This window comes from Heptranchias perlo, chromosome 5 (genome assembly GCF_035084215.1).
Source record: "Heptranchias perlo isolate sHepPer1 chromosome 5, sHepPer1.hap1, whole genome shotgun sequence".
Taxonomy (NCBI): domain Eukaryota; kingdom Metazoa; phylum Chordata; class Chondrichthyes; order Hexanchiformes; family Hexanchidae; genus Heptranchias; species Heptranchias perlo.
In genome coordinates this window covers 93,230,679-93,352,574 of record NC_090329.1, presented here as the reverse complement: position 1 = coordinate 93,352,574, position 121,896 = coordinate 93,230,679, and the positions used below count along the sequence as shown (strand labels likewise).

The following is a 121,896-nucleotide window of genomic DNA, read 5'->3' as shown; positions in this document are numbered from 1 at the left end:
GTGCCTTACTGACTGGGAGTGGCACTAATTCATCTTGGTTTAAAATGTAACATTCTGATGCATATAACTTAAAAATAAACATAACTCCTATGGTTTAAGTAGGTTTGCAACCTGTCTCACTCTTTCTGATCATAAGTCTCACTACTTTATGGCAACAGTCAGTATTTTTAGCTTACTAAAAAAAAATCCACCTACCGTGTATAATCCTTGACTAAAGGTGCTGTGCAGGTTGGGCTCCAGCTCTCCACGATTTCATTAAATAGATGGGAAGTAAATGCATTTCACTGACATCCTGCAACACATCGATTAACTACAAATTGGAAGCTGACTTTTGGTTTTCAACCAGTCCACAATGAGTTTTGCTGTTGAATTAGCTTAGTTTACAGCAAAAACTGCAAAATTAGTCAGGGCTGGTTTAAAATAAAGAAATTGGCTTCCAATGTGGGTGTACGCTGACGATGGAGAGGCTGGGCCAATCAAGGGGGGAATAACAAAGAGCAAGGTGTGGAGAATGATGAGCATGGAGGAGGGAGAGCAATTAGTCTTATGATCTTATTGAATGGCGCAGCAAGTTCAAGGGGCTATATAGCCTACTTCTGCTTCTATTTCTTATGTTCTTATGTTATTCTCATCCTGAAGAAACAAAACCGACAAATGATGAAATTTTTGTTGCCAGAACTGCTTCCAGCGATCCCTTTAAGGGATGCTGGTTCTGCCCAATTCCCTCTTCTATGTAGTGGCCGGGTACAGCATTCAATAGGCACTGTTCTAAATAGTCACAAAATGGCATCGAGGTCCTAACTACATCAAGGACTCTGATTTAGATTGAGTAAGGAGGCTCCCGCCTGTTTTCGGTGGGAGTGCCGGCCACCTAAAGTCACGGCCAGCTCGAAAATGGAAGCAGGCAGAAAGTGAACTATGTGTTTATTTTTGTCGTTTTGGTCTTGATACTGCCCCTTTCCCATTGAAAAACGAGGTGATAGAGAATCCAAAATCAGGGACAGAGTAAGGAGTTCTCCGGTGTCTTAGCAATTATTCCTCCTTCAACCAACATCATCAAAGACAGATTAACTCGTCATTCATCTCTTTGCTATATATGGGATCTTGCCATGTGCAAATTGCCTGCTGTGTTTGCCAACATAATAACAGTGACTGTACTTCGAAAGTAATTAACTTTCGTGAAGCATTGTGGAACATCCTGAGGATGTGATAAGGCGCTATATAAATGCAAGCTCTTTCTTTTGTACTTTCTCCGAGACTTATGACAGTGGATCTCCAGGAGGCTGTGGGGAAGAATCATTAAAACTTTTCCCTACAAGGTCAATATCCAAAAAACAATATTTTCCAAACTGCGGGGGTGGGGAGGTGAGTTTTCTTTGGGTCTTCGTAACTCAATACAATATTGACTATTTGAAGAAAGTGAGTCACTCTTTTCCTAAAGTAGTTTGGAAAGGAAGGAAATTAGTACCGTATGCACATGGTCTCTACATTATCTTTGCTTTTGTATGTACCTAATTGTAGTAATGCCAGTTTGGGACTGCAGAGGAGAGAAACAAAGATGAGCCTAGGATTTAGGGCTCTAGTCAATGAAAAAGGCTCACAGAACTAAACTCAATTTAATTGATGAAAAGAAGATTGAGGGTAGACATCATCTAGTTTTTAAAATGACGAGAGGCATAGTGAATGTGGATATTAACAGACTATTTGACATGGACAGTGAGTGCAGAACTGGAAGACACAAGTAAAACAAATAGCAATCATCAAGGAAAACTAGAAATGTAAGCAAACCTTTTAGCTCCTTCAAAATTAATTCCTTCAAAAAACTTTGTAATAATCTGATTAGGAATGTGATTGGAAGTGCTAATCAAATACTCTGTGGAATGCTATGGTTTCTGTGCTGCTGTGACTAAAACAACTTTACTTTATATATCACTTTTAATGTAGTTAAACAAAGAAATACATAGAAGTTGAAACACAGAAACAGGCCACTCGGCCCAATCAGCCTGTGTCGGCATATACGGGCAATATATGGTGCGACGGGGCCATGGAAGGACTTGTAAATGACGATTAGGATTCAGCATTTGATGTTATGGGGGAACCTTGAGCCATTGGAGGTGAGTGAGAACAAAGGTGTATAGCAAGCAGGACTCTGTGCATACAGGTACACAAGCTGGTTTTAAGTCTCCCTTGTTTCTCGTTACAGTAATTGTTTTTTTTGCATGCGAATGAATGTAAATCTTCCAGTACGTACCATTGATTTATTTATTTTTTGGTCTACCCGTGCTGTTAATGGAAGCTAACACTAAACCCGCAGTACTTCCTGCACTCGTTATCGAAGCGGCGCTTTACTTTGGGATTTTCCAATTATCAGCACGGATCACGTGGGCCACGCTGCCAGCTGTTGTGTCAGTCGCGCGCACCCCGGCTCTGGGCTCGGGTTCCACTGCACTTCCGGGTGAACAATGGAAAGAACGTGGCCCGGGATCTCGAGGGCGTGGAGCGTGCAGCCTCCTCCCCTTCCGCGGGTCAAGGGTTTTAGGGGCAGAGGCTCCAATCGCCGACTCTTAAACTTTGGTTATTTAATTATAAAGAATGGTGGACGCTGCCTTGGTTAAAACTTTCCGGGTGCCAGCACGGCATGGTTATGCTGTAGAGGCTTCTCCTTATTTCCCCTCCAGACTGGCCTGCGCTACCTCCCAGTACTACGGAATAGCAGGTACCATACTGGACACTGAAGGGGCGATGAGGCTCGTTTGTGCCTTAGGTTGTGCATCAGGGAACTGTTAGGAGAAGCATTCGTGACTGGCAACACGGTTGAAACGTATGGAATTGTGTTTAGTTTTAAGAGTGGTGCACGCATACAAAAACAGGTTACATTTTCAAACCAAAAATGAGTTATCAGCCAGAATGAGTGACATTGGCCAGGCTAGTATACATGGTATAATAACACTCACATTGTTGGAAGAACATTCCTGTTTTGGATTTTCTTTGTTGCATTTTTACATAACTAATAATAATTAAGGACGAGAATACAGCACTTTTAACCACATGTTCTGTTTTGACACTTCGAGTATTGCAAGTGGACACCATTAAGCCACACAGCTCGATCGGACTCGTTTCTCGGGGAAAGCAGCTGTATGCATTTGTACTTAAATTTACAGCACAGAAACCGGCCAATCGACCCAGCTGATCTATGCCAGTGTTTCTAAACTACACAAGCCTCCTCCCCCTCAAATACTTCTTCCCACGCTGCCCCATATCCCTCTATTCTTTTCTCCCTTATGTATGCATCAAACCCCCTAAAACGCGTCAATGCTATTTGCTTTAACCACTGTGTGGCATGGAGTTCCATATTTACACCACTGTCGGATGTAAAGAAATACTTCCTAATAAATCGTTCCATGGAAAGCATTTTGTAGTGAAATAAAATGTATAAAGTAACATTTATTATTGGTTGATCATTAATGTAGGATTTATTATATTAATACACAATGCTCACATTTTCCTTTTTTATTTTGATCAACTTTGCTAGTAGAAGCTATATTTTAACTGGGGTTGGTGTTAAATGGAATGCAGCAAGAGTTATTTTTAGGACTTTTTTTTCATTGAGGTGAGCTGAATTCTAAAAGATTGTCAAATTTGATCTCACTAAAATAAAGAGGACAGAAAGGAAAAAAAAGTTACATTAATAATAGCACCTTTCATGACCTCAGGATGTCCCAAAGTGCTTTACAGCCAATGAAGTACTTTTTGCAGTGTAGTCAATGTTGCAAAAATATCCTAAGTATACAGCGAATGGAATTGAATAAGCAGGGAAAGACTTAAAGATTTTGAAGTTATAGAGACCTAACTCATTTTCAATATTTAGCCAAAATGCTGAAGCAATCTAAAGAGCTAATGGAATTCTGGGATATATAACCAGAACAGTAGAGTACAAGATTAGAAATTATGTTAAGGCTTTGCAGTGTACTGGTTAGACCACATTGCAGTACTATTTTCAGTTATAGTCATCACACCACAAAAAAAACACATCCATGCATTGGAGAGGATAATCGGATCTTCACCACCTCAATCTGTGCTGACTGCTGATAATTGTACACCTGATAATTCTATTATTTTCCACAAGATTGAAAAGACTAATGTATCTGTAGTTGTTGAGTCTGATTTGTTGCCCTTTTAATAAGAGTAAACAATTTTACAACACCAAGTTATAGTCCAGCAATTTTATTTTAAATTCACAAGCTTTCGGAGGCTACCTCCTTCCTCAGGTGAACGATGTGGAACATCGTTCACATCGTTCACCTGAGGAAGGAGGTAGCCTCCGAAAGCTTGTGAATTTAAAATAAAATTGCTGGACTATAACTTGGTGTTGTAAAATTGTTTACAATTGTCAACCCCAGTCCATCACCGGCATCTCCACATCACTTTTAATAAGAGACCATGTTAGCTAGCCTTGCCAATTCTGGTTGGAGGCATTTCTGGAGACCATACCACGTGACGTCTGCAAGTGTTATTGCATTTACATTCTAAAAGTTGGGTCCCCCTTTTAAATTGCTTCAGCATTTTGGCTAGATATTGAAAATGACGAGTCCTAGGTCCCTTTCACTCCAAAATCTCTTTCCAAGTCTTCCCCTGCTTATTCAATTCCATTCACTGTATACTTTGTTATCGTTGAGTATCTTTGCTTGTAGTTTTTCGCCAGCAGCTGTTGTGCGAAAAGTTCCAAGAACCAGGAGACCACCCGTGAGCAGACAAAGAGGGAAAATGTAAGGTGGGGAGGCAATTCGCAGAGGTGGGAGGGACATTAATCACACCGGTAACTAATAATTGTAAACAATTTTACAACACCAAGTTATAGTCCAGCAATTTTATTTTAAATTCACAAGCTTTCGGAGGCTTCCTCCTTCGTCAGGTGAACATCGTTCACCTGACGAAGGAGGAAGCCTCCGAAAGCTTGTGAATTTAAAATAAAATTGCTGGACTATAACTTGGTGTTGTAAAATTGTTTACAATTGTCAACCCCAGTCCATCACCGGCATCTCCACACGGTAACTAATAGTAACTCATTGAAATTGCACTGATAACTAATAGTTTTTAAAAAAAAATTCATTCTCAAGAAGTGGGCGTCTCTGGCAAGGCCAGCATTTATTGGCATAAAAACAGAAAATGCTGGAGAAGCTCAACAAGTCAGGCAGCATCTGTGGAGAAAGAAACAGAGTTAACATTTCAGGTCGAAGATCTTTCAACAGAACTGGAAGATGTTAAGAGTTAAAGTTTTTGAGCAAGTACAGAGCCGGGGGAGGGGAGGGGAGGGGAGGAAAGAACAAAATGGAAGGTCTGTGATAGGGTAGAGGGCACGAGTGATTAAATGACAAAAGGAATGATGGTGCAAGAGAAGAAGGGTGGTAATGGGACAGGTTAAAAAACAAAAGATTGATCAGGAGTAGCTGTAAATGGCAGCAGCAGAACCATTACCAGCACTAGCTGACTGAAAAATGGGAACAGTAGTTATGATCTGAAGTTATTGAAATCAATGATGAGTCCAGAAGGTTGTAAAGTCCCTAAACAAAAGATGATTCTATCACCTTTCTTTGCCTTACACCATCATCCCTTTTGTCATTTAATCACTCGTGCCCTCCAACCTATCAGAAATCTTTCCTTTTGTTCTTTTCTCCCCTCCCCTCCTTTCCCTGGCCCTGTACTTGCTCAAAAACTTTAACTCTTTTAACATCTTTGAGTTCTGACAAAAGGTCTTAGAACTGAAACGTTAACTCTTTCTCCACAGATGCTGCCTGATTTGCTGAGCTTCTCCAGCATTTTCTGTTTTTATTTCAGATTTCCAGCATCCGCAGTATTTTGCTTTTGGTTCATTTATTGGCCATCTCTAGTTGCCCTGAGAAGGCGATGGTGTGGCTTCTCCTTGAACCATTGGTAGCGGGTTTGATGCAACTGAGTGGCTTGCTTGGCCACTTCAGAGGATTGTAAACAATTTTACAACACCAAGTTATAGTCCAACGATTTTATTTTTAATCCCACAAGCTTTCGGGGGCTTTCCCCTTCCTCACACTGCCTGAGGAAGGGGAAAGCCCCCGAAAGCTTGTGGGATTAAAAATAAAATCGTTGGACTATAACTTGGTGTTGTAAAATTGTTTACAATTGTTAACCCCAGTCCATCACCGGCATCTCCACATCATGACTTCAGAGGATAGTTAAGAGTCAACCACACTGTAGGGACAGGAGTCACCTATAGGCCAGATCAGGTAAGAACAGTAAGTCTCCTAAAGGACATTAGTGAACCAATTGTTTTTTTTTACAACAATCTGACAGCTTCGTGGAGTTCACTTTTTTTTACTGACATCGGTGATTTATTTCCAAATTTTTAAAACTGCATTCAAATTCTCAAACTGCCATGGTGAGGTTTGAACTCGCGTCTCTGGATTATTAGACCAGACCTCTTGATTAGTCCCTCTCTTTCTCTTCTCCCCCCCCCCCCCCCCCCCCCGTTTCCTATTTGACTCTCATTCCACAGCCTCCCTCTTCCTCATCCTCATTCCCATGTCCCTCTAAGCCCAATCTCCTCCTCCCCCATCCCCTGACCCCCAGTCTCCCCCTCTTCCCCCAGAGAAGGGATGGAGTACAGATTCACCAGAATGATACCTGGGCTAAAAGGAATAAATTATGAGGACAGCTTGTAAAACTTGGCTTATATTCCCTTGAGTATAGAGGGTTGGGGGGTGATCTAATTGAGGTATTTAAAATGATTCAATACGGGAGATGAAGAGAAACTATTTCCTCTGGTGGGGGAATCCAGAACAAGGGGGCATAATAAAATTAGAGCTAGGCCATTCAGGAATGCAAACAGGATGCACTTTTTCACACAGAGGGTCACAGGAACTCTCTCCCCCAAAAGGCAGTGAATGGTGGGTCAATTGAAGCTTTCAAAACTCAGATCGATAGATTTTTGTTAGGTAAGGGTATCGAGGGAAATGGAGCAAAGTTGGGCAAATGGGGTTGAGGTACAGATCAGCCATGATCTAATTGAATGGCGGAACAGGCTCGAGGGGCTGAATGGCCTGCTCCTCTTCCTAAGTGCCCACCTTGCATGTTTAGGCTCAGTGGTGCCTTTGGGGGAGGAGGGTGTTTGGCAGAAGTCAGATGCTTCCTCACATGCAAAGTGCATTGATAAGGATGGCCTTGTGCACTTTTTAATGACGCGGATAGTCAGGTCATTCTCTCCGCCGAGGAACTGCGAGGTTGTGAGAAGGGAAGTAAAATAGCAAATTGCTTCAAGAAATAAATGTGAATGAACTGCAAATAAAATGTTCTTTTTAGGTACAGTTTCTCTCCCCCTATTTCCCAATTTTGTTTCCTTACTCTTCCTTTCCAGAAGTGACTTATTCTGGGGTATGGTTGTTTGTATACGTAAGTTGCATCTTAAGTACTAAAATGAATAAGAATGATTGTGCAGCAACTGTCACTTTTTTTTTCCCCTGTTTTGTCTGGGCTGCTAGAATGGCTTTGGGAAGAGAGTAACTGCTAGCACATCACTAATAAAAAAAAATGTACGGCAATCCAAACTGAAAGTGCATGCCGGTAAGCTTAAATAAAAATTTTGGCAGTTAAGACAGTTGATATCCTGTGGTGCCCACTGGTTATGGAAGGCTTCGTCGTCACCCTGGCGTGTACTAATGATTGAAACACGGGCAAACAGTTGGAGAAGCCGTCCCCGGTGATCTTTTACATCCTAGACCTGTGTGTGGCAGATTTCGCCAGTCCCAGGAGCAGACCTATCATGAGGTCCTCTGATCTGCTCACACTGTTCACGAGAAAAAATGAGGAATGTGGGGAGATAAATGGTGCCTACAATTGTGGAGCAGCCTCTGCACGGTATGTAAATATGGAAGAGTTTTGTCCGCATTGCATGTCCATTCTATGGACTGGCTCAGGTACTGATTTGAGGCCACTGTACTTCAGGTCCTCAGTGGTACTGGGAAATATCCATGGATAGAGCCTTCCAGTGGGGATACTTGCCCACGTCAGTTGACGTAATATTCTGCCAGGAGGTATCCTGGTGGAAGTCTAGGACGAGGAAGTGGAGAGTATGCTGCAGTAACCAATAGAGGAAATTCCTCCAAGCAGAATGGAATGGCATGGAGAGATTTTCTAAGAGACACCTGAATAGGGCAGAGATGCCTGAAAAGGTTTTCAGGCCCTTGTGGCAAAAGGCAACTCTGTCCGGACAGGGGTGAGGTCGGATGGAACCTTTGAGCCACCTCGATGCGTCCAGCCGAGTCTGGGGTGAGTGCAGAGTTTATTTTCTGAATGGCATTGATTGAAGGACAGATGCAACACCGGGATATCTGGGTGGCTAATGCTTCTGATGAGATCCATCTCGTCCCATTGCCATGCAGCACATCCCTGACCCTGGTGACCTTTGTAGCTCTCTGATCCATGCACTGTTAAAGCTAGGCACGTGTAGGTAAAAGTGCTGGAGGAATGACTGAGCGAGTATTGCTGCATCCTCAGTTGGGAGAGAGCTCCTGCTGGCAGAAACCAAATTTCAGCAATTCGTGTTAGAAGGCAGGCAGTTAGGACAGAAAAATACCTCTCAGTTTGATGTGAAAGAGCTGCTTGTTATAGTTCAGACCATGCAGCTGTCAGAAGAAAAATACTTGCCAGTGCACTATTCAGAGGTTTCTTGACATACGAGTTTGACCCTGCTACACTGTGGTAACCTGGGTAAACTGAGCATTGAATTCTGCTGCCATTTAAAAATTTGCATGCCTGATTTGTTATATTTTTCTATCATAGAAAATAACTTTGGGTATAATTTTTTGTTACTGCTTTTGAACTATAGAAGTACACAAGTTCATTGCAGTTTGGTTGCATAATGCGAAAGTAGTGCAGTGTATAATCACTGCAAATTTAAAGTTTAAATATTTTTTGCCAAGTTTTCTGGTAGTTAATATGATTTGTTTTATGTGAATTAGTGCTGGAATGATAATATAAATACCATTTGTGGCACTGAAGTCGTTGGCTATTGCTTGACACTGTTTTGTATGTGCTACTTTTCAGGCTGTGGAACATTAGTAGTGCTGGAACAGACAGAAGCTGGAATTATCCCTTTCAGGAGGTACTGTAAAATGAACAAGAGCTCTTTTGTTTTCTCTCTATCAGGTAGTGTTAAGGAATATTGGCCGATAAAACTGTGATTAAAGTTGGCTTCCTGAGTTGTGTAAAACATATCAGTAATTTTATTTAATCAGTTGGCTAATCTTCATTGGTTGTTATAAAATTAATGGGTGTGATTTTTTTTCTCTCGTTTTTAAAAGGCAAGGTGTTAATATTGTGATTCTAATAACAAGGATTATGATTCTAATAATACAAATACGGCAACTAACATAAAGATGAACAAAGTTATTTTATTAGAGCTGCTATTTAATCCGTACATTTCAAGCAGCTCTAAGACATCTCAGGCTCCCTGGGCCAACCAGATTTTTAAAAATTTGATTCATGCACAGTGATACTGAAATTAATCTTCATTATTACAGTAATGCTGTTCAGGTGTCATGGATTGCTCTATTACTGCAAAATGTTCAATGATTTTTCCAATATTTCCAAGGCTCAGGTGTGAAAACGTAACAATCTGTCACTGAGTCTTGGCTCCTAGCACACTCTGCTGTTCAGTATTTTCAGTATGCATTGGGGAAGAGGAAAAGCGACTGGAGCCAGGGGTTTAGTCAAGGAATATCATGTTTTCAGATCCGAGCCTTGATAAAAGTTCAACTACTCAATTAACTTTGTTTTTTTGAAAAAAAAGTTAATCACTGAGGAATATTTGTATTGGTTCTCAACAATAAGATATTTAAAATGTGTTACCTCGAGTATTTTTTAAAATTCCCTGCAATAGTTACTTGTTATAGTACAGTAGTATGTTGAAATTTTCCTCCACAATTGGCATTATTAGGCAGTTTCATCTATAACCATTTGTAATGTCATTTCCAGTACTCTACAGTGGATAGTTGACTCATTTTACATTCAACTCCCCTGCAGCCTCCACATCTACTTGAACAGTTGAACACTGAACAGTTGCTTTTTAGCATTTTTTTTCAGTATTGTTGAGTCAAATTAAAATTTGTATACATAACAATGGGTGGGACACATTAAATGTTTTAAAATTAGTTCTATGTTTCTTTAACCAGTCATTTTAATTTTGTGAAAATGTATACTTGTAATTAGCTCCAGATGTAATAAAATGAAAGTCTTAAACTTTATGCATATTTAAAAAGTTAAACTCTGTTCAGATAATTGGGACTTGATGTTTTCAATAAAAAGTTTGGATCCTGGAGCTTTCCAGCAGCAGAGAGGCTGAGTGTAATTACATAACAAACTTTGCAGTTGTACAGTGGGTTGTAATTGGGGCGGGGGGGCGGCGGCAAGTGGCTTGATTCAAACACTTAACCTTTGGTTGTTACTTCAAACAATTTGCTTTCCCTGAGTTACAGCCTGACGTACTTCTATACATTCATGAGTTTAAAGATGAGAATGCACTTAATGTTTAATTTTTCGTATTTTGGTTTCTTAGTCTACTCCTTCAGTATTTTGTTTCTTTACTTTTAATTTCTATTCTATTTTTTTTTCTCTTTTGAGTTTCCTTATTTCCTTTCACTGTGCCTTCCTTAATTCAACAACATTTTTGTCTTTTATATGTCCCTTTTTTGAGTGCATGAGAGTCTGATGATATTTGTACTATAAATGTGAAAATTAATATTTGTATAATCAGGCCTTTGTGAATACAAAAGCCCAGTTATCCATCAAGTAGTGGACATTACACACTCTCATAAGGAAAAAGGGTTTTCAAAGAGCCTACTTCAAATAAGTTATTCTTCTGTTTAGTTTTGACTGGAATGATAGTCTTTTTGATGTTACCTGGAGTGAGAACAATGAACATGTCCTGGTCACTGGTAGTGGTGATGGATCTCTGCAGATCTGGGACATAGCAAACCCTACTGGACCCCTACAAGTCTTCAAAGAACACACTCAAGAGGTAAAAAAAAATGTCACTTGTAAAATTGAATTTGTGAATTCCCAGTTTGAATGAATTGTAGACTTAACTTAGGAATTTGTTTGGTTTTGAAAAGATTTCAGACTGTCAAAAGGTCAACCTGTTACTTTAAATTTTTGTTGTTATTTGTCAGATTTTAATGGGCCAGAAATTGCTGCAGTGGCAGGTTTGGTGGTGAACGTTAATTGGACTTCTATGCTCACGATTGATAGCGCACTTTATTTGGGCCGTAAATTGCTGAACATTGATCTGATGATGACACAGCGATATCAATGTTGCATCTGAGATGTCGTGAATGTCATCCCCTATGAAAGGAAAGGATAGAGAAAGAAACAGAGTAAAAGACGGAGAAGGAAATGGGGTGAATTAGAGTCAATTTAAATTCAGAAAGAGTAATAAAGAGAGGGAAAAAAAGAGTGGATTAAGTGAGAAAGAAACAGACAAATGAAAAGTAAGAAGAAAATTAAGAAGAATAAGCATAAGAAGAGGACAATGTAACCCAGTTGTGTTTGGGAATTGCTGCATTGGTCCTTGAGAAGTTAATAAGTGGATGGCAGGATAGGTGTGTGAAATGTACAAAAATTCTTTACTCATGAAATATAGAAGCAGCCATTCCGTCCATCATGATCAGGATCAGTGGAACACCAAGTGGGTACGCCATTGCACAACTTTCATAGGAACATAGGAATTGCTAGATGAAAAAAGACCAAGATCCACCTAGTTCGCCATCTACCATTCTGGTAGTCGCATGATGCAATGATAATGGATACAATGATAAAGCATGTGATAACAGGACACTTAGAAAATATCAACGGGATTAGACAAGGTCAACATGGATTTATGAAAGGGAAATCATGTTTGACAAACCTATTGGAGTTTTTTGAGGATGTAACTGGTCGAATAGATAAGGGGGAACCAGTGGATGTAGTTTATTTGGATTTTCAGAAGGCCTTTGATAAAGTCCCACATAAGAGATTATTGTGCAAAATTAAAGCACATGGGATTGGTGGTAATATACTGGCATGGATTGAAAATTGGTTAACAGACAGGAAACAGAGAGTAGGAATAAAGGGTCTTTCTCGGGGTGTCAGGCAGTGACTAGCGGGGTACCGCAGGGATCAGTGCTTGGGCCCCAGCTAGTCACAATATATATCAATGATTTGGATGAGGGAACCAAATGTAATATTTCCAAGTTTGCTGACGACACAAAACTAGGTGGGATCGTGAGTTGTGAGGAGGATGCAAAGAGGCTTCAAGGCGATTTAGACAAGTTGAGTGAGTGGGCAAATACATGGCAGATGCAGTATAATGTGGATGAATGTGAGGTTATCCACTTTGGAAAGAAAAACAGAAAGGCAGAGTATTATTTAAATGATGATAGATTGGGGAATGTTGATGTACAAAGGGACCTGGGCGTCCTTGTACACCAGTCACAGAAAGCAAACATGCAGGTGCAGCAAGCAGTTAGGTTGGCCTTCATTGCAAGAGGATTTGAGTATAGGAGCAGGGATGTCTTACTGAAGTTATACAGGGCCTTTGTGAGACCACACCTGGAGTATTGTGTGCAGTTTTGGCCTCCTTACCTAAGAAAGGATATACTTGCCATAGAGGGAGTTCAGTGAAGGTTCACCAGACTGATTCCTAGGATGGCAGGACTGTCGTATGAGGAGAGATTAGGTCGACTCGGCCTGTATTCACTCGAGTTTAGAAGAATGAGAGGGGATCTCATTGAAACATATAAAATGCTGACAGGGCTAGACAGACTGGATGCAGGGAGGATGTTTCCCCTGGCTGGGGGGGGTCCAGAACAAGGGGTCACAGTCTCAGGATATGGGGTAGGACATTTAGGACTGAGAAAAGGAGAAATTTCTTCACTCAGAGGTTGGTGAACCTGTGGAATTCTCTCCCACAGAAGGCTGTGGAGGCCAAGTCACTGAATATATTTAAGAAGGAGCTCGATAGATTTCTAGACACAAAAGGCATCAAGGGGTATGGGGAGAGAGCGGAAATATGGTATTGAGGTAGAGGATCAGCCATGATCATATTGAATGGCGGAGCAGGCTCGAAGTGCCAAATGGCCTACTCCTGCTCCTATTTTCTATGGAGTTGTTGACTAATAGCAATCAATCTCTATCATTTAGACAACAACAGACCTAGAAATGACACGAGGAAAACCCCGGTGGTGGAGAGTTTTGGGAACCAAAGGTCCAAGGTCACCTTTTTTCTCCCAAGCACGCTACACTGACCATGTCATGTCTCAAGTTGCTCATATACTGTATCCCAAAAATGTTATTTTTCTGAAAGAAATCTATCGAACTTGCGTTTAAGTGAGTGACCCTCTTAGTGTCAAAACAGCTTTGTGTTCTGAAAATTATTGCCTTTCAACATCAACAGGAGTGTGTCTGGCAAGGCTGGCACAAAAATACTGCTAAGACAGATAAAAAGTTAACCCAGTTTGTGTCGATGCAAAGAAATTTTCTAGTGCAATTTGGCTAGAAAGTTACAAAGCAGACATTGCAAGAAGTCTAAAAGGTAACTTGCTGTAGTATGCAGCACAGGCAAGATGGGCCGAATGGACTCCAGTGCTGTATCATCCTTTGAACTCTATGAAGCCAAGTTCAAAAAGTTCACAATGTCCATTGGACTCCTTGGGAATGTTTGTACTTAATACCCAGCTCACTACTGTAGCCACTGATGTATAAATGCTGAAATATAGTGAATTGTAGACAAGAGACAAATTAAACAAATTTTAGACATCCTAATAACATTTTCAAAAACAGCATATAAATAGCCTTGTAAACTAACCTTTCACCCTGCCAAAAGATCAAACAATGCAAATAGCAGATCCCCAGGGTAAGTGCAGGCCAACTTACTGATAATCACAGGTTAGTTATAGAGGGTCTGATAAAGTACATCAGTCAAAAATATTAAACTATTGCAAGCCTTCCCTCTTCCACCCACAGATAAATGACCTAATTTTGTTCAGTTAACCATTTGGTGTTTTCTTTTCCTGTGCTATTATAGGTATACAGTGTTGATTGGAACCAGACACGAGGAGAACATCTGGTAGTATCTGGTTCGTGGGATCAAACAATAAAAGTAGTAAGTTTATTCTGTTTTTAGAAAAATAAAAATAACGGAGAAAATCAGTTTTTTAAAATGTTTTTATTTTGAACATCGCCAACACTGAAAAATATAATCAAGGAACTCTTTTTTAAAAAAAAGATATAATAAAGCTAAGTGACAGCCCACATTATTTACACAGTTCACAGACTCCACTTTTAAGGGGCATAACATCGAACTTTCACTTAACCCCTAAATTTTTTAATTAAAAGTAAAATTGAAGAATGTATATTTATTGTTGTGGCTCCAGCCACTCACCTGCTACTGTGATAGTGGGAAAATAAAAATTCTTGATGATTATGCACAAGGGAATAGTAGTGATCCTGCTCATTCTTCAGGAGATGATCAGTGTGGTAATTATTTCTGTGTATTGCTGTCCCTGCTCCATACCTAGCTACGAATGAAAGATAGATTTGTTACAGTATGAACAACACCATCTTTACAGCAATGGCTGAAGATAGATTCACTAGGATGTTTTCTAGTATGAGGAAATACAAATACGAAGAAAGAGTTGAAAAATTGGGGCTATTTTAGATCAGTGGAGATTAAGAGGTGATTTGATAAAGATGTTTAAAATTATGAAGGCATGGCACAGAGATTTTTTCCTCGTTCATTGGGTGTCGCTGGCAAAGCCAGCATTTATTGCCCCATCCCTAATTGCCCTTGAGAAGATGGTGGTGAGCCGCCTTCTTGAACTGCTGCAGTCCGTGTGGTGAAGGTTCTCCCACAGTGCCGTTAGGTAGCGAGTTCCAGGATTTTGAAGGAGCGGCGATATATTTCCAAGTCGGGATGGTGTGTGATTTGGAGGGGAACTCGGGTGACTTGGTGTTATTCCCATGTGCCTGCTGCCCTTGTCCTTCTAGGTGGTAGAGGTCGTGGGTTTGGAAGGTGCTGTCGAAGAAGCCTTGGTGAGTTGCTGCAGTGCATCCTGTAGATGGAACACACTGCAGCCGCGGTGCGCCGGTGGTGAAGGGAGTCAATGTTTAGGGTGTTGGATGGGGTGCCAATCAAGCAGGCTGCTTTGTCCTGAATGGTGTCAAGCTTCTTGAGTGTTGTTGGAGCTGCACTCATCCAGGCAAGTGGAGAGTATTCCATCACACTCCTGACTTGTGCCTTGTAGATGGTGAAAAGGCTTTGGGGAGTCAGGAGGCGAGTCACTCGCCGCAGAATACCCAGTCTCTGACCTGCTCTTTTAGCCACAGTATTTATGTGGCTGGTCCAGTTAAGTTTCTGGTCAATGGTGACCCCCAGGATGTTGATAGTGGGGGATTCGGTGATGATAATGCTGTTGAATGTCAAGGGGAGGTGGTTAGACTCTCTCTTGTTGGAGATGGTCATTGTCTGGCGCAAATGTTACTTGCCACTTATCAACCCAAGCCTGGATGTTGTCCAGGTCTTGCTGCATGCGGGCACGGACTGCTTCATTATCTGAGGGGTTGCGAATGGAACTGAACGCTGTGCAATCATCAGCGAACATCCCCATTTCCAACCTTTATGATGGAGGGAAGGTCATTGATGAAGCAGCTGAAGATGGTTGGGCCCAGGACACTGTCCTGAGGAACTCCTGCAGCAATGTCCTGGGGCTGAGATGATTGGCCTCCAACAACCACTACCATCTTCCTTTGTGCTAGGTATGACTCCAGCCACTGGAGAGTTTTCTCCCTGATTCCCATTGACTTCAATTTTACGAGGGCTCCTTGGTGCCACACTCGATCAAATGCTGCCTTGATGTCAAGGGCAGTCACTCTCACCTCACCTCTGGAATTCAGCTCTTCTGTCCATGTTTGGAGCAAGGCTGTAATGAGGTCTGGAGCCGAGTGGTCCTGATGGAACCCAAGCTGAGCATCGGTGAGCAGGTTATTGGTGAGTAAGTGCCACTTGATAGCACTGTCAACGACACCTTCCTTCACTTTGCTGATGATTGAGAGTAGACTGATGGGGCGGTAATTGGCCGGATTGGATCTGTCCTGCTTTTTGTGCACAGGACATATCTGGACAATTTTCTACATTGTTGGGTAGATGCCAGTGTTGTAGCTGTACTGAAACAGTGTGGCTAGAGGTGCGGCTAGTTCTGGAGCACAAGCCTTCAGCACTACAGCCGGGATGTTGTCGGGCCCCGTAGTCTTTGCTGTATCCAGTGCACTCAGCCGTTTCTTGATATCACGTGGAGTGAATCGAATTGGCTGAAGACTGGCTTCTGTGATGGTGAGGATATCGGGAGGAAGCCGAGATGGATCATCCACTTGGCACTTTTGGCTGAAGATAGTTGCAAACACTTCAGCCTCGTCTTTTGCACTCACGTGCTGGACTCTGCCATCATTGAGGATGGGGATGTTCACAGAGCCTCTTCCTCCCATTAGTTGTTTAATTGTCCACAACCGGCGCACAGTGGCTGCAATGTACCATCCACAAGATGCACTGTAGCAACTCGCCAAGGCTTCTTCGACAGCACCTCCCAAACCCGCGACCTCTACCACCTGGAAGGACAAGAGCATCAGGCACGTGGGAACAACACCACCTGCACGTTCCCCTCCAAGTCACACTGCATCCCGACTTGGAAATATATCGTTGTTCCTTCATCGTCGCTGGGTCAAAATCCTGGAACTCCCTTCCTAACAGCACTGTGGGAGAACCTTCACCACATGGACTGCAGCGGTTCAAGAAGGCGGCTCACCACCACCTTCTCAAGGGCAATTAGGGATGGGCAATAAATGCCGCCCTTGCCAGCGACGCCCACATCCCATGAACGAATGCAAAATACCATTCATGACCGGATGTGGCAGGACTGCAGAGCTTTGATCTGATCTGTTGGTTGTGGAATTGCTTAGCTCTGTCTATAGCGTGATGCTTCCATTGTTTAGCATGCATGTAGTCCTGCATTGTAGCTTCACCAGGTTGGCACCTCATTTTTAGGTACGCCTGGTGCTGCTCCTGGCATGCTCTTCTACAATCCTCGTTGAACCAGGGTTGATGCCCTAGCTTGTTGGTAATGGTAGAGTGAGAACTATGCCGGGCCGTGAGGCTACAGATTGTGCTGGAATACAATTCTGCTGCTGCTGATGGCCCACAGCGCCTCATGGATGCCCAGTTTTGAGCTGCTAAATCTGTTCTGAATCTATCCCATTTAGCACGGGGGTAGTGCCACACAACACATTGCATGGTGTCCTCAGTGTGAAGACGGGACTTCGTCTCCACAAGGACTGTGCGGTGGTCACTCCTACTAATACTGTCATGGATAGATGCATCTGCGACAGGTACGTTGGTGAGGACAAGGTCAAGTAGGTTTTTCCCTCGTGTCTGTTTGCTCACCACCTGCCGCAGGTCCAGTCTGGCAGCTATGTTCTTCAGGACTCGGTCAGTAGTGGTGCTGCCGAGCCACTCTTGGTGATGGACATTGAAGTCCCCCACCCCAGAGTACATTCTGTGCCCTTGCTACCCTCAGTGCTTCCTCCAAGTGGTGCTCAACATGGAGGAAGACTGATTCATCAGCTGAGGGAGGGCGGTAGGTGGTAATCAGCAGAAGGTTTCATTGCCCATATTTGACCTGATGCCATGAGATTTCATGGGGTCCAGAGTCAATGTTGATGTCTCCCAGGCCCACTCCCTGCTGACTATATCACTGTACCGCCACCTCTGGTGGGTCTGTCCTGCCGGTGGGACAGGACATACCCAGGGATGGTGATGGAAGAGTCTGGGACGTTGGCTGAAAGGTGTGATTCTGTGAGTATGGCTGTGTCAGGCTGTTGCTTGACTAGTCTGTAGGGCAGCTCTCCCAATTTTGGCACAAGTCCCCAGATGTTAATGAAGAGGACTTTGCAGGGTCGACTGGGCTTGGTTTGCCTTTGCTGTGTCCGGCGCCTAGTGGTCCGTTGCCGGGTGGTCCGTCCGGTTTTATTCTTATTGTGACTTTCTGTAGCGTGATTGTACAACTGAGTGGCTTGCTTGGCCATTTCAGAGGGCAATTAAGAATAAACCACATTGCTGTGGGTCTGGAGTTACGTTTAGGCCAGACCGGGTAAGGACGGCAGGTTTCCTTCCGTAAAGGATATTGGTGAACCAGATGGGTTTTTACGACAATCCGGTAGTTTCATGGCCACCATGACTGATACTAGTTGTTTTTTATTCCAGATTTTATTTAATTAATTGAATTTAAATTCCCCAGCTGCTGTAGATAGAAACAGACTGTTTCCAGTAGTTAAGGGACATAGGTATAAGATTAAATGTAAGAGATTTAGGACAGAGAGCAGGAGAAACCTGTTTGCACAGAAGATTGTGAGGCTATGGAATGCACAACTGGAGTTAGTGATTGAAAGAGAGACCATGTCAACATTTAAGAAAGAAAGACTTGCATTTATATAGTGCCTTTCAAAGCGCTTGACAGCCAATGAAATACTTTTGAAGTATAGTCACTTGTCATGTAGGAAATGCGGCAGCCAATTTGCACACAGCAAGATCCCACAAACAGCAATGTGATAATGATCAGATAATCTGTTTTTTAGTGATGTTGGTTGAGGGATAAATATTGGCCAGGACACTGGGGAGAACTCCTTGCTGTTCGAAATAGTGCCATGGGATCTTTATGTCCAACTGAGAGGGCAGGCAGGGCCTTGGTTTAACGTCTCATCCAAAAGACGACACCTCCGACAGTGCAGCACTCCCTCAGTATTGCACTCATATGTCAGCTTCGATTTTGTGCTCAAGCCTCTGGAGTGGGACTTGAACCCACCACCTTGTGACTCAGGGGCGAGAGTGCTACCAACTTAGCCACAGCTGAAAATAGGTTAGATAGAAGGTTGAAGGAAGAAGACAAAGATATAGGAACAGGGATTAGGACTACTGCTTGTCTGATGGTTGAAGACCAACATGGACTGGTTGAGCCAAACGGCCTGTTTCTGTGGCATGCTTTCTATGTAATTCTATGATCCAGGTCCCCTTTTTAAAAAAAAATTAAGTTATGCAGCCATTGCTTATTTTCCTGCCACAAATTGAGTCAGCATGGCACATACAGCACGGAGCAAGGGTGCTGACATTATGGGTGCGATGCACATTCATCTCCAGACCTGATTTTTGGTACCATGGGAAATTTTTTCTGAAATGCGGGAGGAATTATTTTTTAAAACTGAATTACCACCCAAAACAAATCTGAATTTATTGTGGAAATTGGTTTTTTAAAAAAAACTGATTTTAATCATCCCATTTGATTTTACATAGCTACTGCTGTCTTTAGCAACTGTACCTTGGCTCCTCTGCTGTTACAAATGTAGAGATGGCACAGTTAAATAATATTTCTACACTGAACATCAAGGAAGCATTTAATGAATTACAAACAGTGGTAATCTGGCAGGGTCACTTACAGAGAACACATTTTCATGTTTAAGTAAACTGGCAAGGCTGTGGAAAGATTTTTGTGCGATATGCATTTAGAGCAAATGCTTTTTCCTGTAAAGGAATGGAAATTCTACAGGAAATGAATGTTTTGTTTTTTCTACTTCTTAAAGGCTCATTCTTTCATTTTCATAGACGCTTTTTTATTCTGACAAAACTTTTTGGGCTCTTGCCAGAACAAAAGCAAGCTATGAAATCTTAACAGCACTGAACTCTTTATATGATGAGGAGTCCAATATCTGCTTTATGTTGCCAATAATTGAGCCTTTTAAAGAAGGAGCGGCATGCTTGATTTTCCAAACTTTTGAGAATTGAGCAGAACAATGAAGTTGCTCTGGTGCAGCTGGCTCCATCTCCTTGCAGACCAGCTGGAGTCATAAATGCAATAATAAGACTGCCACATTTGTCAGTGTACCATGCTCTCTTGGAAAAAGGCCATGTTAAAGTAACTGATCCTACAAGGGGGCAAGCAACCTTGGACCTGGTCCTGTGTAATGAGCCAGGATTAATTAATAATATCCGAGTTAAGGATCCTCTTGGAATGAGTGACCATAACATGGTTACATTCCATATCCAATTAGAGGGTGAGAAGGTTGGTTCTCAAACAAGCGTACTGAGCTTGAATAAAGGAGACTATGATGGTATGAGAGCGGAATTGATTAAAGTGGACTGGGAAAATAGATTAAAGGGTAAGACGGTACATGAGCAGTGGTGTTCATTTAAGGAGTTATTTTACAACTTTCAAAAAATATATATTCCACTGAGGAAAAAAGGGTGTGAAAGAAATGACAGCCATCTGTGGCTAAGTAAAGAAATTAAGGATAGTATCCGACTAAAAGCAAGGACATATAAGGTAGCCAAACTTAGTGGGAGGATAGAAGATTGGGAAGTCTTCAAAAGACAGCAAAAAGTAACGAAAGGATTGATTAAGAAAGGGAAGATAGATTATGAAAATAAATTAGCAAAAAATATAAAAACAGATAGCAAGAGTTTCTATAGTTATATAAAAAGAAAAAGGGTGGCTAAGGCAAACGTAGGTCCCTTAGAGGATGAGATTGGGAAATTAATGGTGGGAAACATGGAGATGGCAAAAATGCTGAACAAATATTTTGTTTCAGTCTTTACGGTAGAGGACGCTAAGAATATCCCAACACTGGACAAACGGGGCTCTAGTGGGGGAGGAGCTAAATACGATTAAAATCACTAAGGAATTGGTACTCAGTAAATTAATGGGACTCAAGGCGGATAAATCCCCTGGACCTGATGGCTTACATCCCAGGGTCTTGAGGGAAGTGGCAGTAGGGATTGTGGATGCTTTGGTAATAATTTTCCAAAATTCTCTGGACTCGGCAAAGGTCCCGGCAGATTGGAAAACTGCTAATGTAACACCCTTATTTAAAAAGGGTAGTAGGCAGAAGGGTGGAAATTATAGACCAGTTAGCCTAACATCTGTGGTGGGTAAAATTTTGGAGTCTATTATTAAGGAGACAGTAGCGGAACATTTGGATAAACATAATTTAATAGGACAAAGTCAGCATGGCTTTACGAAGGGGAAGTCATGTCTGACAAATTTACTTGAGTTCTTTGAGGACATAACGTACAGGGTGGATAAAGGGGAACCAGTGGACGTAGTGTATTTAGACTTCCAGAAGGCATTCGACAAGGTGCCACATAAAAGATTATTGCTCAAGATAAAGAATCACTGGATTGGGGGTAATATTCTGGCATGGGTGGAGGATTGGTTATCGAACAGGAAGCAGAGAGTTGGGATAAATGGTTCATTCTCGGACTGGCAACCAGTAGCCAGTGGTGTTCCGCAGGGGTCGGTGCTGGGTCCCCAACTCTTTACAATCTATATTAACGATTTGGAGGAGGGGACCGAATGTAACATATCAGTTTGCAGATGATACAAAGATGGGAGGGAAAGTAGAGAGTGAGGAGGACATAAAAAACCTACAAGGGGATATAGACAGGCTAGGTGAGTGGGCGGAGATTTGGCAGATGCAATACAATATTGGAAAATGTGAGGTTATGTACTTTGGCAGGAAAAATCAGAGAGCAAGTTATTATCTTAATGGCGAGAAACTGGAAAGTACTGCAGTACAAAGGGATCTGGGGGTCCTAGTGCAAGAAAATCAAAAAGTAATATGCAGGTGCAGCAAGAAGGCCAACGGAATGTTAGCTTTTATTGCTAGGGGGATAGAATATAAAAACAGGGAGGTATTGCTGCAGTTATATAAGGTATTAGTGAGACCGCACCTGGAATACTGCATACAGTTTTGGTGTCCATACTTAAGAAAAGACATATTTGCTCTCGAGGCAGTACAAAGAAGGTTCACTCGGTTAATCCCGGGGATGAGGGGGTGGACATATGAGGAGAGGTTGAGTAGATTGGGACTCTACTCATTGGAGTTCAGAAGAATGAGAGGCGATCTTATTGAAACATATAAGATTGTGAAGGGGCTTGATCGGGTGGATGCGGTAAGGATGTTCCCAAGGATGGGTGAAACTAGAACTAGGGGGCATAATCTTAGAATAAGGGGCTGCTCTTTCAAAACTGAGATGAGGAGAAACTTCTTCACTCAGAGGGTAGTAGGTCTGTGGAATTTGCTGCCCCATCATTAAATAAATTTAAAACGGAAATCGACAGTTTCCTTGAAGTAAAGGGAATTAGGGGTTACGGGGAGCGGGCAGGAAATTGGACATGAATTTAGATTTGAGGTTAGGATCAGATCAGCCATGATCTTATTGAATGGCGGAGCAGGCTCGAGGGGCCGATTGGCCTACTCCTGCTCCTATTTCTTATGTTCTTATGTTCTAAAGGTGGATGGAAATGCAGAGCTGCCGTTAGCTTAGCTGTGCCTGCATTTAAGAAGCCATCCAGAAGGAGTGATATCCCGTTTGAAATTAACTTTTTTTTTAAACTTACCGACAACATATTTACAGATTGCCAGAGAACAGACCATGTTAGCGAACATTTAATATGGTGTACCACTTCTTATAACTCCATTGAACAAGAGGTAAGGGGTAGAACAATGAATCGTACAACTAATATATCAGTTGAAATTATGGAATTAAGGGAACTTGAGAAGATAAATGGAGGATATTAAAGTAGACAAGAAGGAGCGATATTAAAAAAAAAACAACAGAACAATTTTGAAGTGACTGGAAAGAAGTCACACTGCAAAAAGCAGTGAAAGATGATAAACATTAATTGGAGTAATGGAGAAAAAATTGAAAAACACATGCAAATGAATCTTCGACAAATCAGAGAGCTTAAACTTACTTTTAAATCAAATAAAGTATTGACGAACAGTCGGGTCGTTTTGCAGATGAAAAACCTAATATGGCAGGAAAGACAACCGTATAATGAACCTTTTGAATTCTTTTTCCACAACGTTCTTAATATAAACTGCATCTCTATCATTCCTGGTAGCTTAAGTGGCTTGAAGACATCTGGATTTATTCAAAAATAGTGGTCAGAAATAAAATAATCATAGAGAGTTGAGTACTTGGGAATACATAAAGTGTCAAACCCAGATGGAATATATCAGAGTACATAGAAATTAATTGTGTGTGAAGAACTTTGAGACACTTGAGAACAATAAGGTTCTTGTCACATTTTTATGCTAGATATTTTCTCGGGCTCACCATTACTGATCACTTCTGTAAGTTGATCTCATGGTCCTATGATCCGGAGTGCCCCTATTCCTGACCAATATCCAGGTAAACGATTGTGAGATCCAGGGAACTTAACAAAGATCACACTGGGTACTGGAATATACCATGTGCTGCCACGTGAATTCCCTTTGATTCCTGATAGGAAATTGCATAAGTACTCGTGCCAAATCGAGACATCGGCTTTGGACCAATAAGTGGTTTTATTTAATTAAGATAGAACAAACAAACAGTATAACACAACGAAATATAAAATTCACTTTGTTCCTGAACACATACACTTGCTTTTTCCCTAGACATCATTGCTAATTAAAGGTTTACTTACCATAACCACAATCTATCTTAAGCTAGTACTCGCCTTTTAAAAGCTAGACAGCCCTCTGGCTGAAAGATTAATTCACTGCCACTCCTTGAAGACTTGCTGTGGATTGTCAATATAATTCCGTACGAAGTCTCTATCCCCAAAGCTATTTGCCACTGAGGGCTTTCTCCAATCAATGACCCTGCACTTTTCTTAAAAAGTTCTCAAAACAGCTGTCAAAGTCAGTACATCAAATTGAGTCCTATCATTTGACCTGTGACCAGGTGGCTTTTGAATACCCCCAAAGATATCCTGACATTGTATTTATTCTATTTGTGAACTCTACATTTATCTTGGGTATGGCTTTATCCGTGTAGAAGTTGATCAGTACTTTTGTTTCTCATAGTGGGATCCGATGGTAAAAGATTCAATTTCTACGTTCCGTGGCCATGAAAGTGTCATTTACAGCACAATCTGGTCACCGCATATCCCAGGTTGCTTTGCCTCAGCCTCAGGTACATCTTTTTTCATTACAAGTTGATATATTAAAATACTGACTTAATTTTGTAATACAAAAATTGTAGTGATTCTTGATCCCATCATTTCACCAAGCCACTTTGAATTTTTAAAGTTTTTCAGTAAACTATATTTATCCTTTGATATGAGATTATAATCTACACAATAATATATCCCTGTAATATGCAGTAAAATTAGACTTTGTACACCACTGTTGTACGAATCGCATTGCAATGGCACAGCAGTATAAACTACAAGGTATAGTTGTAAAGATCTGCTGTTCATTTGGGGTGGAATTCTTAACTCTTAGATTTTATTTAAAGTGGCAAGAAATTCCCAAATCTGGTTGCATTCAAAGTTGGTAACTCCCCTTGGGATTTTGATGAAGAGAAACTGAGCATTGTCTTTGAGCTTATTATATCCTTTAAACTCTTTGTATGTTGTATTGCACTCTTTTTAAAACTGAATTTTTACAAGTTTGTTATCGTCACGTATGCCTTATGAAACCATTGCATATTTTGATCACACAATGCTTTTGGGAGGACACATGGATACATTATCGGAAGACTACATTGTTACGGTTGCACTTCTGTTGAATGCATTCACACGAGCTTTCCTTGTGCCCGCTCCATAGATTGAAGACAGTGAAGATGAGTGCATAATTAAACTGTGCCTTTCTTTGTAATTTTGATAGATTTTATGCAAGTTCCCTCCACTTTTCAGAGCATAGTAAGTTTTCCGTCAGATTGCTTTTTTGCATATTTATGGAGAAATTACCTTGAACGACAATTTCAAAATAGTAAACTTTTATTCACAGTGTGTTTAACTCTGAATTTCCATGTCATGTGGCAGACCATCAGAATTTTCCATTACCAGAGCTATTAAACAAATAGTTGGAGTTAAGCCTGTCTTGTTCTTGCAATGTTCTCTGGCAGAACATTATTTTATTTTCCTATTACTATTTATTGTCTGTATTAACATGTAAAATTCCAAAGTTGATACTTTCCAGATTGTTATGGAGATTGTCTGTAAACCAACTTACTGTGTCTGCCTGGTCAGTGAAGCAGCTGTCAAATATATAAAGAACTGGATGGAAAAAAGAACAATATATTAATTTTCGATCATGTTAGATGGCTCCTCGCCAGTCCTTGCTGCCTCTGTTTCTCCTGCATTGTTTTCTCACCTGCCGTCTTTACCTCTCTTCCTCCTTGGCAGCTTTTTTCCCCTTCCTGTTTTTGTGCCTTGCCACTTTCTTCTCAAAGTTTCTACTCAACATCTCTTTCTGAAAGAGTGAATACGGTCAGAGCCCATTATTGTGAGACTGAGCTTGTGTCCTGTTACTTTGCTGCACAACAACAACCTGCATTTATATAGCGCCTTTAACGTAGAAAAGCGCCCAAAAAAGCATCTCGTAGGCATGATCAAAAAATGGACGCTGAGCCAAATGAGAAGATATTGAGAGTGGTCAAAGAGGTGGGTTTTAAGGAGGGTCTTAAAGGAGGAGAGGCAGAGAGATTTGGGGGATGGATGCACAAGAGGGCAAAGTTAAAGGACAGAGAGTTAGGAGGAAGGGGTGTTGTAGGGCTGGAGATTATAGGCAGGGAAGGGCGAGGCCATGAAGAGATTTAAAAATGGGAATGAGACATTGGAGGTGTTGGAGATCTGGTGGCCAGTGTAAGTCAGTGAGGACAGAGGGAATGGGTGAATGGAACTTAGTGGCAATAGGATCCAGGCAGTAGATGAGCTGATGTTTAGGGAAGGTGGAGGATGGAAGGTTAGCCCGAAGAGCATTGGATTAGTTGACTCTGGAAGTGGTAAAGGCATGGATAAGGGTTTCAGCACCCCTGGGTTGAGGTAGGAGCAGAGGTAGACAATGTTAAGGTGGTAGAAGTGGGCAGTCTTTGTGCTGGAGAGGATATGGGATCCGAATATATATGGCCGGATGCACAGAAGGTTGTGTGTTCGAGTCCTGCTCCAGAGACTTGAGGACATAATCCAGGCCGACACTTCATTGCAATATTGAGGGAATGCTGCACTGTCTGAGGTGCCATCTTTCGGCTGAGACGATAAACTGAGGCCCCATCTGCTCTCTCAGGTGGATGTAAAAGATCCTATGGCACTATTTCGAAGAAGAGATGGGAAGCTGTCCCCAGTGTCCTCTCAAATGTTTACCCCTCAGCCATCATCACTTTTTAAAAATAAAACAGATTATCTGGACATTATTTCATTGCTATTTGTGGAACCTTGCTGTACACAAATTGGTTGCCGCGTTTCCTATATTACAACAGTGACGACACTTCAAAAGTACTTCATTGGCGCTCTGGGACGTCCTGAGGTCATGAAAGTAGTCATGTAAATGCAAGTTCCTTCTTTCTAATGGAGGACTGTTTGGACACATCTTGTATGCCACAAGCTTAACTTGTATTGGCTTTTTGCTGCCACTGAAGAAAGAGCATCCTTTACTGTTTCTCAAATGGTCTGGAAGGACTGTATTCAAAGTAAAATTCACATCAACAGAACCCCCAGGTACCAATTGATTAAAAGTCTGTGCCATACACCTTTATTTCTTCCTTATTGCAATACTTATTGTGACAGCAATGTAGACATTGCAGAATTTAAAAACTGCCTTTACTATGGATTGGAATGGAGTGGGAGTGGGAGGGGAGGGCAATGGGGGCTGGGGATTGGCCAGTAATGGTAACGAAGAAGGACAACAGACTGGAGAGCAGTCAGAAACAGGGAGGGTAGTGGGAACTGGGACTGATCAGAACAAAGGCAGAGGGCAGCATCAACTGGAGAAGAGCTATTGCCACCACCTCCGCAAACACAGCAGGAAAATTGTAAAGATGTAAAGTTCTCATCTCCATGTTTAAATCTCTTCATGGTCTCGTCCCTCCCTATCTCTCTTATCCCCAGCCCTACAACACCCCTTCCTCCTAGCTCTTCATTCCTTTCAAAATCAAAAATATCCCTAACACTCGATAGCGTATAATAAAAGCACTGGGACCCAGGAGTTTAAACTGCAGCAGAAATAGCTGAGCATCAAATTTAGAAAATCTTTAAAAAAAATCTTGTTAATGAAAATAAGACCATAGCTTTGCTAAAATTTAGCAGCTACCTTGGAAAGAACTAGAAAAAGCAAGTTTTCACAGTCTTTTGAAGCTTATGCACAGGCATGAGACAGTGAGATTGGTGTAGAAGGGAGACCCTTATGCACTGCTGAAAGGAAGAAGCTGAATAAGTGCAATGTATTTTAATTCTGAGTTTTACACGTCGTATTGTGATCATAGGCCATCAGGCCAGCCAGTATGGGTCGCACTGGAGATTCATGGGCTTTATCATAGGAACATAGAAAATAGGAGCAAGAGTAGGCCATTTAGCCTTTCAGGCCTGCTCCGCCATTCAAAATGTTCATGGTTGATCGTCTAACTCAGTACCCTGTTCCCGATTTTTTCCCCATATCCCTTTAGCATTAAGAAATATATCTATCTCCTTCTTGAACACATCTAATGACTTGGCCTCCACTGCCTTCTGTGGTAGAGAATTCCACAGGTTCACCACCCTGAGTGAAGAAATTTCTCTTCATCTCTGTTCTAAATGGCATACCCCGTATCCTGAGATTGTGACCCCTGGTTCTGGACTCTCCAGCCATCGGGAACATCCTCCCTCCATTTAGTCTGTCTCGTCCTGTTCGAATTTTATATGTTTCAATGAGATCACCTCTCATTCGTCTAAACTTTAGTGAATATAGGCCGAGTCGACCCAATCTCTCCTCATACGTCAGTCCTGCCATCCCAGGAATCAGTCTGGTAAACCTTCGTTGCACTCCCTCCATGGAAAGACATCCTTCCTCAGATAAGGAGACCAAAACTGCACACGATACTCAAAACTGCACACAATACCTATCATCTTGGAACTTTGTGATTATTAACCTGTCAGGGGACTGAGTTCGGTAGGGTGGAGTCCATGATTGGACTATATAAAGTTGACTGCCTTTTCTTCTTGCATGCCCATGTCCAACTGCATTACTTTTGGGATGTGTTGATTGTGTGATACCACATGGTGGCGCCAGCTCTGCATGATTTTTTAAAAGAAATTAACATCTATTCTCTAATTTAGAGCATGCACTTCTGCATTGTTTTTGATGAACAAAATATTAATTGCCGTTAACCCTTTTGTGTTCTCTACCTAATCACTTTGCAGCTTACTCATATTTTCTTATGTATGTGTATGCCCTCCCCCACCCATTCCTTCGTTCTGTTCCTTTTTAGCTGTTCATCTGTACTATTTCCAATTCTGATGAAGGGTTATGCCTGAAATGTCAACATTTTTACAATGTTGCCTGACTTGCTGAGTGTTTCCAGTATTTTCTGTTTTTGTTTGTTTTCCAGCACTTGGCAGTATGTTGTTTTCTGTTTTAAACTATTCTTAGAGCTTGAAAGTAATTTTTTTGTATTTTTTGCTTAGAATCAGGAAATGAGTGTTTTAAGAAGTAATTCTTATTTGTTAAGCAGATTTATGCTTATTAAAGACTACATAAGTCAGCAAACAGAATAATTTAGGGCAGGAACTTAAATGCAGGAAATGACTGACGATGGGAAAAGTGGTGGGATGCCTGACTGCCCAAAAGGAGCAAATTGGGAGAGGAAAGCTGACAGGCGAGAGCATGGTGTGTGGAGCAGTCCGAAAGGAACCAAGCCAGTTTGGGCCTCATTCGCATGGCCGCCCTCCCCATTAGACACCAGCAGCCCTCCAAAACTTATAGACTTGGTTCCCTCAATACTTCTGGATCCTAGTGCTCACAAACCCTCAGACTGCCCTTCCAGTGCTTCCAGACTGGGGCCACCCCACTCCCTTCTATTGCTTCCTGCACCCAGGATGCCTCTCATTGATCGAAGGTCCAGGTATCTAGGCCATTGCTAATGGAATTTTTCTCTAATGTTCCTAGACCCAGAGCCCCCACCCCCTCTCAATGTACTGTTAGACCCTTAGACCCTTTCTCAGTAGTGCCAGACTAGCAGTCCCCAATGTCATGCTTATAAAACCTCTGACTCAATGTGAGCAATGGCATGGGACATCAGCAAGAGTATAAAGTTGTGTGTATATATATCTTGGACAATAATGTACAGAAATGGTCAGTTGTCTGCTTCTGAATTTCCCACCATCTCCACTCAGTGACTGTAGAGCTGATCCTCAATTTTAAGTAGTGTTACTGATCCAAGAGTAGTTGGCACCACTTATTTACTGCAGTGCGGTTGGGCCAAATTAGCATCATTGTACAATTTTTCTAAAACAAAATCTCAAAACAAAATATACAAGCCGAACACTTTTTTTTCTGTAAATATATGATGGCTAATCAATGGATCATGATTTATAAGGGAGGCTGCTGTATAAAAAAAAATTTGCAGAGAAGGATGTTTTGTCATAGTTAATAGTCATACTTTCGAGTTGATACGGTTAAAAAGAGCAGATGGTAAGTAAAACATACAAAAGCAGTAAGTGTGGAATTGCCTTGGATGTTGTAAAACTTGTCCCTTTTTGTGATTTCTGCAGCCCCTCTACCACCCCAAAATCCAGCATGTACTGGGAAAAATATCTATTGTAAATATGTAGCTCACCTCAGTTGCTTTAAAAATGAATGACATTAAAGCTCAGAGCACGTAAGCACTGACCTGCAGATACTGAGAGCCTACTGCAGGCCACGAATCTCAGTCCCATCTGCTTCTCATCATACTGTAGATAATGTACTTTTCCTCTGGGATTCAGTTTCAGCTTTCACTCATTGTCAAATAAGCTCAGTAAACTGCTTTATCTAAAATAGCAAGATAAGTGTTTTAGTTGTGTTGGTGTGATAAACAGGTTAGCAGCAATAAACCCAAGCTCTAAATCTTTAAATTTTAGATGTGATTGGACTGTGAATCATTAGAATTTGGACAATGTCTGCTCTGTAAATTTCTTTCCTAAATATTGGTATAATACAGGGTTTTTTTATATCAACAACCACAAGAGAGAACCTTCCAGAACCAAACCTTTTTTGCCAGCTGTACGCTTGGAAACACATACTGCACAGGTTTTCAAACTAGGGTCAGCCAACAGATCCCACAAGTTCATGAGGTTATCAGATTTTTGTCCGTCTGGGGCTAGCCATGAGCATCTTGACATCAACATTAACTTGCGCGTTGTTTTTGTTGTTGTATACTAATGAAAAGCATGTTCTGCAATGACAGCACTGTTTTCCTTTCTGTATCTGACATTGTCTTTTGGAAGTTGGGAAACGGGGTGGCGAGAAGTCTTTGTGTACAAGGGGTTCTCAGGAATTTGTCAATAGTTTCAGGAGGATCCCACAAAGAAAAGTTTAAAAGTTACTGGTGGTATAAAATATAGTGCAAATTTCTGTGTCACACTCTATATATAATTTTTTAAAAAAAAGAAAACTTCTGACCTGAAGATTTGCTGTGGGTCGTCAGTTCCTGATTGATCTTAGGATAGCATTATCTAATTGACTTCACGAATCACACTGAAACACAAATGAAAAGAAACTCTATCTAATCTCTAATTGACCTGTGGAAGGCACAGCAATTACATGTTGTAGCTATCGAGAGAAAGACCAAGTTACACACAGCTGCACTTCAGCAATAGAATAATACATGATGTTACGTGGCATAATGCTCCTGTCTTTATAAAACCCTTTGGCCACAGTCTTGGGTTTTCCACTAACCTGAGGAATTAGTGTTTAATTGAGATTTGTAATGTAAAAATATACAAACTTTGCATGAAAATGAATAAAATGACCTATATAACAGCAATTTTTTATGTTTGAACTTCCTCTAACACTTTTTTGTCGGATACTCGTACGACTCAAAAGCCTGAGGCTTGAGTTCATGCAGGTTCTCAGAGCTGTCGCTGTCGGCTGAAGACATGCAAAACAGCAGGCTACAACTCACAGGATTTCTTTTATAACTGTCAGGAGTTGCCATTATGCGAGCTTGCCAGGACATGCTGTTTGTAAGCCCTGATTCTCCTCCACTTGTATACATTAGTGAGAAACTACTGAGGGCCAAGCAGTAAAAGAAACTAGTTTTGTTTTGTATAAAACATCAAAACAAGGTAAAGCATAGCTCAACTTTTTCTCTGGTAACTTTGATGGGGGGGGAGAAAAATTTACTCTATTAAAGGGATTGTTTATTTGAATTAACTTTGCATTTTGAAATTTTGCTATTGTTAAATTTTTATTTATATTTTGTAATATATTTTAAATGCTTAAAGCAGTTGGATTTCTTTTATTTATAGGTTTTCTTTGAGTTTTCTTTCTCTTAGCAACAAAGAAGACTGACATAGGCAATGAATTCAAGTTCGGAGGGAGGTTCTGAATAAGAGTACAGAATTTAAATTGTTTTTAAGCGGAACCTATTACAGGTAGTAACATAACTACTGTTGCTAAGGTATTTGGTAAATGAAGATGTAAATTAGTCGAATCTTTTTTAGCTTTTAAATTTCTTGGCTCTCAAATACCTGTAGCCCAAACAAATGGGATAACACTTATCAGTTAAATAAATGTGAAGGGAGCAAATACCTGCAGTGGGTAAGGAAAGCACTGATCCCGAACTCAGTTTCCCATATCTTCTCCATCACAAAGACTGCCTACTTCAACCTCCATAACATTGTCTGCATCCACCTCACCTCACCCCACCCATCTGTCCTTGAAATTCTCTTGCATGTCTTCGTCACCTCCAGAGTCGATTGCTCTAATGCTCCTCTTGCTGCCTTCCCATCATCTACCCTCCATAAACATCAGTTCACCCAAAACTCCTGTATCCTACCCTACAACAAGTTCTGCTCACCCATCATTCTTGTCTTTGCTGACCTACATTGGTTCCTGGTCCCCTAACGCCTCAAGTCCTTCAATGGTCTTGACCGTCTGTATTTCTGTAACCTCTTCAAGTCCTACATCTCTGCCCCAAACTCTCCATCCCTCTGACTCCTGCCTTTTACCCCACCATTGATAGCTGTGCCTTCAGCTGCCTAGATCCCACTCTCTGGAATTCCTTTCCTAAACCTCTCCTCCTTCAAGACCCCCCACTCCCTAACCCCTTAAAGACCATCCTTAAAACCTATCTCTGACTGAGCTTTTGGTCACCCTTCCTAATTGCTTCTTTGACTCAGGGTTTTCCTCTGTGATTTGGCAGAAATGGACTGGACAGAAGTACTTGAGAAATCAGTGGGAAGCACTAAAAAGTGTAATTCTACGGGTACAATGCAGACATGTCCCCTCAAAGTAAAAGGGTGGCACTGCCAAATTTAGAGCCCCCTGGTTGTCTGGAAGTACACGGGGCAAGATAAAGCAGAAAAAGAAAGCTTATGACTGTCACAGAAAACTAAATACTGCAGAAAGCCTAGAGGAGTATAGAAAGTACAGGGATGATGTAAATAAGGAAAGCAGAGAGAGGACAAGGAAAAATATTAGCTGGTAAGAAAACCCAAAGATGTTTTATCAGTACATTAAGAACAAGAGGATAGCTAAGGAAAAGGTGGGACCTATCAGGGGTGATCAGGGTAACTTGTGTGTTGAAGCAGAGGATGTGGGTAGGGTTTTAAATGAATATTTTGTCTCCGTATTCACAAAGGAAAGGGATGATCTGGACGTAGTAGTTAAAGAGGAGAAGTGTGAAATATTGGATAAGCTAAACGTAACGAGAGGGGAAGTACTAGAAGGACTGGAATCCTTGAAAGTTGATAAGTCACCAGGGCCGGATGGATTGTTTCCTAGGCTATTTAAGGAAGCCAGAGAGGAAATAGCGGATGCTCTGAGGATCATTTTCCAATCCTCACTAGATACAAGGGAGGTACCGGAGGACTGGAAGACTGCAAACACAGTGCCATTGTTTAAAAAGCGTACGAGAGAAAGGCCGAACAATTATAGGCCGGTCAGTCTTACCTCGGTGGTGGGCAAACTATTAAAATCAATACTGCGAGATAGGATAAACTGTCACTTGGAAAGGCATGGTTTAATCAAGGATAGTCAGCATGGATTTGTCCAGGGAAGGTCATGCCTTACAAATCTGATTGAATTCTTTGAGGAAGTGACAAGGAGGATTGATGAGGGTAGTGCAGTGGATGTTTCTACATGGATTTTAGTAAGGCATTTGATGAGGTCCCACATGGCAGACTGGTCAGAAAGGGAAAAGCCCATGGAATACAGGGAAATGTGGCGAATTGGATCCAAAATTGGCTCAGTAACAGGAAACAAAGGGTAAAAGTCGATGGACGTCTTTGCAAATGGAAATCCGTTTCCAGTGGTGTGCCACAGGGCTCAGTGTTGGGTCCCTTGCTGTTTGTGGTATATATTAATGATATGGACTTGAACGTAGGGGACATGATTGGCAAATTTGCAGACGACACAAAAATTGGCCGTGTAGTTGATAGTGAAGAGGATAGCTGTAGACTCCAAGAAGATATCAATGGGTTGATGGAATGGGCGGAAAAGTGGTAAATGGAGTTCAACCCGGAGAAGTGTGAGGTAATGCACTTGGGGAGGGCAAACAGTAAAACGGAATACGCAGTAAACGGGAATATATTGAGAGGGATAGAGGAAGTGAGACACCTTGGTGTGCATGTGCACAGGTCCCTGAAGGTGGCAGTACAGGTAGATAAGGTTGTGAAGAAGACATATGGAATGCTCTCCGTTATTAGCAGAGATATAGAATACAAAAGCAGGGATGTAATGATGGAACTGTAAAAAAAAAACGCTCGTAAGGCCACAGCTGGAGTATTGTGCGCAGTTCTGGTTGCTCTCCAGAACAACTCTCTCTAATTGTTCTGGAGAGAGTGCAGAGAAGATTTACAAGAATGTTGCCAGGGCTTGAAAATTGCAGCTACGAGGAGAGATTGGATAATCTGGGGTTGTTTTCCTTGGAGCAGAGGAGGCTGAGGGGAGACTTGATTGAATTGTACAAAATTATGAGGGGCCCAGTAGACAGGAAGTACCTGTTTTCCTGGCAGAGAGGACATAGATTTAAGCTGATTGGCGGAAGGATTAGAGGGGACATGAGGAAAAACCTTTTTTACCCAGAGGGTGGTGGGTGTATGGAATTCGCTGTCCGAATTGGTGGTAGAGGCAGGGACCCTCAACTCTTTTTAAAAAAAAAACTACCTGGACCAGCACCTAAACTGCTGTAAGCTGCAGGGCTACGGGCCGGGTGCTGGAAGGTGGGATTAGAATGGGCACCTGGTTGTTCTTTGAGCCGGCACGGACACGATGGGCCAAATGGCCCCCTTCTGTGCTGTATATTTTCTGTGGTTCTATGATGCACCTTGAGGTTTTTTTAATGTTAAAGGCCCTGTGCAACAATAATTATTTGCATTTATATAGTGCCTTTAACGTAGTAAAACGTCCCCAGGTGCTTCACGGGAGCATTATCAAACAAAATTTTACACCGAGCCACATGAGATATTAGGACTGGTGACCAAAAGCTTGGTCACAAAGGTAGGTTTTAAGGAGCATCTTAAAGGAAGAGAGAGAGGTCGAGAGGTTTCGGGAGGGAATTCCAGAGCTTGGGGCCTAGGCAGCTGAAGGCATGATCGCCAATGATGGAGTGATTAAAATCGGGGATGCGCAAGAGGCAAGAATTGGAGGAGCACAGAGTTCTCGGAAACAAAAGGTCAAGGATCATGCAAGACACTGTAGTTATTTTCTAACTTTACCAGAAAGAATGTAGTAACTTTTCCATACAACTTTTTTCTAGCGAATACAACTCTGGACAAAGAATTGATTAAGTTCTTTGTCGAGAAAAAGGTTTCTCTCCTTCATTGTCTTGTCCGAACTTCGCATGGGGTTCCCCTAAAAACCCTTGTAGAATGGGGTCTTTTGTATGGTTTTCTTTCATAGCTGCTGTTTAATCATCATATAGTATATGGGTTGATTTAAACACCAAAAAAATCACGAGTTTACAGGCCTTGCTTCCTTAATATGTAACTGTCAGAATTGTTTCTGATCAGTTACTCAGCTATTATAGTTTACAAGGGTTCCCTTTAGTCTTACACATGCATTTCTTTCTCCAAGCATCCTGGACAATAATTAAAGACCATCATGCATCCTGATTTTGGTCAAGCTGACAGTTCTGTGTTTTACCAAGAAATCGAGGGTTTTAAGTCCATTATTTTGGTCGTCTTTAAAACTAGTATCAAAAGTCCATAATGAAAAGTTCAAAATTCTTAACTACTCACTGCTGTAAGTTCAGAAGATCATCACTTGACATCTATCTAACATATATGTCAGCAGCAGTTTACAGATTGATCTGTACTTATTCCCTTATGCCTATTTAGTGTTAGTCCATTTGCAAATCTGTTTCCTGTTTACAACTTATATTCCTGTTTAGAGATCATTTTGAACCCTTCATCATAGTTTCACAGTATGGTGCAGCACATGAGGAGGCCATTTGGCCCAACGTGCCTGTACCGGCTTTGAAAGAGCCATCCAATTAGTCCTGTTCCTCTGCTCTTTTCCCAGAGCCTTGTGACTTTTTTCCCTTTAAAATTGTACCATTTAGTTTACATTGCCTCTCCTCATTCTTCCTACCAGAATGCATACTTCACACTTCTTTGTGTTAAATTTCATCTGCCATGTGTCTGCCCATTTCACCAGTCTGTCTATATCCTCCTGAAGTCTGTTGCTATCCTCCACATTGTTTACTACATTTGAGATTCATGTCATCTGCAAACTTTGAAATTATACCCTCTATACTCAAGTCCAGGTCAGTATATACCAAAAAGAGCAGTGGTCCTAATACTGATACCTGGGGAACTGCACTGTATACTTACCTCCAGTCTGAAAAGCATCTGTTCACCACTACTCTCTGTTTTCTGTTGCTTAGCCAATTTTGTATCCATGCTGCCACTGTCCTTTTAATCCCATTGGCTTCAATTTTGCTAACAAGTCTATCATGTGGTACATTATCAAATGCCTTTTCAAAGGCCATATGCACATCAACTGCACTACGCTCATTAACCCTCTCCATTACTTGATCAAAGAACTCAATGAAGTTAATCTTTTTTTATTTGTTCACGGGATGTGGGCATCGCTGGCCAGGCCGGCATTTATTGCCCATCCCTAATTGCCCTTGAGAAGGTGGTGGTGAGCCGCCTTCTTGAACCGTTGCAGTCCGTGTGGTGAAGGTTCTCCCACAGTGCTGTTAGGAAGGGAGTTCCAGGATTTTGACCCAGCGACGATGAAGGAACGGCGATATATTTCCAAGTCGGGATGGTGTGTGACTTGGAGGGGAACGTACAGGTGGTGGTGTTCCCTTGTACCTGCTGCTCTTGTCCTTCTAGGTGGTAGAGGTCGTGGGTCTGGGAGGTGCTGTCGAAGAAGCCTTGGCGAGTTGCTGCAGTGCATCCTGTGGATGGTGCACACTGCAGCCACTGTGCGCCGGTTGTGAAGGGAGTGAATGTTTAGGGTGGTGGATGGGGTGCCAATCAAGCGGGCTGCTTTGTCCTGGATGGTGTCGAGCTTCTTGAGTGTTGTTGGAGCTGCACTCATCCAGGCAAGTGGAGAGTATTCCATCACACTCCTGACTTGTGCCTTGTAGATGGTGGAACGGCTTTGGGGAGTCAGAAGGTGAGTCACTCGCCGCAGAATACCCAGCCTCTGACCTGCTCTTGTAGCCACAGTATTTATATGGCTGGTCCAGTTAAGTTTGTGGTCAATGGTGACCCCCAGAATGTTGATGGTGGGGAATTTGACGATGGTAATGCCGTTGAATGTCAAGGGGAGGTGGTTAGACTCTCTCTTGTTGAAGATGGTCATTGCCTGGCACTTGTCTGGCGCGAATGTTACTTGCCACTTATGAGCCCAAGCCTGGATGTTGTCCAGGTCTTGCTGCATGCGGGCTCGGACTGCTTCATTATCTGAGGGGTTGCGAATGGAACTGAACACTGTGCAATCATCAGCACACATCCCCATTTCTGACCTTATGATGGAGGGAAGGTCATTGATGAAGCAGCTGAAGATGGTTGGGCCTAGGACACTGCCTTGATGAACTCCTGCAGCAATGTCCTGGGGCTGAGATGATTGGCCTCCAACTACTACTAATCAAACACTATTTTCTTAACAAATCCGTGCTGACTTTCATTTATTGGCCCATACTTTTCCAAGTGCCAATTAATTTTGTTACGGATTATTGTCTCTACAAGTTTCCCCACCACCGACTTTATTGTTTTCTGTGACACTTAGCAAATTATCCACCTATTCTTGAATATCCTTATCTTTGCATCTGGCCATTTGCTCTTTCCCCAACATCCAGGTTACTTTATCTCATGAAATTACAGTCAAAATGCAAGAGTGCTTGTATGTCACTAGAAAAATATTTGGATATAGTTTGGCGAGCCTTTTACTGCTTTGTTACTTGTGTCGTGTTATCCTACGTAACAGTAATTAGTTGCATGTAAAGCACTTGAAGTTGTTTCTGAAAGATATAAGGCATTACATTAATGCAAGTCTCTTCTGTTTTTTCTATTGTTCAGGCAGTGTTTCTCGTCTCTGTACTGTACAATAAAGCACTCTTACTTCACCTTAGGGAAACATACCCACTCCTTCGTAAATGTACTTCAATGAAGTTCTTCAAACACTTCCCTTTTTACTGAGAAAAGAAGCAGTGCAATGTGTTGGTGCTCCAGTGCATCGTGTGTTGAATGATAGGTTATATCCTGACTGTCGCTGTGTCATCAGAGAGCAGCAGAACAGAGGACAAGAACCTTTCTGCAGAAGTCAGAGTGTAGGTGATGCATACCACGCGTGTAGGTTAGTTTGAATTTATGAAGCTGCTGATAAAACTACTTAAAAAGTAATATTACAAATTTAACATGACATAATTACTAAACGATAATGAATGCACTGGTTTTCGGTCCAGCAAAGTGCAGATAGAGTGAGAGTTTGATTACAGCATGAAACTAATTAGAGTTTTAAGTTTTCCAACATATCCTAAGGGTTGCTTTAACAGTACCCACATAATAAACCATGTAATTTTATAATGTAGTGCTTCTGTAGTTTATTTATGACACTAGCTGCAATGCTAACCCCCTGCGCCCAGTGAGAATGAGGTGGAAGGGGTTAAAATTGGGGCAGCATCCCTACCCCTGCGTCATCATTTTAACTCCCGAGAGGTATCACAGGCCCTCACCGGAAGCAGGGAAGGGCCTCAAATATCTAAAAGTTGGTGTCCAATGATGTTAATCGAACCCTGATGCGATTTCTGCCTCGGGTCGCACACAGTGCTGGACCTGCCAGTGAAACCTTCTGGCAGGCAGGACCTACGCTCACCCCGTCCCTACGCCCTACTCCAGCCCCAAGATAAAATCGGGGCTACTGTCCTTTTCACCTTTTCTCCTATTCCCTCCTACCAGCAGTCAAATGTCAGTAGATGATTCTAATATTGTGTGAACACCATTATGGTATCATTAAGGTATCCTCCATCAATTTTTTTATTCGTTCATGGGATGTGGGCGTCGCTGGCAATGCCAGCATTTATTGCCCATCCCTAATTGCCCTTGAGAAGGTGGCAGTGAGTCGCCGCCTGGAATCGCTGCAGTCTGTGTGGTGAAGGTTCTCCCACGGTGCTATTAGGTAGGGAATTCCAGGATTTTGACCCAGCAACGATGAAGGAACGGCAATGTATTCCCAAGTCAGGATGGTGTGTGACTTGGAGGGGAATGTGCAGGTGGTGTTCCCATATGCCTGCTGCCCTTGTCCTTCTAGGTGGTAGAGGTTGCGGGTTTGGGAGGTGCTGTCGAAGAAGCCTTGGCGAGTTGCTGCAGTGCATCCTGCAGATGGTACAAACTGCAGCCACGGTGCGCCAGTGATGAAGGGAGTGAATGTTTAGGGTGGTGGATGGGGTGCCAATCAAGCGGGCTGCTTTGTCCTGGATGGTGCCGAGCTTATTGAGTGTTGTTGGAGCTGCACTCATCCAGGCAAGTGGAGAGTATTCCATCACACACCTGACTTGTGCCTTGTAGATGGTGGAAAGGCTTTGGGGAGTCAGGAGGTGAGTCACTTGCTGCAGAATACCCAGCCTCTGACCTGCTCTTGAAGTCACAATATTTATGTGGCTGGTCCAGTTAAGTTTCTGGTCAATGATGACCCCCAGAATGTTGATGGGGGATTCGGCGATGGTAATGTGGTTGAATGTCAAGGGGAGGCAGTTAGACTCTCTCTCTTGTTGGACATGGTCATTGCCTGGCACTTGTCCGGTGTGAATGTTACTGTCCTCTGTTGAAAATCAAGAATATCCTTCAGTACTTAAAGAGCAAGTTCTTCTGATGATGGAAAGTTCTGAAATGTATCCTGTGTGTCCCCTGTAAATGCCTGCTAGCATGGAACTAAATATATGGTTAGCTGAATAGAGTACTGACGTGTTATCTCAGCACTTGAGTTAAATTCCTCTCTGGTTCGGCCTCTGACAACATGTAGTGTAAATTTTCTCTTGGCTACTGTCAAAGCTCCTATCCATGTCTTTTAGCACATGTAGGCGTATATTACATTGTCAGTTCAACTGGAGACTGTTGTTAAAAGCTGTTTTCCAGAATATTTGTTATCACTGAGGTTATCAATAATAACAAGGGAAAATTGCAGCATTACAATCTCCAAGCCTCTGTTCAGTCGACAATAACCTCAAACATTTTGTATCCTGATGTAAATGAGAACTTCTTAATCTAGATAGACTCATGATGTCCTCAGGAGGTTGTGATGCATTTGCTGGGGAGTTGATGAATTCCTGCTTCTGAAAAAAAAACATAAGGGAGAAAAGGTCAAACTGGAAAAACATGATGAGAGGAATGACACAAGTAACAAATTTCACCCGAGAGACTGGAATGATTTATGGGCCTTTTACATTTATAGGCCGGGGTTGCGAGCTTTGTCTAAGAGTGCCATTCTCTTGAATTTACTTGCAAATCATGCTGTGAATTGGTGATAAAATCACATGCACTGAGTGGCCATGACATAATTGCATCATCAACATCACGAGTGAAAATTTTAGATAGGATAACTTCAATGGAATCAAAATGAGGCGTTCTGCTCCACCAGATTACCAACCTGTAGTGAAAATGAATATTTACCCCATGGTGTTCTGTGGCTGAATAGATTATGTAAAGGAAAAAAAGTAAGAGATACTGACTCATACTTGTAGCTTTACGGATCTCCCCTAACCTTATTCCTTTGTGAGTCTTAGTCCATTTCCTTTTCCTGAATCTTCTCCTTCCAATCTCACTGTATCAAGTCACATTATCTCCAACTCTGCTGTTTTTTTCACTATCTTTTTCTCTTAAACTTGCTGTTGAGCATTTTTGGCCTTAGACCTATTACCTATCCTTTTCAGTCTATATCTTCTGCCTAACAGTTCTTGTATCCAAAATCGCAAATAAAATCTTAGGGTGGTTATACTGCACGGTCACACCATTAGAAAGCAGTTTTGAATGCCCAGCGGCAATATAACTTGAGTATTAGGATGTAGCAGACGAAAGCCAGGCAGTGAGAGAGCCATTCAAAAAGGCTATCTTTCAAGCCTTTGCAGTCCCGCCATCTCCAGTCTAGTGTGAAGTTGTATTCTAAAAGTGTCCTGGTGATCCTATGGAAATACAAAAATGAAGAAAAACTTGAAAAATTGGGGCTGCGTTCATTAGAACAGAGGAGATTATGGAGTGATTTGATAGAAGTGTTTAAAATTATGGAGGGGTGGACATAGGAGATAGAAGCAGACTGCTAGTGATTCAGGGGTCTAGACTGAAGAGATTTAGATATAAGATTAAATTCAGGAGATTCAGGACAGAGAGCAGGAGAAACTTTTTTTACACAAAGGATTGTGAGGCTGTGGAATGCACTACCGGAGTTAGTGATTGAAGCATGTCAATATTTTAGAATAGGTTAAATAGGTGAAAGAAAGAAATAAAGAACTTGCATTTATATAGCACCTTTCATATTCTCAGGATGTCCTAAGGTGCTTCACAGGCAATGAAATCCTTTTGAAGTGTTATCACTGTTTTAACGTAGGCAAACAGGGCAGCCAATTTGCTTGCAGGAAGATACCAGTGCAGCGATGAGATAAATGACCAGATAATCTGTTTGTGATGTTGGTTGATGGGTACATACTGGCCAGGACACAGAGAACCCCCCTGTGCTTCTTTGGATAGTGCCATGGGATCTTTTACAGCCAACTGAGAGGGCAGATGAATCTTGGTTTAATGTCCCATCCATAAAATGGCACCTCTGATAGCACAGCACTCCTGCAGTACTGCAATGAAGTGTCAGCCTAGATAATGTGCTTAAGTCTCTGGAGTGGAGGTTGAAACCACAGCCTTCTGACTTAGAGGTAGCAGTGCTACCACTGAGCCAAGGCTGACACCTAAGTTGGTTGAAGGAAAGTGGGACGAAAGGGATCTGGGAACAAGGCAGGCACATGGGATTATGACTACTGTTCATGTGGAGGATAAACCTCAACAGGGACTGGTTGGGCGGAATGACCTGTTCTCGTGTTGCTATGTAATTCTACACCCTAGGAACTTTTAAGGCTTCATATGGAAAGTTTTTAATGTTGGAAAAAAACAGATTCTGCCATCCGTGCTCTCCTAACATCAAAAATTAACTTGCAGATGAAGTATTGCTCTGTCTGTACATCTAAGGAAACGTGCACAGAGTCAGTCAGTCAGTCAGGTCCAGCAACACCAACGTAGTTGTGCGTCCACACTGTTGCAAGACGTCACCCAATCGTCCCCCACTATTCAAAGAAGGCATTCAAGCATACATGCCAACCGGTAGCCTTTTAAATGGACAGGCAAGTAGTACCCCACACAAAAAAGCAGCTTCCGTCACAGAGACGGGAAACCATCAGTATCAAGCAATCCAATGGTCTGGATGGTGAGACTAAAGGCTGTCAAGTGAAATCAGATGTTACGTTCCCTCACTTAGTTGTGCACAAAGACAAAGGTTTTCAGATGAGCTGATAGTTCTGAGAGTTGTGCTTACAGGTGTTTTATTCAGTGTTTGTCTCCAAAGAAGTTATAAATAACACACAAGATGCCAAAATGATAAACTGCACCTTTTTTCTAAAAAAAAAATTCAAATTTCTTCAAAGGAATTTTCTGCAGCATGCCCTACAGTTACGCAAAAGTTTATTTTCTTCAAGATCAGTTGCAGACACTGTTTTGAGATAAGGGAGATAATTTTTAACTTTGCCCATTGTAGGACCTGCATGATTTTTGTTCCATTAAAATCAATTGAATGAAAATTGGTTAGGTTCTATCAAAAGCATGTGATCCTCTCAATCAGGTTACTGCCCAGGCAGCAAATTTGAAAATTGCACTCAAGGAAATTGCTCCAGCTGCAGTACATTAACTGGCTTTATTTGAGCATTTCTGTCACTGCACTTGCAGAATTGCCAGGGTTCGTAAATAAAAGAGAGTGGGGTTGGAATGATGGTGAGTTTACTTAATTTTTAAAAATTACACACAATCCCCATATTTATGATTTTACTACAGTGCGACAGTGATGTGTGTCACAAACAGTTGACTTATTTGTGGGTGAGTTGTAGTGCCCGGGTATGTTCTGTAATTGAATAGCAGTTTTCAGTTTGTTTACACGCTCGTGTTGAAGAGTCTTTTGTTATCAGGCAGTAAGCGGGGGAGAGCCCACACTGCCCGTGTTAGAGCAGCCAGCATTCACAGGCAAATGTGAAGGGTGACATTAATAATGAATAAGAGCATAATACAAACTCCAGACTGGAGGTAGTCGGTCAGGTCCACCTCAGAGCACAGAATTCAGCACACCATTCCTGTAAAGCTCATTTTTGTGCATTTTTTTTTTGTAAATGATTGTAGCGTGCAGTGGGTTTTATTTCCAATATGAGAAAATAAATCTTTTTGACAGACTCAAAAGAACAACATCGGCCAGAAATGACTGTTGGTGATGATAATAGGCAAATGCTTAACACCTTTGAATGACTCTCCTCTATCTGCTATTGTAATGGAGGGCTTTAACACATTTATTTGATTTTAAGTTAACCCCTCTATTAATAGAGTGGACAAAGGCATTAAGCATTTGTTCACTATTATCACCAACAGTAATTGCCAGTCTCACTTGTTGGAAAATGTTTGAAATACACAACACACTGATCAGAAGAGGAGAAACCAAGTTAATGTTTTGGTGTTACTATTCATTCTGCAGTCCCCCCCCGAAGCTACTAAATAGTTAAATCAGTATAACTTCAATTCATGTAATCCCATGCTTGCCTCTGGGCTGCCGTTGACTTGGAGACAGGGACAGATGGGATAGTCAGTTTTTGCTTTGTGCATATGGAATGCTCTGATGCTAGGATGTATTGTAGAAAATTTCAGTTCTCAAATTAACACTATTTACTGGACCCAGTAAACTAGTATTGAAATTTGTACAACTGTTTATGTTTTCATGTTAAAAATATCCATACCTTTCAGAAGTTATTTTTTGGCTTAAAAGACAGAATTACAGTAAGATCCAAAATATCAAAGTGCGCCAAATAAGATTTCAATCACATTTTTCTGGGTATACCCCCACATTTCCCTCGATAATAAATCCCATGTCTTCAGCACTCAAATATCCTGTCAGTAAGTTCTAAATCCACCACTGCTGCAAACTGCACTTAAAAAGTTATTTTCTCCTGAAATGAAATGTTGGATATACCTACAGCTTAAATTAAGACAAGCCTGTGCCCCACTATATTCCCCATCTAACTCCTCATTTCTATGTGACATAAGGCCTATGTTTAGGACTGTTTTTGATATGTCAACTTTTTTGAGATAAACAGCTGAAGTGAAAGTTCCGAATTTGTTTTCCTAACATCCCCTGTGACTGTGAGAATGGTGCTTTATCCTTTCTTGTTCTTCTTAACCCCTCTGCAACTCCTTGATACGGTTGACTCCACCATCCTCCTCCTCCATTGTCCAGCTCTTGTATGTTACACTCCGACCTATCTACAGCAATGGCATCGCTTCTTGTACCTGCACTATCCCCAATTGGAACTCCCTGGCAACTTAGTCTTGCCTCCATCCTCTTCCTCATTTCTGTGTTGTCTCTGAGTGACCTCATCCACAGGCACATGGTCAGATTCCATTTGCATGCTAATGACATAGGAACATAGGAACAGGAGTAGGCCATTCAGCCCCTCGTGCCTGCTCCGCCATTTAATAAGATCATGGCTGATCTGTGATCTAGCTCCATATACCTGCCTTTGGCCCATATCCCTTAATACCTTTGGTTGCCAAAAAGCTATCTATCTCACATTTAAATTTAGCAATTGAACTAGTATCAATTGCCATTTGCGGAAGAGAGTTCCAAACTTCTACAACCCTTTGTGTGTAGAAATGTTTTCTAATCTCGCTCCTGAAAGGTCTGGCTCTAATTTTTAGACTGTGCCCCCTACTCCTAGAATCCCCAACCAGTGGAAATAGTTTCTCTCTATCCAACCTATCTGTTCCCCTTAATATCTTATAAACTTCGATCAGATCACCCCTTAACCTTCGAAACTCCAGAGAATACAACCCCAATTTGTGTAATCTCTTCTCGTAACTTAACCCTTGAAGTCCGGGTATCATTCTAGTAAACCTATGCTGCACTCCCTCCAAGGCCAATATGTCCTTCCGAAGGTGCGGTGCCCAGAACTGCTCACAGTACTCCAGGTGCGGTCTAACCAGGGGCACCTGTCCACCATCTCTCTCGACCTCATGATCAAACTACCTTTCTGACACCAAGTCATGGATGAGCCACAACTTCCTTCAACTGAACATTCAGATTTATCAACATTTACTTTGTAATATAAATTTTTCAGGTAACACTTGAAGAGGTAATATTAAGACTATATGAGGCTGATAATATGATGGAAAGTGGTCTGCTGCTTGAGGTACCAGAGCCCCATGTTATTGGGCAAGGAGGCCTGAGACCTAATCTGCACTCTGTACGTGGTGCACGTGACAATGTAGGCTGGAAGCCCTTTGTGCACTTTGAGCTTGCGTACCAAACAAGTCTACTAAAGGCCTTGAGTTTTATGCTATTGAGGGAAAAGCATAATGCATCTGAAGAGCATTTGAAATGAATGCTTCAAAAGAGACCTTGTCAAAAATGGAAGGATTGTGTTGCTGAGTCCCCCCCGCGTGGGTCCGCCACACCCCCCCCCCCCCCCCACGGCACGAGGGGGCCGCGCTCGCCCCCCCCGCAATCGAAGGACCTTCTCTACGGCTTCAAATGCTCATTCTGTGAATTGAGCCATTTTTAAGAAATAGTCACAGTTTTAAAAGCTGCTAACAGCCCTAGAACAGCTGCTGCTGAGCAATTAACCCATCTTCGCAAACTTGGTGTGTTGTTTCCATGTCACGTGGTGTGAGCACCTTCTAAATATTTAGCTGACCTCACATTATGGGGTGAGGTCAGCTTGTAGCATTACTGGCTTGGCCAATGCTCGATGCTGCTCCCATCCTGAAGACGTTGGCTTCTTTCAGCTTGCATGAACATTGAGCACCATCCAGTGCCTGGCCTTAATGAGCATTATTCATGTGTACGCCTTGACAATATGTATCAACAAGGTATTTGACCTTGGGGCCATCCCGACTGAGCCCAATTGTGCCTTCACCCAACATCCATGCATATTTCACCTTCCAGCAGTAGGTTGCTGGGTAGTAGTTTGGAGTGGGAAGCTTTCCAATTTTCCTCTCCCTAGCACAGGGGTGCTGATGCCAATTGTACTCCAGCCCAGGCAAAGATGAGCTAATTTAGCATAGTCTGGAAATCGAACCTGGTCTCAATGACACTCTTCTGTGATTCAACTTCTCACTGGATAAGGCATTCACTTGCTAGAACTTTGTGGATATTCAGACTAAAGTGCTCACTCAGTGAGTTATGAACGTTTATGTTTGCCTTATGTTACTAATAAATGATAAAATATGCAGATGTGTGAACATTTTGTACGAAGAGAAAAGTGACCCCTTACAGGACATCTTATAGTAATAAGTGATTTCACCTAAGGTCTTTACTCAGAGTGGTGAGAATGTGGAACTCGGTACCACATGGAGTGATTGAGGTGAATAGCATAGATGCATCTAAGGGAAAGCTAGATAAGTACATGAGGGAGAAAGGAATAGGAGGATAGGTTGAGATGGAGTAAATAGAGTGGGATGAGGCTCGTGTGGAGCATAAACACTGGCCTGTTTCTGTGCTGTAAATTCTACGTTTCAAATTAAATGTTTCAAATCAAAACTGCAAAGCCTATTATTTTAACAGAGAGATTTCACAACTGCTATGACTGTTGGGATGACTCTGCTTCCATAGTATCTCTGCTTTATCTTAGTCTGCAGTGAAAGCAGAGAAAACATTTGCAAATCCTACAGCCAGGTGGGCTGTGAAGGGAGAAAGATGTGCAAGTGAGAATATGAAAAAGGAATAAGGAAGACTATATGAATGTCTCCCAGTAACCGTTGCAGCTTGCTGCTTTTAACCATGGTTTTAGCTTTGCTGTTAGCGGATGCCTTGGGTGTATTGCTTACAACTGAAAATCGCACACCTAGGATTTGTCTGATGTTGACAGCTCTGATTATTTAACCCTGACCATCTGGAATCTGTAGATGACATTTCCGTGGTCCCAGCTGCACAGGAACCATCATGTTCCATGGAATATTTGATCTTTGTCTATACTTATTCCTGTAGTATTCAGCCCTGCTCCTAATTGGATATTTTGGGTAAGGGGAAGTAAGCAACTCGGTTAAATTCAGGAATCTGTTTGGAGGTCTCACAGTGCAAACCTACATCATTACTGTTCTTTGGCGCTGATGTGGTGAATCAGATCATCTCACGAAGCATTTTTACGCTATTTCATTCTGTTGTTGCAAATGAAAACCATGGGACCGTGGTTTTTAAAAAATGAAACATTTGCTCACATGACTGGCTAATAGTCCTTAAAGGGTTTGCGCAAAATGATTCTATAAATATGTTCTGCAGTTAACAGTTCAGTAGAAAATGTGAATCCAAACCGTGAGATGAAACAGCTATATTGACCAAAAACAAAAGGGCTGCCTTTAACTGGGGGTGAGAATCTGGGCATGTAAGGACCGAAGTGGGCGGCAAACCGTCCGGCTCCCCCGGAGCACGAGTGTAAAATCTTCCGGACCTCATTTGAATGCCCATTTCTTGGATGCAAAGTTCAGGAAAATGGGGAGAAGGACCCGTTTCACTGGGTTTTCGATCCTCTTCATTGCCGAGGATTTCCTGGGTGGGGGTGGGGTATGTAGGTGCAGCCCACCTCAGTCGTGTAAATGAGGTGGGAGAAGATGTTCCTAGCCTCATTTTCTGAATAATTTGACTGTTGGGTGCCCCTGGGTTGGGGCACCTCAAAAAAATAGGCTGACACAGTACCCACCCCTAGACTCCAGCAGCCTCGATGGTTGCCGGGAGCCCCAGGTTAAATGTATTTATGATAATTGAGCTGTGTACATTTGAGAAACTACAGCAAACCATGAGCCAAATATAATTTACGTGTTCTCCTCATCACCATTTGTTTGTGTGTTTTACTAGTTTGTTTGGCATTTAGTTCTGTTTATCAGGATTTTACTTCTTACCTGTTTCACTTTTACTGGTTTCCTTGAACTTTTTTTTTGCACCTTAAATATCCATGTTTGAGACTGTGCCTCAAAAGAAACAATGTAACAGACAGTGAGGTGTTGTCAGGTAAAGTGCATATACTTAACCAGCTGACTTATTAATTTAAACAAGGAATGCAGGATAAGATATTATTGGTATTAGAATGAAATGTAAATGTGAACAATAGGTTTTAGATGAGAAAATGCACCTGGACCTCTTATGACAGCACAGTGCACTAATAAGTCACAATAACTCCACCTCAGTAACTAAACAGTAAAATGGATCATTTGGTACAGTTACCTGCTATAATGGAGGCAATTAGAGAGAATTTTATAGATGAATCCCTCTGGACTGAACACACTGAGCTTCTTATTTCTAGTTAATGTTAAATATTACTATTGTTGGAGCAGTACAACAGCCTCGATGACATTTACATGGGGGGAAACAACGAGGAAAGTTTTGATTGTATCAGTAATAAAACATTTTTTTACATTGGCAAAGGTAGTTTGGAGGAAGAGTTCATGGAATGCATTCGAGATGGTTTCCTAGAGCAATGTGTCATGGAATCAACCAGGGAACAGGCGATCTTAGATCTTGTATTATGCAATAAGACAGAGTTAATTAGTAATCTCACAGTAAGAGATCCTCTGGGGAAGAGTGATCATAAATGATAGAATTTCACATTGAGTTTGAGAGTGATGTACTTAAGTGAGAATCTAGAGTCTTGATCTTAAATAAAGCCAATTACATAGGTATGAGGGACGAGTTGGCTAATGTAGATTGGGAAACCAGATTAAAGGGTGTGATGGTTGAAAAGCAATGGCAAACATTTTAAAGAAAGATTTCAGTATTCTCAACAAATATACATTCCATTGAAAAATAAAAACTCCACAGGAAAAGTGATCCACCTGTGGCTAACTAAAGAAGTTAAGGATAGTATTAGATTAAAAGAAGAGGCCTACAATGTTGCCAAGAAGAGTAGTAAACCTGAGGATTGGGAGCGTTTTAGAAACCAGCAAAGGACGACTGCAAAATTGATGGAGAGAAAATAGAATATCAAAGTCAACTGGCAAGAAATATAAAAATGGATTGTAAGAGCTACTGCAAGTATGTAAAAAGGAAGAGAGTAGCAAAAGTAAACGTTGGTCCCTTAGAGGCTGAGACAGGAGAAATCATAATGGCGAATAAGGAAATGGCAGATGCATTAAACAAGTATTTTGTATTTGTTTTCACAGTAGAAGACACAAAAAAATACCAGAAATAATAGGGAACCAAGGGTCTAATGAGAGTGAGGAACTTAAAGTAATTAATATCAGCAGGGAAAAAGTACTTGAGAAACTAATGGGACTCAAAGCCGACAAATCCCTTGGACCTGATGGCCTACATCCCAGGGTTCTAAAAGAGGTGACTGCAGAGGTAGTGGATGCATTGGTTGTGATCTTCCAAAATTCCCTAGATTCTAGAACGGTCCCAGTGGATTGGAAGGTAGCAAATGTAACCACGCTATTCAAGAAAGGAGGAAGAGAGAAAACAGGGAACTATAGACCAGTTAGCCTGACATCGGTCATCTGGAAGATGCTGGAATCCATTATTAAGGAAGTGGTAACAGTTTACTTAAAAAATCATAATATGATTAGGCAGAGTCAACATGGTTTTATGAAAGGGAAATCATGTTTGACAAACCTATTAGACTTTTTTGAGGATGTAACTAATAGGGTAGATAAAGGGGAACCAATGGATGTTGTAAATTTGTATTTTCAATAGGCATTCTATAAGGTGCCACATAAAAGGTTGTTACACAAGACAAGGGCTTATGGGGTTGGGATAACATATTAGCATGAATAGAGGATTGGTTAATGGACAGAAAACAGAGAGTAGGGATAAATGGATCATTTTCAGGCTGGTAGGTTGTAACTAGTGGGGTACCGCAAGGATCGGTGCTTGGGCCTCAGCTATTTACAATCTATATTAATGATTTGGATGAAGGGACCGAATGAAATGTATCCAAGTTTGCTGACGATACAAAGCTAGGTGGAAAAGTAAGTTGTGAGGAGGACACAAAGAGTATGCAAAGGGATATAGATAGGTTAAGTGAGTGGGCAAGAAGCTGGCAGATGGAGTATAATGTGGGGAAATGTGAGGTTATTCACTTTGGTAGGAAGAATAGAAAAACAGAATATTTTTAAATGATGAGAAACTATTAAATGTTGGTGTTCAGAGAGACTTGGGTGTCCTTGTACAAGGAACACAAAAAGTTATCATGGAGTTACAGCAAGCAATTAGGAAAGCAAATGGAATGTTGGCCCTTTATTGCAAGGGTGTTGGAGTACAAGAGTAAGGAAGTCTTGCTACAATTGTACAGGGCTTTGGTGAGACCTCACCTGGAGAACTGTGTACAGTTTTGGTTTCCTTATCTAAGGAAGGATATACTTGCCTTAGAGGCGGTGCAGCGAAGGTTCACTAGATTAATTCCTGGGATGAGAAGGTTACCCTATGAGTTGAGGTTGAGTAGATTGGACCTATACTGTCGGGTTTAGAAGAATGAGAGGTGATCTCATTGAAACACAAGATTTTGAGGGGGCTTGACAGGGTAGATGCTGAGAGGTTGTTTCCCCTAGCTGGCCTGGTTGTTTCCTCTAGTCTAGAACTAGGGGGCATAGTTGCAGGATTAGGAATCGGCCATTTGAGACTGAGATGAGGAGGAATTCCTTCACTCAGAGGGTTGTGAATCTTTGGAATTCTCTATCCCAGAGGGTTGTGGATGCTGAGTCGTTTAATATATTCAAGGCTGTGATAGTCAGATTTTTGGACTCTAGGGAAATCAAGGGATGTGGGGATTGGGCAGGTAAGTCGAGTTGAGGTCGAAGATCAGCCATGATCTTATTGAATGGCGGAGCAGGCTCGAGGAGCCACGTGGCCTACTCCCGCTCCTATTTTTTATGCTGTTATGACATCGTGCAATTGATGACTGTATTGGCAAGCAACTGTTCAGTGCTGTCTTGGCTTAAGTTGAGCTGCCTAAATATTAAAGCAGAAAGAAAATGTTCATTTAAGATTCCTGGTGCAGGCATAATACTTGCACAACACTGACGTGCAGTGTGCAACTTTACACATGTAAACACCAGGGCTTGGCATTTCCTCTGTGGGTGCAACCCGGAAGTTAGATCCGAAAATTAGGCCAATCCTGTGCCCATTCTGCCGATGCCAAGTTATGCTCAAATTTCCTGTGAATCTCATTAGAATACAGCTGAACGTAAAATGGCCGTAAATCAGCGTAAACAATCGGGGACCAAGGAAAGCCTCAAACTTACACCATATATTTCTTCTTTAAGTATGAAAATTAAAGTTTCAATTCATTCCATCATCGTTCATGCACATTGGGCACAGCATGATTAAGAACCTGCAATCGGGAAGCTTTTCAATTTTTAAGGTGACTTATACATTTGACATAAAAATCAATTCAAATAAACAGAAAATACAGTGAACGTCTCAGTGAGGATAATACAAAAAAGGCTCAGAAAATTGAAATGAAACACCAGAAAAACGACTGTTTCTTGCTGTACCTGAAAATCTAGTTGTAATTTCAAGAGAGCCTCTGAGCAAGCGCAATTGCAGGAATCTCACGTCTAAGGCTCTATAAGCTAGGGGTGGGGCCATTATTATGGGCAGAGACGTTCAGGCGGAGGAATTGATAGGCTATTGCAAAAGATCAAGGCGATTGGAGCATATTGTGCTTAAGCACATAACTCGCCCAAAATTCCACAATCTTTTAGGCCGCATATTTGATGTACGCTGAGATTGCACGTGTATCCGTGCGCAAAAACGCTGGAAATTCCAGGACCATAATGTCAAAATGGTCAAATGCCATTAGACATGCTATTTCCACATGACTGTGTAAAGTGCACAGCATCATTTAGGATTGTGTGAAAGCGCTGTGCTGGTATGAGTGAGGCAGTGCACGGCCCATCTCAGTTCTTCGAAATGCGCAGGTGTTCAGGTTCTTGTAGGTCACAAGCAGAGTTGTTGGAGACTTGCATTGGCAGTGTAAAGCAGGCTTGGGCTCAAATCTGCAAGTCCCTTAATGAAGATGAAGCAACTGTGTCAGTTGTGTTCCATTGTCACTGCTCATTAAACATCCCAGCCATTTTCTAGTTAATTATATTGAATAAATTCCCAGACCTAAAGTTCCCGAAGGTGCTACAATTTGACGTTTTACATTCAATCAGTGTATAGTTAACCAAAACCCTACCGTTTCCATAATTTAGAAGACACATATCAATAGTTCATATAATGAAGGATTTTTTCCCCCCTTCAAGTAAGTTCTAAAATATAAGATGATATGTAAAAAAAAATTGTCGTTAATGAAAAGTAAAACCTTAAGGTAATCCTACATTACATGGGATACCAGGATCTGAGGCGATTTCACCTGAATGTACCGAAATAAAAATGAATTTTCCTACTCCCCAAATGCTGCAGCTGTTGCTCTGAACAAAGCCTATTCCAAGACCATTTTCTCACTCCGAGCATTTTCAGGAAGATGAGTTCTCTTAACCCTTTGAGGAAGATGCTGGTTTTATTGAAAATGTGCTATCAATACATTCCAATATCTGAATATCTTCACTGTGTGCTGCAAACAGACAACTTTCCTGGGCTCGCGACTTAATTGTGCTGTGCTTCTAAAGAACATTTTTGTACAAATTGTAAAGTCCTCAAAGGGTTAAAAACCATTCAACCTGAGGTTTTACAATTCAGAAAGCAACTGCTGATCTACAATTCTGTTGATGAGCATATGTTGTCTTAGTGCATATTAATTTTTTATGGATATCGTCCCGCCAAGCAAATGAGCCTAAAGTCGAGCTAAACCCAAGGTAAAATGTATGGAAGGTTATCCATACAACATCTTTTAATATTTGGTCATTAAGATGAATTGCTGATGGTTGGATAGAGTCAGTTCTATCTCCCCGCATGTAATGCGTTCTGCAACAGAAAGATAATCTAACTCATTACAAACATGCCAAGCAAATGAGCTTTTGTTGTTAGTGCAGATGAAAACCTTGAGATCATGGTTGTGTGTAGTACATACTCCAGTTGATAAATGTGTTTTCCCTACCAGAAAATGACCTACACTCTGCAGCTTCCCCATGAGAATTAAACACTCCGATGTGTCTCACTGAGAAGTCCCAATTAGGTTTATTAAATATCTAGTTCTTTTCCCCAGTCCATTTTAATCTGCAATAGAGTTAGTAAAATGTTGAGAGTTAGAAATTATGTATATTTAATGATGCAGCTTGATTCGTTGGTGGGGACAAGGAAGGGCATTCATAAATTATGTCTAACAATTCAAATTGAACAAAATATTTTGATAGCACATTTTCAAAAAAAGCCAGCATCTTTCCCAAATGGTTTGTGAGACTCGTCATCCAAATAATGCTCTGAGGCAGAAGTTTTTCTAGGAATAGGCTTTCCTCATAGCAACAATTGTAGTATTTGGGCAACGGGAAATGGGCTTTTTATTTCAGTGCATTCAGGTGAAATGCGATCAGATCCTGGCATCCACGTAATAAAGGATGACAATCCATTGTTATATAAGAACAAAGAGATGTACAAAGACCAGAATACAATGCAGCCCATCTGGCGAGGCCAAAAACGAATATCTCTCAATTACCCGTTCATTCAAATATCTATCTGACTCCCCATTAATTTCTTCTACTTTATTAGCCTCCACTTCCTCCAAGGCCATCCATTGCACACAGTCACCACTCTCTGCATAAAATAGTGACATCCATATGTTTGAACTTTCAGCAGAGTTATCGAATACTGATCAGGAGCAGTTAAAAGGCCATATTCTTTCCTCTCTAGCACTGGGATGCTGGAGCAAATTTGTACAACTGCTGTTTGATTGAGAGTGGCTAACTCATCACAGAAGATCTGGGATTTTCCTGGTCTTTATGGCTCAGTACCATGCCAATACAATGTGTTTGCTATTAAATCGTACCTAACAATGGATGTACTTTTCCCCAAGAATTACTCACCCAAGTGAATCTGTTCATCCTCATAGAATACACTTATTTTTTTACAGCTGCATTCCCCTTGCCCCCGCCAATGTTCTGATCGGCCTCAGAACAAGTGGGACTGATTCAGAATAACATTTTTAAAAATCATATTCTTTTTCAGGAGTTCAGACCATTGTTAGGTCTGGATTGGACTGGTGGGATCAACACGGGTCATTATGTTCGCCGGTACACCTCACCTTTCTCAACATGCTGGCTGCCATGACTACGCCAAGTCCAGTGTGAGCTCAGAAGCAAGAACTCTCATGACTTAGAATTACCTGTGTTCGCCCTACCCCTCACCACCCCACCCCCGGTTAGTCATTTGCCTTGTAAGGGATGTACGGAAGTTCCACCCCTCATATGGCAATCAGGAAACTCCCAGAATTGCTGGAGACCCCACATAACCAGTTCTTCTCTCTTTCCTTAGGGTTATGATGAGAGACCACTAGAACCCCCATGGAATTTTCCAGCCAACAAGTTTAGCATGGTTGATGAATCTGATGAGGAATGAGCATTGCTCAAACCCAGTCTGGTTGCACAGAGGCTGAGCTGTCTATTTTTGGGAAGCTGACTTGAATGGAAGAAAATAACAGAACAAATAAAGTGTATTATAAATATAATTTCAGGCGATAATACTCTACGAATCTGGGATCTAAAGTCAGGAGGAGCCAGAATAATCATTCCTGCTCATCAAGCAGAGATATTGACCTGTGACTGGAGTAAATACGATCAGGTTAGGATATGAAGTTCAATTAATTAAATACATCCGTTGTAATTTGGTTGTTGCTAATACTGTTATTGACAGCAAAAATGGAAAATTTGTCTAAAGAATGTAATTGCATTATATTTAACTCAGAACTTGCTTGTTACTGGAGCAGTTGACTGCACTTTAAGATACTGGGACCTAAGAAATATCCGACAGCCATTACATCACCTCACTGGCCATTCCTATGCTATACGAAGAGTCAAAGTAAGTGCATTTACTGTTTCTGCTTACTCTTAGTTGAGAACCATGGTAGCTTGTCACTGGTGGCTGATTGATTGAATTATTTTTTATGCGTTAGATAGTTTGAACTTGTGATTCAGTGTACAGTGTTCTGAGAAGTTTATCAGTTTAGGAGATTTAGCTTATTTGAACCCTACACTGGTGAAGTTATGAGTCACTTTTTCATTTCAGGACATTACCAATTCCAATTGTATAATGGTTAAGAAACTGACCATTTCATAGATTATTGGTTACTTAAGATTTTTAACTCTATTAAAAAAAAAATTGTACACATAAGCTTGAGGGATGTTAGCACTAGGAAATATTACACTGTATTACTTTGTGTAACCGGTGAGAAGTTCTGCCAATCCTTGATTGACGACATGGTTTTCAGCTTGCAGTTCCACTGGTGATTTCCTTACCTATTATGTGTTGTTGCTGCTTTATTATTATTCAACTTCTCTCTTGACTGCTTTGGTGATTCACTTCTCGTCACCTTGGACATTTCAAGTCTTTGACAGGGGCCAGGCACTTCTGAACAATATGCCATCATAAGGTTTCTACTAATGTTGTGCTTATGACAAGCCAGTTTCCTGTCAAATTGCTCTATTTTAGTTGTAGTTGATGACTCATTATCTGACTCTCTTCCCATTAATTCAGGTTCCCATCATTCTGCTCTCTCCCCTTACTCTGTTTCTTCATGTCAATGATTTTTCTACTCAATGTTGAACTCTGTTTCTGATGATCGCACTCAACAGCTTCCTTCAGATCGTGTGTCCCCTGTGAAAACAACCTTTATCTCTTTCGCAGTCACTAATTCAGGTTGAACCACTAAAGAGGCAATGAAAATCTTGGGGTAGAGTTTCCGTTTTGGGCGCAATCGGGATATTGAACCCAAAATGCGCTTGAAATTGCGCTGGTTAGGTTACAGTTCAAGTTTCTGATTAAAAAATCATTTGTATAATCACAAACATAAAATCTTCCATGAACCAGTGCAAATGGGCAGCGTAATAGAAGGTAATTGTTTCTTTCCTTTCCATTAAAAAGTATTCATTGATGTATTTAAAAGTGATAACCTGATCAGCTTTTATTAATAAAGCTGAAAATGGGTTTATCACAAAAAAATAAGCATTTTTAGTAAGTGTCCAGTCCTCCACCTGTGAGCAACCTAATTTAAAATCATTGAAAATGATTTTTTTAAAAAAAAACTATATTGAACCATTTACTACTTTCACTGGTATGCACTAGTCAGTTTCTTAGTAAATTAAATATTTTTTGATATGAAAAATCTTCAAAAACGTGCCTAATGGTGCCTGTGCGCCAAAAAAAAATGTGTATTTTGAAGAGCCTTCTCGAGCCAGCGCAATCGGTAGAAACTCGGTGTCGACCTGGGGGCGTAGTCAGTTTTGTGGGCTAGGCCTGATTTGGCTGAACTGATCTTGAACCAGCATAAAAGATCGCAGAAACTCGAACATGAATGGTTTTGGGCGTAACCCACTTATGTTTAAAATTCACAATCTTTTGCGCTGGTTTGCCCGATTTCGCCTGGATTGCACTGATATTACCGGTGTAAAGGAAACGCGGCCCCCTTATTTTTTTCAATTCTTGAAACACAGTTTCCCAATGACCCTCACTTGTCCAAAGAACAGCTGCCGCATTTTGCCTTTGATTGCTTCGTTCCTATTCCTTCTTGTACTATTAATAGTCTCATTTTCTCCTATGATCTCAGTTGGAATTCCTATATCTTCATTGTTAAAGCTGTTCCAAGAAGCCAGGTTTTCCTTTCATGCCATACACTTCTTTTCTCCTCTGCATCTCTTAACTCTCTAAAAAGCCCACGTCTGTCCGAGACTGGAACACTGCCTTCTAACCTGAGGTGTCTTCTAATGCCTATCTTGACCTTGGACGTAAGAAATAGGAGCAGGAGTAGGCCATACGGCCCCTCAAGCCTGTTCTGCCATTCAATCAGATCATGGCTAATCTTCAACCTCAACTCCACTTTCCTGGCTAATCCCCATATCCCTTGATTCCCCTAGAGTCCAAAAATCTATCTATCTCAGCCTTGAATATATTCAATGGCTTAGCATCCACAATCCTCTGGGGTAAAGAATTCCAAAGATTCACAACCCTCAGCATGAAGAAATTCCTCCTCATCTCAGACTTCAATGGCTGACCCCTTATCCTGCAATTATGCCCTCTAGTTCTAGACACTCTAGTCAGGAGAAACAATCTCTGGGTAAGTCTCAATGAGATCACCTCTCATTCTTCTAAACTCCAGAAAGTATAGGCCCATTCTACTCAATCTCTCCTTATAGGGCAACCCTCTCATCCCAGGAATTAATCTAGTTGAACCTTCGTTGCACCGCCTGCTGCATAGAACACAAGAAGCAGCTCTTTGGTTAGGTCATTTTTTCACCACCGGGCTCCAACCTCTCTCGCTCTTTCTCTTTCTCTCCCCTTTTTATCAAAGTTCTGTTAGTCATTGCTCCACGAAACTTACATTTCTTGTTCCTTCTAAGCTCTTTAATACTCCCTCCCACCCACTCTTCCTCTTCCTTGCATCCTCCCTTGTGTTCAAATCAAAACTCATTGCACCACCAGCTACTCTAACTCATTCTTTGAGGTCCTCAGAATTGTGGAAATCTTTTGCTCCCTCAACCTTCTCTCTTATAATCAACAGCTCTTCAAAATCAACACTTGGTGTCACCTAACTACTATTTGATTTACCTCTTTTTCAGTTTTAATGTGTTAACCCTGGATGGTGTCCTGAACTATGTTGACGGGTACATTCCTAGATAATGTACAGATCACTTCCACTTATAACTCAGTGTGTTATTAGTTTGATAGACACAGTGATGGACGTAGGATATGGTTTCAGAGGGAAAAATAGGTGGAGGTACAGTATCTCAAAGCATGAATGCATTTTTCGGAAAGTGATGAAGAAAATATGGCGCATTCTGGATAGCATTTTTGCCCGCCCCCGTGGCTTTACCAATTGTTAACCATAACCAATGTCTGAATTCCTTGAATAAAATGTAATGTCTATTTTTCTTACTATACACTTTAAAATCTTCAAAGCAAAAAGTACCTCAGAAGTTAATATATTTTGGATGTACCAAGCTAAAATACTGTATGATAAAATTGTATATATATTTTAAATATCCATACATAAAATACACTTTCAGAAATATAACATTTTGTAATAAGCTATTGCTACTATTTCTCTCTGCAGTTTTCCCCCTTTCATGCATCCGTATTGGCCTCCTGTTCATATGATTTCAGTGTCAGGTAAGTGGCATCATTTTTTTTCTTCACCAATTTTCTATCCCCTCCTCCTCAACTGAAGCCGTTGACATCTTGCTCGAGCACTGGGCATCATTTGGCACTCTGAGATTCTGATTACTTGATGAATATCTCTAGTTAAAATTAAATCCAGAAGAGCTTTACAAGAAATTGTTGAAAGCTAATGTTTTGGTCCTTTTCGACACTTTTTTTCTTTTATTAGGCCAAATTAAACAAATATTTAAAATTTCTCCTCATTTATCGACCATCCTATGTTCCTCCAGAATGAAAATGGTGATGTATTTCTGTGCGCTGTATCTTTCATAGTAACACGTCACAACATTGTATATTATTGTCACTATGTTTACAGGAACCTTAAGATTGCTGACTGCTGATTCTCACACAGGCAAAGTACTCAAACTGGACTGGGTTCTTTGGAAAGTATGGAAATCACAAGCTCTGGGATTATATACCATTTGGGCTAAAGATAAATATATTTAATCACATCGTGCCCTAAAGGAGATTTGCATTTCTCCCTTTCCAGTGTCCTTTTATGATATTATTTGAAGCGACACAAGTAGTTGTTTGAAATAGAAATATTTAGTGACAACTGTTCTTCCATACACCTTCTCCATGATAAATTTAAACTTGTTAGTTTTTGTGTGAAGATGGGGACTGTATAGTGCAATGGCTGCACGTGTCGTTTCACGACTTGATCCTGGTACAAATGCAGTTCAGACTAAATGAAGTCTTTTCTGTCTTCCAGTTTGGACGGTTTCAATTCTGATAGTTGATACAAATCATACGGATCACAAGTGCCCTCAATTCTTTACTAGTTGGTGCTAAATTGGCAGCTTTACTTGCTGATGCCACAAAGGAGAGTTGATGCTGGAAATGGAAATGTCTCACTGGTGCATTAGGGATAAAGATCTTTTATTGTGACTTAGGCAGACTGGAGAGAGTTTTATTCCATTACCTATGCTTGACCAGTGTTCAATATGCTGATTATGGGAGAAAAAGTGGAAAATGTTCCATTTATTCTCCAGCACTACTTTCCCTCACTTTAGCGAATGCAAAAAATTCTTTATAAGAGCTTCTAAGTGAGGAATGGACATGTTTTGAGTGTATCCCTCATTTTAGCCCCAATAAAGACAAGGCAGATCTCGCCAAGAAAGAGAGATTTACAATTCTATATGCCATATAATGTCTCACAAATGTTCCACAGCATTTCACAGACAGTCGATTTGTTTGAACTCCAGTCACTGTTGTTATGTATTCAAACGTGGCAGCCATTTTGTGCACAGCAAAATTTTACAAGCAGTAATGAGATGATTTTTTTTGATGGAGTTGATCGGGGGGAGCATTGCCTAGGCTCCTTGTTCATGCCAAGGGAATTTTAATGTCCATCTGAACCATCAGAAGATGTAAACAGTGGCACCTCCAACAATGCAGCAATCCTTCAAATACCTAGAAAAGTTCGTAAGAGAAGCAGCTTTTGTAGGTCATTTGTAAATAATCTTTTTTTTGCTTCAAACTTGTTTCAAGTAAAAAAAATAAGTACATAAAAGCCTAATCCATAGTGTGCTGTTGCAGGAATAAACAATTACATGGCTCTTTTTCGACCTGTATATGTCTTCATCCACCAGGGCTGAAGCTACTTGATAATTTTCTGCTTCTACAGGCTGCCAAATCCTGTATTCTGCTGTTGTGATTTATGTGCCTGAGTCTGTCTGCCAAATGTATTTTTTCTACTGATTCAGTTTAAATGGTTACAAGTGCTTCAGATCAGCAGTAACTCTGAACTTTAGTAATGGTGAAGCTACAAAGTACTTTTTTGTCACATATTTAAATACAATTTCACAAAGTTATAAACCATGAGTTAAAGTTTTAGGCAGATCAGAAAATAAAAGGGTTTCTTTGGAAAAGGAGGCATGAAACATGGGAACCAAATGAATGAATGTCCACCAGCAATGGTGTGAAATGATTTTGATGTAACTAATAGGAAACATAGGAACAGGAGTAGGCCATTCAGCTCCTGGAGCCTTTTCTAATAGATCATGGCTGATCTGCACCTCAACTCCATTTACCTGCCTTTCCTCCATATCCCTTGATACACTTACCTCACAAAAATCTGGTAATCTATGTCTATGAATCTTTGTAATGATCTGCACAACTTACTGCGCCTCCTTATTTAGCGTTATCTGTAACTTGGATATAAAACTCTCTATACCTTTATCCAATAACCTGCTCACTGATGCTCAGTTTTGGTTCCGCCAGGACCACTTAGCTCCAGATCTCATTACAGCCCTGGTCCAAGCATGGACAAAAGAGCTGAATTCCAGAGGTGAGGTGAGAGTGACTGCCCTTGACATCAAGGCAGCATTTGACCGAGTGTGGCACCAAGGAGCCCGAGTAAAATTGAAGTCAATGGGAATCGGGGGGAAAACTCTCCGGTGGCTGGAGTCATACCTAGCACAAAGGAAGATGGTAGTGGTTGTTGGAGGCCAATCATCTCAGCCCCAGGGCATTGCTGCAGGAGTTCCTCAGGGCAGTGTCCTAGGCCCAACCATCTTCAGCTGCTTCATCAATGACCTTCCCTCCATCATAAGGTCAGAAATGGGGACGTTCGCTGATGACTGCACAGTGTTCAGTTCCATTCGCAACCCCTCAAATAATGAAGTAGTCTGAGCCCGCATGCAGCAAGACCTGGACAACACCCAGGCTTGGGCTGATAAGTGGCAAGTAACATTTGCACCAGACAAGTGCCAGGCAATGACCATCTCCAACAAGAGAGTCTAACCACCTCCCCTTGACATTCAACGGCATTACCATCGCCGAATCCCCCACCATCAACATCCTGGGGGTCACCATTGACCAGAAACTTAACTGGACCAGCCATATAAATACTGTGGCTACGAGAGCAGGTCAGAGGCTGGGTATTCTGCGGCGAGTGACTCGCCTCCTGACTCCCCAAAGCCTTTCCACCATCTACAAGGCACAAGTCAGAAGTGTGAAGGAATACTCTCCACTTGCCAGGATGAGTGTAGCTCCAACAACACTCAAGAAGCTCAACACCATCCAGGACAAAGCAGCCCGCTTAATTGGCACCCCATTCACCACCCTAAACATTTACTCCCTTCACCGGCGCACACATTCAGTGTGTACCATCCACAGGATGCACTGCAGCAACTTGCCAAGGCTTCTTCGACAGCACCTCCCAAACCCGCGACCTCTTCCACCTAGAAGGACAAGAGCAGCAGGTACATGGGAACAACACCACCTGCACGTTCCCCTCCAAGTCACACACCATCCCGACTTGGAAATATATCGCCGTTCCTTCATCGTCGCTGGGTCAAATTCCTGGAACTCCCTTCCTAACAGCACTGTGGGAGAACCTTCACTACACGGACTGCAGCGGTTCAAGAAGACGGCTCACCACCACCTTCTCTAGGGCAATTAGGGATGGGCAGTAAATGCCGGCCTCGCCAGCGATGCCCACATCCCATGAACGAATAAAAAAAAAAGTCACTGATATGTATGGTGAAAAATTGAATCTCAGTGCAGATCCCAAGGGGACACCACTTTTCACATCAAAGTATGGTTCCTTTATCCCTACTTTTTGTCTCCTACCTCTCAACCAATTACCAACCCATGTCACAAGGTTACCTCCAATTCTGTGCAGTTTCATTTTTGCTAATCTCTTGTACGGAACCTTGTCAAATGCCTTCTGGAAGTCCACATAGTCAACATCCATGTTGACCATTCACTGAAAATACTAGTCAATACAAACTGTTTGATCAAATACTGTGATGCATCTTGAAAGCATTTGATTTGAAGTTGAAACAAGTTATTTTAATCCTGTATAAATCATTGGTTAGACCACATTTGAAACGCTGTGTATGATTTTGGGCTCCATACAAACTAATAATGTAGTGGAGAAACTTCAGAGAAGAGCAATAAGGATGATTCTGGAACTTGGGCTTTAAGTTATGAGACACATAGGTGAACACGTTTTCACTGGAGAATAGAAGATTGTGAGGAACGTAATTCAGGTCTTTAAAATGCTGAAAGGCACAATTAATGTGGATATGAAGAGGTGTCTTAACTTGGGCAATGATTGCAGAACTAGAGAATGCGAGTACAAAATTAATAAACTTCAAATGATTTGAGAGATTAGAAGAAATATTTTTTCCACAGATCAGTGTATATGTGGAACAGACTCGAAAGCAAAAATTCATTATGGCATGTCAATCAACTCCTTCAAAAGGAAGCTGATTAAAATTTATTCAGGAATGGAATTGAAGGCTATTTGGCTAAACAAGGGAAAACATTGTTGCTGTGAACAGATAGTTAGTGGACTTGAATTTTTTGTTTAACTACTCAGTTTGCAAAAGGGAAGTGATTTTTTAATCCTGTAGTGCTAGATGAATCAGCAGTTGTTTTCAGTTGATCAGAATTCAGTAGGGTGGCTTGTGAGATTAAATGGATTTTTAACGATTAGTGAGAAAATTAACTGAGGTTTGTCTAATTGTGGGGTTTCCCTTTGGTTGCCTTCCTTGAGGGGATGGAATTAAGTTGGTTCGGTACTTTCCAGAACAGGGCAAATTACATATGAACCATGAAGTGAGAGACTGTGATGAAACAAATTGGCACATCTAGTTCTACATTTGTGCTTTTTTATTTCTAGCCTGTAAATTAGAAACTTGTCAATGGAAGTAGTGCATGTGAATATTCCTGCTTCCAACAAACAAGTTGTTCAATTCTTTTTATGCAAAATAAATGTTTTAATATTTCCCCATGGACTCAATTATACAATACTAAGCCATGCAGATCAGTAAGACCCTCAGGCATGGCTGCTGATCTCAGCTGAGCCGGTGGTAGGCACGTGGCAGTTGGCCTTAGCTAATCAGTCTCCATGTGGATTGAAATCAGATTCCATGTGGATTGAAGTCAGACTCCATGTAGATTGAAATCAGAATCCATATGGGTTCCCCACCCCTCCCAAGGTGCCCTTTGTTCCAGACATCTTTTGGATATCCATTCTATGGTGTTAACTGTTTGTCAATCCTATCTAGCGTGTGGGGGAGAGACATGCCCTTATCTTTCTGTGTATTCGAATTGTTCAGATGCAAACATTTAAGATGTCTCATCCTGTATATGCCAATCACGAAGGTTACCTAATTAACTGAACAAATCTCCTGCAATTAACATAATAGGATTAGTCTGTGTCGGTGTCCTGAGTCATTGATTATGCCTTGGGATTTCTTGTTATCTGTTTCTGACAATTGGTCTTCAATATGTCTTGTTTCGCGCTTCTATTGCCTCAGCAATATTCCCAATCACTTTGCCTGATGGCCTGATGTCAGACTTATCATTTCCTGAGGAATGTTGGCTCCCTTTGTATTTATACAGACACAAACGCTTCCCACAGCATCGTTTTTAGCCAAGTGCCTGAAGTTTTGCAGGATGGGGTTCATAGAGTGTATTAGCAACTGTTTCTCAGACTTGTACTTCGGGGAACCAACCAGGGAACAGGCCATTTTGGATCTGATAAAGGGTAACGAAACAGAATTAATTAATGATCTCAAAATAAAGGATCCCTTGGGAAGCAGTGATCATAACATGATAGAATTTCCCATCCAGTTTGAGAGCGAGGATCTTGGGTCTGAAACAACTGTATTAAACTTAAATAAGGGCAATTATAAAAGAATGAGAGCAGAATTGGCTAAAGTGGACTGGGTAAACAGATTAGATGGTATGATAGTGGATAAGCAACAGCGAACATTTAAAAAGATATTTTATGACTCAACAAAAATATATCCCTGTGAGGAGGAAAGACTCCACAAAAAGGGTGATCCAATCATGGCTAACTAAGGAAGTCAAGGATGGTATAAAAGAAAAAACATACATGGCAGAGATTACTGGTAAGCCCGAAGATTGGGAAAACTTTAAAAACCAGCAAAAGATCACTAAAAGAATAATAAAGAGGGAGAAAATAAATTATGAGAGTAAACTAGCAAGAAATATAAAAGCTGACAGTTAAAGCTTCTCCAAGTATATAAAAAGGATGAGGGTAACTAAAGTAACATTGGTCCCTTAGCGGATGAGGCTGGGGAAATAATAATGGAAACAAGGAAATGGCAGAGGAATTGAACAGATATTTTGTATCTGTCTTCAGAGTAGAAGACAGAAATAACATAGCAATAAAATCGAGGGGCAAAGGGGAGGGAGGAAATAAAAACTATCACTAGAGAAAAAGTACTCGGAAACTAATGGGCCGAAAGGCTGACAAGTCCCCTGGATCTGATGGCTTGCATCCAAGGGTCTTAAAGGAAGTGGCTACAGAGATAGTGGATGCATTGGTTGTAATCTTCCAGAATTCACTAGATTCTGGAAAGGTCCCAGCGGATTGGAAAACCGCAAATGTAACGCCCCTATTCAAGAAAGGAGTGAGACAGAAAGCAGTTAACTATAGACCAGTTAGCCTAACATCTGCCATTGGGAAAATGCTAGAATCCATTATTAAGGAAGTAGTAGCAGGACATTTGGAGACTTATAATACAGTCAAGGAGAGTCAACATGGTTTTATGAAGGGGAAATCATGTCTGACAAATTTATTAGAGTTCTTTGAAGAAGTAACGGGCAGGGTGGATAAAGGGGAACCAATGGATGCAGTATATTTGGATTTCCAAAAGGCATTCGATAAGGTGCCACATAAAAGATTACTGCACAAAATAAGAGCTCGTGGTGTTGGGGGTAATATACTGGCATGGATAGAGGATTGGTTAACAGAAAACAGAGTCGGGATAAAAGGGTAATTTTCAAAATGGCAATCTGTAACTAGTGGGGTGCCGCAGGGATCAGTGCTGGGGCCTCAGCTATTTACAATATATATCAATGACTTGGATGAAGGAACATAGTGTCTTGTGGCCAAATTTGCTGATACAAAGGTAGGTGGAAAAGCAAGTTGCGATGAGGACACAAAGTGTCTGCAAAGGGATATTGACAGGTTAAGCGAATGGGCAAAAATTTGGCAGATGGAATATAATGTGGGAAAATGTGAAGTCATCCACTTTGGGAGGAAAAATAAAAAAGCAAAATATTATTTGAATGGAGAAATATTACAAAATGCTGCGGTACAGAGGGATCTGGGTGTCCTCGTACATGAAACACAAAGTCAACATTAAGGTGCAGCAGGTAATCCGGAAGGCAAACGGAATATTGGCCTTTATTTCTAGGGGGATGGAGTATAAAAGCAGGGAAGTCATGCTACAACTGTACAGGGTGCTGGTGAGACCACACCTGGAGTACTGCGTACAGTTCTAGTGCCCTTATTTGAGGAAGGATATACTTGCATTGGAGGTAGTTCAGAGAAGGTTCACTAGGTTGATTCCAGGTATGGAAGGGTTGTCTTATGAGGAAAGATTGAACAGGTTGGGTCTATACTCATTGGAGTTTAGAAGAATGAGAGGAGACCTTATTGAAACATACAAGATTCTGAGGGGACTCGATAGGGTAGATGCTGAGAGGATGTTACCCCTCGTGGGGGAATCTGAAACTAGGGGGCATAGTCTCAGAATAAGGGGTCGCCCGTTTAAGACGGAAATGAGGTGGAATTTCTTCTCCCAGAGGGTCGTGAATCTTTGGAATTCTTTACCCCAAAAAGCTGTGGAGGCTGAATCATTGAATACATTCAAGGCTGAGTTAGACAAATTTTTGATCAGCAAGGGAGTCAAAGGATATGGGGAAAGGGCGGGAAAGTGGAGTTGAGGTAAAAATCAGATCAGCCATGATCTCATTAATTGAGGGGCCGAACGGCCTACTCCTATCTCTTATTCACTCGAGTTTAGAAGAATGAGAGGGGATCTCATTGAAACATATAAAATTCTGACACGGCTAGACAGACTGGATGCAGGGAGGATCTTTCCCCTGGCTGGGGGGGTCCAGAACAAGGGGTCACCGTCTCAGGATACGGCCTAGGACATTTAGGACTGAGATGAGGAGAAATTTCTTCAATCAGAGGGTGTTGAGCCTGTGGAATTCTCTACCACAGAAAGCTGTGGAGGCCAAGTCACTGAATATATTTAAGATGGAGCTAGATAGATTTCTAGTCACACAAGGCATCATGGGGTATGGGGAGAGAGTGGGAATATGGTATTGAGATAGAGGATCAGCCATGATCATATTGAATGGCGGAGCAGGCTTGAAGGTCCAAATGGCCTACTCCTGATCCTATTTTCTATGTTTCTATGATCTTATTATGGAATACGAAAAGGTTAGGAAAGAAGTTTTAAAAAAAAACAATTAGGAAGGCAAAGAGAAACTACAAAATTAAATAATCAAGGAATATAAAAAGAAATAGTGAAATATTCTACGGACACATAAATAACACAAGAAAAATTAGGATAGGGATAGGGCTGCTAAGGGATACATACGATAAATTCCCCGGTAATGACAGAGAAATGGCAGGCATATTAAATAATTACTTTGCCTCAGTATTTACCGGGGAGGCTAACATGGTGGGCATGACATTAGAAGAAGAGGTCAAAAAAGATATAAAGGCATTTAAGATAGAAAAGGGAGAGGTAATTGATAAACTAATCAAACTTTGAGAGGATAAAACCCCTGGTCCAGATGCATTGCATCAGTGCGTATTAAAAGAAGTTAGGGAAGAGATTCCAGAGGCACAATTACATATATATAAAAATTCATTAGAAATGGGAATGGTACCAGAGGACTGGTGGACAGCTAATGTGATTCCTATATTTAAAAAGAGAGAGAGAACAAGTCCAGGGAACTATAGACCAGTTAGCTTAACATCGGTGGAAGGAAAGATAATGGAATCCTTACTCAAAAATGTTATAGAAAAACATCTAGAAACCAAAAATATGTTAAAGAATAGTCAGCACGGATTTCAAAAGGGAAGGTTATGCTTGACCAACCTTATTGAATTCTTTGAAGAAGTAACAGAAAATGTAGACAAGGGTAAAGCAGTAGATGTAATATATTTGAATTTTCAAAATGTTTCGATAAGGTACCGCATAGTAGACTCATGATTAGGGTCAGGGGACAAGTGGCAGAATGGATAGCAAGCTGGCTACAAAACTGAAAAGAGAGAGTTGGGGTTAAAGGTAGTTACTCAGACTGGCAAAACTTGGGAAGTGGTGTTCCACAAGGATCGGTGCTAGAACCACTGTTGTTCACCATTGACATAAATGATTGGGAATCGGAAGTACAATTAAAAAATTTGCGGACGACACCAAATTGGATGGTATAGTTAATACCGAGCGGCACTGCGACAAAATACAGGAAGACATTAATAAACTTGCAGAATGGGCGTGTAATTGGCAAATGAATTTAAATACAGGTAAGTGTGAGTTATTACATTTTGGCAGGAAGAATAAAGGGGGCCACATACTGCTTGGATAGAAACATAGAAAATAGGAGCAGGAGTAGGCCATTCGGCCCTTCAAGCCTGCTCCCCCATTCAGTATGATCATGGGTGATCCTCTATGTCAATACCATTTTCCCGCTCTCTCCCCATACCCCTTGATGCCTTTTGTGTCTAGAAATCTATCTGTCTCCTTCTTAAATATCTTCAGTGACTTGGTGTCCACAGCCTTCTGTGGTAGAGAATTCCACAGGTTCACCACCCTCTGAGTGAAGAAATTTCTCCTCATCTCAGTCCTAAATGTCCTACCCCATATTCTGATGCTGTGACCCCTCATTCCATACCCCACAATACGTTTCATTGAGACCCCTTCTCATTCTTCTAAACTCTAGTAGATACAGGCCTCGTCAACCCAATCTCTCCTCATATGACAGTTCTGCCATCCCAGGAATCAGTCTGGTGAACCTTTGCTGCATTCCGTCTATGGCAAGTATATCCTTAGGTAAGGAGACCAAAATTGCGCACACTGCTCCAGGTGTGGTCTCACCAAGGCCCTGTATAACTGTAGTAAGACATCCTTGCTCCTGTACTCAAATCCTCTTGCAATGAAGGCCAACATACCATTTGGATAATAAGAGTCCAAATGGAGTAGAGGAGCAAAGGGATCTGGGAGTACAGATACATAAATCACTAAAAGTAGCGACTCAGGTTAATAAGGCCATAAAAAAAGCAAACCAAGGACTGGGGTTCATTTCTAGAGGGATAGAATTGAAAAGCAGAGAAGTTATGTTAAACTTGTATGGAACCTTGGTTAGACCACACTTGGAGTACTGTAAACCATTCAGGTCTCCATATTATAAAAAGGATATAGAGGCACTGGAGAAGGTGCAAAAAAGATTTACCAGGATGATACCAGAACTGAGAGGTTATACCTATCAGGAAAGATTGAGCTCTTTTCTCTATATAAAAAAAAGACTGAGAGGTGACCTGATAGAGATCTTTAAGATTATGAAAGGGTTTGATAGGATAGACGTAGAGAAACATAGAAAACAGGAGCAAGAGTAGGCCATTTGGCCCTTCGGGCCTGCTCCGCCATTCAAAATGATCATGGCTGATCGTCTAACTCAGTACCCTGTTCCCGCTTTTTCCCCATATCCCTTGATCCCTTTAGCATTAAGAAATATATCTATCTCCTTCTTGAATACATCTAATGACTTGGCCTCCACTGCCTTCTGTGGTCGAGAATCCACAGGTTCACCACCCTGAGTGAAGAAATTTCTCCTCATCTTGGTTCTAAATGGCATACCCCGTATCCTGAGACCGTGACCCCTGGTTCTGGACTCCCCAGCCATCGGGAACATCCTCCCCGCATCTAGTCTGTCTAGTCTTGTTAGAATTTTATATGTTTCGATGAGATCACCTCTCATTCTTCTAAACCCTAGTGAATATAGGCCTAGTCGACTCAACCTCTCCTCATACGTCAGTCCTGCCATCCCAGGAATCAGTCTGATAAACCTTTGTTGCACTCCCTCCATGGCAAGGACATCCTTCCTCAGATAAGGAGACCAAAACTGCACACAATACTCCAGATGTGGTCTCACCAAGGCCCTGTATAACTGCAGTAAGACATCCCTGTTCCTGTACTCAAATCCTTATGCATTGAAGGCCAACATACCATTCGCCTTTCTAACTCTTTGCTGCACCTGAATACTCGCTTTCAGCGACTGGTGTACAAGGACACCCAGGTCTCGTTGCACCTCCCCTTTTCCCAATCTATCATCATTCAGATAATAATCCACCTTTCTGTTTTTACAACCAAAGTGGATAGCCTCACATTTATCCACGTTGTACTGCATCTGCCATGTTCTTGCCCACTCACCCAATTTGTTTCCACTTGTGGGGGAGACCAGAACTAGGGGCCATAAATATAAGATCGTCACTAATAAATCCAATAGGGAATTCAGGAGAAACCTCTTTACGCAGAGAGTGGTTAGAATGTGGACTCTACCACAAGGAGTAGTTGCGGCGACTAGCATAGATGCATTTAAGGGGAAGCTGGATAAACACATGAGGGAGAAGGGAATAGAAGGATATGCTGATGGGATTAGATGAACTCGGGAGGGAGGAGGCTCCTATGGAGCATAAACACCGGCACGGACCTGTTGGGCTGACTGTAATTGCCCTCCGAGAAGGTGGGCGAACAAATTAACTGGGGTTTCTGTTTTTAATGTTTTGAGTACGGATATGATCACGCTTGGATGCGATTCTGTCCATCGGCAAATAGCCTAGCAGCAGTGATTGTCGAGGGTTATACGTGAAGAGTGTACTGAAGGGTGGCCAACTCTCTCGCACTGTACTGCAGCACAATTCAGCATCTTCAAGAGAAAGCATTGTTGCCATGAACGGATGGTTAATGGACTTGAAATTTTTATTTAACTATTCAGTTTGCAAGAGGAAGTAATGTTTGGTTTATGCTTGTTTTATATCCTTTCTGGTTCCTTTTGCTGCATTTAACCTATGTAAATTTAATATTGTAATTTTGATTTGATTTATATAAAATTAACAGATTTTTATGACCAGTTATATTCCATTCATCCATCTTTCTGGAGTGGTTGGTCAACTCTTCAGCGCGGTGGCTAAAAGAAAACTGCTTCCAATCACTTTAAAATGTTGTAATTTTTAGCTGCTGTCTTAATTTCTGGTTTACAACACCAAATTTCCTTATCAGAACGTTTGTAAGTAGAGTTTTAACAGCGATTTATTATTATTAAATAAGAATCTCGATAGGCTAGCAAAGAGGGATCCTGCACCTTTTAAACAAAACAAGATTCTGTCAGTCGGTGACCAGTGCATATTTTGTCATGTCTAGTATGGCATGTGATGAAGAACTGTTCTGCTGAAGTACAAAATCTGAATATGTTGCCATTTAATCAGTCTTATGGGCTTACTTGTGATATACAACATTACTGCATTAATAAAAAAAAAAAATCCATTTTGGAAGCCATTAATAGTGACCCTGGGTATGCTGAACTCATACTGACTGATTACATTTTCCATGAATAGAACTTTCTTTAAAATACTTAAAATAAATTGTGTAGTTAGAGTGCTAACCATCATGTCATGATTCATTGTTCTTTGCTGAAGCTAATTAACATATACTGGCTTTATACCAGCCAAATTGATTATTTTGATAAATTAAGCTCTAAAATCAGAATCCATTGCACCAATTGATTACTTTGGATTTCTTTTAAAGGTTTTCAAGCCAAAATGCATTCTTTAGATGTGGTAAAGTTGTAATTACAGTATCTGACTTTTTTTCGAACTAGAAGATACAAGTGTATAAATACCGTATAGTATAATTTTTGGGAGCCGTGTACTCTTCAAATGGCATTAGCCCAGATTCCAATGTAATGAAAGCTCTTGCACTTGATAACCAGGCTGTGTTTGGTGCTTCTTTCGGCATCAAGGATAAAGTATCCTAAGTATTAGGTTAGGTAGTATTATGAGGAAAGACATGGCTGTGCTCAGTTGTGACATCTTTTATTTACATTTCCAATAAAACTGAAATTTGCAATATCTGTTTACTTTAATAATTCATTGTATGTGAAGCACTTTGGAACATTTCTGAGAGATCACAAAGATACGTACACATAAGAGACTATTCAGGCCATCCAGCCAGACATTTAATAGAAACCTACCGTGACGTATGCATCGTATTATAAAATATGCCTATTGTAGATTTTCACATGAATTCTCGCCAGGTTAGGACACTGGGATTCGTAAAATGAAAATCATGGCTGCTGTTTCTGATTTCCTTTCTTCTTTTTGCTTGAGAGCCTGTGGGCAAGAGCAAATGTACACTTTCGTCTGGTGACGTTACAATTAAAGGCACAGGAATTTTCTTTGGTCTGTGACATGTTTGATGGCTTGTTGACACATGAGGTATCATAAAGCGAGATGGCCTGCTGAGATGTAAAATTCAATGGGCTGTTTCTTGAGCCTGGAATAAAAAATTTCAGACAGCCAGGGAACTTGTTTTTCAATTCCCATCCACCCAAGGTGAAGGAAATAATTAGTATTGATTACTGAGCTGTTGGGAAAATTTTGGTTTTATACAAAGACTCTTGTCTGTTGTGTAACATAAGAACGTAAGAAATAGGAGCAGGAGTAGGCCATACGGCTCCTTGAGCCTGCTCCGCCATTCAGTAAGACCATGGCTGATCTTCGACCTCAACTCAACTTTCCCGCCCGATCCCCATATCCCTTTATTCCCTTAGAGTCCAAAAATCTATCTGTCTCAGTCTTGAATATACTCAACGACTGGGCATTCACAGCGCTCTGGGCTGTAGAATTCCAAATATTCATGACCATCTGAGTGAAGAAATTCCTTCTGATCTCACTCCTAAATATCTGACCCCTTATCCTGAGACTTTGTCTCCTACATCTAGACTCTCCAGCCAGGGGAAACATCCTCTCAGCTTCTACCCTGTCAAGCCCTCTTAGAATCTTATGTTTCAATGAGATCACTTCTCATTCTTCTAAACTCCAGAGAGTATAGGCCCAATCTAGTCAATCTTTCCTCAAAGGACAACCCTTTCATCCCAGGAATCAATGCAGTGAATCTTTGCTGCACCGCCTCTAAGGCAAGTATATTCTTCTTTTGGTAAGGAGACCAAAACTGCACATAGTACTCCAGGTATGGTCTCTGTACAAAGCCCTGTACAATTGCTGCAAGACGTCCTTACCCTTGTACTACAACCCCCTTGCAATAAAGGCCAATATACCATTTGCCTTCCTAATTGCTTGCTGTACCTGCATGTTAACTTTCTGTGTTTCGTTTACAAGGACACCTAAATCTCTCTCAACACCAACATTTAATAGTTTGTCACCATTTAAAAAATATTCTGTTTTTCTATTTTTCCTACCAAAGTGAATAACCTCACCTTTCCCAACATTATACTCTATCTCCCACCTTCTTGCCCACTCACTTAACCTGTGGATATCCCTTTGCAGACTCTTTGTGCCCTCCTCACAACTTACTTTCCCATCTACCTTTGTACCGTCAGCAAACTTGGATACATTACACTCGGCCCCTTCATCTAATTCATTAATATAGATTGTAAATAGCTGGTGCCCAAGCATCGATCCTTGTGGCACCCCACTAGTTACAGCCTGCCAACCTGAAAATGACCCATTTGTTCCTACTCTCTCTTTTCTGTCCGTTAACCAATCCTTTATCTGTGCTAATATATTATGCCCAACACCATGAACCCTTGTCTTGTGTAACCACCTTTTATGTGGCACCTTATCGAATGCCTTTTGAAAATCTAAATGTACTATATCCACTGTTTTCCCCCTTATCTGCCCTGCTAGCTACACCCTCAAAAAACTCAAAGATTTGTCAAACACGATTTCCCTTTCATAAAACTGTGCTGACTGTGCGTAATCATATTATGATTTTCTAAGTGAACTGTTACCACTTCCTTAATAATGGATTCCAGCATTTTTCTGACAACTGATGTCAGGCTAACTGGCCTGTAGTTCCCTGTTTTCTCTCTCCCTCCTTTCTTGAATAGCAGTGTTACGTTTGCCACCTTCCAATCCACTGGGACCGCTCTAGAATCTAGGAAATTTTGGAAGATCACAACCAATGCATCCACTATCTCTTTAGCCACCTCTTTTAGAACCGTAGAATGTAGGCCATCAGGTCCAGGGAATTTGTCGGCTTTTAACCCCATTAATTTCTCTAGTAATTTTTCGTTACTAACATTAATTACTTTTAGTTCCTCACACTCATTAGACCCTTTGTTCCCTGCTATTACTGTTGTGCTTTTTGTGTTTTCTACTGTGAAGACAGATACAAAATATTTGTTTAACATCTGTCATTTCCTTATTCCCCATTATAATTTCTCCTGCTGAGCCTCTAAGGGACTCACATTTACTCTCGCTGCTCTCTTCCTTTTTACATACATGTCAAAGCTCTTACAATCTATTTTTATATTTCTTGCTAGTTCATTCTCATATTTCATTTTCTCCCTTTTTATCAATTTTTTGGTCATCCTATGCTGGTTTCTAAAACTCTCCCAATCCTCAGACTTACTTCTTTTCTTGGCAACATTATAAGCCTCTTTTAATCTAATACTATCCTTAAATTCTTTGGTTAGCCATGGATGGATCACTTTTCCTGTGGAGTTTTTATTTCTCAATGGAATGTATGTTTGTTAACTATTTTGAAATATTTCTTTAAATGTTTGCCTTTGCTTCATACCTTTTAATCTAATTTCCCAATCTACCTTAGCCAACTCGGCCCTCATACCTATGTAATTGGCTTTATTTAAGTTTAAGACTCTAGTTTCAGATTTAAGTATGTCACTCTCGAACTCAATGTGAAATTCTATCATATTGTGATCACTCTTCCCCAGAGGATCCTTTACTATGAGATTACTAATTAACCCTGTCTCATTACTCAAGACAAGATCTAAAATAGCCTGTTCCTTGGTTCGTTCCTCAACGTATTGTTCTAGGAAAATGTCTCGAATACATTCTAAGAACTCGTCCTCCAAACTACCCTTTGCCAATTTGATTTGTCCAGCCTATATGAAGATTTGGATCTCGTTTTATTTTTGAAACATTAGAAGTTGCCTGAATCAGATATAATTACTGCAGCTCTTGGTTATATTTTTGAATTCACTTAGCCGAATCAGAGTTACGTCACCATGGTGAGGTGGAAATCCATGGAGCTAAAGCACCCATTTGACATTAGCCTAAGATCCAGTTAAAGAACTTTGATAAAGGATTATAAAAATCTCAATACTTTTTTATTTTGGTTTGAGACAATGGTTTAAGTATCAGTGAGAGTTAAGTACTGTATGCTATTTTATCTGTGGATTTATTTTCCTTCTGTACAATTATATATCTTAGAATAAATGCAATATTTCCCATCTTTGAATGGTCAGGCGAGTACAATGGACATCCTGTGCATCTTTCCAGTATGTAACTCAACATAACAGTAATTGTTAGCCCTGTGGCACGCTAACCCATTCACTGTACATAAGAGATTTATATGTTTCATAAACTATCTTATTCCTGTGAACATAAATGGAGTGTTTTGGGAAAAGCAGCAATGGTAACACCTTCCATTCCCCCGCCACGGACCCTCCCCCTCCCCCCCGTCACAGCATTTAACTGATGCTCCAGAGTGTAACCCCCACCCTATCAGAAGACCATTCCAGTTATTCATTGTTCTTTGCGTGAAGAAATGTTTCATAACATCAGTTTTGACTTGCCTTTTACTGGCTTGTACTTATGTACCCTTGAAATGGTGCTCAGGATTAACCTTTTATATGACTACTATCTCTTATATGTCTATACAGACCCCTTATGATAATATATGCTATATAAATGCCCTTTCTTTCACACATCATTACAAAAATGGTGGTGTAGCTCTGGAGTTGGGTCCCAGAGTCCAGGATGCACTAAAAACCAAGTGGTATGAAACAGTCGTCTTTGCGATGTGAAGCCACATTTGAAAAGTGTTTAGGTGGTCTTCCTGGGACCTTCCTGCAGACTAAAAAGACTTGTTGAAAAGTCCTTTTAATATTATTCAAAAGCAGATGTTCCAGCCTGTGCGCTCCTAATACTTAAAAAATAATAACCACTGGCAGAAATGGAGCATGCATGTGGAGAGGAGCACAGATCTGTACCAATGCGCAGAGTGGGAATTGCCTGTAATATACGTGTTGTAGGTTGTGCTTTGCGTGCTGCTGCTACCAATCTTGCATTGGTATTGCAGTATAACTTTAGCCTCAGTGGTCTGATTAAATCTGCATTATCTGTGCCCTAAATCTTTTTTACAGTGGAAATAGGTTCAGGCTTAAGGGGATGAACGGCCTATTCCTGTTCTTATGTTCCAGGTCTTCGAATCTGTCCTCAATTTGGAGTCTTCATCCCAGAAACACCCTGGTCATTTTTATTTATGAGCCCATCTTCAATTATCTGTGCCAGTTTAAATGCAGTGTGTTAATTGTATCAGTGAGATTTTTATCAATTAGTGTTAATTGTATTCAGGTGGTGCATATCAAATGGGATCTCTTGTATCCATTTATGAGAGCGCTGATCTAGGGTGTGGTGTGTGTAATGTGGAGTTCTGTGAATAAAGGCTTGGAAGCAACTGAAGACTAGGCTCTAGGTTATTCTATCTTTCACCACCTGGCTATCCAATTTATTACAGTGTACTCAAAATTGTGCACAATATTCAACATGTTATCTCACCAATGTCACTGATTCTGATCGCATTTAATGTTTATATCAGGGCACAACAGGAGGAAGCAGCTCCAGCATCTGGGCCCTCATACTGACACGCCCCCTCCTCCCAACCTCCTCCCCCTCTCCCCCCACAAAGTAAAGAGGAAGGATATTAGAGAACCTACCATAAGTATGATCTTCATTCTTTAGAAGAAGTTCAAACTAAGTGTTCTATATTTTTAAAAAAAGCTCCATTCACATCAGTATTTTTTTTTGTGTATTCTCTATAATGAAGATTCCCCCCAGGGTTATTGTCAAGTTAGCAAACTGTATGGCGGCTCTGCAAGAGATAATATGGGGGAGTTTTTCTTATCTTTCTTAACCTTAAAAACCCATCCTACACAAAATGCTTTCTCCAATCCTCACAAACATTAATGAAGCATCAGTGTATTTCAGCAGAATTAATTTTCATCCAAAGAGATAGATATTCTTTTCAGTGCTCTCTTGGTTACTCAGAAATGTAAACATGTTGCATTGAAGACAATGAATGCAAAATAATTTAGTTACCAGTTCAGTCGTCAATCAATTCAGTAGCATAATAGCCTGATGCTGGAAATGTTTTGTTCAACATTTACAAACAAATCGTTTTCGATTTGAATATAACGACATAGTTAAACTGCAGAATTTGATGTATGCGGATATGATGTTTTAATTGTGATCAAAGTTGAAAATGCACTGAATTTGAGAGTCAAACCTTCACTATTGCAAGACATGGAAAGAGTATTGTTGCTATAGTGTGTCTTTGATGATGGTAAGTCCTGAAATTATCAGGGATAAAAATACATGCAGGAAAAGTCAACTTGGTTTGTTAGCTCACATTGTTCCTGTTCAATTAAACAGCAAACATTGTGTCATACTTTACTAAGTATGTGTTTTTTCATCCTTCATGGCCAACTCATTGGTCTCTTTTTATCCCAAGTATTCATTTACAACTGGTTAAATCATATTTGGTAATGATTAGGATGAACAAGCAGACTAAATATTTGCTATTATGATTACTGAGAACGTTGTGCTTTTATTTGTTAAAACAAAGTCCAAAGCAGCAAATATTTAAAAACCAGAATTACCCTTCACCTTCCCAGGGTTTTCATATATCATGGTTTTAGTACCAATGCTAACACGCCAAACGAGAGATTAGCAGCATGCCCTTCAAATTTTTGTTACAATACCATATATGATTTCCTTCTACACCTATTAATATTATAACGTCTTGCATGTATTGCATGCCATGATTTAAATGTACCTGTAGCACAAAATCTGTCACGCTTTTCTGATTGGCTCAAATTTTCCAAAAACCAATCAAAAAATATTTGTATTTCCATATCTGGAACATTTACCCCACCCCCTTCCCTACACACATCTAACATTTACCATTTTCTTTGACTCTGGGGTGTCCTGGGCTTTTTTTTGTACTGGGTGGGGTTTTGACACAACAGTTATGGGAATTAAGTAGTTTGGCAGCACAGCAGTGGGAGTCCTGATAGCTTTCAGCACTGGGGGAAACGGTCCTCAGCTTTGGATGCACTGAAGCGGGTCCTGAAGGTAGGTAGCACTGTAGAGAGCGCATCTGGGGTTTGGTAAAACTGGGTGGGGAAGCCCTGGGGTCTAGCTGCCCTTGGTGTGGGATGGTATGGGTGTGGCAATACTGAAGGGGGAAATATAAAGATTCTGCTTTCTGTGTCTGTCTTTTCTTCTCTTTTTCACTTTATTTCTGCCTCTCTAACAACAGTGGCTACAATTCAGAAGTAGATCTTTGGTTGTGAAACACTTTGGAACATCCTGAGGACATGAAGGATGTTACATAAATGCAAGTTTGTTCATTCTTTTTTCTGTTTTTTCTGTTTCTCGCTCTGTTTCTGGAAGTATCCATCACCAAGACCAGTTATTTTGACCTCCACAGCGTTGTCCACTGCTGTCCCTACCTCAGCTTCTCCGCAAATTAAACCTAATTCACACATTTGTTACATCTAGACTCAATTATTCCAACGTCCTCCTTGGCAGTCTCCTGTCCTCCACCCTCCATAAACTCCAATAAATGCAAGTAGTTGTTCTTTTTAAAATTCGTTCATTTATTGCCCTTGAAAAGGTGGTGGTGAGCCGCCGCCTTGAACCGCTGCAGTCCGTGTGGTGACTGTTCTCCCACAGCTGTTAAGTAGGGAGTTCCAGGATTTTGACCCAGCGACGATGAAGAAACTGCGATATATTTTCAAGTCGGGATGGTGTGTGACTTGGAGGGGAACATGTAGGTGGTGGTGTTCCCATGTCCTTCTAGGTGGTAGAGTTTGTGGGTTTGGGAGGTGCTGTCAAAGAAGCCTTGACAAGTTGCTGCAGTGCATCCTGTGGATGGTACACACTGCAGTCACGGTGCGCCGGTGGTGAAGGGAGTGAATGTTTAAGGTGGTGGATGGGGTGCCAATCAAGCGGGTTGCTTTGTCCTGGATGGTGTTGAGCTTTTTGAGTGTTGTTGGAGCTGCACTCATCCAGGCAAATGGAGAGTATTTCATCGCACTCCTGACTTGTGCCTTGTAGATGGTGGAAAGGCTTTGGGGAGTCAGGAGGTGAGTCACTCGCTGCAGAATATCCAGCCTCTGACCTGCTCTTGTAGCCACAGTATTTATGTGGCTGGTCCAGTTAAGTTTCTGGTCAATGGTGACCCCCAGGATGTTGATGGTGGGGGATTCGGCGATGGTAATGCCGTTGAATGTCATGGGGAGGTGGTTAGACTCTCTTGTTGGAGATGGTCATTGCCTGGCACTTGTCTGGCACGAATGTTACTTGCCACTTATCAGCCCAAGCCTGGATGTTGTCCAGGTTTTGCTGCGTGTGGGCACAGACTGCTTCATTCTCTGAGGTTTTGCGAATGGAGTTATTACTAGCCTACATGTCAAAACAAATTTTGCTGACATTGCACAGTCAACGGTGAAGCCAGTTCTGTACAATGAGGTGAAGTTTTGGTCATTATAACCTCAAAACAGATAATAGACATGTTGGAAAAGATTCAGAGCAGTGTGACCAAGATGATTGCAGGCTTAGGGGACTAAATTATTGAAGCAGACTTCCAAGTGACTAAACGTGTCTTCACTGGAGAGAAGAGTGAAGGGAGATCATCATAATAAACAAGCTGTATATCTTGGACCATGAGTACAGGGCTGCAGGCCACAAGTACAAAATTCATAGGCCTCTATCAAGGTTACAGATTAGAAATAACCTTTTTCACAGGGTAGCCAATACTTGGAACAAAGTTCCAGAGAAGGTAGTTGATTCAGGATCAAAGGACACCTTTAAAAAGGAGCTAGCTCAATACCTGCTGAGAAGAGGGATTTGGGGTATAGAGATATAACAATACTACCTGATTAGGAGGAGATCAACGTGTTCCATGGGGAGAGTGATGAGTTGAGAGAGGTAGATTGAAGGGGAGGATGGAGGTGCGCATGTGCTAAAGTTAAAGAATATTAATGACACCCAAGACCCATAAATAAGTGCTAGCAAATATGTGGTGTGCACTCATGCCTATGGGATGTATTTAGCTTTGCCACTTTCTCCCGCACACAGTTTCTAAGCGCTAACTTCAAGTGGAAAGATTATGTACTGGGAGCTGTATAGTTGTGAGATGTGAGGGGCAGTGCTTTAAAAACTCTTTAATAATGTCAGTAGTCAAACATATACCTTTTGAACCATTCCACATTAATCTTTTATTTATTTTGTCTTCCAGCTTCCGACCAGATTCAAAATGTAGAATATAGAAATGTAGGAAAGGCTGCACTGATCAAAAATCAATTTTAATAAATAAAATTTTGTTAGCTTCCTCTTTTTTAGGCTTTTTGTTGAGCATTGATTAATTTCTCGATTACTCTCCTTGCCAGCTGTCCTGCTCCACCCTTTACAAACCTCAATTAATCCAGGATTTAGCAGCCCAAGTCCTCTCTCTCTCAAAGTCCTGCACATCCATCATTCCCACTATTACCAAGCTCCACTGTGCCCTAGTGTATCAATTTCAAAATCTTCATCTTCATTTTCAAAGTCTCCACTGTTTGCTTTCCCTTAACTGAGTGAACTCCAGCTATAGGTTCTTCCTGCATCCTCTGCTTCTTCAACTCTTTCCGCTGGTCAATGAGCCAGTAACTGAAAAGGACATACATTTAATATAATCGCCAAAAGAAGTTAGCAGAATTTTTTTTATGAAGAGGACTGTTACTACATGGAATGCTGCACCAGAAACAGTGGTTAAGAAGAATCTGCTTTAGCTTTTAAAAGGGGAGTTGATAAATATTTGGAGAAGAAAAACGTAAAAATTTATTTGGAAAAGAAGTGTTAAATTTATGTGGAAAGAACATGGCAATGGGACTAAATCGATAGCTCTCTCAGAGAATCAGCATAAGTATGATGGGCTAAATGGCATCCTTCACTGACTCTGGATTACAGCTGGTCTCCCTTCTGCTCCACTGACTCTGAATTACTGCTGGTCTCTAGTTTTCCTTTGCTTCACCATTGGAGGGCTATCCTTCATTTCCTGCTGTTTGGAAAACACTCCCAAAACTACTTTGCCTTACTACCTTTCTCCCTTTCTTCAAAAGCCTCTTCAGTACCTCCCTTTTAAGTTTATCTTGTCTCCAGCTTGGCATCCTCCTTTCCTCCCTGTAAAATATTGAGATGTTCTTCTGTGTGAGGAGCACTATATAAAATAAAAACAGAAAATGCTGGAAACACTCAGCAGGTCAGACGGCATCTGTGGAGAGAGAAACCGAGTTAACGTTTCAGGTCGATGACTTTTCATCTGTAGTATTTTTTTTAACTATATAAATGCAAATTGTTGTTATTGTGTAGAAGATTGTGAAGTTATGGTCTGACTTTCAACTGGAGGAAACACATAGTTTGTTTCAGTTTATTAAATTTCACTTTCCTCATGGCTTGAAAATATCTGAAAAAAAAAATTTTCCTGGTAGCATTTTCAGAAATGGAACTGAGTGACAGGATACAATTATGTAACAGTATTTCAGCATCTCTCAGGAGGCTGAGCTTATGTGCCAGGGTGGAGATGTTTGTTTCCTGGGCTGCTCAGATTCCTAATGGGATGTTTAGAAGTGCAGTGCTGTGGAGGATCTAGAACCACACTCTGTTTTGCTGCCGAATTTGTATTGCTCTCTTTTGTGCTTTGAAAGAAAGATACATATGAAAATATATCGAGTTGGTTCAAGGACAGCCACCAATTTACTGCTGCTATTTAAATTTAGTTTTTTGGAATATCGATGAGCGCAAATCCTGTAGGAAAGTGTGGGTAGGCGGGAACATTTTGTGATAGTAACAGTGCTGCACAGTACAACTATGAAGTCACACTGAAATCACAGTCCCGATGAGATCATTGAACGTCTTCCGGTACTGAATCCAGGTTCTCTCTACAGTGCTGTTGACATATACGTGACCAACAACATCATACCAATCCCCCAGACCGATTCTTCAGGCTGACCCAGTGTCGCTGGGGTGGAGGACGGAGAGGGCTTGCCTTGTCAGCTGCACTTGCTGTAGCAAGATTTCCATAGACTCCTCCTGAAACTATGGTGTCCTGTCGCTGTTAATCAGGATATCAAGTGTGACAGACACTTTGCACTTGTGACACATCTCACGGGCAACAGAAATTCTTCTGCGTCCTGTTGACATACGCTAAATGCAAGATGTTTAATTATATAAATATTGACAATGTGATCGTTTTACTTTATAACTGACTTTAGCAATCAGGCTACTTTTTTATTATTAGCTAATGTGATAAAATGTAATAATGCTAAAGGGGCAAAGCATCTTTACGCAAATTGATGATGGAGTAGTCCAATGGTACATATGAGTTAGGTTCTTTATCATTGAATATTTAAGTTCCATTGGTGACAGGTGCTCAGATATCTACTGGCTGTAAAATCTTCACTTGGGGAGCCTGAAAAGCTGTCTTATCGAACACTGCATAGCAAACTTTTTTTGGACCTAGTCCATGTTAGAAAATCCGTAACATGCTCTCATTCTTAGCTCAATTGAAAAAAGTGCTTATCCAGCTGGCTGTGTTGCAGAATGTGAATGAATCAAAGGAGGAAGAAAAGTAAATTAGCCAAATGCATAAAGAGGAAAAAAAAATCCTGAATGTGTCAAGATTTTGCACCTCCAATATTTGGTTCATAAAAAACCAAAACTTAATGCACTATTTAGTTACTAAAACATTTCTATATTAGCATCAGTTCAGTAAAAACAGTGATGGGTATTCTTTGGTGCTCTGAATGTTTGGGTAAAGTAACATTTCTGGGAGCTTTGGGTACCAAGGAGTAAGGCTGTAACTGGACCTTTGAGGTAGATCAAGCATCTATCTAAGGAGATGTATAAACACTAGCTCAATAAAATGCTGCTAGCTGTATGTTGTTACTTTTTTTGGTCTAAAAGCACACTAAAAAGGACTTCTAAAATTATATTTTGGGAAGAGTTAAGGGTTGTAAAAGGTTAAAGAGCCAGCAGTAGTTGGCGATCATTTATAATTTTAAATATGTATAGTAATTGGTTTGATCAATTCTATCCTGCATTTGATTATAATAGAGTTTCAGCATAAATTTTGGAAAACTATCTCGAAAATGGTTTCAGAATCATCAATTGGAGTATGGTAGTGTAGTAGCTATGTTACTGTACTAGTAATCCAGAGGCCTGGACTAATAATCCAGAGAATTTGAGCTCAAATCCCATCGTGGAAGTTTGAGGATTTAAATTTTTTTTTAAAAATCTGGACATAAAAAATTGGTATCTGTAGAAGTGACCATGAAGCTGTTGGATTGTCATAAAAACCCAACTGGTTCACTAATGCCCTTTAGGGACTGGAACCTGCTGTCCTTACCCGACTTGCTGTCTGGTCTAGCCTATATGTGACCTCAGTCCCACATCAACATGTTTGATTCTTAACTGCCCTCTGAAGTGGCCTAGCAAGCCGCTCTGTTGTATCAAACTACTACTAATACAGTGGTTCAAGAAGAAAGCCCACCACCACCTTCTCAGTACAACTAGGGATGGGCAATAAATGCCGACCTTGTCAGCAACACCCACGTCCTGAGAATGAATAATAAAAAAAAATTAAAGATTCTGTCGTACTGAAACTAGCACACAGCACTAAGGTGGGTAAGATATGGCTACAGATTCAGCTGAAGGAAACACATTTCTATAATGTTCACTGCTGAAAGAAAAAATACTCATCTTAAAACATTTCAATGGCACAAATCTGAAAGAAAATTCTTTCACCTCTGAAATTAGAGGAGTTGCCATCCAGCACAGGATATCTTGTATCTCTGATACCTATCAAAGTTGTAGTCTAGTTCTTTGTAAATCTTATTTCACAGTACAAAATTACTCACTATTTGCAATTTGTGCAACTTGATGTGTTTTATTAGTTATTACATGTTGCTTGATCAAGTGAGAAATATGCTGAAATATTGTACCATTTATTTTATTCACCAGACAGAAATACCAGGTACTTGCATTTGCACGTATATGCCTCCTTTGAGTATCTGCATCAGCAGGAGCTCTTTAATAACTGAATAAATTACACATCACATGGGTCAGTTTGTTCAATGGAGTACTAACTGCATCATAACTTAAAAATATGATTTTAAGTCCATTCAATTACAGTAATTGCTTTTCTTTGTTTTCATTCATAGGTTTTGGGATGTTTCCAAGCCTGACTCAGTGCTTGAAACAGTGGAGCATCACACAGAATTTGTATGCGGCCTTGATTTCAGCTTACATATCCCTGGTCAGGTACGTGACTAACTACTTCTGCAGTTGATCGAAATGAATTAATCCAAAACCTATAAACAAGTTCCAGATCCCTGGTTTGGAACAAATAGCAGACCAGAAATGCTGCAGGGAAACCACATCACAAAACAAAATGAAAACACATTTTTTCAGCTTGTGCGCCTTTTATTACTCCACAACTAAATGCAATGTTCTTCAGATCTTGTTTAATTAATGCTATCAGCATAAAATAACAGAGGGGATAAAAGAAGTTGAACATTTGGCTGCATAGATTGTTCTTGTGTGTTCGATTATCTGAAACATCAGCTGAGCTTTTTAGCAAGCTTCTTTTCTTGAAATATTATTAGCTGCCTCATCGGCTTAATAAATAAATGTACTGCTCGATGTGGCACTGTGCCATGCTGACCAGAACAGTTCCAGGTTTGATTGAGTTGGTGCTGAGATAGCTGATCTCAGTTGGAGCAGCATATTGGGGTGGCAAGGGAATGAGCCATGGTTTCTACTCCAGAACATTATCCAGCGACTCCTACTGGAAAATAAGCGAGCGTGACACGATTGAGTTTGACTGGGATGCTTTCCACAGTCAAATAACCTGCCAGCCTCACTAACTGGGCTCACGTGAAGAATGACGTTTTGGGCAAGGCAGTAAGGGCTGCCATCCCAGAAGAGATGGGGAGGAAACTGGAAAACAAAACCCTTTAAAACTTATTTGGCAGTAGTGTTTTTCTCACTAATGCTTTTAAAAATGCCTTCCGAGTGAATGCTTGAAATAAACAATCTGTCCAATTTGGAACAGGTGCTCAAGTCTGTAGAGCAATAATTGGCCATGCTTCACCTCAGACTGTATCACAATGAATACAAAGAAGTGAATAGGTGTTGGAACAATGTATGCACTTGACTGGTGAAATATGAGAGTGTGCAAAATGGTAATGCTATTACCACAAAGAAAATGCAGCTACATTGAATTTTATTTTGCCTGTCAACATGACACAAATAGTGATTGTGTCAGATTTTTGTGCCTAGTTGGAAAAGCAGTCTTTGTGTGTACAGAAAACGGAATTAAAGCCTCTTCCTGCACTCCAGCTCGCCTCTCGTTTTACCAGGGGGAAAAAAAGTTAGTGAATTATCTCCGTGATCTACAGTTGATTTATCAGATTGTCCCAAGAGTGCTGTGAAAGGTCCCTTGGGGCTGAGCATAAAGTATGGTTATGAATTCGGAGACAGCAGCCATAGAAGCAGAATTAAATCAGTTAATGGATCCGATGTAGTGCCCTTAATGAATGAATGGAGAGCTGGCTGTTGGCAACATTCACTGGAGATATCAAAATGAACAAACATAATTAAGAAAAGCATGGGTGGTTAGATTTCATCGCTCACATTTTGTAAAGTTAAAAAAGGTGGGTGGAGGGATTGTGGGCTGCTGCAGTTTAGTCAGGTAATTAATTGAGAATGCAGATGATGAAAGGATGTAGTTGTAGTTTTTAAATTTTAAAAAATAAAACTTTTCCCCACTTGGTTATTTCTGATATTTTTTATTCATTTTGTTCGTGGAAGGGGAGATGGGTGTAGGAGTGAGTCAGCTCACTGAAATCTACTCTGGCTAGAAGCAAATTGTTTGAGTTAGCAAAAAGCAGCAGAATGGCACTGAATTAGCCTAAAACAGACAATTAACATGTTCCAACTCAAGCATTCATCTGAGGTAATGTTTAGAAGGGGAGTCAGCATATCACTGGTTCCAATCTGTTAATGTCTGAATGAGAGATTAGAAAGGGGTGAGTGAACATTCAGGTTTCAAGAAACGTAAACTTGAAGGTTGCTAGATGCTATAAATGGATGCAAATCTGGATTCAGGACCTCTAATTCTAAAGTATCCCTGAACTGGAAAAATAAAAATAGAATACAGATATTAGAAACTATGCTGAAAAAATGTATACTGAAGATGAGGTAAGTTCAGCTTCAGTGATGAAAAATTAATTTATCCCTGATCCACCAGAATTTGACCTTTTAAAAATATTTTGCTCCCTCCACCACCGATTTTATTTTTAGCCCTGGCTCATACTTTGAGCTGGGCGGTTGGGAAGCCTTGGTTGATAGCTTCTCTGCGGTTGCTGTCTATGGTGCTTCATATTTACCATTGAGTTTATGGGATGGAGCACACTCTAACTTGCTGACTCCCCTTTCCGAATACTTGAGATGGAAAGGGTTAATTATCTGTTTTAGGCTAATTGAGTAACCTGGATGCAAACTGGTGAAACTCACCCACAGCAAGTTGTTGTTTCCCTTGGAAGTGAATATACCGCTGGATGTCAACCCAGAATTCAGAGCCTGATCTCTGATCTCTGTTCTCTGCTCGCAGCGACTGTCTGGAGTAGGGATTTGAACCCAGGATTGCTACCACTAAGCCAAAGGCTTGTTCCTACATCCATAGCAAGGTAACGTGGTTTAGATTTCAGTCAAGGCTGAGATTCTAACAGGCTGTTTTAAACATGACTTCACTTAGAAGCTCTGAGATGCCTGGATTTTGAAGCGCATGATTTCAAATTCAGTGGGAGTGGAGAATGCCTCTGTCCGATCTCCTCTTAATCCTCTTGGTGCTACTGAAAAGATCCTGAATTCTCTAGTCTTTCCTCATAACTAAAGCATCTCGTCCCTCATATCATCTCAGTGAATCTTTTCTGCACCATCTCCATGGCCTTGACATCCTTCCTAAAGTAAGGTACTGAAAACTGGACACACTATTCTAGCTGCAGCCTATTGAGTGATTTGTAAAGGTTTAGCATTACCTTTTTGTGTTTCTACGCTATATTGTTATTCATAAAACCTGGGATCCCATATGTTTGTTTTACAGCTTGATCAATTGGTCCTCCCACTTTTAAAGATTCTTGTATCTGAACCCTTGAGTTTCTGTGCTCCTCTACTCATTAGGAAGTTTCACCATCTATTGTATGCGTCCTCGGCTTATTCTTCCTCCGAAAATGTGTCACCTCACATTTCTCTGCATTAAATTCCATTTGACATCTGTCTGCTCAAACTACACTGAACCCTGAGAGACACTACTATTTACATGCCTCCAGTCTCCCTGTTCTTTTAAAGGCAGCCCGATGTATCAGATTTTTTGATATCAATGTAGGTAGAACCTATATATTGTAGTGCAGTGCGCAACCGGTTTTGGGGGTTGCTTAGTTTTTTCCCTCACTGATACGCTAATCCAGTAAAGTACATTGTTCATTGCATCATGCAGGATTGAGGTCAAAATGCTGACTGACTAAATGGAAGATTTTTCAGTTTTGTTCAATTTTCCATCAGTATCCCAAACACTAATGTAATTTTACTTATTACATCGTACCATCCCAATATTCAATTTTGGTTTTGCCATCTTCATAATCTGATTTGGTATCTTATTAACTGTTTTAAAATGGACAGAGTGCGAAAAACTGCTAACTCAAGGCTTCTGTCATGTTTTCATTACAGGTTGCAGACTGTGCCTGGGATGAGACAGTGAAGATCTATACTCCAGCTTGCCTTACAGTTAGTCATTAAACATGGTATCATTGGAAGATTTAGAACATCGTGTCCTGAGAAAAATGTACAAGATTGCTATTTGATTCATTTGTGTATATATGCAACACTTTGGAACTCATATAAAGTAAACTTATATTTAGTGAATTTGTAAAGCTCTTCAATTTAATTAATATATTCAGCTGGATGTACAGTTTGAAGTGTTTTTGCATTTGTTGACTTGCACTTGAAGGGAAAGAATAATTAATATACAGTTTATGTATTTTAATATCGTAGTTTAAATTACCATAAAGATTAAAAAATGGGAACTGCAACAATTCTATTTTATCTGTTCACATTACAGAGTACTTCAGAAAATGGATGAAATTCAATATTGGTAGTTAGTCTATTCATTAATTATTTCTTGTATGAATTCAATATGACTAAGTACCTAGCCATTGAGAAGGTTGGAAACTATGGGCTAGTTAGACTGTACAGTTGAAGAAATCAGTTTGAATATAAGAAACTGTTCAGTTCATTTGGTTCACCCTGATGTTTGGGTCAACAAAGAGGATCTGCTTAAACCATGTTTATCTTTCTCTTGTTTCTGAGGGACTGGCTGCTACAATGGGCTAGACATGGGCTTTGTACCTCTGGGACCTGGCTTCAAATCCAGTCCAGACTATTGAGATGAGAGTCTCCTCTATGCTGACTGTAAGGATCTAAAACGAGTTTGAGCAGATTCATTCTAGTTCCCGATGAGCAAGGGGCTGCAAGATAAAACTTTGGCACAAATTGATACAACTGTGGCAATCTTACTCAGAGAAGCCACAGGATGGCTGGGGTGGGAAATCGAAAAATTTCAATTCAGGTGGAATGGAGTGTGTCTTTGACGTTGGAGCTGAGCCAAATCAAGGAAAATTTACTCAACATCAACATCTAATCATATACCTGACCTTGGAGTACTTGATACTGACACTGAGTACCTCAAATGGAAAATTATCATTTTCTGCACACATCTGAATAACACAAAAAATTCATATACAAAAGGAACTTTGTTTTCATGAGGTCACAAAGGCAAAAGTGCTGCCATTTTGCACACAGCTTGGTTCCACAAACGGCTGTGAAATGGATGACCAGTTAATCTGTTTTTGACAGTATTCGCTGAGGGAGGAATGTTGACTAGGATTCCAGGAGATATCCCTGCTCTTCTTTGAATAATACTATCAAAATGCCCACTGAAACAGGCAGACAGGTCCTTGGTTTAATTTCTTGGAGAACGTTCCCTGCTCTTCTTCAAATAGTACAATGAAATCTTTATTCTGTGGAATAGACAGAGGGAATTAATACAATTTGGGATTTTCTGAACACTTTTTCTCTATTTTCACAGAAAATCATGCTAACTTGAACTCCGCTGTAAAAAGAGCTTTTCATTTTACAGAATATTTTGATTGTTTCTGTTTTATTACATTTACAAATATAATTGTCTTTAATTTGTTAATGCTGTCATGAAGTGTATATAAGTTTTAATAAATATTCTGAAGTAACTCACATTTTCAGATTAACTTGTCCTTGATTATCTTGTCATCAACAACAACAACTTTCATTTATATGGTGCCTTTAACATCCCAAGACACTCAGTGGTGTAATTTAAAAAAAATGTTTAACCAAAGGAGGAGATATTAGGGAGAGTGACCAAAAGCTTGGTCAAAGAGTTTTAAGCAATGAGAGGGAGGTGGAGAGGCCGAGTAGGTTTAGCGGATAGGGCTTATGCGGCTGAAGGCATGACAGCCAATGGTGGGGTGTAGGAAGGGAGGATACAAGAGGCCAGTGTCAGAGGATTGGAGAATTCGGGGGGGGGGGGGGGGGTGCGGTGGGGTGGTGATGAACGAATGTAGCATTGGAGAAGGTTACAGAGATAAGGAGGGGGCGAGGCCACGTAGGGATTTAAACACAAGGATGAGAATTTTAAATTTGAGTTGTTGGGCTGGGAGCTAAGCTAGGTCAGCAAAAACAGGCGTGATGGGTCACCGGGGCTTGGTGCAGGATAGAATATGGACAGCAGAATTACATTTACAGGGGGATAGAGGATAAGAGGCCAACCAGGAGAGCATTGGAATTGTCAAGTTTGGTGGTGATAAACGCAGCATAAATGAGGGTTTCAGAGGTAGGATTGGGAGGGGGTGATGTTATAGAGGTGGAAGTGGACAGTTTTCGTGATGGAGAGGATATGGTGTCACAAGCTCAACTCGGGGCTGAATAAAACACTTGCGGTTGTTAACAATTTGGTTCTGCCTGAGATGATGGCTGAGGAGGGGGAATAAGTCATTGACAAGGGTACAGATGTGGCAGGAGCGGATGATGATGGCTTCAATCTTCCCAATGTTTAACTGGAGGAAATTACAGACCATCCAAGACTGGAAGTCACACAAGCAGTCTGATGGTACAGAGGCAGTGAAGACTTCATGAGAAGTGTTGTAAAAGTAGTGCTGTATGTCAACAAGGTACATGTGGAAGCTTACTCTATGTCTGGATAATGTTGCCAAGGAGCAGCATGTAGACGAGGCAAAGGAGGAGGCCCAGGATAGATCCTTGGGGGACTCTGGAGGTAACAGTGCAAAGGCTGGAACAGAAATCATTGCTGGAGATGCTCAGGCTATAATTGGATAGGTGTAAATTGAGGTGTTTAAGATGATTAAAGGGGTTGATAGGGTAGATGGAGAAACTATTTCCTTTGGGGGGGGGGGTGAGTTCATAACAAGGGAGCATAATATTAAAATTAGAGCTAGGCCATTCAGGGGTGATGTCAGGAATCACTTCTTCACACAAAGGGTAGTGGAAATCTGAAAAACTCCCAAAAAGTTGTTAAGACTGAGTCAATTGAAAACTTCAAAACTGAGATTGATAGATTTTTGTTAGGCAAGGGACATAGAACCAAGGCGGGTGGATGGATTTAAGATAGATCAGCCATGATCTAATTGAATGGCGGAACAGGCTCAAGAGGCTGAATGGCCTACTCCTATTCCTGCGTGTGGGTGGAGCCAAGCAAGGGCAGTCCCACTGAGCTGGACAATGGAGGCGAGGGGCCCGATATTAGGAGGGCAGCGGGTTGGCAGTGGGGGGTCGACTGGGCAGTCCACCAATGCTCCTACAGCAAACAACCAATTTTGGACCATGGAGCAGGCCAGAGGAAAGGCTGCTCCAAGGTTTTCGGACTCCTCACTCCAGGTGCTGCTCGATGGGGTGAGGAAGAGGAGGGAAATCTTTTTCCCATCGGATGGGAGGAAGTGCCCTCCCTCCACCACCAAGAAGGCCTGGCTGGAAGTGGCCGAGGAGGTCACCAGCTGCGCCAATGTGCCACGAACCTGGGTCCAGTGCAGGAAGAGATTTAATGACCTAACCAGGTCAGCCAAAGTGAGTATACTTGTGCATCCTCCCACACTCCATCTTCCACATTACCTCCACCACCACACAACCCCTTCTGCACTGCCACCACAACGCTCTCGCATCACTCCTCACATCCACTCAACTATCATCCTCTCCTTGCCTGCACGTACTCACCGCCCCGTCCCCATTCGAACACTACCACTCAACCCAATCCTCATACAATATCATGGCTATGTCGCACACGCACCTTCCCATGCATCACCCTCATGCTCACCCCCACCCACACCAATGCATGCAGTGGGTCACCATGCAACCATCACTCAATCACGCCTCTGTGTTTTGCCTTGATAGGAGAAGAGATGCCAGAACGCCCGGGAGAGGGCAAGGACCGGAAAGGGCCCGCCACACCAGGTGGCATTAACAGACAGAGCAGCAGGCACTAGAGATAAGCCGCACGCTGGAGTGCCTGTCCGTGGCGGATGCCGAGACTGGGATTGCACAAGCGGCTGGTGACAGAAAGCTAACACTCAGCACTCATGATAGCGAATGATCTTAGCATCACTTGGCATCTGCAGCACCTCAACATCCGTCCAGATGCCTAATATTGCTTTCTGTTCTCTCGCAGGCCCACCTGCGACCGCCGTGACTGTGGAGGGCGATTCCTCAGAGGACCTGCCAGCCTCTGAGGGTCCATCGTCACATCTGAGCCATCTATCCACCAGCGCAGATACACACACCTCGGTGGGTCCCCTTCCTCACTTAGTTGGGGTCGCACATGGTGAGTCACCACACACGTGAGCACGAGCAGACCCTGGTGGCAGGGGCAGCCGTGGAGAGTCCGCGTCGGTGGGAGCACTCTTCTCCAGGCTCTGCTCAGCTGGACCCAGATGCTGAACCCTGGGGGCCAGCCGTGAAAAGGAGAGTCATCGAGGGGCAGCAGCACATTGCCGAGGCACTGGAACAGGTGCAATGTGCACTCTCCACAATCGCACAGAGGATGGAGGAGTCCAACTCCTGCATAAGGGGAATGGTGGCACAAAGGCTAGCCTCCATCGAGCGTCAAGTACGGCTCAACAATGAGTCCATTCAGGCCCTGACAACGGCCGTTCGGATTCAGGGTGAGCAACATTCTGCCGCCTTGAACAGGCTGACAGATACTTTACAACTGGCTAGCCAAGGCTTCACACAAGTCCTTCAAACTGTCGTCCAGCAGGATGGAAAGAGTGATGTGGGCCTGGGCCAGGAGAGGGATGATGGTGAAAGGGGACATGGAAGTGGGGACGCCACTCAAAGCGCTCCCAAGTCTCACTCATTGCCCCCCTCTCAACCAGTACTTGCAATGCTGCCCCCTCTCCAGGTGGCCGAGTCTGCCCCTGCACAGGTGCAGGTGGAGCAGTCTTTGGAGGGGCCCTCATGGGCACCGAATACCAGAGGGCGTCCACGCAAAGCATCTCATCGGTCAGGGCATGGACAAGAGCAACCTGCCACTACCTCTGCTGAAGCCACAGGGGTAGCACCACGTCGGGGTTCCCGTAAACGTAAGGCAAAGGTTTTGTGAGCACAAAGGGGATGCACAAGGGTGTTTGACGATTTGTCATGTTTTTTATTTATATTTGTTTACTTCCACATTCACAATAAACCTTATGATCACAAGTACTGCCACGTCTTGCCCATTCTTGACTGGCTTGTGGAATAGGTCCCTTTCATGAGGTTCACCATGAACACGCACACTTGATGGCACCCATTGGGTCATTCTACAGTGGGTGTGGGTATAGTTGCACCACTGTTCTGTGCAGGAGGCAGGGGAGGGGGCTGGTGTGGCCGCTCCTCTGTCCAGGTGATGAGGACTGGACTCTTCACACAGTCTGATGTTAGGAGAACCGTTCACATATCAGTGACTCCCTGGCCTCGCAAGCCGCCAGGTGAGCCGCTGTTCTGCCTATGGGTTGTTCCTCCTCCTCGTCCTCCTCCTCCTCCTCAACATGGGTGGCAGATGTGGATGAGGCCTCCTCCAGCGGCACCTCTCCCCAAATGTGCGTGTTCATGGTGAACCCCATGAAAGGGACCTATTCCACAAGCCAGTCAAGAATGGGCAAGACGTGGCAGTAGTGGTGATAATAATAAGATTTATTGTGAATGTGGAAGAAAATAAATATAAATAAAAAACATGACAAATTGTTGTGCCATGTTGTGCAGGGCACAACAGACGACTATAATCCCACTCTGTGTGGCGCATATTGAAGCACTCCCCCAGAATGATCAAGGCACCTGAAGAGCATCTTGAGCAGCCCTATAGCCTGCTCAATTGTAGACATGGTAGCGATGTGGCTGTCATTATATCGACGCTGTGGCTCGGTGGTCGGGTTCCTCAGAGGTGTCATAAGCCCCGTGTGCAGGGAATATCCCTTGTCCCCGAGGAGCCAGCCCTTGCGGGTGTTGGGTGAGTGGAAGAGGGGCGGGACGGTGGACTCCCTGAGGATGAAGGAATCGTAGCAGCTGCCAGGGTATCTGGCACACACGTGAAGGAATCTCTTGCGGTGGTCACAGATGACCTGAGTGTTCATGGAGTGATAGCCGTTCCTGTTGATGAACAGTCCTGGCTTGAGTGGAGGTGCTCGTCTTGTTTTATGGGTGCAATCGATTACACCCTGCACCCGTGGGAAGCCAGCCTCAGCGTGGAATCCCACTGACCCCTCCATCTGGCTGAGGCCATCCATGGGAAAGTTGATATAGTGCGAGGCCCTGCAGAACAAGCCGTCAGTGACCTGCCTTATGCACTTGTGTGCAGACGGCTGAGAGACCCCGGTGATGTCCCCGGTGGCACCCTGGAAGGATCCGGAGGCGAAGAAGTTGAGAGCAGTGGTGACTTTGACAGCGACAGGTAAGAAGATGGTGCTCGGCCCAGCCAGGAGCAGCTCGTCATTAAGGTGGCTGCAGATGTCCGCGACTACCTGGCGACTGACTCTGAGCCTCTGTATGCACTGCTCCTCAGAGAGGTCCGGGAAGCTGAGCCTCGGTCTGTAGACCCTGTGGCGAGGGTAGTGCCTTCTGCGACGCATCTCTCTCTGCGGTTGCCCTCCCTCCTGCTGTGCAGGTGGATGTGTCACAGCACTGAGTTGTGGAGCTCCACGTGTCACAGGCGAGGCTGGTGATGCTGTTCGTCCTCTGAGGAGGTCATGACTGCAGCTACGGCGGCCCCCATCCGGAAGATTTATGTTTGAGGGGGTCCGCAAGGTAGTTAAATGTGTCTGCACACCGGGGTTGAGGTTCCAAGTTGGTGAATTTTAGTGTTAGGAGGAGGGTGGTGAAGGCCAAACTTTGTCCAAAGTGACAGAGTGGCCTCCTTGAATGAGTGAGGGTCTCCCCCCTACCCGCCCCCCCCCCACCACCTGTCCAATGGACCTTTGCATTTCCCACAGGCTGGTGGCTGCAACATGTCCGGTTCAACTGGGAGTGTTTCCCCCAGTACGGGAAACAGTCTCAGTTTATTTCAAAATCCCACCCCTCCTAAAATATCACGTCAATCAGGTCTGTAAACAACCTGAAGTACCTGCTTAATTAATTTAAGTGGCATAGTCCCACATTCGGGGGCTGAGCGCGCATGTCAGCGCGTCACTGGGGAACCCGGAAGTGGGCGGGTTGGAGCCCTGCTCGGGGGTGCGAAAATCGAGCCCGAAGTGTTTGAGGAGGACGGTGCGACTGACCATGTCAAAGGTTGCAGAGAGGACAAGGAGGCATAATACACCATGGTCACTGTCACAGAGAATAATTAGGATTATTTCGGTGCTGTAGCGAGGTGGAAAACTGTTTGAAGAGATTTAAACAAGGAGGTGCAGGAGAGGCGGTATGGATTTGGGAGGCGACAACACATTCAAGGACTTTGCAGTAGAAAAGGATGTTGGAGGTTGGGCGATGGTTTGCAACAACAGAGCGATCGAGATTGAGTTTTTTTGAGGATGGGGTGATGATAGCAGTTTTGAAAGGGAGAGGGTCACTCCCTGAGGAGAGGGAAACGTTTGTAATATCAGCTCACGTAGGGCCAGGAAGGGAATGGGGTCAAGGAAGCAGGAGGTTTGTCTCAATGAGATGAGCTTGGAGAGAAACTAGAGAAAGACAAGTGTCCAGTGCTACGGTGGGAGGGACCTGAGTGGAGCTTTAACTTGGTGGGTGAGGGGAAGCAGCTGAATGTCACCAAGATTGAGAATATCCAAAGACATCCACGAGCTTCTCACATTTGTTAGTGAGGGTGAAGGAGGCAGGGGTGAAGGATTTGAGGAGATGGTTGGTAATCGAGAAAAGAAGCTGGGGATTATCTTTGTTCTCCAGGATGATCCTAGAGTAGTGGGTGGTTTTGGTAGAGGAGAGTGAGAGTCCAATGTCATTTGATGTGGTTCAGCCAGATCTGATGATAGATGACTAAACTAGTTGTTCGACAAATACACTCAAGTCTGCGCCCCTTGGACTTGAGAAAAGATGGGGGCCACACTAAGGGAAATGACCAGGATGGAAGACAGTGAAAGTTTTGATGCAAACAAGGACATTGAAGGTCGAGGTGACAGTGTGGTTGAGCAAATCAATTGCTGTAGAGGTATCGTGTTGAATGGAGGGCCAGAGTTATGGCAGTTAGCAGTTTGAAAGTGCACTTGTAAGTGACTTAGGGTGGAGTTTTTTTTTTCCAGAAGTGGATGCAGAGGTAAGTGCAGTTGGAAGGGGGTAGGGGAATGAGAGATGGCATGTATGAGGTGGGTGAATATGGGTGGGAGAGTTTATATGGAGGGAGAAGTTAAGGGAGGACAGGAGTTCAATAAAATCAGGAGAGCGCGAGCAAGAGGAACATAGATGGAGATTGAAACCACTGAGGATAAGGAGTTGTTCAATGTAGAGGTTGAGGGAAGACAGGAGGGAGGATATCTCAGGGTGGAGCTTGCGAGGGGGTGATAATGAGGATTTAAAGGGAGAAGAGAGAGATGGAACAGGACAGAGTGCTCAAAGGAAGAGAATGTGACAGACCATGAGGGAAAGACCAAGATGTGAGTTGGTAGTAGCCACACCCCAATCGTTGTGGTGGATTTGGGCGGGGCAGGTGGTAGAAAGTATAGCCAGGTGGGGAGGCTTTGGTAAGGGGCAAGGTGTCACCATCCATGAGCCGAGTTTCATTCAAAGTCACAATGTCAATGCAATCATAGAATCATAGGAAATTTACAACACAGGAGGCCATTCGGCCCATCGTGTCCACGCCGGCTGAGAAACGAGCCACCCAGCCTAATCCCACTTTCCCGCATTTGGTCCGTAGCCCTGCAGGTCACGGCTCTTCAGGTGCACATCCAGGTATTTTTTAAATGAGTTGAGGGTTTCTGCCTCTACCACCCTCTCAGGCAGTGAGTTCCAGACCCCCACCACCCTCTGGGTGAAAACATTTTTCCTCATTTCCGCTCTAATCCTTCTACCAAACACTTTAAATCTATGCCTCCTGGTTATTGACCCCTCCGCTAAGGGAAATAGGTCCTTCCTATCCACTCTGTCTAGGCCCCTCATCATTTTGGACATCTCAATCAAATCATCCCTCAGCCTCCTCTGTTCCAAGGAAAACAACCCCAGCCTATCCAATCTGTTATCATAGCTAAAATTCTCCAGTCCGGGCAACATCCTCATAAATCTCCTCTGCACCTTCTCTAGTGCAATTACATCCTTCCTGTAATGTGGTGACCAGAACTGTGCGCAGTACTCAAGCTGCGGCCTAACTAGTGTTTTATACAGTTCCAGCATAACATCCCTGCTTTTATATTCTATGCCTCAGCTAATAAAGGAAAACATTCCATGTGCCTTCTTAACCACCTTATCTACCTGTCCTGTTACCTTCAGGGATCTGTGGACATGCACTCCAAGGTCCCTCACTTCCTCTACACTTCTCAGTATCCTCCCATTTATTGTGTATTCCCTTGCCTTGTTTGCTCTCCCCAAATGCATTTCCTCACACTTTTCCGGATTGAACTCCATTTGCCACTTTTCCGCCCATCTGACCAGTCCATTGATATCTTCCTGCAGTCTACAGCTTTCCTCCTCACTATCAACCACATGGCCTATCTTTGTGTCATCCGCAAATTTCTTAATAATGCCCCCTACATTTAAGTCCAAATCGTTAATGTATACCACAAAAAGCAAAGGACCTGCGGCACCCCACTGGAAACAGCCTTCCAGTCGCAAAAACACCCGTCGACCATCACCCTTTGCTTCCTGCCACTGAGCCAATTTTGGATCCGATTTGCCACATTCCATTGGATCCCATGGGCCTTTGCTTTTTTGACTAATCTGCCATGTGGGACCTTGTCAAAAGCCTTGCTAAAATCCATGTAGACTATATCAATTGCACTATCCTCATCGATCCTCCTTGTCAGCTCCTCGATTAATTCAATCACGTTAGTCAGACACGATCTCCCCTTAACAAATCCGTGCTGACTGTCCTTGATTAGTCCGTGCCTTTCTAAGTGACGGTTTATCCTGTCCCTTCAGAATTGATTCCAATAATTTGCCCACCACCGAGGTTAGGCTGACTGGCCTGTAATTACTCGGTTCATCCTTCGCTCCCTTTTTAAACAACGGTACAACGTTAGCAGTCTAACGTTCAAGGGAGCAGCGATAAGTAGGATGACAGGAAGGAGGTTGGCGTGAGTGGAGGATGGGATGTTTTACTACATTAAAGGCGCTATATAAATGCAAGTTGTTGTTGTAGATTAAGCTAATATGTACTTATTATTATGAGCAGGATGTCTTAAGCAGCGGAGAAGAGACTGGGATGGGGGAGCGAGCGAAAGAGCAAAGGATGGCCATGGATTGAGTTGAAAAGGAGAGGAAGTCAGCATTTGTCCTGTGGTGGTGATAGTTTAACATTACAAATTTGTATCAAAGATTGTCCATGTCCCATTTGTGACATGTCTCTATCAATGTTCAGAGTTTTAATTCCCCTCCATACCGCAATTTGCAGTAGGTTTGCAGGCAATCAATCACCAATTGTTTGGATAGTTGGTCCCAGAAGAAAAATATTTTAAAGTTACTTCTCTTAGAGGAAATAGGTTGGAATTTATAGATTTCATTTGATTAGATGATAAAAATAAAAATAGGAGAGAAAGCGAATGGGAGAATGAGAAGACTGGCAAGGAGAAGTAGTGTTTAATTTTTAAATTTCTTACTTAATTTTTCCCTTCCACCCTGAAATGCTGACTCGTGCTGGAGTACAGCTCCATGAGCTACCATCCAATAGCTTGCCCAAATGGCCTTTCTTCATGTTTAAAATTAGATAGTGAGTGTTGGCAGGCTTTATGACCAAGTGGACATCACAACTGATCTTGAACCTGTTCTGACCTGATACCTGCACATGCATTATCCAGTGGGGATCACTGAACAGTGATCAGGGGCAAGACACTTAGCTGACCTTTTTCCTTTTCTCTTCAAAAGCTGTAAAAATTTCAATGATGGATTATCTCAACTGTGAACTGAGAAAGCAGCCAGAGTCCGGCATTTAACAGTAAATTGAGGCTTATTTACTGTTCTGTCAGTATTGTTTCTGTATATAGCAAAAACATTCTCAAACCTAATCCTGCGTAAATGCTACAAAATTTTCATAAGATCGCTGGCAAACCAATATCTCACCTCTTTACAAAATGGTTCAGTCTATTGAGAAGCCATTTTCCAGCTAATGCGTTTATGAACAATTATACAATCTCCAAAAAGCAGATCCACAATCCCAGGCTGGAAATCAATTTTGATAGAAAGATCAGTGAAAATCAGATGAGGTAGTGAATGGATAAAATGGGTGCTACAAGGGCAAGAGAAAAAAAAAACTGTGCACCATAACTCATTACAAAGATTCATGCTATACAACCCTGATTCAACACTTCTCTCACATCCCAGGAAGTGCTAAAGGGGCTGTTAGTGCTTTTGTATCCTAGTGCACTAAATTATTTATTGTTATACAGCATGAACAATGTGTGCATTTACAGGATTCAGATACAGGATACAATTTATTTAATTTTCCACGTAACAGCTGACACATGGCTGGCTATAACATGTTTTTTTACAATACTTGTAGAATGTTTTCAAGAACATAAGAAATAGGAGCAGGAGTAGGCCACATGACCCCTCGAGCCTGCTCCGCCATTCAATAAGGTCATGGTTGATCTTCGACCTCAACTCCACTTTCCCGCCCGATCCCCATATCCCTTGATTCCCCTAGAGCCAAAAATCTATCGATCTCAGCTTTGAACATATTCAACGACTGAGCATCCACAGCCCTCTGGGGTAGAGAATTCCAAAGATTCACAACCCTATGAGTGAAGAGCATTTCAATGAGCATTTTAACATTATTTTAGCCTAAAAAACTGGTAATTCTATAACCAGAAATAAAACTTTACTTCCACTGTTGTTACTCTTGGTGTTATAAAACTACAGTAGAAACTAAACAAAAAGATAATCATGTGTTCTAGATCATGCATAAATAAATAGCCCAGAGTTAATTCCTTACCATTGTCCAGTTTGTGAACACTACTTTTTTGTTGCATTATTATTTGTATTATTATTGTTATTATTATATACCTATTATCTATGTCACAACCTGGATCTTCTGGAAAGGTCTCCACCAACTTAATGTATGGAAAACAGATATCCTGTGAGTAAGTGGATAATTGACAAAAGGATTTACTTTGATGGCTAGAGGACCAGATGTAAAGGTGTTAATGTGCAGCTTGACAGTTGGAAAAGACAGGGAAGCGTCTGCTAGATGGTTTTACATTCCCTGATTGCCAAGCTATTAGAAAATGCATGTAAAGTGTGATTTGAGATTGATGCCCCAACCATTGATTCAATTTTCTTTCACATCACAAGAGGGGACATCCTTATAATCCAGGGACCTTCTCTTTGTTTCTTGTTCCATATTCACTGTGTCATTAACTTGTGCTGATAGCCAATAGGAACTCTGCAAACAATCAATTCTCATAAACCATCATCAAAGAGTATCGCTGGGAATTTCCTTGGAACCTCTCCCACTTCGCCGCCATAACTGGCAGAGGTTTGGTGGAAAGCAACCTGAGGAAATAACCTACTTGACCTCGTCCTCACCAACCTACCTGTTGGAGACATGTTTGTCCGTGATAACACTGGTAAGAGTTACCATCGCAAAGTCCTTGTGAAGACAAAGACTCATCTTCACAATGAGGATAACCTCCATTGTGCAGTGTGGCAATATCACTGTGCACTATGCTAAATGGGATTGACTAATGGCCCAAAACTGGGCATCCATGAAGCACTGTGGGTCATCATCAGCAGCAGCAGAATTCTATATCACTCAATCTGAAACCTCATGGCCTAACACATCACTCACTGCTTCATCACCATACCAGTGTTATCACGGACAAACATGTCTCCAACAGGTAGGTTGGTGAGGACGAGGTCAAGTAGGTTATTCTGGGGCTGTAATAATTGGCCTTCAATGACTACTACCAGCTTCCTTTATGTCAGGTATGACTCCAGTCATTAGAGGATTTTTCTCTTGATGCACATGGATGTCAGTTTTGCTAGGGCTCCTTGGTCCCATACTCAGTAGAATGGTGCCTCATTGTCAAGTACAGCCCCAGAATATCAGTGCAGGAGTTCCTTAGGGCAAGGTCCTCAGTCCAACCCTCTTCTGGTGGTAGTCAGGTGGGCTGAGACGAAAATGGGTTAATTTGTTTATTTTCACTACCGATGTTATAGTTCTTCGTCATGAATGAACTTCTCTTCCAGAAAATCAAATTTTCCACTTTGATTTAAACTGAGAAAGAATTTGTCACAAGACTATTTTGTGTTGCCAGTTAGGAAGAGTGTGGAAAGGTATATGATATATTTGACCCTTCTAGTAACGAGTTCTATTATGTTGCTTTGTTCTCCAAAATTGTAAAACATTCTCAAAAGATTTTAATAAAATGGGCAGCATGAAAACAAGAACAAATTAAGCAGACACTTTATTGCAAAACTAAGCTTAGAAGAGCAAGCCATGGATACAAATGTTATGGTTACTAAATCTATTAACTTATCCTCTCCTAAAAAAATAACTGAGGAAAGGATACATAGAATACTTGTACAAGAAGTGTAACCTACTTCTTACTAATAATTTGTATACCTTTCTAAAGAAAATGGTATTTAATTTTGTTGCAGTTTCTATACGTAATTAATAATTTAATTTTGTGGCGGCATTCCCCTTTCCCAATTAGCAAGCTTTGCAGGGCTTAATTTCTGGGAAGAGTGATACAAAATTTCTGTAATCACAGGGAAAATCACAATTCACTGGAGATGTCAACAGGAAGAGAAATCACAATGAGTGCAGGTGATAAGAAGGAATTTCTTTCCTATTTGGAGTACGCCGTTCCAATTCAGTGACAGCTAAAGCCCTCAAGAATTGTTTTGTGCTGGTGAGTGACAAGCAGCAATGGAGACATGACTCTGGGCTCCATCAGCAGTAACATGGAGTTTCTTGCAGGTTTGGCCTCTGAATCTGCTGCAATGTTTAGCATCTCATGTCATGAGAAAGACAACTGTGGAAGTACTATGCACAGATTTTGATGCTAAAAAGAAAGAGAAGGAGCACAGGATAAAGACAGAAAAACATTGAAAACCATAAAATAAATAGAGGAAAATAAAAATTGACTAATGATAAAGAGACAGGGGAGAAGAGAAGTAGTCAGGGAAATAATTCTATATACCAGTTGATCTATCATCACTCATGGACAAAATAAAAATTGTTTTTATGTTCCTCTGTCCGTTACTCTCTTCTTTCCAACTCTTTATTTCTTTTTGTGCATTTTATGTCTTTCGGTTCATCTTCTAATCTTTCTCCTTTTCTCTATGGTTCTCAAACACGTTTCTCATAGTACTGTCCAAATACTTTCCTCCATCACTCTGTAAATCTCTTTCTCTCCATCTCTTCTCTTCTCTGGAAATAGTGGATGCATTAGTTGTCATCTTCCAAAATTCTATAGATTATGGAACAGTTCCTGCAGATTGGAGGATGGCAAATGTAACCCCACTATTTAAAAAAGGAGGGAGAGAGAAAACAGGGAACTATAGACTGGTTAGCCTAACATCAGTAGTAGGGAAAATGCTAGAGTCTATTATAAAGGATGTGATAACAGGACACTTAGAAAATATCAACAGGATTAGACAAACTCCACATGGATTTATGAAAGGGAAATCATGTTTGACAAACCTACTGGAGTTTTTTGAGGATGTAACTGGTAGAATAGATAAAGGAGAACCAGTGGATGTGGTTTATTTGGATTTTCAGAAGGCCTTTGATAAAGTCCCACATAAGAGGTTAGTGTGCAAAATTAAAGAACATGGGATTGGGGGTAATATACTGGCATCGATTGAAAATTGGTTAACAGACAGGAAACAGAGAGTAGGAATAAAAGGGTCTTTTTCAGGGTGGCAGGCAATGACTAGTGGGGTATCGCAGGGATCAGTGCTTGGGACCCAGCTATTCACAATATAAATCAATGATTTGGATGAGGGAACCAAATGTAATATTTCCAAGTTTGCTGACGACACAAAACTAGGTGGGATCATGAGTTGTGAGGAGGATGCAAAGAGGCTTCAAGGCGATTTAGACAAGTTGAGTGAGTGGGCAAATACATGGCAAATGCAATATAATGTGGATAAATGTGAAGTTATCCACTTCAGAAGGAAAAACAGAAAGGCAGAGTATTACTTAAATGGTGATAGATTGGGGAATGTTGATGTACAAAGGGACCTGGGTGTCCTTGTACACCAGTCACTGAAAGCAAACATGCAGGTGCAGCAAGCAGTTACGAAGGCAAATGGTATGTTGGCCTTCATTGCAAGAGGATTTGAATACAGGACCGAGGATGTCTTACTGCAGTTATACAGGGCCTTGGTGAGACCACACCTGGAGTATTGTGTGCAGTTTTGGTCTCCTGAGAAAGGATATACTTGCCATAGAGGGAGTGCAGCGAAGGTTCACCAGACTGATCCCTGGGATGGCAGGACTGTCATATGAGGAGAGATTGGGTCGACTCTGCCTGTATTCACTCGAGTTTAGAAGAATAAGAGGGGATCTCATTGAAACATATAAAATTCTGATAGGGCTAGACAGACTGGATGCAGGGAGGATGTTTCCCCTGGCTGGGGGGTCCAGAATGAGAGGTCACAGTCTCAGGATATGGGGTAGGATATTTAGGACTGAGATGAGGAGAAATTTCTTCACTCAGAGGGTGGTGAACCTGTGGAATTCTCTAGCACAGAAGGCTGCGGAGGCCAAGTCACTGAACATATTTAAGAAGGATCTAGATAGATTTCTAGACACAAAAGGCATCAAGGGGTACGGGGAGAGAGCGGGAATATGGTATTGAGATAGAGGATCAGCCATGATCATACTGAATGGCGGAGCAGGCTTTTATGGGCCGAATGGCCTACTCCTGCTCCTATTTTCTGTTTCTATATTTCTATGTTCTGCGTCCTCAATATCTCTGTATGACTCAGATGATTCTTTACTGTCAAAGCAAAGGGTATGAAGGAAGATACCAGTTAACATACTGGTTTGAAATTACATACTGAGATTGGTGGGCAGGCTGTCTAGGAACTAATGTAACACATCTGGGTAAGAGGGAAGCTTGAGGTTTGGGGCTCTTAGTGAGAGGGAATGGGCAGCTAGATTTGCTGCCGCAGTGAGCAATGAGGAGGAGGCAGCAGTGAGTTATGAGCACTGAGTACACAGTGGCACTTGAAGGCTGTGAAAACTCACGGATGCAGTGGAAACTCGGGTGTGGTGAAAATCCAAAAGTGGTCAGGAGCATAGTCTACAACCGGCTGCAACAGAACAAGACAGGCCCATGCCCAGCAATGTCTGGGAACAGAGGCAGGGCTGGAACAGTGGAATGGGATAAGAAACACAGCCGTGAGGAGCAGCAAAGATTTCGGTCCACGGTTGGGAGAACGGGAGCAGACAAATCTTGTACGGACTTGGAGTTGCTTTCAAGAGGGAGGAAGTAGGAGAAATCCGGAGTTTGGAAATGATATCAGGAGGGAGAGAGTGAGAGAAATTTGGGAGTTAGCAGTGGGATCGGAAGAGGGGGAGCAGGAAAAGTATGGGTCTTCACACCGTTAGTGAAAGGCAGGAAATGGGTGAAGTCTGGAGCAGAAAATGACTGGTGAAGTCACCAGATTCAAAGAGTGCTATTTCCAGGTATAGCCATTACAAGAAGGCTGCACAAACTGCTGCCTTTATATATTTACTGAGGCAGGGAAAACCATGATTTTGCTAGGAATAAGGTTTGGCAAGGCAACTTGTTAATTGTGGCAAACTGAGGTCCAGCAGTTTCTGCACTCAGTAAATAGCAACAAACCCAACTAATCAATGTAAGATCTGGGAAAGTGGAAGAACTCAAGCTGTGGGACCTAGAGAAAGGGGCTGCCCGTGCAGGGGAAAGTTGGTGCAAGTATTTCCAGAATAAATTTGGTATATTTATGGTAAGTCTGGTGATCGCCTTTAAAATTATTTTATGTGTTTATTACTTTACAAATTTGACTTTTAGCTATCCTTGGGTTACTAAGAAACCAAGATGGCAACTGGAAGCATTTACAAAAGTATTTTGAGAAATTTCATTTCATTTCCCTTTCTCCTGCTTGTTAGCTGTCTATTAGTAGCATTTTTTGCTGCTTAGTAGTTGGTGATTGAATCTGGGAGAATTGAGGTGGCAAAGGATTATGGCAACACTAGAGGTGGAGCAGGTCCAAGAGATTGTGGCCTGACCTGTCTGTTCCCAGCTGTCAGCCCAGGTCTCAGCCTTGAACAGTTTCTTAAGTGCAAAATCTGCTCTTGCTGTATCTGCTGCCTGTCTTCTATCATACAGTTTTAAGATATCACAAATAGTTTTTGCACTTAAAACTGATTTGGGGTCTGGATCTGGACTGGCAGCCAAGAATCTCTTGGTGCTGGGGCCTGTTGGCCAGAAACAGGCTAGAGGTGGGTTGATAGAGATGGGGAGACTGATGACTGGCAATGAGCCAGCTACCATAGGAGGGAAAAATGGGCTGGGAACAGAAAAAGGAGGCTTATGACAAATGTCAGGTCCATAATACAGTACAGAACCAAGTTAAATACAGAAAGTACAGAGGAGAACTGAAAAAGGAAATAAGAGGGGCAAAGAGAGATTATGAGAATAGATTAGTGGCTAACATAAAAGGGAATCTAAAAGTCTTTTATAAATATATAAATAGTAAAAAGGTAGTCAAAGGAGGGGTGAGGCCGATTAGGGACCAAAAAGGAAGTCTTCTTGTGGAGGAAGAGGGCATGGCTGAGATACTAAATGTATACTTTTTTAAAATTCGTTCATGGGATGTGGGAGTCGCTGGCGAGGCCGGCATTTATTGCCCATCCCTAATTGCCCTTGAGAAGGTGGTGGTGAGCCGCCTTCTTGAACCGCTGCAGTCCATGTGGTGAAGGTTCTCCCACAGTGCTGTTAGGAAAGGAGTTCCAGGATTTTGACCCAGCAACGATGAAGGAACGGCGATATATTTTTAAGTTGGGATGGTGTGTGACTTGGAGGGGAACTTGCAGGTGGTGTTGTTCCCATGTGCCTGCTGCACTTGTCCTTCTAGGTGGTAGAGGTAGTGGGTTTGGGAGGTGCTGTCGAAGAAGCAGTGCATCCTGTGGCTGGTACACACTGCAGCCACAGTGCGCCGGTGGTGAAGGGAGTGAATGTTTAGGGTGGTGGATGGGGTGCCAATCAATAGGACTGCTTTGTCCTGGATTTTGTCCTACTTTGCATCTCCACGTTACATCAAGAAACGGCTGAGTGCACTGGATACAACAAAGGCAATGGGCCCCGACAACAGCCTGGCTGTGGTGCTGAAGACTAGTGCTCCAGAACTAGCCGTGCCTCTAGCCAAACTGTTCCAGTACAGCTACAACACTGGCATCTACCCGACAAAGTGGAAAATCGCCCAGGTATGTCCTGTCCACAAAAAGCAGGACAAATCCAATCCGGCCAATTACCTCCCCATCAGTCTACTCTCAATCATCGGCAAAGTGATGGAAAGTGTTGTCAACAGTGCTATCAAGTGGCAATTACTCACCAATAACCTGCTCACCGATGCTCGGTTTGGATTCCACCAGGACCACTCGGCTCCAGACCTCATTACAGCCTTGGTCCAAACATGGACAAAAGAGCTGAATTCCAGAGGTGAGGTGACAGTGACTACCCTTGACATCAAGGCAGCATTTGACCGAGTGTGGCACCAAGGAGCCCTAGTAAAATTGAAATCAATGGGAATCAGGGGGGATCTCTCAAGTGGCTGGAGTCATACCTAGCACAAAGGAAGATGGTAGTGGTTGTGGGAGGCCAATCATCTCAGCCCCAGGACATTGCTGCAGGAGTTCCTCAGGGCAGTGTCCTAAGTCCAACCATCTTCAGCTGCTTCATCAATGATATTCCCTCCATCATTAGGTCGGAAATGGGGATGTTCGCTGACGGCTGCACAGTGTTCAGTTCCATTCGCAACCCCTCAGATAATGAAGCAGTCCGCAAGACCTGGACAACATCCAGGCTTGGGCTGATAAGTGGCAAGTAACATTTGCGCCAGACAAGTGCCAGGCAATGACCATCTCCAACAAGGGAGAGTCTAACCACCTCCCCTTGACATTCCATTGCCGAATCCCCCACCATCAACATGCTGGGGGTCACCATTGACCAGAAACTTAACTGGACCACCAGCCACAAAATACTGTGGCTACAAGAGCAGGTCAGAGGCTGGGTATTCTGCGGCGAGTGACTCACCTCCTGACTCCCCAGAGCCTTTCCATCATCTACAAGGCACAAGTCAGGAGTGTGATGGAATATTCCCCGCTTGTCTGGCTGAGTGCAGCTCCAACAACACTCAGCAAGCTCGACACCATTTGGACAAAGCAGCCGGCTTGATTGGCACCCCATCCACCACCCTAAACATTCACTCCCTTCACCACTGGCACACCGTGGCTGCAGTGTGTACCATCCACAGGATGCACTGCTTCTTCGACAGCACCTCCCAAACCCGCGACCTCTACCACCTAGAAGGACAAGTGCAGCAGGCACATGGGAACAACACCACCTGCACGTTCCCCTGCAAGTCACACACCATCCCGACTTGGAAATATATCGCCATTCCTTCATCGTCGCTGGGTCAAAATCCTGGAACTCCCTTCCTAACAGCACTGAGGGACAACCTTCACCACACGGACTGCAGCGGTTCAAGAAGGTGGCTCACCACCACCTTCTCAAGGGCAATTAGGGATGTGCAATAAATGCTGGTCTTGCCAGCGACGCCCACATCCCATGAACAAATAATAAAAAAAATCTGTCTTCACGAGAGACGAGGATGCTGCCAATGTCATGGTAAAGGGGGAGGTAGTAGAGATAGAATCATAGAATCATAGAATCATAGAATCATAGAAGTTACAACATGGAAACAGGCCCTTCGGCCCAACATGTCCATGCCGCCCAGTTTATACCACTAAGCTAGTCCCAATTGCCTGCACTTGGCCCATATCCCTCTATACCCATCTTACCCATGTAACTGTCCAAATGCTTTTTAAAAGACAAAATTGTACCCGCCTCTACTACTGCCTCTGGCAGCTCGTTCCAGACACTCACCACCCTTTGAGTGAAAAAATTGCCCCTCTGGACCCTTTTGTATCTCTCCCCTCTCACCTTAAATCTATGCCCCCTCGTTGACAGTAATGCCCCCTGTCAAAAGGTTGACAGTAGTCAAAGTATTAAAGTCACCTGGTCCTAGGTTGCTGAGGGAAGTAAGGGTGGAAATTGGGGAGGCTCTGACCACAATCTTCTAATCGTCAATAGATTTGGGAGTGGTGCCAGAGGATTGGAGTATTGCAAATGTTACACCCCTGTTCAAAAAAGGGGAGAGGGATAAACTCTGCAACTACAGGCCAGTCAGCCCAACATCAGTGCTGGCGAAACCTTTAGAGACAATAATCTGAGACAAAATTAATTGGCACTTAGAAAATTATAGCTAAATAAATGAAAATCATTTGTTAAAGGCAAATTATGTTTGATTAACTTGATTGATTCTTCGATGAAGTAACGGAGAAGGTTGATGAGTGTAGTGTATTTGATGTTGTGTATATGAACTTTCAAAAGGCATTTTATAAAGTACCACATAATAGACTTGTTGGCAAAATTAAAGCCAATGGAATTAAAGGGAGAGCGGCTGTGTGGATACAAAATTGGCTAAGGGACAGAAAGTAGAGAGTAGTGGTGAATAGCTGTTTTTCAGACTGGAAGGAGGTATTCAGTGGCGTTCTCCAGGGATCACTGTTAGGACCACTGTTCTTTTTGATATTTATTAATGATTTGGACTTGGATATACAAGGCATAATTTTAAAGTTGCAGATGACAAGAAACTCGGAAATGTAGTAAACAATGGGAAGGATAGTAATAGACTTCAGGAGGAAATAGGTGGGTGAAATGGGCAGACACATGGCAGATGAAATTTAACGTAGAGAATTGTGAAGTGATACATTTTGGTAGGAAGAATGAGAAGAGGCAATGTAAGCTAAATGGTACAATTTTAAAGAGGGTGCAGGAACCAATAGACCTGGGGGTGTATCTTTGAAGATGGCAGGACAAGTCGAGAAGGCTATTAAAAAAGCATACGGGATCCTTGGCTTTATAAATAGAGGCATAGAGTACAAAAGCGAGGAAGTTATGCTAAACCTTTATAAAACACTGGTTAGGCCCGAGCTGGAGTATTGTTTCCAATTCCGGGCACCACACTTTAGGAAGGATGTCAAGGCCTTAGAGAGGGTGCAGAATATATTTACTAGAATGGTGCCAGGGATGAAGGACTTCAGTTACATGAAAAGTCTGGGGAAGCCGGCGTTTGTTCTCCTTAGAGCAGGGAAGGTTAAGGGGAGATTTGATAGAGGTGCTCGAAATCATGAAAATTTTGATAGAGTAAATAAGGAGCAACTGTTTCCAGTGGCAGAAGGGTCAGTAACCAGAGGTCACAGATTTAAGGTATTTGGCAAAAGAACGAGAGGCGAGATGAGGACATTTTTTTACACAGCGAGTTGGAATGATCTGGAATGCACTGCCTGAAAGGTTGGTGGAAGCAGATTCAATACCAACTTTCAAAAGGGAATTGAATAAATATTTGGAAATGGACAAAATTGCATGACTATGGGGAAAGAGCAGGGGAGTGGGACTAATTGGATAGCTTCTCCAAAGAGCCGGCACAGGCACGATGGGCCGAATGGCCGCCTTCTGTACTGTATAATTTTATGATTCTATGATTCTATAATGCATCGGGAGAGGTGCTAACATCCAAGATCAGGTTGCAACAGGTCATATTCTTTAACTCCTCCTATCATTCACTCTCACAATTTATTTATCTATCTCTGTCGTGCTGTTTTTCTCACAATCTCACTCCATTTTTTCTCTTTCTCTCTCACATACACTCACACAAACACTCTTATACACACCCTTACTCACATACACCTTTACACACACTCTGTCTCTCTATCTGTATCTCTATTTTACACCATGTCTGTATTTCTCCCATCTCTTTTTCTGTCTGTATTTCACTGTCTCTCTCATCATCCTCCCTTCTGCCTTCTCACCATCTTTCCCCTTCCTCTCTTCTGTTTCTACTTTCCTATTTCTCTCCTGCTTTTTTGGATTTGTCTATTTCTCTGTCCTCTTCTACAACTATCTCTCACTTGATCCTGTTCTGGTTCTCCCTGTCTTTGTCTCTTTCCCCTCTTCTGCTTCTCTCCTCCTGTCCTTTTCTGCTTCTGTCTTTCTTTTGTTCTTCTATTCCTTCTTACATTTCGCTGTCCTTTTTGACTCATGGGAAGTGAGGAATCTGGTCAGGGCTATGATCTGGCCATTGCAATTGGCTGATGTGGGAGTGAGCTCCGAAGTGGCCATGTAGATTTTTTAATTTGAAAGAAAGATACAACGCATACTAGACAGAGAAGATTCTGGAGGGAGCTAGAAGAGGCAGGATGCACTATTTCGACAAGCTTCAGGCAGGAGTATGGAGCCATCTACTTTGCAAATACAAGTCGAAGGTAAGTATATTATTATATATTGGTAAATTAAAACATGAGATAGAGATAGATAGATAGATAGGTAGGTAGATACATAGATAGATAGATAGATATTGGCTGAGGACAAAATCAGGTTCCCCGCATTCAAAAATTCTGTGGAGACTCTCTGGCAGCTCACAGATGGTGAATGAACACTTGGGTGAGTTACTGCAGTGCACTATACCCTGGCAAGGACTCAGGGAGAGGAGGAAAGACGTCAGTGAGAAAAAAGAAAAAAAACTTAATGGAATCCTGAGCTATTTTGAATAGCAAGTTCAATCAACTTTGAATGTAATTTTAGCAAAATTAGGCCCAAAGAAATTTTTCATTTGAAAGTTATTGATTTACAAAAAGAATGTTAAATTTAAAACTATTTTGTAAAGAATAGTTTTTCATACCTGCTGCCTTCCAGCTCAGATTTCCACCATAGTATATTGGAAGGAACGGAAGATAGCACCTAAACAGGAAGCAGCATATCTTGAAAGATAGTGAAGTTTTACAAACTGGATTGTGAGGACCAGAAGCAGCATAATAACTCAGAAGACAACACAGCACACTAAAGCCCTGAGATGTGACACCCTTCTCCAAGAGGCTGTCTCATCCCAGTTTGAGTTCCCAAGGAAGGCTGTGTAAATCCAACCTAAGTTGTCTTACATGCTTCATCTTGCCTGAATATCCAGCATGTGTCATCAAATAGGAGTGAATAGAAATGCTGTGCTGGACAACTGTTCATTTCAGAGCTGGCTCAAACTTGCTGTGTATAAATATGAACACCCAGCTATTTGTAGAGCAAAAAAATTAAGGAAAAATTAAGAAAAAGTTTGACAGAGTAGATAAGGAGAAACTGTTTCCACTGGCAGGTGGGTTGGTAACCAGCGGGCACAGATTTAAGATAATTGGCAAAAGAAAAAGAGGGGAGATGAGGAGAAATGTTTTTACACAGCCAGTTGTTATGATCTGGAATGCACTACTTGAAAGGGTGGTGGAGGCAGATTCAATAATGGCCTTCAAAAGGGAACTGGATAAATACTTGAATGGAAAAAATTTGCAGGGATATGGGGATGGATGGGGGAGTGGGACTAGCTGGATTGCTCTTGCATAGAGCTGGCGTGGACTCAATGGGCCAAATGGCCACCTTCCATGCTATAACCTTTCTATGATTCTATTTTCTATGAAATGCTTGAAAAGGGAAATTTTGCAGGGCTATGGGAAAACAGCAGGGGAGTGGGACTAATTGTATAGCTCTTTCAAAGAGCAGGCACAGACAAGATGGGCCAAATGGCCTCGCTCTGTGCTGTAAATTTCTATGATTCTATGAAATGCATGAAGAGCGCTATAGAAATACAGGCTGGGGAGAGACAGGAAACTCCGGAGCTAGGCAGTACGGCTTTAGGCATGCCAGAAAATAAAAAGCGAAATTTGAAAGGGAGCAGATATTGAATGCTGAGTAACACAAACAAATGTAACACCTTAATTCACAATTTTTTCGTCTTGTGATGAGCAGAAAAACTTTTGGAGTCTGACTTTGTCGACCTTCATACAGTAAAAATTGTGGGATCTTAAACTAAATTCGCATTTTGAGTTTGTGACATTTGTACTTAGTTGTTTTCCGTGTTTGACATTATTCCAGTTACAAAATCCTTTTATAATTTCTATAAGTTAAATGTGGATATAAAATGGTATCTTTGATAGAAAATGTACTATTTTCTAGCCGTTGCCATTACCTCAGCGCTTCTTTATAGAAATAAAAACAGGAAAGGTTGGAAATACGCGGCATTAGCAATGAACATACAGCTGTATATGTCCAAATCCCTAGCTGCTCCCACCGCCTCTTCAGTCGACATCAGTGAAGAGAAAACCGCAGGTTAACATGTGCGGCGAAGACCCTTGATGAATGTCTAACAGTGTGTTTGGTTCACCCACAACACTTGTACATACTTTTTTCCCCCTACATTTAATTAAAGAGAAGTGTAATCAGTCATTGCAAGATAGGTGTTGCTATTGAACTATTGCACAGAGGACGATTTGTGTGTATCATTTGAGAGTTTGGTGCACTTCGAGTTGGATTTCATTAATCCAAATGATAAGTTATTTAAGTAGATTTTATATCAGAATTTTAGACTGGTGCCTTGCTGGCTTGTTACACACTGACACCCGCCCCCCCGGCAGTGACTCACCACCAGACCTACAATACAGCGGCGAACAGAAATGCAATAAAAACTACTTACATAATTAAGTAAATGGAAAAGTGCTTATCCAACTGAGATTCCATGCGTCAGCAGCTCCGGACCTTTCACATTTAACTTTGCAGCAGTTAATAAAATGTTCAATTGATCAGTTTCAGCCCACTTCGATACTCCCCCCTCCCTCTTTAGATAAATGAATGAAAGTTTTAAAGCAGATAGCGGGCGGCGCTGGATATCAGAGAGTCGGTGGCGGTCGGCACCGAAAGGCAAAGCTGATGCTGAGACCGTTTTATTGTTTTAACAACTGAAGAACCATGCAGTTCTGCAAGGGTCGTTCGCTTGGCATTTCGGTGGCGGTTGCCCACGGAGTATTCTCCGGATCTCTGAATATTCTATTGAAACTCCTTATTTCTCGGTACAATTTTATCTTTTTAACGCTGGTCCAGTGTCTCACCAGCAGCACCGCCGCCCTGACCCTGGAGGTTCTCAGGAGGCTTGGTAAAATAGACGTGCCGCCTTTCAGTCTAAGTTTGGCGAAAGTCTTCGCCAGTATCACGCTACTCTCCACTCTCCAGTCCACTTTGACCCTGTGGTCACTCCGGGGGCTCAGTCTTCCCATGTACGTTGTTTTCAAGCGCTGTCTACCTCTTGTTACTTTAATAATAGGAGTTTTTGTTCTCAAGAATGGCGTTCCTTCCATCGGTGTCAGTGCAGCGGTCGTCCTCACTACCTGCGGAGCCGCGCTGGCAGGTCAGTATCACTCGCCATCCCTCCCTAAGAGTTGGGTCTGTCTTCTCTCTCTGATATCCCCCCTTTGCAATTGTACAAGATACATGTTTTTAGTTTATTCGTGTGGGCGAATGGAAATTAAGTGAAGGTTAATTGGCAACCGGTGAGATTTGCACCAAAAACTTTGGATTGGTGCATTTTTGCATTGCAGCAAAATTATAAAAGGGATGAGAAATCAACCAGATTATATAGCACGCGATCAGATCAAGTTCTACCTTTTCTATGCGTCTTTCTGAGCATAAAAATGCAATCTAAATTCAGACTAAGACAATTTCTGAGGGGAATGTAAGAATTTCCAAACTTCTTGAGTTTTCAAATATAATCGTTACATATCTATCCATTCATCCATCCATATATCTAGCCATTCATCTATCTATATATCTGTGGCTGTCCATCAAACTATCTATCTATCCACCCATCCTTGGTCAAACGTTTGAATATACAAGACAGTAATACACCGCTTTTTAACCTTTTGGTTTGCTCTATTTTAACCTATTACTAAATTCCTGACTCGACATTTTTGTTTCATATTGAAGTTTCTTTAGGAGACGACCCCCCGTTCATTCACTGGATGGATTACATTTAGTAGATTTGCCCTAACCTATATTGTATTTTGTGTTTTATCAAAGTGTACTCGTGTAAACAGTACCAGTAATAGTTATCGGTACTATGGGTATTTTTATGACGAGTCTTTTTTTGTTGTTGTTTGATCTAGGAGCCGGTGATCTTTCTGGGGATCCAATCGGCTATGTGACCGGGGTATTCGCAGTGCTGGTGCACGCTGCTTATCTGGTGGTGATCCAGAAGGCGGGCACTGAGCACTCCTATGGACCCCTGACTGCTCAGTATACCATCTCCGTCACCGCCTCGCCTATCCTGCTGCTCTGCAGCTTCGCCAGCCTAGATGCTATACATATCTGGTCATTCCCGGGCTGGCAGGACCCTGCCGTCGGCTGCACTTTCACCTCTTGCATCCTGATCGGCTGCCTCATGAACTTCACTACCTTGCACTGCACTTACATCAACTCAGCGGTCACTACCAGTTTCGTCGGGGTAGTGAAGAGTATTGCCACCATCACCGTGGGCATGTTGGCTTTCAAAGACGTGGAACCCACCTCCCTATTCATTGCCGGCGTGGTAGTGAACACGGTGGGCTCCGTCCTCTATTGTGTGGTCAAATACTTCGAGACAAGGCAACAGGCCAAATACGATGACTTGGAAGAACTGACCAAGGAGGATGAGGAGGAGCAGATCGAGTATCCCACTGTGACTCCTCAAATACATGAACTGCAGGAATATCCCAATACAAAGGTTCTGGAGAATGGAAGCGTGCCAACAGCATCAGGAGTTCCCCAGAACAACCCACTGACTGAAAATTATATCGGCGTCTGGAGGTTATTAAGACACTTACGGGTTTTCAGGAAAGATCCTTCAGTTCAGGAATCCCAATAAATCAAGACCTCACATTTTTGCTTTGTGAAGAGCCGGTTATTATTATTTAAAGGAGTGCTAATTTGTAACAGCTAAAGTCACTTTGATCTCACTCCTACTCACCACCAGGCAAAACAGTATGGTATTAATGTCAAGAATACACTTCCAGGATTCTGCACTATCATTTCCCAGAGTTGAAAACTGAGTTTAAATAACTTACTCTAAATTATATTCTTAAGAAACATAAAATATATCTTTATGATTATGTACTGTTATTTTTCTGGTGTCCACATAGCCTTACATGATAAACTCGGAGTGATTAGATCTCTTCAGTGAGGATGCTATCCCAATTACAGGGAGCATCTTTACTGTACCTCTCCGTCTTGACACCTGCTTAAGCAAAAAAAGTGAAAGAATAAATCCCCCACCAATTCCCAATATATAGTGGGAGTATCTTCACCACATTGACTGCAGCAGTTCAAGAAGAAGGCTCACCGCCACCTTCTCAAAGGCAACTAGAGATGGGCAATAAATGGTGGCCTTGCTAGCGATGCTCTTATCCCCGAGAATATTGAAAAAATATTAGTAAGTAAAGAATGCAATGGAGCGATTACAAACCAGCAATCTCATTTTGAGATTTGGGTAATGGTTATACAATATCATCTGAACTCCTTGATAAGACTACTGTCTTACCATCATACCAGGTATCTGTTATTCTCCATTTGTACTTTGCATAAATATAGTTATGATTTACAGTAATAATGTCATAGAATGTTTCTAAATGAAACTGAAGATTTATTTGTCAATGGGGACAGGCATACTTAAGAGTTTTTATATTTAAAAAAATCTTTATTCACTACCTTTATTCATCTTCTGTAGTCTTTTCCTTTCTTTTATTTTGTTTTCTAATTGAAAATATCTGGAGGTCAGGCGAATTAGGTTAAGATTTGCAGTCGTTGTCTGAAAGAGAAAGATTAAACTGATATTCTTACTTTTCTCATATAATTTTACAACACCAAGTTATAGTCCAGCAATTTTATTTTAAATTCACAAGCTTTCGGAGGCTACCTCCTTCCTCAGGTGAACGATGTGGAAATGAAATCCATATAGTTAGTGTGTTTTCTCATATAGTTAGTGTGTTTTCGCTCACTATAAGAGCTCCGATCACTCCTGCAACGTATTATCAAAACGACCGCTATCCCCCTGTGGTCCCGAAGGGGGCGAGATTATACTTGGAGGAAATGCAGCACCAGCTGAAATAATTTTAATCGCACTGCATCTCTCTGTGTCAAATATAGTTCCAAACCACCCATCGGTCAAATAAACCAAAAGAACAAAACGCGTCGTTTTGAGTGTATTTGGGGAAATGTTACTTTTTGAAGAGTAAAATTTTCAAGTAAATTATGTGAAGCTTAAAGATAAATGTAAAAGATAGTTTATAAAAGGTGATTATAAAAGGATAAGAACCAAAGGTGACATGAGGAAAAACTTTTTTACACAGCGAGTGGTTAGGATCTGGAATGCACTGCCCAAGGGGGTGGTGGAGGCAGATTCAATCGTGGCCTTCAAAAGGGAACTGGATAAGTACTGGGAAGGAACAAAAATTGCAGGGCTACATGGAAACGGCGGGGGAGTGGGACTAGCTGGACTGCTCATGCATAGAGCTCGCGCGGACTCAATGGGCTGAATGGCCTCCTTCCGTGCTGTAATGATTCTAAATTTTGTCTACACTGTATGCCTGCATGCACATATGAATCAATGAGTAAAATAGTGACTACTCCATGTGCAGTGTGGTGAAAAGACAAAGTGAGTGAATGAGAGTGTGGATGTGATTATCCACGTACAAATGTGGATTTGTGTGTTTGGTTGAGTTGAATCTATAAGCGAAATACGCGTGAAATAGATCTAAAAATATATTTTGATTGCCAATATGCACTACATTGACAAAAGTCAGCTTTTACGAAATGGTTTAATTTGTATGTGGTTTCCAATTGTAATCTTTCAACTATAAATTCTTTCTGATATTTTGACATTTATTTTCTAAAGGAACTACCTTTTCAATTATGTTGTCAACAATACACAAGTTGCCTCCAGTGTTTTATTACTGCACACAAACTGTGCACAGGTTAGAGTGTTATTTTTAAATTAGACATTATTTATGGTGCTTTAGATTGTATAGTTCTCCTTTATAATGTTCGCTGTTATAATGCTGACGAATGTTATTCTTTACTCATGCCAGAAATAAAGCATATCTGATCCGCAGGTGAAATCTCCTTTCATTAGCTGGACCTGACCTATTGGTCTTCACTACTTATTAGTGGATTTCCTCTGCAGAAAAAAATAAAACATAATTATGTTTCACCCATTCGTTTCTCTTGAATCATGCTTTACATGTGGTGTATTTCGTGAAAAGGTAGTAGTAATTATAGCTTTTTCTACCATATTTCTTATAAAACACCCTATATCCTTTGAGCAGCTAATGTCCTGAAGAGACCCCTGCTCTGTTACATGCAGCATTAGCATTTCAAGTACCAACACTCGCAAATTCTTCATGTCAATTTATGCATGGAAACTAGAAAAGGGCTTGTGCTATATTATTACAAGATACACAACTTTACAAAGGGATTTAAAGAACCAGGGGTGGGGATAGGAGAGACGATAGCAAAAGAACAAAGTAGGAAATAAAGTGATTAGTTGAGGTCTAAGCCAGGTGAGATGAATAGGCTGTCAAGGAAGACGTGCTCATACTTAAAAGTAGGTCCAGGAGTGACACCCAAGACCCATAAAATTCTGGGAACCTCACATATGGTACAGAGAATGGAGAAGATATGTCATGATTGGTCTATTTATAACACTTGCAGGTTATTAACTAAAAAATAATTAAAATGAGAATGTTTCGAGGCCTCGCGGTTGCTAAAACAAATCAAAGCTGTTTTGCGTTTTCACCGTTTCATTTTGAGATGACGTCTTTTTGCGTTTAGTTTGTGTTTACCCACAAGAGTTAGATGTTATACAACCTGATGGGTGTTACATGGCTAGGACACACTTATTGTCACAAAGTCATGGGGCTACAAGGATGAAGCTCGAGCAATTTAGAACATCAAACCCAGGATTTCGGGATTTAATCTCGCCGATCGCGGGTTGCTATTTCCCATTACTTTTATCCTGCGAGCATGGTCTCGTTTTGGATGAGGCCAAGATCAGCATTTAGTAAAATGTTTTTGGCGGGAATATTCAGCTCTGGGCTTGGACGGCAACATCTTAATCATAACGGACGGTGCCCGGGCGAGGATCATAAGCAAGTGTTAGTACTGCAGCGAGAGTCTGTTTTTATCAAGCTTTAACGGCGCTGGTCTTGTGACTAACAAAGCTATGAGAAACTGAGGAAAGACTGTGCCAAAACCCTACCAATGATCAACTCACAAAGGGCTGCACAAAACTAGCGGATGGGGCGGGGAAGGCAGTTTAAAGGCGCAGCTCTCCAGTCAGTAAAGTGATTTATCAATAAATCCCAATCACCAGCACCAGTTCAGGCAGCTCTGCTCCCGGAGACTGGATGGACATGTCCTAACTGTAACCTCACTTCCACAATCCGGAACTCCCTGGATTTTTAGGCTGTCAACCCCTAAATTTCAGAGTCTGTAAAGTCGATGAGGTAGAAATTAAACCATATATAAGAGGTGCAAAATACTTCGTTATTTGCAGTTATCTCAGATTAAATAGAAAAATTGAAACGGCTTTAGTTTTATCTTTGTGTTGGAATGCTGAACGATAATAATCAAAAGTGCTGCATTAAATCATTAGAAGCTCAGCTCTTACACGGGGAAACTCAGTAGTTGGACAAGGGTATGCATTCACAATTCAAAAGCCACAGTAAGGAACAGCTTGAAACAGCTCAAGTACAGGGAAATGATGATATCAAGTTTGGGAGGCAGTGTGACACTATCTTCAGGAGGTAGGCATACACATTTTGGCTTTATATTAGTTACGACATAACTACAACTTGTATGAATCAAACCGTTCAAACTTAATTTTTAACCTATTAATGTCAGCAGACAATAATATATTCCATTGGCTCTTTTTTAATATCAAAATTTAATTGACATTTGGATGCCAGTGAACAGAGTTCCACATATGCACAAAATTCAGTTTTCCCTGGCTGGAGAAGAATGCTGAGCTAGGCTATTGGAACTGCCAGCCCCGTGCAGGTACTGGCTTCAAACTGGCACCTGCGATATGATTGTACCTTTATCTTGTGTGGACTTGTTAAACCGATGCTTAAAATTTCAACTGGAAGCTTAATACAGCAGTTTCTCTTCCTCCTTACACTGCCTTTGTAAGTCCTGTAAAAACATATTATGCAGAGATATCTAAGAAAGGGTAACTATTATATGAGTGTGCCATTAGAGATAGAGCCAGATGCAGTGTGCAAAAATCTGTCATCTAACTTTTCCTTAACGATTCATATCAAATTCCAACCCTCTTCTGACAGCCATTGACGATTGTCTGCTTGTAACATCTTGCGTGTTTTTGTTTTTGCTAAACTTATTGATTTCTTGGGTATTTGTTTATGTATTGAATTGCAGCTGCCTGAAGTATTTGGTACAAAATGTACTGATACTCAAAAAGGAACTTTACAAAATTGGCTCTGTAGATAAAATGTGTAGATTTCACTAATGCCTTTTCTCTTCTTCCTTTGAAAAATAATGCCATGTGTCCATAGGTGGCTTTTAGAAAGCGGCCCAGAGACTGTAATCAACTGTATATGGTTAGATTAAGTGGTAGCTTGAAAAAGATGAGGGGGTTACAGATGTACATGGAGCACAATGGCAAAATATTTCAGCAGATAGATAAAAGCATTTGAAACCTTTAGTAGAAAGCATAGTCAAAGGTACAGCGATTTTGCAGTAGCATAAGAAAAGCTCACACATGTCCAAATCAAACATCAAATAAACATACTGCATCTTCCTGATTATAGGGTAGAATCACTGACAACATATTTTTCATAAATTGCTGAGCAGGATTGGACATAATTTGCTTTGTGATTTATCTTTGTACTTTAAGGTCTCAGTTACTCTGAGGTACTGACGTGAGGTTGGCGGATAACTTTTGAGCAGTAGTTTGAGAGCAGTAAGATATGATAGCTATGCTAAGGATTGGCACGTTCCTAACATTTGATTCGGGCTTTTAACACAAAGGAAATGCTAGGTGAGATTTATAATTATAAAGAGAGGGACAGATTGCAAACACAATTGGAACTGTGCTTATTTTTAAGAGTGACTTCCAGTAAACAAAATGAGTTAGTCTCATTCCTAATATACAAAAGGTAACAGGTTTTATTTGATTATTTTTTCAATACATATTCTTTTAGTACTGTGTGTTCTTTTCATTAACATAATATACTTTTAGTATTCAATTTTTCTTTTGAAGCAATCAAGTTAAGCTAATGCATGATGTCACTGAGAGTCTAGAATAAGGGGTCGTAGTCTCAAGATAAGGGGTCGGCCATTTAGGACTGAGGTGAGGAAAAATTTCTTCACTCAGAGGGCTGTGACTCTTCGGAATTCTTTACCCCAAAGGGCTGTGGATGCTCAGTCATTGAGTACATTCAAGTGTGAGATCGATAGATTTTTGGACACTAAGTGAATCAAGCTATATGGGGATGGAGCGGGAAAGTGGAGTTGAGGTAGAAGATCAGCCATGATCTTATCGAATGGTGGAGCAGGCTCGAGGGGCCTTATGGCCTACTCCTGCTTTTATTTCTTATGTTCTTAGACCTGATTGTGATATTAGACTATTGTAGTTATATTGATAAGGAATTGTTTCAGGGAGATGATGAAATCTCGGGGGTTGGGGAGTAGTGGTGGTGGGTGTGGAGGGGAAGGGGGGAATTGATCCTGTGGAAATTAGGTCATCATAGGTGTAAAGTTGAACTATTTTGGAAAATTACAGAGGCACTGCATGGCAGTCCCCCCTACTCCTTACCTTCACAGGACTAACACCAGGGCCTACAGTGTATATCAGTGCTCCCTGCTTTTCTCAGTTTCTCAGTTAACAGCTGTAAATACACTTTTCTCCACATGCGTTCATGCATGCTGACTTTTGCATGCCTAACCTCAAATTTCCTTGCTTAGTTACAGGCCCTGTCCAACTCATCTGTTTCCGTTTCTTATGGCAGTATGCTTAGCCTTGTGTCACAGGCATTTACCTATGTCATCAATCTCCCTGCAGGAGAAGCTGGCACATATTGTCCAGGAAAAGCAAGCTACAGATGGTGCCCCTGCACTTCGTATTCTCATCCCCTATGAGGAGAAGGGAATGGAATTCTTGAGGAGACATGGCCTTTGCTGTGGGGAATGGAGAAGCAGGAAGCCTATGCCAGCTGTAGGTTCATCATGTGTCCTAGGCCCAACCATCTTCAGCTGCTTCATCGATGACCTTCCCTCCATCATAAGGTCAGAAATGGGGATGTTCGCCGATGATTGTATAGTGTTCAGTTCCATTCGCAGCCCCTCAGATAATGAAGCAGTCCGAGCCCGCATGCAGCACGACCTGGACAACATCCAGGCTTGGGCTGATATGTGGCAAGTAATATTCGCGCCAGACAAGTGCCAGGCAATGACCATCTCCAACAAGAGAGAGTCTAACCACCTCCCCTTGACATTCAACGGCATTACCATCGCCGAATCCCCCACCATCAACATCATGGGGGTCACCATTGACCAGAAACTTAACTGGACCAGCCATATAAATACTGTGGCTGCAAGAGCAGGTCAGAGGCTGGGTATTCTGCAGCGAGTGACTCATCTCCTGACTCCCCAAAGCCTTTCCACCATCTACAAGTCACAAGTCAGGAGTGTGATGGAATACTTTCCACTTGCCTGGATGAGTGCAGCTCCAACAACACTCAAGAAGCTTGACACCATCCAGGACAAAGCAGCCCGCTTGATTGGCACCCCATCCACCATCCTAAACATTCACTCCCTTCACCACTGGCGCACTGTGGCTGCAGTGTGTACCATCCACAGGATGCACTGCAGCAACTCGCCAAGGCTTCATCGACAGCACCTCCCAAACCCGTGACCTCTATCACCTAGAAGGACAAGAGCAGCAGGCTCATGGGAACAACACCACCTGCACGTTCCCCTCCAAGTCACGCACCATCCCGACTTGGAAATATATCGCAGTTCCATCATCGTCGCTGGGTCAAAATCCTGGAACTCCCTTCATAACAGCATTGTGGGAGAACCTTCACCACATGGACTGCAGCGGTTCAAGAAGGTGGCTCACCACCACCTTCTCAAGGGCAATTAGGTATGGGCAATAAATGCTGGCCTTGCCAGCGACACCCACATCCCATGAATGAATAAAAAAAATGTCAGACTGCAGCAGTAGTACAGACAAACTGTTTGCCATGAGTTCCTAGCTACTGCTTAACCTGCTGCACTCCAGATCTGTTTGTCCACCATCCCGACTAACCTATCGTCCTCTTCTTGATAAAACACAGCACCAAGAAGTAGAGGAGGAGGTGAAAGATGTGCCAAAATCTTTTGTTCCAGTACGGAGTAGCACATCATCTCCCATGCTGTCATCCACCTGCTCCCCAGCCCAGAGAGATCTACCTAAGGAATTTTGATAACGAGGACTTAACGCTGGATGATGCACACATCATGAGAGAGCCAAAGGAGTCAGATATGGAAGTCGACCCTGATGGTGCTGAATGGAGGCTTAGGAGATGTCAGCACTCTTTGTATGTACAGAGTGTAGTCCTGAAAATCTTTGGGGACTGAGTGAAGGAAGAACTGAGCTCCAGGCTCCAAACTTTTGGGACTGGGATCCAGGACAGCTTCCAAGAACTCACAGCAACCATTAGGTCAGCCTTCCTGCAGATCTGTGGACTGCCAGAACCAAGGCCTAGTACCAGTAGCACAGCAGCAGCTCACCCATATGATATTGCTGTACTTCATGATTGCAGCATG

General features: G+C 41.8%; 2 protein-coding genes across 2 annotated transcripts; both read left to right on the top strand.

Annotated features, from left to right (window-relative positions):
* The first annotated feature begins 2,465 nt into the window (after positions 1 to 2,465).
* Positions 2,466 to 88,543, top strand: pex7 (peroxisomal biogenesis factor 7). The gene is made up of 10 exons (XM_067983855.1): positions 2,466 to 2,716; positions 9,076 to 9,133; positions 10,897 to 11,047; positions 14,090 to 14,167; positions 23,959 to 24,067; positions 54,389 to 54,495; positions 54,619 to 54,732; positions 57,980 to 58,035; positions 83,398 to 83,497; positions 86,966 to 88,543. Exons 1-10 carry the CDS (start codon positions 2,593 to 2,595, stop codon positions 87,032 to 87,034), a joined length of 966 nt encoding a protein of 321 aa, XP_067839956.1. The 5' UTR covers positions 2,466 to 2,592; the 3' UTR covers positions 87,035 to 88,543.
* Positions 88,544 to 112,011: 23,468 nt separating this feature from the next.
* slc35d3 (solute carrier family 35 member D3) lies at positions 112,012 to 113,938 on the top strand. The gene is made up of 2 exons (XM_067983854.1): positions 112,012 to 112,447; positions 113,202 to 113,938. The coding sequence occupies exons 1-2, from the start codon at positions 112,012 to 112,014 to the stop codon at positions 113,936 to 113,938; spliced, it is 1,173 nt and encodes a 390-aa protein (XP_067839955.1).
* The last annotated feature ends 7,958 nt before the right edge of the window (positions 113,939 to 121,896 follow it).

Excerpts from the sequence above, each read along its gene's own strand:
- slc35d3 (XM_067983854.1), top strand. The coding sequence starts at position 112,012 with ATGCAGTTCTGCAAGGGTCGTTCGCTTGGCATTTCGGTGGCGGTTGCC. Across the intron at positions 112,448-113,201 it reads CTGCGGAGCCGCGCTGGCAG|GAGCCGGTGATCTTTCTGGG; the intron begins GTCAGTATCACT and ends TGTTTGATCTAG.
- pex7 (XM_067983855.1), top strand. The coding sequence starts at position 2,593 with ATGGTGGACGCTGCCTTGGTTAAAACTTTCCGGGTGCCAGCACGGCAT. Across the intron at positions 9,134-10,896 it reads GGAATTATCCCTTTCAGGAG|TTTTGACTGGAATGATAGTC; the intron begins GTACTGTAAAAT and ends TCTTCTGTTTAG. Across the intron at positions 24,068-54,388 it reads TTGCTTTGCCTCAGCCTCAG|GCGATAATACTCTACGAATC; the intron begins GTACATCTTTTT and ends ATATAATTTCAG.